The sequence below is a fragment of the Protomyctophum parallelum genome, assembly GCF_964188405.1.
Source record: "Protomyctophum parallelum genome assembly, chromosome: 3".
Classification (NCBI taxonomy): Eukaryota; Metazoa; Chordata; class Actinopteri; order Myctophiformes; family Myctophidae; genus Protomyctophum; species Protomyctophum parallelum.
In genome coordinates, this window is record NC_139698.1 from 45,195,806 (window position 1) to 45,310,805 (window position 115,000).

The window sequence follows — 115,000 nt, forward strand, 5'->3', positions numbered from 1 at the left end:
CAGCTCCAGTGGACCAGAGGTCATTGCCATTTTGGAACGATTCAGTGTGGAATTTGTGGGTTTCCATCAATGTTTTACTCTGTCCCATTACCCCAGATTCAGGTCAGGAGACTTGACAAATGAGTCTGTACCTCAGTGACCCTCTGGCCCAATCAGCATGGCCATCGAGATGAAATTGCGGTGAAGATAATATTGCTGGGAAGACTCATCATTAATTACTGCCCCTCTATCAATATCTAATTATACTGGCTGTCTGGTTGAGCGAAACAGAAGATGCGGAAAGACTTTATATTGGCCATATAGCTGCCGTCCCCTTACAGGAAATAGTACTATCCACTCTTCCACCAAGGCCTATATAAGAGTCCGATTCGGTTATAGTAAGTAGTAGTAGTTCCATATTTTACATCTGTACCACAATGGTTCATTCAACCATATAGCTTTGAAACCATAGCAAAGAGGCCATTGAGTTTAAAATACTGTAGTGTGTGAAACCCTGCAGCATTCACAGGCAGGGGACGTATACTGTATAATGAAGAGAACACTGGTTGTTTTGACAGTCAGTTCATCACTCCATAGGTGGATGCGGCATACTGTATTACATCCCTGGCACAGTTAGGCTGGTCTACTCTGGACTGATAACAAATATTCCATTAAAGTTAATAATCATCATGTGGTTCTTGATGTGCCCTTGTGCATTGGCAGACAGTGCATTAGCCGAGGGGGTATCTAGCGAGGAGTAGGCCAGTTGTTTTGGCAGTATAAGATCATTGCTGCATTAATGTGTTTCCCTCGAGAGGACAGAGCTGCAGCTGTCCTTCAGTATAAGGCACTCAAACACTTCAGCCTCAGTAAACAATTGGCTATGGAGGGGGGGGCTGCAATGGTTGTGGTTTGTGTGTTTTGTAATAATAATAAAAAACTACAAAGTAACTAGTAGTAGCTAATAATTGTAGCGGCGTAAAAGTACAATATTTGCCTCTGAGATGTAATGGAGTAGAAGTAAAACTTCTAAGTAGTACTGGAAATTGGGGGGGGAAATAGTACATGTACCACTGGGCGGGTGTAACAAAGAAAATGTCTGAATGGATTGCCTTTCTTCTATATTTCAGGCTAAGAAGGGAGTGGTGTTTTAATCATTCTCAATTGATCCGGTATTTGCATTTTTGCAGTCTGTTGCATAGGGGAATTAAGTCAGAGTTCCGCAGCTACGTTACGTGTGTTTGGAATTGTGTAGTAATTAAAACAAAGACGGACCACCGGAAGAGGAGGACTGAAGGAGAGAGGGCCGAATTGAGAATTTAGACAAAAACTGTTCATCTGTAAAACATTTTCAGAAGTGAATTACTGAATGCTTACTTACTCATTGACACAATTTCGTATTTGCAATGGGGGTTTTACATATTGCAAGGATTTTAATAATCCACACTATCAATTGAAATAAGGAAAAGGGAAAGAAGCCCTCACTCACTTACACACTCACTTTGGTCAGAAAAACATCAACATTACCAGTAAGACGCCCTGAGGGCGAGAAGGTGCTGAAACAACAGAGCTTCTTAATATGACACAGTTAAGAAGCAGGAGTTAAACTATTAATCTGGTGGCCATGAGGTCAGATGTAGAGTTGCTGGCCGGCTCATATATGCAGATATAGGTGATGATCCAGTCTTCTCCATGTATGGCTATCCAGGGTTTGATGAGGTCAGTGTCATGTACAGGGTTTGATGAGGTCAGATCAACATATGGAATGTCATAACAGGTCAGCTCCATATATGGAGATCTAAGGGTTTGATGAGGTCAGATCAACATATGGAATTAATTCTGTGCTGGCCATATATGAAGCGTGTCTTGAGTGTACAGGGTTTGATGAGGTCAGATCAATATATGGAATGAATTCTGTGCTGGCCATATATGGAGCGTGTCTTGAGTGTACAGGGTTTGATGAGGTCAGATCAACATATGGAATGAATTCTGTATTGGCCATATGGAGCGTGTCACGAGGCGTGACTGACTGACGGGAGATGCAGGTTTCCATAGTAAACTGCGACCTATATGGTTGCAAACACAGATTACTTTTTTCCTACCTTGATCAAGGAAGACATATGAGCCTGTCCTCCAGCAGTACCTGTGGATTAGGCCAGTGTCACTCTTCCACCTCTATATCTGCACCTGCTTCTTAAAAGAACATAAAAACCGTGGGCACGTTGAGGTCAATCATCTCCAGTAAGCCTCTGAGCCCAGAGTAGTCCGGCAGCCGACAGGCTTCTTTTGTTGAAAGTGGGAAATTTCTATAGTCTTTTTTTATTGGCCTAAAATATTGTCTATACATTCATGAATCCACTGGCTCGGTATTGAGCAATTTGTTTTATAGGGGTTTATATGTTTCATTCTGACCCCTCCACGAAAAGGCCTCGTTGTCCTGAACCCGTATCTATCATTTATACATTATGGATCAATAGTGTGGACTTAGACAGTTTTTCGTCTGTGGCATTCTTGGAATGGATTCAGAATCATGAAAACCCCCTAGTTTGCAATTGCATGTCACATGCTACTTAAAGCATAGTGGCATTTTGACATTTTTGCCTTATATAGGATGTTAATCACATATAAACCCCTATAAAACAAGTTGCTCAATACCGACAGCCGGTCAGCAAGTGGATTCATGAATGCATGTATATTCACCCTTGCCACAACATCTTGGTTTGGTATGGAACAGTATCTCTCTCACGGGCAAGACAGAACTTGTCATCATTAAAGGCAATCTCAATGCAGTGAGATTCTGGAGCCAGTGGTGATCCCATATCTTCAGAATCTGGGACCTAACGCCATCCTCCAGGATGACAACGCTCAACCCGTAGAGCCAGGATCACAGAGTACCTCCAAAATGTAGTGGAGAGGATGGAAATGCTGTGAGTCCAGACCTCAACCCAATTGAACACTTGTGGGATCAGCTTGGGCGTGCTGTACGAGTGTATGTGCTGTACGTGCGACCAACAGAACCAAGTGTTGTTTTTTCCCTATTACTGTGGGACATGGGTTTTCAACAGGTGGTCCGTGGACCACTGGTGGTCCGTGAAGGTGTTGCATGTGGTCCCTGACCATGCATTTAGTAATGTAGGAAAGTGAAGATTCGTATTTGAATTTATTGTATTGGGTTAGGGTTAGACAAAGTTGAGAAACAATGCAGTAAATGATCTGGTGACAAATTATGACGCATCGATGTTGTCAGTTACTGGGAAGTCGGATGTCAAGAACTTCTGGGAAAACTGTACCGGGTTGCCTGGTTGAGTCACCATTACAAGGAACTGTGCCCATAATCAACCGCAAGTGTCTGCTTACTCATAGAATAAGTTACAATGAACAGCAAGTTTAATATGGAAGGTTAATTTCTTTCCCCCACACCATGACCATATCCCCCCTCCCAACACAACAATGGTCCCCAGGTTAATTCTCAGTCAGGGTGGTGGTCCCCAGGTTGATTCTCAGTCAGGGTGGTGGTCTCCAGGTTGATTCTCAGTCAGGGTGGTGGTCCCCAGGTTGATTCTCAGTCAGGGTGGTGGTCCCCAGGTTGATTCTCAGTCAGGGTGGTGGTCCCCAGGTTGATTCTCAGTCAGGGTGGTGGTCCCTGGTTCATACTCAGTTGAAAACCCCTGCTGTGGGAGAGTGCAATCATCCAATCCACTAAGCAACTCAAAGCAAGAGTTGGTATACCAACCATTTGCAATTTTGGCAAATTTTTTGGGGGCGCTACCCACACGTTTAGCTGTGTTGCTCATTCCACGAATGCCCGATTCTTACAATCTATACAGACTATACCTCGTTGTACAGGTGACAACGATCAACGATTAAAACATAATACCAAATGATATCATCAAAGTGGAGAAATAAAGGACCAAAGTTACGTTTCTGAACCTTTAGAGTTAATATTTTTAAATGGTATATCTTTTAGGTTTAATTACACAATACTTATTGATCTTTTTTAATCCTATACCTAACAAATTACCTAACCAAAGTACGAAAAAAACTAAAACTAAACTATAACTAAACTAAAACTAAGCATTTCACCAAAATAAAAACTAAATAAAAACTAGCAAACCCGCTCTAAAAACGAACTAAAACTAACTGAATTAGAAGAAAAAAAAGGTAAAAACGAACTAAAACTAAACTATAATGAAAAAACCAAAACTATTATAACCTTGGTTTGCATGTCACATGCTACTTAAAGCATAGTGGCATTTTGACATTTTTGCCTTATATAGGATGTTAATCACATATAAACCCCTATAAAACAAGTTGCTCAATACCGACAGCCGGTCAGCAAGTGGATTCATGAATGCATGTATATAGACAATATTTTAGGCCAATAAAATATAAATACCAAATTTCCCACTCCACAAGCCCGGCTGCCGGATTAGATTATTTCACAGACGACTTCTGGGAGCGATAATCAATGTTCCCAGCTGTCAGCCGGTGCTATCTCCATCGTGTGGCTCCGAAGCCAGGAGAGTATCTGAATAACTCCTGCCTTGTGAGGCTGGGGAAAATGCTTTGTCATTTTCACTAATACAAATATAATATTCTTATAATGGCATGTGTATTGTGATCTCTAGCTTTTCACAGTATAGTGTACACTGTACAGTACACTTTAGGACAGACCTAAAAAAGGAATATATCTTATTTTCACAAAGGTAAATTCTTTACCAACAATGTGTAGCAGTACAGTATATCCAAGTTGACATGATAAATGCCTCAGCTCTTCTCAACTGGACACATTCCAGAAAAGAAAAAGGGAAAAATATTTCCATAGTGCAGTCAAGATGGATTGAGGTCTGTGTCAGGAGAAGATTAGCTGACCCCACAGCTGTGAACATCGGATAAACAAAATAAACTCTCCAATTATTTTGGAGAGAGGGGGATTTTTTTTTTTTTGTGCAACAATCTGCCTTAATTCCACTTACATCCTCTCCATCCATGCTTGTCAGGTATTGAAATCACAAATAAAGAATTAGAGAAACCGAGAGCTGTGTGGTGAGGATTAAGGTTAGTTTTCATTATTTTTTCTTTTCTTTTTTGATAAATATGAGGAACGGGGAAACCCGAAGGTTTGGGGTAACCTTGTATGCAGGATTATCTCAGCTGGCTTGTTGTTAGGCAGCTGTGCTCTCCTCATGTTCTTCCAGATATTTGACCTTAGAAAGGATTTAAAAAAGAACAGAAAAACACAACATGCTTTGTGAGTCAGAAACTCCACAGTTTAATTCCTCCAATCACTGTCACATGAGAGATAGTGAAGTACAGTACTCCTGTAATAGTCTCAACTCAAGTTCATGTGCAAAAACATTATTATAGCACATGACGCTTAAAACTAATACTGGTCAGTAAGTAGGCTACTACCCTCCAACAGGGTCATCTACTTCTACGTTTATTGTACAATGGCCGTATAGACTTGTGAGAGCTAATAAAAGTAGAACATAATAAAGGATGATATTAGCATGATATTGTATTTAGCATATTTAGTATTGTATTCATGACATGGTATACATGCCTACATGGCATGGTTACATGCTAATTTCTACTTTTCCATACACAGTCATTACATTATGTTCTGCATTACTTCACTAATATGACTGGGTTTCCAATTTCTCATACTGAAAAATAACAACATAGTCTGGCCTCTTAAACCCAATTTCAGTACAATGTGCTTTGTCCAATGTATCAACACCTCAGTAAATGAAACAATGTTGTATGTATTGCATATCATCTGAGCGTCATTGTATACAGCCTGAACTTCAACTGTCCTGACCTGAGACAAAAGCTCCAAGGGCAGACTAGTAAGATACATAAAGCCAAGGGCATTAATTATTCACTGCATAGGGGGCTTGTCAGGAGCAGATAAATGACAGTGCTCTTCATTGTGATTTGGGTTAGAGGATAAAGGTGCGCTGTTGCCTATTATCATCCACTTTATCTCCTCAAATACTATATCTGACCTCTGACGAAAAAGAACCACACATTAAATATGCAGGGACCATCACACGGTTTTCTGCCGAGTGCTTGACATGCTTGTACAATGGTGTGTGTGTGTGTATGCGTGTGTGTGTGTGTGTGTGTGTGTGTGTGTGTGTGTGTGTGTGTGTGTGTGTGTGTGTGTGTGTGTGTGTGTGTGTGTGTGTGTGTGTGTGTGTGTGTGTGTGTGTGCAGTGTGTGTGTGTGTGTGTGTGTGTGAGCATGTATGCAGTATGACTATGAGTTACTTTAGATCACTGCGTGGGAAAGCAGCGTCTCATCATCTCTTCAAGCCGGCATGCTCTGTCAGAAAATGGACCATCTAACTGCAACATCTTTCCCAGGGGATTACAACGCATAACAAATAAATACCATGCGACACAACGATCACATTATTATTTAAGCTGGACTGGTGATAAGATGCTGTGTATGGCTTCCCATACATATAGCTGACTAAAACTAGATACTGTAAGTGTAAATGTATATGACATTTGAAGGACTTCAAATGTCAGTAAAGGACAGTAAATGTCCTGTATAAATCCTCCTAGGACAAGTTCACACAGTTCCTATTTGCGGAGAGATCCAGCACAATGCGCCCTGCTCCATCCACCTGCATGAAAAACAAAACAAACTCTCCCATCTCCTCACATAATACAATGCACTCACGTCTTCTCGCTTACAGTAATTTCATTCTACCACCCTCACACCTGCCTCTCCCCCTGCTCGTGACCCTCCGCTGAAGGCCCATATCCTCCACCTGCACTGCCCCGATCACCATCACTGCAGCCAGGCACGAATAGGATGTCTTTACCAAAGGTTGTTAATGTGGAATTTCGGTATCAGCCAGAGGACGACGATGTATACTGGCTAGGAGTGTGTATTCACATCAGGGTGTACACAGAGTTAAATGTCTTGGTAATGCACAGGCATGTGCTTCGGCAATGATTAGCATTTTTTCTCACAGCCAAGAGCGCTCTATTCTGAGAGTCTCTGCGGGAGGCTTCTTTTTTAGGGCAGCTGGGGGTTTGCCATCTCTTAGACCTGTTCTCTTTATCCTGAGTACTTTGAAGTCATATAAAGTGACTTTATGAGAAGATTTCAACTTCCAAGAAAGCCCAATAAAAGCCAGCTAAAATGGATGATGTATGTGGCCCTTCTGGCTTTTTACACAGCCTTGGACAGGCATTCATTCAAGTTTGAATTTAAGCACTTTAAGTCCTATTTTATACTTTGTCGTACAACTAAGGTAAACGATACAACCAAAGTGCTTTGCTCAAAAAGCCCCTGAGCAAGGCACTTAATCCCTGGCTGTTCCAGTGGAGCTGTGTTGGCTATAAGCAGACTGCGTGTTTGAACTGGGCATGTCCCATGTGTTTATGAACACAACTGTGTAAAAGCCTTGCTGAAACATTGCATGCAAGCTCAGCAAAGCCATTCCCTGGATAAATACAGGTTATTAAAAACTCACACTTTCCACAGTACTGCATGTGTCATGTTCTGTATTGACAGTCAATGTCTCTCTCTCTGTGCTTCAGAGGTTCTACCAATTATAATAACGTTTGTGTCCTTGAATGTTCCACTCTCCTAAAAATACTGTCCCAAATGTCGTAAAATTGCCTCGGACTGGTTGTCATGGTGTCCAGCTTAACTTGATGGAAAACGTACAGCTCATATGAGATCACTTTTTTTTTAGCTTGCAATCCTGTCATGGAAATGTCCTGTTGTCCAATTTGTGTACACATATACAACAACAACAGGGAAGCTAATTTAATCTGTTACAGTTGTAATAACATATTGGAATGTCAGCATGGGCACTGCCTTTCCATTTTATTTTATTTTATTTTGTGGTCAGATAAAGGGGGGAAGCACCCCCTGTAACAGGGAGAACAGGTCATGTCTTGAATTGCCCCTCTCAGCAGTTCAAATCTCAGAGACAGTATTGGAATTGTGTGCGACTGTAAAAGAAATGTCCCCTAGTTTGATCGAAATTGATTTTTATTTTTTCCTTGAATTGTTTTTCACAGGTACAAGTCTGCTGATAGCTTGTTTGTTGTGGCAGCATTCGAGCTCAAAGCATCTCAAGCTGCTGGTAAGAGTAATGGTGTGTTGAGCAAAGCAATGAAAAGGCGAGCCATACACTGTATGGGAATACAATGAAATATGCTGTATGTACTGCATAATACATAAACCACATAAAATTGAAGAAATAATTATCTTTTTTTGTGTCTGCATCATGTTTTGATTATGCTACTGCTGTCATCTGCAGGGCAAATACAGAATTGCATCTCCTGGGTTTTGTTTTATTTGCTTTTCAATAAAAAGAAAGAAACTACATAATAAAACAGGCCTGGTCAGAAATAACGAGATAGTCAAAGCCATAGAAAGTCTTTCCTCAGTCAACAACAACTGGTACTTGTATAACAATTAGAATAGGAAACAACATGCTTTTAATCAAATTATGTCAATAAATCTTGTCAGTGGGGGCCAACTGGCCAACAAAATCTCAGTATTACATGATTGGCATTGGTGACAAGGGGTGCAATGCCATTTGAGTTGCATGCTGATAGGCATAGAATAGTGAAATAATAATGAACATTTTTCATCAATATGGAATGTGTCCACTTACCATTTGTCCATATGGGACATAAACAGGTTACCATTCTGAATATTTATGTAACTAAAATACTCAGGAACCATGCAATCAGGTAACCATGGAACCAGGGAAGCTTTTTCTAAGAAATAATAAAACCGGCAAAACACAGTATGATGCACTAGTGACTAGTTAATTGACTATTTTAAAAGAAATTAGTTGCTGACTAATCTGGTTAATTATAGTCAAGTGATATACCTCATGGAAAGGAAACCATTAAAATACTCAATAATTTAGAAACATGTCCTTTATAGGCTATTTGTAGTGTTGTAGTACTCAAGTCCTTGACTCGCCTCGAGTCCAGTCTCGAGTCCACATTTTCTGTTGACTGTACACATTTCACTTAAGCCAATATTTCCCATTTAGTTTGACCTTGAGTGTAAAACATTACTCTAGCATAAAAATAAATGAACTTATGAATCTGAATTCACTTTCTAATAGTAGGCTAAATTCTCAAGGTCACAAGATCATTTAGCTGAACAGCTATTTGCAGGATGAGCATTTTCTCTTGTATTATTTATCTGTGTTCTGCTCCCTGTATGTATACAAAATAGTGTGTCCAGGGACAGCTAAATGTATATACGGCATACAGGAAATGCAAACAAACCATTAATCACGGCCTGCAAATAAATAAATAAACACTCAGGAAATGCATTTCTTGAATTCCTTTCTAACCACATTTAGAAAACGCTGTTTAGTCACAAAGCAGATGTAAAAGTAAAGGAGATGTTTAATATTAAACAAACCAAATTTTCTTATGGCTTATTAACAATTAGCCTACTGTAGGTAAGAGCGTATTACTTCAGTCTCATACATTTTCACATTAACAGAGTCCATGTGCTTGTATGGAAACCTTATGATTGACCTCATCTCTTTTACATTGCCAAAGCAAAAGTCGAACAATACAGTCAAAATAAAATAATGTATATACAATATTATACAATTAAAAGAGAATAAAGGAATGTGTTAACAGAACTGTGTTACAATCCATTTTGGGAAAACTAGCATACAAACACATAAGAATTGTACATGCTGTCAGAAATAGTTATATAGGAAAGGTTAGCTTGGGATAAACTATTGAAATAAATGGCAGAAATATTTTTATGTTTTGAATTCACTATATAAAACTTTTGTGACAGACATCAGCAGCTTTTCAAATGTGTTTAAAGGTATAGTTGCACTGTTTGTATGTACAGTAGTTCTATACCGAGATTGCCTTGCCGAGCCTTGAGGCCCATAGGGCAGGAGCCTATCTCCTGTTTCTGTAGCGTGAGGCAGCTTGATGTACAAGTACACCCCCTGGACATGACGCTAGTATGTCGCAGGGACTTACCCCCAATCCACCCCTTTGTGTGTGTGTTAGGTGGTGAAAAACAGCCATGCTGTTTTTGTGCTCAGACCCACCCAGCCATCCAGCCAGCCACCCACACACATAGCTCCGTAAGGGAGTGGTTGCACCACTCAAAAACATCCTACTATAAATGCGCCACGTCTCTGCGTGTGTCTGCATGCGTGCGTGCGTACGGTTGTAATGCATGTAACTCGAGAACCGTTTGCCCCACCGCCTTCACATTTGACAAGTCGGTCGGACACACGGTTCTCCAGAACCACCACAAAAGGCTCTGCTCAGGCTCTGCCAGTTTACCTAACCAGTATACTTTTCACAGTCAGTTTGCACTCTTCAGGCACAGGCAGACAGACAGAGGCAGACAGACAGATACAGAGATCTCCATATACAGTATGGGCACAAAAGGGACACATAGTTAAAATGGGTGCTATGACAACAGGTATTATTAGGTTCCCAAGTTGCATCGTTCTCAAGTAGGCCGGTGGTCTAGTAAATATAAATGGTTAGACAGCTCTGAAACAGAGCTAGACAATATAGCATTTCAATGTTTTGCATTCACTTTGTATAAAACCTTCATGGCAGATATCAGCAATCTATTAAAATGTAGTTAAATGTAGCTGCTCTATGTACAGTATTGCTATGTATCACGGTCATTTGGTGTAAAGTAAACAGTGCAGGGATACACTGATTTGTAGTCCCTAAGGTGGTTCTATTCCATTAGAGATCCTTCTGTCACAACAGCTCACTTGCTGCTGTGTTTGCACACATACTGTATCTTGCACATACCGTATATGACATTAGTCAAGTTTTCTAATTCTCCTTGGGTGTTGTAATGTGGGAAGTATCTGCGTATGTCTTTTTTGTTTTTGCAGTGATTTCTCTCATTTTGCCTCTCTGCCTGATGTCTTGGTGCATTGGGCAAGTGGTTAGTAAGTGTAGCTCGTTTTGTGTGCAGTGGGTGCACACACTACACAGTGTGTCTTCTCTTGGGAGCCAGGTCCTAATTCTGATCTGCATGCATGCGCTGTTTGGCATTTTCTGTTGTATGCAAAAAAATCCAATAGATCCCATTTTTCAAGTTCTTGATTGGCAAGTGGTCCCAAGACTACGCAACCATAGAGGGAAATTGGGTTCTATAATGGCGTCTATAATTTGTAGCCAGATTTGTATTGGGATGTCTATGATGTTTTCCTTTGATGGCATAGAAAGTCGTATAGGCCTACAGCTTGTTTGAAGTTACCTGTGCTGCTGATGTTTCCGTCTCCGTCTCCCCCCCCCCCCCCCTCCCTCTCTCTCTCTCTCTCTCTCTCTCTCTCTCTGTGTCTCCCCCTCTCTCCAACAGTCTGACCTCTCTGAGTAATATAGTTCTTGGTGGAAATCATGGCTCTAAATTGCCATGGAGAACTGGAACGTTGGAATTTGACCAACACACACATCACCAATCAGCTGTGATTGTATTTGTAATTGGAGAGGAGATGTGTGTGGTTCCGTGGCACAACACAGTTGATTGTGTTTGAATTGCCAATGATGGAGTGAAGCTCAGCTGCAGCCAAGCTGTATGCACTGTGCCCTCTAGGAGAAAGGAGTCAAAAATGTGTTTCGTATTGCATTCCCAGAAATACATAATTCCCGTGTATAAAATTTGCTAAGCTTTTCCAGACATGCAGTATTTGTAGCCTGACTCATGGCCGCAAGATTAGAAAGTCTCCATTGCACAGTCATTGTTAAAAATGCAATGCACACGTTCAGTCCTTCATCTTTGGACCATATCACTGCTGGCCAAAGATGAATCCCACGGGAGTCTTTTCTCCTCTGCTGTCCCCCTCTTAAGTTTCCTACAGTCTGTCTAAAGTTCCAAGGAGAGTGGACTTCCAACTCTCCTTATAAAAATACATTTCAGCATGTGTGGCATTTTGAGAAATGAGCAGCTGATGCTGGACAACAACAGGCCACCCCAATTTGACATTGTGCTAGAAATAACAGTATCAGGTCTGGTTTAAGGCAATAGCCTAAAGGTTAGAAAAGCTAGATAGGCCACAAATTTTAATCCAACCCCAAAGCGCTCCAATGAATCTGCACAACGGCCAGCATTAAAATGAAAACTGCTGCTAAACGCAGCACTTGGTGTGAAAATTGATCTTTTAGGCCAGGCACAATAGAACCATTTTCACAAATTGGACTATCAGTATTAAACATTTGTTTCCAGATTTTAAGTTATATCACCATAAACTGCTTCATCTATTTTGTTGGGGCTATTAAGGAGAGCGAGAAGAGAGGTCCCCACATAAAGGGACCGCTTTAGTGCTAGTCATTCCGGACGACTTTGTATGTTTTTAGTTTGTACTGCACTGTGCACTATTTATTGTCTTTTGTATTGTCGTAAAAATACAAAATAAATAAAAAGCTATAAAATAAAGATATGGTTGAGCAAACACTCAAACACACAACTCAAAGATTTTACTATTTTCTGTGCACAGTTGAACAGATATTTTAACTACAGTCTGTGGAATGTCAGTGTTCGAAGTATCTTTACTTCATTTTCAGTAAAGACGTGTGCTGGCTGAAGACAATGTGGAAGTATCCAGGTCTATTTTCACCCTTGAAAAGAGAGTTTCAGATTATTTCCCCTGGCCTGAAATTATCTAGACATGGCACCAAGAGCTCTTTGACACCTTTGGATGAATTCTATACCACTGCTGACATGGAAAGTCCTTGTGACTCCAATTATGGATTTTCTTTTTTTTAACTTTAATTGAGGGTTCATGGTGTTGTATTTGAGACAGATAGTAAAAGTTCCTATTGCTTCTATTATAGTGCTAGTATTATAAATCGAAATATTGTCTATCCTTTGATCCTTTCTATTCGTTAGTCTCTCAGATTAGAAACAATTTAACTTTGTTTGTGTTTTTGTGCTAAACGTGCAATTATGAGACCTGTTCCACCATTCAGTGAGTGTGTCTTATACTGTATGTCCAGTAACCTGGTAAACCATCCCATCGGTCACATTAATTCACATTATCATGTGTCTTCTGTCAATCACAGGGCCCTGAGCATAGACACTGATTGGCTGTTCCACTTTTTGGTTCATGCAAAATGTCCACCCAGCTATTGGGGCCAGACCGGCCTACAGAAGACCATTGATTATGTGAATTTGCACGACTGGGATAGTTTACCAGGCTATATATGTATTATGTACAGTACAATCTGTGTTAATTAACTTTAAATTGACCTATTTTACACAGAGATAAATGTACACTATTAGGCTTTGTTAATTGAAGCCTCCTGAATCAACTTTACTTCCTCAGGAACAAATGGCCAAAAAAGTAGAGGTACTGCCAGCATATAGTATCTTCATCTCTCCATACTCCTTACATCATGTTTGCTGAATTCTGCTAAAAATGTAAATGCTGTTTATATTCAAATACAAACTCAGAATGCTAGCAGTTAGACTTTACAGGCTCCCCAGACAGAGTGCCATAATATATTTATGTTTTCAGACCTGTCATCCATCATCCTATTAAATTACCATAATAGGATCATTATTATGGGTGATGTTAATCTCCATGTTGACAATTCTACTGACTTTAAAGCAATGAATGTTATGAATGGTTTATGTCAATGTACCCACACAAACAACCTGCTCAGTTGCAGTTCAGTTAGAGTGTCCGCCCTGAGACTGGGAGGTTGGAGTTCGATCCCCGGCTGGGTCATACCAGAGGGTAAGTCCCTGAGACAATGAGACAAACTAGTGTCATGTCCAGGGAGTGTCAAGGGTCTGTGTACTTATTGATAGTTTTTATTTGGATTGAATCTTAAGAATAACAAACGAGAAACTACACGTTCCGCACGGACCGTCAAGCTGCCTCATGCTAAGGAAATAGGAGATAGGCTCCTGACCTATGGGCCTCATGGCTCGGCAATAGAAATGCAGTAATCCAGAAACCAAAAAACAACAAATGTCTGTAGCCTATCTGTGTCCTTGGGTCTGTGGAGGACGCACCAAATCTGTCTGTGAGGGGTGTTGGCATTGACGTCCCTGATTGACCAGCCCAACCCATCAGCATCACCGATTGTCCAAGCTTCATGTTTCTGCCCCTGCGGCAATATAAGTGGTAGGCTGTACAACTCCAATCGCATACGCCCATGTACCTGCATATGTCATCAACTCGATGTCTGTAGATAGATAGGTATCCCGCTAACTCCATATTTTGTTGATCAGTCGTACGGTTACGACGGTTACAACATATTTGTATTTGGTTGTTTTGGAAATATTAAGAAAATAATAGCCAGCACATCATTCATGGATGCACTGACAGCATACAAAGACGCGTTTCAGCGTTTGGGAATATTGCCACAGTATAATTTGCACATACCTACGTATGTGAAATTAACTAACTATTAGTATCCGCGCCATTAATACAACACACAGGGAAGAGTTAAGTGTCTTGCTCAGGGACACTTTGACACATAGATTTTGCAGGCGAGTTGAACCGGTGACCTTCTGATTGCCAGACGGCCTTTCTATGTGACTAAATACATATGTAGGCTACATTAGGCCTATGGGTGGAGACGTGGAGTAATGACATAGGCTGGTATGCCAGAGCCATAGAGTATAGACAGAGTTCAATGTCGTAACTCTTCTATTAGATGGCTCTGGGGTATGCGTGTGACATCATCATACCCCATACATGGAAGTTATGCGGGAACGCCTACTGAGTGGCAAAAAACTACTTTCTGGCCTTGACAGCCCATACATCCAAACAGAAAAGCCCTATCTGATTGCATTAAACGACGTTAAGCAATGTTAAACTGACTTTACCACTCGATTTGCTACTCACTTTATGCATGCGCATATATATCTGCATGATTGAAGCATCGTCACATTAAATGGTAGAGCAGCAAGTCTGGTGTCATTTATTTTATGTACATTATTTCAGCTAAGCATCAATGTAAGCAATAGTATGCTGTGCATATGACAGTACGGTACAACATACAGTACTGTAATAGAGGCATCTGAATGGAAAACAGAAACAGGGACTTGAGACATTATTATCCAAATGATACTATTGTCATAAAAAAGATGAAGAAAAAGCAAAATGGCTAGATTTTATTCCCTGGCCTATACTATGTCAGAATAGAGTATAGTTATAATCAGTACTTTTCACTGTGTTGCAGTTTAATGTACAAATATACTATATATAAATAAAGTGGGTGATTGATTGATTGTTTGATTGATTGATTGTTTGTTTGATTGATTGATTGATTGATTGATTGATTGATTCATTCATTCATTCATTGATTCATTCATTGATTCATTGATTGAAGGGGCTTCCAATGCTCAGTACATCTCATTATGCTAAAAATAGAATAGACTCAATAGAGGAATGGTGTTTTCAGCTGACCTTGTCAGAACATCATGGCCCTGTCCAATCAATGTCTTGGGCCTGAAGTGTTGCCATTCCTGAGGTGGCAGGGGAAACAGGTAGCCTCATGCACCCCGGACTGCTTCCTTCCAAAAATGTGACATCAAGATGACAACAATGTCATTGTGCAACTCACAGTCACAGAGGATGAGGCACAGGAGGCATTAAAGACAGTGAGGAATCCATCCATGGCAGGTCTCACAGCACCATCTTGTGTTCAACACCAGGAAATGACAGGCATAGGATGCACAGCAATTATCTTGCCTTATACACTGTCGGCCACAATTACCATCTGTCATTATTATTATCTGTCAAGTGTCGGCTGTTTTTAACAGATATGCGAACCAATATGATGAATTGCCCACATTTATGTTGACATCAGCACAATGATAAGGTATCATACTTGGTAAATTAGGGTGTGATTTATTGAAAGTTGAGCCATTGGCAAATCTGTGTGATTATTGTATGTGACACCTCTACTTTAATTACTCTGAGCAGTTCTGTCACCAGTGTGTTATGGACAATTGTGCATACATGGAATTGTCGATAGAGATATAATCTGTATTAATTTATCCATTTGCAACTCAGAGAGTGCACATGGTGTACTGTACACATATTTGTACACTAAGGGTTTGACTATGCATTTTGAACTAAACAGTCTCACTACAAAACAGTTACATATTTGTTACTTTGCCTTGTTGTCTTGGGATGCACATACTGTACAAGGATGCAGTTCCACAGAGGAGTCTGTGGAGGCAGTAGAAGGAATGTGTTGTCTTGCCTTTGCTTCTGGAGTCACTATAAAATGCACTAACTATGAGTGCACCCATGTGGATATTGTCCATTTTGGTTCAGATAAATAATGTTTTGGTTAGATAACCAGGGGTATCATGTACAGTTATTTTAACCTGTAACATTTGCTTCTAATTACGCATGTGAGACTCATTCGTTATCACTTAGAGAGAGAGAGAGAGAGCAACTATCCCTGGCTGAACCCGCCCTTGGACGGTGAACACACCTCCCCTGGGATTTATCAATCTACAATTCAGACCTCGGCCTGATTGGAGAGATAGGTACACAATCTCAAGGTCCAACGGGTCCCTGACCCAAGGACATTGCACACTTGCCAGGAGCTGGCAACCGAAGTTGCCCAGACTCTGACCTGACCATACTGGTCTGCACCCCCTAATTGACATGTCCCTGAGGACAAGAACTAGGGGGCCTGAGGGCAGTTCCCACGCTCCTCAACAACTTGCAGGACTGCATGAGCCACGAGGGCTCAGTAACGTCCAGGTTGTAAAACCTTGCAAAAGTTGAAGGTTCGCCGCTATAGACAGACATCCTGTACCGATATGCCCTTGTATAGACTCCCAGGATGCTGCGAGATGGCACATGCATGGGCTACACAGAAGAGTGAGCTCTCAACCCCACAGGTGGTAGAATACCACTGCTGGAGTAAGCCACCTGAATGGCCTCCACAATCCATTGGGACAGCCTGACCTTAGTCACCCCTTGACTCTAGTACCCCATGCCACAAACCACTGACTTCCTTTCCTGAAGGAAACCGTTCTGGCCATGTACACCCGTATGGCCCTGACCGGGCACAAGGTGTGTAACCTCTCATCCTCAGCTGACGCGAAAGGAGGAGGGTGGAAGGACCAGGTCCACTGGCACAATGGTGGCATTAGAGTTCTTAGGGACAAACGCTGGGTTAGGCTTAACCGTCACCCTAATCTTGAACACCGCAGTCCGGGCTTACAGACAAGGCCTGTAAATCACTGACACGTTTAGCCGTCGTGAGGGCCACCAACAGGATGACCTTCAAAGACAGGGCTTTCAGACCCACCGTCTCCAGTGGTTCAAATGGGGTCTCTGAAAGAGAGACAAGTACCAAGGTGGAACCAGAGAATTTCCGCGCACCCTTCACCCTTCACCCTTATGAGGGTGTCCTCATAAGGCCTTGTTATCAATGCCAATATGGCAGGATGATATGGCCGCTAGGTTCACTTTCAGCGAGGAAAAATAATTGCCTTTATCTAGGAGCCCTTGTAGAAAGCACGGGGTCGTGCAGCGCACCAGCGCTCGAATACCTTGCATGCTATGTCGTACACCTTGATGGTAGACGGAGCTCTGGCCCCCTGAATTGTGGCAACCACATTCGTGGGTAGTCCTGAAGGTTTATCCTCTCACGGGCCAGACCCAAAGGTTCAGTGCCCTCGGATCTGGGTGGAACATCTCTAAACCTGCCTGTGTGAACTGGTCCCGTCTGAGTGGGAGCCGCCACGGCTGGTCGTATATGCTTGCCATGTCCCAGGGCTCCTGAACGCAGGAGCAGATCTGTTGTCCAGAGGACCACTCCGTTACTCGGACTGGTCCCTCCACCCACAGACGGAGGCCCAGATATGGCACAGATTCGGGACCCCAGTGGCAGATATCTTCACCTCAGAGGAGAACAGGAAGTGTCACCTGTCAGTTTACTATTTTAAAATTGGCTAGTAGTTTACTATTTTAAAACATTTTAAAATAGTTCAACTAGCCAATCTACATTGACACATTGTAGATCAGCTATTTGAACTATTTTAAAATATTTTTAAATAGTACAAAATGGAACATCTCTAAACCTGCCTGTGTGAATTGGTCCCGCCTGAGTGGGAGCCGCCACGGCTGGTCGTATATGAAAGGGGCTATGTCCGACCTTCAGGTGACAGGTGACACTTCCTGTTCTCCTCTGAGGTGAAGATATCTGCCACTAGGGTCCCGAAACTGCCATATCTGGGCCTCCGTCTGTGGGTGGAGGGACCAGTCCGAGTAACGGAGTGGTCCTCTGGACAACAGATCTGCTCCTGCGTTCAGGAGCCCTGGGACATGGCAAGCTTTGACCAAGATGAGGTGCCTGTGGCACTATAACGTCAGTCGTTTCGCCAGAGCATGCAATGTGGGTGACCGTAGACCGCCCTGCTTGTTGATGTAACACACCGTTGTGGTGTGCTGTGGCCATGCCTCTGTGGAAAAGGTCAGTGGGGGTCATACCCATCTCTGGGACGATATGGCGATCTAAGAGGGTGGCGCAGAATCAACCCCGTCATGGGGTGTGAATCCATAGCCACTTCTGTCTTTCTAGGGAGATGCAGAGCGTCATGGCTTTGCCTAGTGCCTCGACAGCTGTTTTGGTGAGACGCTTGGCTTCATCGTTGAGGCATCATCTTGCTTCTGGGCTGCTGAGAGGGCGTCACCAGCGTGTATCATGAGGATGGTCAAGGAGCCCTGGAGCAGGGCTTCTGCGTTCAGGATCTTGGCCACCGTAATCATATATGAGTAGATACGCTTCAGCGCCTTCGAGGCTTCCCTGTCTTTCTGACTGGGGAAGGTCGGCGGTTGGAGGACAGCGTGGCTGTGTGGGACACATCAGCTAGCCTGCCATGGGGCGGTCGATGTCCGGGATACCTCCAAGGCCTGCGCCGCTGGGGTTCTCAGTGTCGAGGGTACAGGCGTTGCGACGTGGAGGATGGTCCTGGAAAGAAGGAGCAATCCCTAAACTTATTTGCCATATTTTTTACTATTTTAAAACATTTTAAAATAGTACAAAATGGCAAATAAGTTTAAGGGATAAGGGGTAAGGCAAGATATAGCTGCAAGTCTCTGACATGGTAAAGTGTTAATTCATGTTGGTAAATATGGATCAGACTTTTATGTGGTATTCCATGCATCCCCTTCATCACCATGTGCTTTAACACAGTGGTTCTCAAACCTTTTCATATCAAGGACTCCCAAATTGACACGTATTATAGCCCGTGGATCCCCATATAAAAAGATATGCCAGGGACCCCATTGTACGGCTCTAGCAGTGATTTTCAACCATTTTAATTTCAAGGACCCCCAGATTTGCATTCATTAGGCTACGGACCCCCAATTAATGGCATTTCTATCTCTGGGACCCTGATTTATATTGTAAAACCAATGTCAAGTTAACCAATTGGTTCCATTTGTACTCTCAGAGTTACAGAGACATGAGGGTTCATTTGGTTCCTAACTATCCATGAACTCCCTCAAGGACCCCTGGGGGTCCCCCGACCCCACTTTGACCCCTTTTCCACCGGTTGGTTCCCAATGGGAACCGGTTCAGTTCTTTTTGGTTTTTAGTCCAGTCCAGTTTTTAGCTCCAAAATTGGTGGACAAACTATACCCTATATTAAATTGTTTATAAACATGATAACCCTTCCACAGTAGTAGCTTTTTCACGTTTTTGATTATTTTGCATATTTTCCTACATAATGCCTCATTTGCATATTTTAAAATGTAAAATTTGTAATACAATAAATCATTGTCTTCGTGTAAGTACTCAATTGGGGGAGTTTAATGGTGATAACAATCTAATATAGGTATGGTTTTGCCCACTCAATTCATAATTCACGTTTCAATTTTGGAGCTCTGGCTCATGGACTAAAAACCAAAAAGAACTGAACCGGTTCCCACTGGGAACCAACCGGTGGAAAAGGGGCCTTTGAGAACCACTGCTTTAACCAGTCCAGAACAGAAATGAATGTTTATTCAATTCAAGCAGATGGCTACACAGAAGCGTTTGTTTGTTTGTCTGTTTTTAGCACAAAGGGCACATGTGCACATTGAACATGGTCGAACATTATTCATTGCTTTGAAATGAGTCCACTTCATGTTAAATGTGCACAACAGATTTATTTTTACATACCTTCCACCACTTTTTTCATGCTCATTATTACACATGGATTTAATTATTTCTTGCCTCTCTCTCTCACTCACTCCCTCTATCTATCTATCTATCTCTCTCTCTCTCTCTCTCTCTCTCTCTCTCTCTCTCATCTCTCATGTCACACACACACACACACACACACACACACACACACACACACACACACACACACACACACACACACACACACACACACACACACACACACACACACACACACTCTCTCTCTCTCTCTCTCTCTCTCTCTCTCTCTCCCCCCTCTTTCTCTTTCTTTCTCTCTCTCTCTCTCTCTCTCTCTCTCTCTCTCTCTCTCTCTCTCTCTCTCTCTCTCTCTCTCTGTACTCAACCCCACTCCGTCCTCCACCCACTCCACACCCTCTCCAACATCTGTGTCAAATCTGAAAACTGAAACAGCACCCTACTCAGCCACACTTAAAACAAAAAGGCCAATGACCTTGAGCTCCTCCATCAAGTCCTCAGGAAGGTCTAAAAACAGACTCTCTTCTGTTCCTCTGACCCCGGCCCAATTGGTTCTGCTAAAGAGAAGTGGAACCTCAGGACCTGAGAACATTGAGAGTACCAGGTTTTTAGATGGTTCAAGGGGTTAAACTTTATCCACTGCATTTCCATTACAAAAGGCCCCTCAGACCCTCTGCAGACATGACCTTGGGGCCTGTCAGGGTGAGACTCAGGAAGTGCGCTTGCTGCACTCTCCGCTATTCATGTGCTGGCCTATAGGTCGCTGTCTGTCATCCCCCCACCCCTTGTTGGCCAATGGCCATTATTATGCGGATCTAATGACTGGGGAGAATAATCTAGAAAGCCTTTATTAGAACGAGTGTGGCATGGAGCGCTCAGTAAAGACAGAAATACTGAAGGTGGGTACCATATCAGTATCACCAACTTACTTGAGGGTGGGTAGCTGCAGTAGTGCAGTATAGTCATTATAGTAGATCGTTCTATTTTTGTTTTTTATGTTGGGTATTTTCATAGAACACAATGGAAACAAGATTTGCCTTTTTTTTAAATCCACATTGGCGTTTTTATTGTTGTATTTTAATACCAATAAAGAGATATTCTATTCTATTCTATTCTATTCTATTCTATTCTATTCTATTCTAGTGTTAATATGATATATTAGTTGTAATTGCAGGCCTAGTTATATTTTATTTATCCCATCTAATTTAAATACCACTAATGAAACACGTCAGACTCGGCAGAACACATCAGTGGCATACAGAAACATATTTGAAATGACCACAATGTCTATGGTTCTATAGGAAGCCACAGTAAAATGATGACTTGGATGGTCCATGTGTATGGTAGGTTTAATGGACTATGATAAAGTCTAAAGAGCAGAAGAAAATAGAAGAAGAAACAACATTTTTTGGCGGAAGCCAGTTGAAGGAAATTATTTAGATTATTATTATTTTTCCCCAAGTGGTTATTGCCGAACTGGTCCCACCTGGGTCCAGTTGAGTTTGTTGTTTTGTGTCTTGTTAGCCCTACAGGTCGAAACATAAATAAAGTATCTTCTCCTCTTTTTAAACTTTGAGTGTCCTTTTTTATCAGAAATGATTGAATGGTCACAAAGTTTCGGGTGTTTACTGTTTACAGTTCCCCAATTCTTGTGAGGAAGTGAAACAAAGGACACTTTCAATTCGCTAAATTACTGTGTACAGTTTCAACAGACAAGCTGTGTTAAATTCCTTCTTCTGAGTTGCCAATGTAGTCTCTCAGCACCCTATAGACCTACTGTAATGTGAAGTGATCAGACTTGATTAACGACTTGGATCTTAGCATTCAGCAAAAATAGGCAAAAGATTCAGCAAAAAGCCCAAAATACAAGCTCACAGCACATTGCATTGTCACATATTCTGTGTATGCAGATCGGCAATTTTCAGCGAAGAGATGGTGTACTTTAGGGACAAAGGAGGGGAAAACAGCTGGGTGGATCCAGGTCAAAGAAGTATTTGAAATCAGTGTCACTAGTACTTTAAAGTGGACATCCAACAATTACATTTCTTTGCCCTAATTTCTTGTAATTGTATCAAACAGTTTTTTCCGGAAATAAATCGTATGTCATAGGCCCTTTAACTGAAAGTATACATTTGACAGAGCAAGTTGAGTAATATTTGATCAGAGACTGGCATTCTGTCATTGAGGACGAGGAGAGTTCAAACTTGGACATTTGTATTAGTTATATTTGCCCTGGTTTAGCTCCACTCTGCACACTTTCCTCTTGTTAGCTTGCTTGATGTTGTTGTTTGGTAGTGTTACTGTTGGGGAAACAATCAAGTAACTGCACAAACAAAATCAGCATTGCGGGTGACCGCAGTTCAACAGGGGGCAGCACACTAGTTATAGACTGGATTTTATTGATGTATGGCTGGATGTATTGTATTGACTATTTAACAGTCACCCCTCTGGCAGGCAGACTGTTTTAGTTGTGCTGGAAAAGATCACAACTGCGCCATCATGTTTGCACTGTATTGGCTAGAATGATTAAACAAAAACAAAAACAAATTAGGTTTTGCATAAGCAGTATAAGCATTTTTCCTGGGGTTCAAACAAAATATATCAGTATACAGTAGATTTAATAATAATACGTGTTTAGTAACATTTATGCCCGAACCACCTAAGCTGGCTCCTTTCCAAGTGAAGAAGCAGCGACTTTACTCCCAGTCTCTCTCGCGTGACTGAACTTCTCACCCTATCTCTAAGAGAGATGCCAGCCATCTGTCTGAGAAAACTCATTTCGGCTGCTTGTATCCGCGACCTTAATCTTTCGGTCATGACCCACAGACACAGTTCATGATGACCAGAGGTGAGAGTAGGAACAAAGATTGCTCGGTAGGCTCAGCTCTCTTTTTGTCACAAGTACAAGCTGTACAGTGCGGTACAGCGACTGCAATACCGCCCCTGCCGCTTCGATCTCCTTCTCCGTCCTCCCCTCACTCAAACTCCTTCACCTGGGGTAATGTCTCATTCCCGATTTGGACTTCACAATCCATCGGTTTCCTGCTGAGAACCATCTATCTTATTAACTATAAATGCACCAAGTCTCTGTGTGTACGTACGTCTGTAATCCACGTAACTCGAGAACCGTTCGCCTCACTGAGTCTGACTTCAAATTCGACACACATGTTCCACTCCACCACAGGGGGTGCAGTGCCCGGTGTAGAGTCGGTCGGACCCACGGTTGTCCAGAACCGCCCCAAAAAGGCCTCTGCCCAGTGTCCATATATGGAGCTGGCCTGTTCTGGCATCATTCTGATGTGTGCATACTGTAGACGTGTAGAGACTCCATATTTGGGCATGCCTGACAAAGAACTCCATATATGGGCATAAAAGGGACACGTACATAATATCTGGGTGGGGCATTAATTTCCAACTTGCATCGTTCCAAGTTGGCCAGTGCCCAACGGGCACCGCAGTAAAGGCGTCAACGGGCACTGCTCTAGTATCTATAAAATGCACTCAAGTCTCTGTGCATGTGTACGTCTGTAATCCACGCAACTCGAGAACCGTGCGCCCCACCGACTTCAAATTCCACACATGCGTTACACACGTGTGTGCCACAGGGAGTCTGCACTCCACAGAGAGTGCAGACAGTGCCTGGTGTTAGTCGGTCGGACCCACAAAAGGACTCTGGTCGGGCTCTGGACAGGGCCCCTGCCCAGGCTCCATATATGGAGCTGGCCTGTTCTGACATCACAAATATATATTTGGGCCAGAGGATTTGGGCATGCCTGACAAAGAACTCCATATATGGGCATAAAAGGGACACATAATGCCTACATAATAACTGGGTGGGGCATTCATTTCCAACTTTCATCGTTCCAAGTAGGCCAGTGCCCAACGGGCACCGTTCTAGTATCTATAAATGTCTCTGTACGTACGTCTGTAATCAATGTAACTCGAGAACCGTTCGCCCCACCGACTTCAAATTCGACACACGAGTTCCACACCACCACAGGGAGCGCCGTGCCCAGTGTCAAGTCCGTTGGATACACCATTCTCCATAACCAGCACAAAAGTCTCTTCCTGGGCTCTGGACCTGATCAGCCCTTTATCTCCATATATGGATCTGGCCTTTTCTGACATCATTCTGACATCTGCATAGATTCCATATTTGGGCATGCCTGACAAAGAACTCCATATATGGGCATAAAAGGGCACATACAACTGGAACCACTGCAGCATGATCTAGTATGAGAGTGAAGACACCGGCATGCATTTTCAACTTGCATCGTTCCAAGTAGGCCAGTTCCCAACGAAAACCGCTCTCATCCCAGCCGCTGTACACTCGATTGAGAAACGGTCCAGCGAGAGCTGAAGGTATTGGACTGATGGTGCCAACAGGACCACATCATTTGTAAAAAGCCTTCCCTCTCCAGAGCAACATTAGCAACTTCCTCCTAGGGTTCCCGAGGCATTCCCAGGCCAGTGTGGAAATGTAATCCCCCCATCTGGTCCTTGGACTGCCCTGGGGTCTCCTCCCAGTGGGACATACAGCGAGGACCTCCCTAGGGATACACACAGACAGTGGCAGAATTTCTGCCTTAATATTTAATAATGCTGCATTCAACACAGTTGCCCACAACATAGTAATAGACAGACTGGAAACCTGTGTGGGACTTGAACAGTAATCTCAATGACAGGGACTATCTATCTGCAGAGTTCCACAAGGCAACTTTCTGCAGGGACCTCTTCTGTTCAACATTTACATCATCTCATCTCACACAACCCAAGCCAAAAATCTTGGTGAAGACCTGAATTTTAACAATTACCACAATTACAAAGTCAGTCGCCTTAAAAATATATTAAGAACTAAAGGACGTATGTCTCAGCATGATTTTATAAACGTCCATCCATCTGCAGTAGACTTGAATAATGAAACAGGTGTCCCGAAAAGGTGTCGATCATATCACTCCAGTTCACTTTATACAGGCTCCCTACAGTATGAAGACTTGATTTCAGAAAACCACTGCGTGTATACCAAAATTCAAGGATTTTATAATCTTTAAAACAAACAAACAAATCTAAGAAATTGCAAAAATAGTAGTGAAAATAGCAGATCTATAAGCTCACAACGCTGCATGAAACGACACATTATGAGCTTGTTGATCTGCTACTTTCACTATAGTGATGTTTTCTTTTCATTTTGACGAGAGCTGCTGATGATTGACATGAGACTCATTTAAGCATGGTACAGTTATTATTTAAGCACTTTCTGTTTTCTGCTTTCATTCAATCATTCTTTTGCACAGTAATTTTATATTTTTTATTATATTAAAATTTCCATAAATGTCCATTCATAAATGGACAATATTTGTTTGTTTTTAACTATTAAGTGTGTCCGGATCTCCACTTTCTTTCTGGACAATATTTGTTATCGATGTCTTATTGCTTAATGTGTTGAAATGTTCTAAATAACCTTGCCTTGCCATGCCTGGCCTTAACAGGCCAAGATTTTACAGAGCAGTCAAGTGATGACTATAGGAATGATTTACATCTATAGTAATAATAGCCAGGCCTCTTCCTATCTTTGCTGATACCATGTCAACCTGCCTGGAACATGAAACTGTCAAATATCATAGAATAGAGAATGTTTGTAGGCTACCGCTGTCCACATAGAGCGCTACTGTGCACCACAACTTTGAAGTCGTATGGCTTCGTGTCCACAGTGCGTTTTGCACCTGTCTGGCATTACTGGAATGCAACTACATTCAGATGTTTTTTCCCTCCATTCAAAACATTTTCCTACTAATTTCATATTAGTTTAAGGTTATAAGTTTGGGTATAGTTCTGCGAGATTGCGGTTAGGTTTAGGCATAGTTTTGCTGAGGTTAGGGTTACGGTTAGGTTAGTTTAGGCATAGTTTTATTGAGGTTTAGGGTTGGGGTTAGGGTTAAGTTTAGGCATAGTTTTACTGAGGTTTAGGGTTAGGATTAGACATGTTAAAATGTTTAAAAAATATATATATATTTTTTCAAAGTTAGATGTTCTTTTTTAAATAACAGTACAAGCTCACAATGATGATCGCAATCATCTCATCAGCTTGTATAGATCGACTATTTACTTCTTTTTTTTTTATGGTGATGCATTGGAACCCCCCCCCCCAAAGGATGGTGGACCCCACTCTTTGAAAACCACTGTCTGAATTAGAATTAACTGTAGGTCTAGGCCTGGGCGCAGGCTTTCTTCTCACACACCAATGCAGCCTGTGTGCATGCACGAGCAGTGCGCGCAGACCGGGCAGACGGGAGCGCGCGTGGAGGCGGTCCGGGCTGCCTCAGTTTTCTGTAATCGCTTTTCTGTCGCTACCTCCAGTTAAATAGCAAGGACACGAGAGCGAGCAGACGGCCGTGTAAGGATATACTTTTCACCTGGGATTATAAATACGGAATACCCCATCGACGGCCAGCTGCCAGGTAATATTAACTCACGAATGTAGCTCGTCTCTCGTTTAGATGCGCATAAAGTAAGTAAATGTCCCGCTGAAGTGGCGTTTTTTCCAGTGAGGAGGAGGAGGAGGAGGAGGAGGAGGGGGGACGTTCCTCCCTTTGTGCCGAGGTAGGGTCAGTGCACTCCTCCATGCACACAATGTGGACACTCCGCGAAAACGTTGAGGAATCGTCGCACATTTCGCGAGCCGCTCATCTTGCCCTGGTTTTTGTCGTCGACTGGCCTCGATCGGCCCCGTCTGGCCGCTGTGGACGATCACAGCGAAAGGCGTTCTCTGCGTATTTTTCCCCGAGTTTAAAACGGCCGAGGCCTGTATTCTTTTAAATGCCCCGTGGTAGTGCGTACCCACCGCGGCTTCTACTTTTCCCCCTGTAGCCCCTAATGATGTTATTATTGCTGTGTGGACGGGCTCCATTTCACTCGGAGGGGGCGGCGGGGTGTGTGCGTGTTTGTTGGGGAAGGGGGGGGGGGCGACCCATTGTGTTTGTCGTCCTTAATGTTGTTGACATATCCCATTTGATCGATGTCTTTTGATAACAACCACAATAACAGTAAATCCCCCCCACCCCCCTTCACTTGGCCTTTGATGGATTTCACAGGCTGCAGTCTTCACACGTTGATGTCACATCTCAAACGTTTGCGGCTGTTGGCGAGTCGATGCATGTTTCTGACGAGTGGGTACATTTAGGCGTTGATGTCCCTATCATGGATGGAACAACCCCCCCGGGAAAGGCGAGCCGTTCGTGCCACTTTTAGTTCACGGTTTTGATTAACAGCTTCCCTTCTCCCTGGGATATATAGACTGTCCTATCAGTTTCAGTTGTGTCATACAATATGTTTATTTTAGCGTTCCATGAAGAGCGCTTGGCATAATAGTTCAGCTTCAGGGGCAATCTATGTGCTCCATCACACAGGGGGCACAGTGGTCTGTTCCATGTGTGTCTCTTCTCTTCTGAATGATCTATCACAGATGAAACGGTTACAACTTAGTAATTGCATTTGCTCCCACTCAGCAGGTTATCACTAAACATTTCATCAATTCAATGGGTGCAGCTATTCTACAGGATTTCCAAACCCTCATCTCCCCCACTGTAAAACTAGAAGCATGGATCTCGGAGAAGAGAAGGCCACATTCTGTTTTTCTTTCGTGTCAATGAGTAATTAAATTGACTTAATCGTGTGGGTCCTAATGAATACCCCACCCACTGTCACATTATATAGGCATCGTAGCTTTATCCCCTGTCAGATCGTTGTAGGCTGCTATAAATGTCTACCTTCAGCCCACTCTCAGCATGTCCTGCAACAGTAGCCCATTCTATTTTAGCCTGCAAGCACGACCAACCACATCCATTACATGAAAACCCTTAACTTGGCTGCCCCCAAATGTACATTTTTCTGAGATTTATTGACTTTATTGTGCACTCTATGGCAATTTGCCGTCACTTCAAAATCCTCACTGTTCATTTAACTCGGATAAGTGTACAAATGCAGTGGTTCCCAAAGTGGGGTCCAGGGGACCCCCAGGGGTCCTTGAGGGAGTTCCAGGGGGTTCCCAGCTAAATGATAGTTGGGAACCAAATGGACCCTTATGGGTCTGTAACTCTGAGACTGTACAAATGGAACCAAATGGACCACTCTCAGAGTTAAATTAACATTTTACAATATAAATTGGGGGTCCCAGAGATAGAAATGCCATTAAATGGGCGCCCGTAGCCTAATGCATATCAAACTGGGGGTCCTTGAAATTACGGGTTGAGAATCTCTGGTAGAGCTGTAAAAATCTTCTCTTATGAGGGTCTGTGGGCAGATAAGTGTCAATTTGGGGGTCCTTGACATGAAAAAGTTTGGGAACCACTGTACAAATTGACCCAACACTGGGGATTTCACAGTCTTTCCTCTCTCTCTCTCTCTCTTTCTCTCTCTCCCTCCCAGAGGTGATCTGACGTGCCATTCTTCCATTTTCAGGGCCCAAGATGTCCAGCGAAGTGCAGAGACCGGACGACAGCCCCAGCACCAGCGGGGGAAGCTCGGACATTGAGCAACGCGAAGCGGCGCCACCAGAACAGGAGCGGGAACAAGCACAGCCCAAAAAGAAAGAGACCAAGATCTCAAGCAAAACCGCTGCTAAACTCTCCACCAGTGCCAAGAGGTAAGAGCGTGAGTGAGTCTGGTTCAGACACGTGGTATTTAGGCAGGGCATGTTTGTTTGAAGGCCTCTCTCTCTGCCCCCGGGTGTAGTGTGTGTGTGGTGTGTGTGTGTGTGTGTGGGGGTGTGTGTGTGTGGGTGTGGGTGTGTGTGTGTGGGGGGGGGGGGGGGGGGGGTGGAGGAGTTAAATAAAGCCAATAGGGCCCGCTGGCATTGTTACTTTGATCAGTGTTCCTATTCAGTATGCCACTGAACCCACATAAAGAGGGTAATTTATACAGATGTCAGATACTCAAGGTGGTAAAAAAGGTACTCGAAGAGATACTCAAGTGATACTCAAGATGGCCTGCACTGTACAGTGTAGAAACTGTAGATGGCCTACACTTCTTGGAGAATCTTGATTGAACCATACATGTTAAAATCATCAGTGTTAATGTATCCATTTGTAACTCTTAAAGAGTTTACAAGTGTACATTCTGAAGAGTTAAATGAACAATAAGTATTTTAGTGCATACTGCATACACTGCACCAATTCCCCAACCAGCCAGCGCCACTCAACCCCTTGCAGACAAGGCAAGTGTTTCTCAGAAAGGCAGGCGATGACAGAATTATGCAACGAGTTGAGCAAGCCTCTTTTTATGACAAAAGATTGATTTTGTGATCTCCCTTTGTGTCTGTTGTAGCACCTACTGCAACACAGGGTCTTCAGAATGAACAAAACTGTAAAGTTTGCTGTTGTCTGAAATGTAGTCAATGTTATTGAAGCATGAAGATTATTGATATTCTGCAAATACACCTTGGCAACAGAGTTGGAACAATTGCCCTTCAGTTATTCTTTGGCATCTGCTGTTGAATGTCATTGCAATACTCTTTAATCTTTATGTATGCCATTCAGTTCAGTAGAACTTGATTGATCCCATATGGGACATCAGTGTTAAATATGCAACATAAAACATACAATTCAATACAAACGTATACAACTATACACTGTATAGCAGGTATGCTTCGAAACAGTTTGTTTTATAATCCATATTACACTTTTCATATTGATTTGATTACAGCTGTCAGCTTTACTACTGTGTAATGACATACGACGCATTTGTAATTGCGTTGGTAATGTTTGCAAAGAGGATAAAGGTATTAGTTTAATTCTGGATCACTATATAGAATTAGCAGACATGTGTTGATCTGTAACAACAGATTAAAACATGAATGTTTTTATTTTCCAGGATTCAGAAAGAGCTTGCCGAAATAACACTAGACCCACCCCCAAACTGCAGGTAGGTCAATGTTATCTTTCTAACTACATCTTTAGATCTCTGTACCCAAATGGAGCTTGTATGGACACACTTCTCTTATTGTTAGACCATGCAAATGAATTATTCCCTAATGTTTCCTGAATAAACAATCTATGGATGATGGACAAAAGATTGAGCTTTAACGCTCATGCCTTTTGTCTCTCTGCTGCCACACTGCCATAATGCTATTCCATGGGTTTTGTTTCGGGGATGATAATCTCTGGCAGATTAGTGAAACTCCTGCTTATTCTAGGGTTGTTTATTCCTTAAAAACACATTCAAACATGGGAGGAAACGCAGCGATGTGTCTTCAAATGCTGTTTCAATTCTGATGTGGTCCCCCCTCGTTCTTATGGGGATTTACCACAGACAATGGTTATTGTGTGCCACTGCCACGGCCTTTGGCCCTTTGAGGAAGAGATATGTCGCTAGCGAGTGGCAGACCACATGTGTATCATCCACTCCAACGTGACTAAAGGCATCCCGTGGGGACGCATTGCAGAAGCCAGCTCCTATTAACTTAAATAACACAAAGTGACATTGTCATTGATTATGCCTTTGTTTATTACAGCACTAATTATCCTCCAAATCAGCACTCGGCGCCAAATTTAGAAAGAAAATGGAGGCCAAACCTAGATTCAGGATGTTTCACTGCAGAGGAAGATGAGCTCTGTAGGGTGTTGAGATGTTGACAGGCACCTGTTTAAAATGATTAAGGAAAATGACTTCATCTGGTGATATTAAATTACTTAATCTCAGAAAGCTTTGTTGAGGGAACAAATTGATGGTTATAATCCGAAAGTCTAATGCATGCTTTTTACTTTGTTGCATGTCTGTCAAAATATCAGATCTACAAGCTGTGATGTGTTGTGAGCTTGTATATCTGCTTTTTTCAGTGCGCGACACAATGTACAAGTTGTGCAACCAAGTATAAACCAGGCTGGAGACTTAATGAGATGTTGTTTTACTTACAAATAATCTGTTTTCAAAAGGTATCCATATTGCCTGGGAAATAATAAAGTAATCCAGACGAAGAATGTAAATCCATAATTTATTCTGACCCCTCCCCGAAAAGGCCTTTCTGTCCCCACCCCTTATCCATAATTGATACATTATGGATGATTATTGTCTCAACTGCTCTGTTCACTCAAATAGATTAGTGGTCTATATAGAAAGAGAACGTGACTTCACACCAAACAAGCACAGCTTCTGGTTAGGGTTAACCTGTCTTTGGTTGATGACGCAAAAAAGGCGCGAGGTGTTGTGTGGTGTTCTTGGCGGGTTGCCGTCTGTGAATAATACTTGTCAATAAATGGAGTAGCATGTGGCGCTCCAAAGAGACAACTTCAGCCGTCATCTATCCTTATAAAGAGGGTCTAAAGCTCACATTAGTGCCCTGCGCCTCGGAACGCCACAATATGTTAAATATATTGAACTGAGCCGTCTTGTTTGAACGAGCGGTTCCATTTGGTAACACTACCAAACGGAGTCTACAGCCAGCAAGCAAAGGAACTTTACCAACGCAGACTAGGCAATGTATATCTATACATGTGCACTTAAATAAGATGATCATTGTAATTAACGGTAAATCATGCACAGAAACGTGGTTTTATTTAGGCAACATGATCATTGTGATGTATGTTCATTCATAAAGTCACTGAGGATAGACAGACTGCTTTCACATTTACGCTTACATTTATTAATAGACTATATACCTGCCCCCCTACCCCCCAAAATATTCCGCGAGATTTTCCGTGTGCGCATGGTGGTACTCATGGCAATATCTCAAGGTTGGCAGGTCTGAATAGCTGAAAACCTCAGAAGATGGCGCCACCTGGGGGGTGGGGGGGGGGGAAGCAGCGGGGGGGAGGTCGCTCGCTCGTTCTTGTTAGCAACGATGGAATCAATGTTTCAAAACTCATTTCCCATGTGAACAATCAGTGTGCAATTTACATATTTGCACAAACAAGTGGAGGCAATGTCGTCATTTGTATGCCACACAACACTTGCTTCTGGCCAGGTTGGCCTGAAAGGTTATTCATTTCATTCCCCCAGCACAAATGGAGTCACAGCCTGTTGGCCCCCCTTCAGGAGACAGACAGTCAGAGTTGCGCGGTAAAGAGATTCACCTCGGTACATTCAACACCCAGAGCTGGGGGCCAGATGTATTTCTTTCATCTGACTCTCTCTGAGAAGCTCAGGCAGGAGAGAATTTCCCAACCTTGTCATTGTGCAGTAAAACAACTCCTCTGTACCATCTTGTTGTTTGTATCACCCATGGAGATGTGAATTGGATTATGCCGTGGTGTACTGCACAGTATACACAGCTTCAGTGTACATACACAGTAAAATCCTCATTTGTTAATTTATCAATTTGTGACGATGAAAATGTATTATACTCTCGCAGTTAAATTAAATGTGAAAATACATTGACAGAGCTTTTAAAAGTGTTATCAAAATATTGCTTTCCCTCCAGAATATATTGTTGCGAAGTAATCATTTTAATAATTATGTCTGGTCCAGAATTATTGTTTTGTTTACCTCTAACTGGACTGCCCCCCTTCTGTTTTCATTGATTAAGGTACTTTTTCCCATGGCTCCAAGCATCATTACAATGTTACAAACTACCTTTTAAAGTTAATACATCCGTTTTCCTTTGAACAAAATTGGTACAGGTTTATGCTATGTCACTCACTCTGCAAAATGCAGAAGAGGTATTTAAATTCCACCCATAGCTTTATCTTACTCCCAGTATTGTGGCAGTGCGCTCATCACCCTGACTTTGTCATGCATCAAATTCAAAACAATGAGAACATTTTGAAATTGAGTATTTGACATGGTAATAATTCTGTCATACACTTATAATATGCTGTACATATTATTATATCATGTAAATTAATCAGGACGTAAAAAAGAAAAGCATTTCTCTGGAGTGAAAATTGTTATCTAGGTTAGAATCTAATTCTATGAATCTGAACTCTTAAGCCAGAACGGCCTACACATAATGGGGAACAATACTCGGTTAAGGGTTAATTTGAAAGGGCCTAGGACACTTCAATTAATATTGTTTAAGCACAATTACCGTAATTATCTTTCAAAGGAAGAAACCCTTAGACTTAGAACAATACAATATGCACAATGAATGGCAGACTTAATTTGTAGATCTGTAGATTGTTTGACTAAAAAGTCAGTTTTCTTTTTTCAAGATTTTTTTGAGCTTTTCTATGCCTTTATTGATAGGTAGACAGTAGTGTGACAGGAAATGGGGAGAGAGATTGGGGGGGGGGGGTGATGTGCAACAAAGGTTGTCGGCATCAGGACTCGAACTCGCGGCATTCTGGATTACCAGCCTACGTGCCAGGCCGGCTCGGGCCGGTGGAGTCAGTTCTGAACAAAGATTTAGCCATATCCACCCCCCAAATCCTGCCTATCCATTGACCACATAGACTACTAGCTCTCTGGTTTCTGGGTTTAGCGCTGTTTGTGTTCACAACTGTTACATTGTTGTACTTTTTAACTCATTACACACAGACAAAACCAGTCCTTATGGGTCTGTTTTGTAACTGTAATTTTCAGAGTTAAATTAAACACTGCATTTTACAATCAATTTAAAATTAATTTACAATTTAACAATCCTCCCACCCTAACTCCCAGGAATGGTACACAGATCATCAATCACAACACAAATTAATTGATCAAAAATAGCAGTTACACCACAAGGAAAATAATTATGGGAAAATGGAATAGGCATTGCATTGGCATTTTGAATCTGAGTGAAGGGATAATATTCCCTTATCATTCCCCTTTCATCCTCTACCCTATTCTATCATCCTCATGTACTTGTTCTGATGGGCTCTGGTCGAGGGAAAGAAAATAATTTCTACCTTTCATCCCAAGCTCTTTTGTGTCCCATGCATGATCAATTGAATGCATTCACACCTCTTCTTAGTGTACTGGTTATGTGAAGGCTTGCACCTTCTCACATCCTTTCTAGTGACTGCCTGTCATTTGGCACATTGGGATGTCGGAATTCGGACACATTGAGAGGGGAAGACCAGTTATGGTCGAATCATGTTGGGAGTTGCCTTTTAATTAAATAAAGGCTATTCCTCATTTTAACTTTATGAGTGCCCGGAATGTTTTTTTTTCTTCCTATGCCTTGATCCTGTTTGATCCGTGTGAGCACCTTTTTTTTTTTTTTTTACTATAGTCAGTTTTGGATTTCCTTTCCTGTGAGCACTGAGCACCTGGTTATTCCTTTTTTTCTGATATTAATTTGTCCACAGTTACAAATGGATAAAATTTATACTTGATATAATTGACTGTATAGGAGTGACAGATAATGTACCTTATAGGTAAGGAAGGTGAGTGGTGTTCCTCTTAAATAGACTAGATGGAACAGCACAACACCCCCCCCCCCCCTTCTGCATTTAATTGCTATGATGATGCGGTGTCCCAACAATGCCCAAAACAGAGCCGTCACTCCCTGATGACATCATGGAGGGAACGTTCTTTTCACAAGACACCCAGCTGGTCATTTCGTCATGTGTTCACTGGCTCCCGTCCCAGACGTGAATATATGTATCTCTATCATTATCGAGTGTCACCAAGAAGCTTCCCTTTGTCAGTGAGGTCTCTTGACCTCTAATTGTCTTTTAGCTGATGGGGTAATTTTCATTTCTGTGGCAACTGCATGTGTTGGCGGTGCGCTGTGCTGTGCGGTGCTCCTATGGGAGTTTGTGCGAGTGACGCACCCAGAACCATTTTTCACAGTGTTGAGTGCCATTAAGCACAGCAGGGAGGGAGGGGCATCAATATTCATGAAAGGGGCGGAGTCATGGGGACAGGATGGGATAGTGAGTGAGTGCCAGAATGCCTCCTGGACATTCTGCTGTCATCTACTAGTAACTTATAGAGTTGTACGGGAATCAATCTATAGGTTTGCTTCTCCACAGGAAGCCTGTCTGAAGTGAATAAATATAGCAAAATGTTTTCAGATATTACATTTATTTGACCATAGACATCTTGTCTTGTACTATGATGTATACACTCATTATGTTATGGGATTTCCTTCAGGATCAATCTATCTGAAATTTAACTGTAAATACCGGTATGTATGAATAGAGTCATCATACTTTGTTGTTACATTATTGGCATGTCCCTCACCTTTAATGACTATTGACTATATTTATATTTGGCAAAATGTGTGAAATTGAATAAGAGCACCTTACGTCACAAAGCAGAATATACGAACATGCATTGGCCCTGCTGGTCTTAAATGCAACGTATACTGTAGTAATGCAGTACCTAATGATGACACATGGTGCAAGAACAAATGGATGTCACCTACAGTGAAAAGGGTCTTAAGACATGGTTCTGGTGTTATGGGAATAGCTGGCATTCTTTCTGCATCTCCTATTTATACTCTCAGTCTGCCGTCATTCACGTCTCGTTACAGTAAGTTCAGAGTGGGAAAGTATTTGCTCCCAGTGAATGAAGGTAACATATGCTCTGCTCGAGACCTCAGACATCAGCTCATGTTAATGTGTCCGTAAAGCTTTCCGACGCAACCCTTGTTTGACAGCTAATGCCCGTCTTGATTCATGCGTGTCATTGAATTCTCTATGTCCTCATTTGCGAGGTACTTTCTGGCAATCATTTGTCCAGAATGTTATTAATGGGTTTGCGGGGAAACCATGCATGAAGCACCGACATTTAGACATTTTGTGGTGGAGTGTTGTAGCCGTTATACAACAGCTTCACAGAAGCAGTGTAGGTCAGAGACAGTGACAGAATGGTAATCCTAGATGATGTCAAAGCAAGTGTCTTTTTTGTGATAGTTGTCAGTGAGTGAGGAGGGGAATTCATTGTTAATTCTATAACTTTTGCTTATGAATGTTCAGGTCATTTTAAAGATAATTCATGTAATTTATATCCTTAATTCTCAACCCTTTCTGGACTTTAATATTGTGTTCTGGCTTGGATCAATGGAACTAATTTAAGTATCAAACATAACTAACAACATAAATTAAACATTAAATTAAATTAACATCACTTTAAGTTCTTATTTATTCGTATAACTTTATAATTCTATTACTTTATACTATTTAACATAATCTTAGTGTTTTGCCAATTATTTGTGGGCCCACTTGCCTGCCTCTGATTGGCCTCCATAGTAGGGCGACCACGAGGCATTCTCACATTCTAAAACAGTCAGAAAACCCTTTTCTGGCATCCAGCTCGGTAGTGTGCCTCGAGTCGTTAGTCATTAGACTCTCAACCCACACCTCCTGGTATCTAATCCCACTGCCGGCACTATTTTTTCAACAACTGCTACTACTTTTTTTTTTTGGTCCGATAAAGTATAGTTTTAGACCGCGACGGAAGGGCCCTGTCTCAAGCGAATTTGAGCCGCTCGCTTAAGCCGACTCAGCCCAGTTCGAGTTTTAACCCGATATGCACAGAATAGTAAACCCCTATCCCCCAGAGTCCCACAAGTAGGGAAAGTCACCATTTACACAAAGCCGGCAATGCTTGCGAATGTGACATGACTAGACAAAGCAGTGCGTCACAGAAGGGGACGTTCGGTAGACCAATCAGAGGCAGACGGGGGCGGGTCTTTTCATAACTCTTTTGCTTATTAGATACACGCAGGCCAAACGGCTGCTTGGAGTAATTTTGGAGATCGGGTGAAAAGACCATACACAGTCAAATCCTCAGTGTTAATTGAACTGATTGTGTACAAATGGAACCGCATTTGGTTCCTTTTGTCCCTTTGAGTTACGAATGGACAAAATAGAAAGTAGTCTTTAATCATAGGCCAATGTGAAAAGGGTGCCATTTCTTCTTACGCCTTAGATGGCAATTGGATGATTTGAGGCATTTTGTTCCAAAAATGTGTTTTGTTAAATTCCGACCTATTGGTGAAAAGGGTGGGATATATTCCTCTGCCTAGTAGGAAAGTCTGTGAAAGATTTCACGTAAATTGTACGCTGCGTTCATGATTTGAGGCTTTTTGTTCAAAACGGGCCAATCCTGCAAACTTTGAAAGCCAATGTTAGCCAATTACGATGGAATATGAAATATTGGACAAATCCGTCTTGAACACATGACTAGAGATACTGTGTAAAGATTTGCAGGATTTTTGGAAATTGTGTTTTACAAAAGTTGGACTCCTGGTGGCGCTCTAACGGGCCATTCTGGAAAATTTGGTTTATCATTGGCATCTAGGGAGTGTGTCTGCAAAATTTGGCATCAACCAGGTTAATGGTGCCGGAGATTAGCTGGTAAAGACGGACGGACACACACACAACGCGCACACACATGGACGGAGTGCAAAACATACTCTCTCCCCATGCCTTCGGCCTGGTGGAGACAATTACTAGTATAGTAAACGATTAGAAGGGGCAGCATGGTTTAATAGACTAGTTGACTAGCTGTGCACATCGCTATTTTAAACTGCTTTATTTTCTAATTGTTCTTCAACAAATAGCTTATGCATTCTTGTGTCATGGTTAACATTACAGTTAGCCAAGAATATTCACTACGATTTAGCGGTTAGCTGTCAATATTGTGGGTTTGAGGTCATAAAGTCCTCATTGTTGGGACTGAAACATCTTGTGGTGTTGTGTCATCCTCAACTCCAGGTACACACCGCTGAACTGTGGGTTAAGTGATATTTCTATGAGTCATGATGATGTGCCGTTCATGCATGCAAAGCTTGTGTATTATGGTAATGATAGATGCTATACATTATTCATTTGTAGCCGGAGGCAAACGTTTGCACTGCATAAGAAGCTCTCTGCAGGCAGCACCTTGGACACGGGGAGGGAAATTTGCTTACCCCAACAAAATGCATGTACCTCGGAACCATCTCACTGAATTAGAATGGAGGGCTAGGGGATAATAAACGGAGCCAGGGTTTTATTTACAGCATTGTAAAACATGAGCTGCTGCCACAGTGACGGGAAAGAAAAACTTCCTGAAAGAAAGGACAGATTTTTAAACCGCTGCCTCAGTGTATACATCCTCAGCTCAATACCAACGGTTGTTTAGATTGATTGAACCCAGCATGTGAAATTGCCTTCTTAGGGTTCAAATCCACCCTTGGATGTGAAACTCTTGCACACATAAACTACATGTATTCAGCCTTCTCCCTCGAAAAACAGGCTTGTTGCCGAATTAACCATCCAGTCAGTAATTGCAGTATTCATTGTGCAGATGAACAGTAAAAGGCTTGATTAAAAACTAACCATGTCATTTGAGACAATAAAGATGAGAAACTGGAGGAAGATGGTGTCACCTCGGCCGTGGAGCTACATGGTGGTCTTGGGGCTTTTTCACGGTCGGGGGGGGGGGGAAAGTAGATTGCTTCATTAAAGTCCCTGTTCTGATAGCCTCAGCAGCCAGGCTGATAGAATGGAAGATCTTAACTAAATGAGTATACCATTAGGGGGGGCGGGGGGGAGTGCCTGGGGGGAAAATGAACTAGAATGGCGAATAATACACCTAATAGCTTTATTTTGCACACGGCGGTATTCACAAGCTGAAAAACATACTGATTTACATTAAATTACGGGTTTACTTTTCCATGGTTATTTATTGTCTTGACATAGAGTGTTGACACTCACTGCTTTTCACTGATAGTACTGCCATGCTAAGCAACTGCCCTTTCGCTTGCTGGCTTGCTTTTGAAGTGGGCAGGTTTTGTGCCTGCTGATGTTGCTATAGTGCTGGTACCACTCACACTCACAGAGTGGGTGTTTCTTTTTAAAATGTACATTTATTGACATTTATCTTGTATTATGTGGTCTGTAAGTAACTTTATTGTAGGCTATTTGCACAATTGTGCAAAGACAAAAGTTCTACATTCTGAAGTAAAAATGTTATTGCTTGTTAGTGGTAATAAAGTTGGTGGAACAATTTCATTAAAACAAATGATAAATGTCAGCTATTGACATTTCATTGACCATGTATGTGCAGTATCAAGATATTATGAAGAACAAACATTTATTCCCTGCATTCCTTCATCTCTTGTCATTATACTGGCAAACATTCTTTGAATGTCCTTTGCATACATTTAATTTAACTTGGGAACCTAATATGCAATACCCGTTTTCATAGCACCCGTTTTAATTGTCTGTGTCCCTTTTGTGCCCATACTGTATATGGAGATCTCTGTATCTGTCTGCCTGTGTCTGAAGAGTGCAAAAGGAGTGGGAAATTTGGTATATAGTTTTTGTTATTGGCCTAAAATATTGTCTATATACATACATTCATTAATCCACTTGCTGACCGACTGTCTGTATTGAGCAATTTATTTTATAAGGGTTTATATGTGATCATACCATAACAGCTTAGTGCCCGAGATAACAAGATAAACTTACGTTTGTCCAGGACGCCATGCCTGAGAAACTTTTTTTGAGTGGTGCAACCACTCCTACAACCAGCTTGCAATGTCCTCGTACGTGTTTGTGTGTCTGTGTGTCTGTGTGTGTGTGTGAGCATGAGTATGTGACTTAAAAATAGCAGTAGGGGGCGCCAGAAACAGTGAGAGGGGTAGTGACTCTAATGAGAGAGAGTGAGAGAGAGGCGGGGGGGGGGGGAATTGCACCACTCAGTTCACACGTGTGTGATTTTTATAGCATTTTTAGCTAACGACCCCTCGCGTCCATGTAAACATGGCCAAAATCCCTGCGTGCACGCACACACGCCGTCTTTATTTGCATTATGGCTCATAATGCACTCAAAATGCAATATTCTGGGCTTCATTAGAGCTTAATTTGACTTCGATATGACAAACTGTAATCGCATGGACAGACAACCTCCATTGCTCTGACGTGAGACGGCCTCCTTTCAGTTCTGGTTCAAACTGAAGTAAACATCCGCTAGCTTTTTCAGCTTTTTCCCCTGGTTTGCCTGATAGGGCTGGCACTTCATAGGTAGAGCTCTGGCGTTTTGAGTAGCATGTGACGTATCAAACTAGGGTTTTCATGATTCTGAATCCATTCCAAGCATTAGTTTTTCACAAAAAACACTCCTTGGGCTAAAAACAGTCATAATCGTTAAGACTCGTCATCACAAATGTGATGAGGTCAGCATATTTTGGACACATTTGGCTATGGCTGTTTTTAGCCCAGTGTGTTTTCCGTGCAAAACTAATGCTTGGAATGGATTCAGAATCATGAAAACACCCTAGTTTGACATGTCACATGCTACATAAAGCATAAAGATTTTTTGAAAATCTTGCCTTTTATATAAGTTGTTAATGGTATGGTCACATATATCCCCCTATAAAAAATGCTCAATACCGACAGCTGGTCAGCAATTTAATTCATGAATGCATGTATATAGACCAGGCCAATAAAAAAAAACTATATACCAAATTTCCCACTTTAACTCTTTTTTTGCCACGCTAGGTGGCAGCAAAGTGTAGCTAACCTTTGCCAGGCGATCCAGTGATTTTTCCATCATATTCACAGCCTGTTGAGCAGCCCCCAGACCACTGCTGCAACCATTGACTAGGTACGAATATATTTGTACCTAGTAGACGTCCCATAGCTGGGGGGTACGAACATATTCGTACTTAACCCATTTTGGGCGGGAACCCCTTTTGGTGTTAGCATCATGCTATGCTTTAGCTATTGAAAAATAGCAGACCTACAAGCTCGTAGCGCGCCACCGAGTGGCGTGCTACGAGCTTGTAGGTCTGCTATTTTTGAAAATTCGAAGAACCACTGACATAGAAACGGCTATTTCAGAAAACTGTCAGGATGTAGAAGACATTTTTAGAATCTGATCTCAGGTCAGAATGGGTTAACTAGCTAGACTGGTTAAGTAATCAAATGGCAGGTGTTGGGTTGCCATGGCAAGGAGGCTGTAAAAATCTACATGTGAGGGGACCTCGTTAGGTCCACTGGCAGAGCCTGATCAGAGCCTTTTGTGGTGTTTCTGGACAACGGTGTATCCCACCGACTCAAGGTGGGGCACTGCACTCCCTGTGGTGGTGTGGAACGTGTGTGTCAAATCTGAAGTCGGTGGGGCAAACGGTTCTCGAGTTACGTGGATTTCAGACGTACGTACATAGACACGTATGTGGTGCATTTATAGTGGGATGACTAACTAGCTTTGCAGAACATTTTTTCTATCCAGTTTTAACTCCCCAACTTTGCTGTTCTGACTGCTCATTCATTTTCGAATTTGTTAAAGTGAGCAACTCTCCAAGACACTATAATCTTTGATATTATGCCAATGTACAGTAAAACTTGGATCAGTGATGCAGTCCTTACTTTGTAATCCAGGACTTTAAGGTTTTATTTATTTGTTTATTTGTTTATTTTCACATACAATTTTCTTTCGGAGATGATACACAAGGTCAATAGAAATGTGAAGGAGAAAGCCTAAAAACCCTCCAGGGGATTGCAAGTGGCTTCTCCAGGCATGTTTATACATTCATAGTTTTAACATGCAGATCTTAAACATTAGAATACAGATAAAATACAGGGACAGTGAAAGGACGAAAATATACTGTATAACAAGAAAAAAGCACAATAGACAGAATTCAGACAATAAAACCGCTATAGGAGAACATGGAGTACACCAGGTAATTTAGCAGACCGTATGGGAAGTACTTGGTGGTTAGGAGAACCTTCTTGAATTGATGAGAATACAATTGCCATAGATGTAAAGGCAGGGAGTTCCATATTTTAGACCCTCTGAAGCCTATATTAAATTAAGATTGAGACGTACGGGCATTTGGAGGTCTGAGGTGATTTGAGCTACGTGTTGGATAATCATGAACCTGAAAATTATAACAAAATAGATTAAAAGGTGGGAGCCATAAACAAATAGACCAATTTGAAGATGGTTCACTTGGTAAACACTGAGGACACCTAATCGACTAAATAAAGCCTGAGAAGAATGTCTTGGATGTACACAACTTATTGTTCTTACAGCTCTCGTTTCTGAAGACGGTATAATGGCTCAAGTTTGGTCTGAGTACTAGCCCAGACTATATTACAATAATGAATATACGGATAAATCATAGAATAATATAACATAGTGGCTACCTCAGAGCTGATCAAATGACGGGTTTTACGTAAGATACCAATACTCTTAGCAATTTTTGTAGATGGACATATGTGATTTTTGCACTATTGTCAAAGGTTATTGCACTATTGGATTAAAACTCATCCAGTGCCACCAGTTGGATACCAGTTTTGGCCCTCGTTGCCACCGAAGCCCATTATAAATAAAAGAAAGAACATGAAATTATATTGTGCATGTCATGTGCATGTCGTCACCTGCACACCAGATTAGAGGAATTTTCAAAATATGGATTAAAGAATAATGTAAACTATTTTCACATTTTAATTTGATTTTTCCTTTTTTCTTTTCCTTTTTTTTTCTTTTTTTTTGTTTATCTTATCTATCTTAATTGTCTATCCATGAATACGTACTCTGCTGTTGTTGCTTGTGTTTGTATTGTAGGTTTTCTGTTTTATGTGTTTGTAAAAAGTACTGATCATAAAAAAGAAAAAGAAAAGAAAAAAGAAATATATGGATTAAAGATATATTTTTCTTTTTTTTTAAATGCGTCCAAAGGCACCATTGGCACTCTCGGCCACCAGGGGGAGGCGTCCAAAGGCGTCAGGCGGCACTGAGACAGTTGTTAAATTGCTTTAGATATGAGCACCATCTGTAATACAATATTTTACCCGTTGGGACAGCGGGTCAGTTTATGTCAGATTAGACATGGTTGCACAAATTCAAATGGATAAAAAGGTATTTGTTATGTGTAGTCCTGTTTCCAATATTAAAAATGAATGGTGTGAAGGTGTCCCAAGTCTCTCCCTCTTCTTATCAGCACAGAGAGTGAGTGACATCGGCTGATCATCTGACTGCATCTCCTCTCTCCTCATCAATTTAATCACAACCTGAAGTCTCAGGGGGTGGGGGGGTGATTACCCCACAGACAGACAGACAGACAGACAATAAATGCAAGATTTGCGACTTGACATAGATTAGCCCAGCTCTCATACCATAAGATAAAGGTTATCATATGTCGGCATAATCTGTACATTGCCCCGTGTCTGGGGATGAGGTAATGTAGATGATTGAATAGGGCAGAGAGCACCCTAGTCTGGCACGCTGCTCTGTACCATAGGATGGAAAGGTCATTCAATATATATGGAAATTAGTACGACTTTCCTTGCTTATGGATCATGTCTTGTTACTCTGATAGTGTTCATGATGTGCTGAATTGAGGTGAGGGGTATGAATGAGGAAGTAAGCCTGTAGTACATTATTTTCCATGAAGAAACCATTTTCTAAAGGGCCCCTTGCATCAGTGGCTTCCTGCGTTTCCAAAGCATCTCTTGTTTTTGTGTGTGTGCATTGATACGGCTGTGTTTGTCCAAGTGACGCATATAACAAGATCAATGCAAGGTGCAATTACTTGCTCATCTCTTACAGTTTCAAATATGTTGACTCGACTCCTTTTTGGCTCTAGATTGCTGTCTTTTGCACAGAGAAGAATTGTTGATTCTATTCAAAAAGAAATGATGAAGTGCAAACGGGGGAGATTGATCCTTAAAGACTACCCTTGCAGTAAAAGCCTGAACGCGGTGTGAATCGTGGGGAGACGTTTTATTTGGGTGTATCATTGCAGAGGCAGCACTCCAGCCAGCTGTCGAAGCGAGTTCCCACATGATTGTAATCTCCGAGGACAGGGGCTGTGGCAGATTCTCACGGACACCCGCACTCTAATGTATCCCAGACTCAAGAAACAAATGACCCAGATACTCACTGAATCAAGGAATTCTGCCGACATCTATTGCAGAACGCAGATGTAGCATCACTCTCACATGTAGCACTCTCACTCACTCACTTGCACAGAGGGTGTACTAGGTGTAGGCTAATTGTGGGCAGCAACAGACCCAAAACTCGTGAGCCGTGATGTATCATGTTAATGTCATATATTTGTGCCACACATCTGTCTGAGTTGAAGAAAAGTGTTTTCCCAAAGTCAGACGGAGGAGAGAGAGCTTCTGTTTTTTTGTTTTGTTTTAGAGGTTACACCATCAGGCTAATTGAGGCTGCACAATTTTAGGTCTGGTGTCATATTATTGGGCGGGGTTTGCTCTTCTCTCTCCTTGAGTTGTCATTAGGGATGTAACGGTATACAGGTTTACAGTATACTGAGCTATCGGTAGTACTACTGTGCCCACAATAGAAATGAACCCTTTAGATTTTATACCTCTCACAATTTTCAAATGCTTCCGTCATACAGTATGGAGAACGGAAGCTTGGATCTTGAGTAAGCGATAAAATTTGTAGCCTCCTCCCCACTTCCATTTAATGGAAGTGGAGAGGAGAAACAAATGTATCCTTATATCTATCTATAAAAGCACCAAAGTAACAAAGTAAAGATATTTTACATTTTAAAAAATATTTTTGTGAACGTGACTTTCAGTTAATATAAAAAGAAATGTTTCTTCAAATCATGGACTATAGTGGCTTCTCTGTGGATCTCAGGTGTCCTGTTGATAAGGTCATAATGATAACAGTGATGGATTGACAGATAGACAGACACAGGGACACACAAACGCTTATCTGGACTGCTCACACCATAGGCACCACGCTGTAAAAAGCTTGGTGCGTTGAACACGCAACGGGGTCTAAAATACTGTGCAGTCAGTCCTTGAAGCCTAGAGCCGTGTGGAGCTCATATGTCTCCATATTTGAGCAAAAACTCCAGAAGCCTATTTGAGCAGAATTTGTGGGGAATATACATATGCTGTTCTAGACCAGTGGTTCTCAACCTGTGGGTTGGAACTCCCAGGGGCGACCCCAAATTATTTTGTGGGGTCCCCAGATAATTTGCTTAATGTGCAACATTTTCTCACTCAAAGTAAACAAACCAAGATGCTAAATTTAAGGATTTAATACCTTTTTCAATACCTCTAAAAGAAACAAAAAAGAACATTGCTTGCAGTTAATTGCACGAGTCAGTTCAGAACTTGATTTTATATGGATATATTGCCAAGGTCAAGGTATCATAAACATTATGGTTAACTGCCGCTATTATCCGCACATTAATGTAGGCCTGTGTGAATAGGCTCCACGTAAAGACTTGCTGACGGTACGATTCAGCTCAAGTCTTTATCTGGCTGCCCTCTGCATGCCAGCTGGAGTTTGTTGCAGTGACCGCACCACCACTTACCCCTCTCTCTCACATTTATGATCAAGTAAGAGACGCTCAGAGCCTGAATGAGGCAGCTCTCAGGAGCAGACGCCACAAAGCACCACATGCAACCTCTGAGCTGGTGGGGGGGCGGAGGTCTCCAAGCAACGGCCAGTGGTGGCATGCACATTCAGCTATTGACTTAGCCTTCACGCGGGGGCTCTTGTGCGGCTGTCAGCGCACACAGCAGTATCGTGGCTGAGCGGAGCCTCTGCCATGCCGGCTCGTCTCTTATCTTCGCGTCTTATCTCCGCTACGAGCTCAAAGCCTCAAAGGGGGTGAAGCGTCTGCTTCCATTTGGAGGTGCTTTGAAAAGGAAACATAGTCTCTTTATATACCTCAGAGGGAGAAATTTAAATCATACGATGGAAATGGGAACATTACCTTGAGGCGTGTGGAGCACACAAATGCATGCGTGTCATGGATGGAACATCGCCTTGAGCATAGAGCAGGTGAAAGGAAGTCTGATTTCACCAACTGAGAAGGTATTATATTATACAAATCTCAGTTGTCATCTTCTCTCCTCTGCTTACCACATAATCAAATATTTGGGGTGTAACAGTTCATCAAACTAGTCGATTTAATTGAGTATAAACAAGCTAAAATTGTTAAAGTGCGAGCTCGTAGATCTGCTATTTTTTGCTCGACATCATTGTGCGACAAAGTACAATAAATTGTTTGGATGGATAAAAATCTAATTTAAATAAGAACCACTTCTCGGTTATTCGATTAATCGAAAAAGTAATCGCTAAGAAAATAATCAACAGTTGTAGCCCTATCATATGTCCATTGTCCATGGGTACACACACTGCAGTCAATCAAGGAGCTTGATTGATTGCACCCTGATTAGACCCATACTGTTCCGACTTATGAGGTTACTGCACACTTGTCATTCCTGTGAAATGTATTTCTGTGTGCGATTACCTCCCTGCTCTTTTACACACAAACTGAAATACCATCTCAACATTCATTTGGCTCATTATAGGAACAAATGGCTAAAATGTTCCTTCCAATGGGGGTGTGTGTGTGTGTGCGTGCGTGCGTGCGTGCGTGCGTGCGTGCGCGTGTGCGTGTGTGTGTGTGTGTGTGTGTGTGTGTGTAATAAGCATTTTATTCAACCCAAAGAAAAAGGATCCAACAGATTTCCTTTGTCCCTGGAACAAAACGAGTCCAGATTTGTGGGCCCCTTATCAACACCAAATGTAGTCTTAACCAATTCCCCAGAGAAGACGTGATCATAATTAACTAATTAAAGAAGGCTTAGGAGAGGAGAGGGGAAATACGAACGGGCAGCAAAGGAGATTAGCGGGAATTTGCATGTGTTGACACTGAAGGAGGAAGGTGGTATCTAATGTCTAAATTCTATTTGTCCATTGTCAAGGACACACAGAGCCGTTTCATGCTTTGCTATTTTATATCATTATTATGAAAGTACTGTAGAAATCAGTTTATGCCAATAACTGTCTTTGCGAGCACGTAAGAAATACAATTTTAATTACATCTTTTCTAACTAGTGTCGACTCCTCACACATGCTCTTGAATATCATCAGGTCAGAATTAAAGTCTGGTAATTACACCAAATCGGTGGGATTGTTCATTGTCCCAGGCTTTGTGATCTGGACATTGTCCCAGTTCTCCTCCTGGCGCTGCTCCAGCACAGGGTCTTACCACAAACAACTGTGGGGGAGGGACATCTTAATATGGAAATGCATTAATTACCAGAACCACACAACAGATGCGACCTTCAGCCTTATTCAACATAGCTACTCATCTTGTAAAAGAGAAAAATCACTTTGCAGTGGCTGCCCTTTAAATGTCCCCAAAACTATTCTATGTTTTGTTTTGTCCCACTTGAACCCCAGAATCCCAATGCTGGGGAAATGGGAGATCTACAAGCTCACAACAAGCCTGTGAGCTTATAGCAAAGAGATGTGATATAGATCGAATACAGTTCAACTCTGTTTGACTAAGTATAGAGGGTCTAAGTGGCTAATGTTTTTGTTTCAGTAATGTGTTAGGAATGCCTTAACAGCACAATTCTATCTAAAGCCAAATCTCCTGCTTAAGAAAAAAAGTGTACTGGGCCAAAATCCCCATGGCTTCTTCGTCATTTGCAAATCTCCCTTCATTAGCTTGTCAGAAGACGGCATTTAGCTCCTCAACAGCTTTCATTTCAATCTCTTGTCCTCCCGCTGGCAGTTTGAACAGCAGGGTATCTATTCCATTGCACCTCAATGATTAACATCTTAACGCATCTTCTGTTTTCCAGCGCTGGCCCCAAAGGAGACAACATCTATGAGTGGAGGTCGACTATCCTGGGACCGCCCGGCTCTGTCTATGAGGGAGGCGTCTTCTTCCTGGACATTGCCTTCACACCTGACTACCCCTTCAAACCACCCAAGGTCAGCAGCCAGTAGACACAGCTGTCTTACAGCTTGTTTAGAATTGTTCAGCAACTGCGATTTGAAGTGGTTTCAGGCTCAGCTTTAATGGATTCTTAGGTTTTTGTTTTATTACGTGTTGTCCTTTTTAAGTGGTTTTCATTATCAAACACACTGTCTGTGTGTGTGTGTGTGTGTGTGTGTGTGTGTGTGTCTCTCTCTCTCTCTCTCTCTCTCTCTCTCTGCGTCTCATGCTCTGACTCTCCATACTCCCTGTTTCTTGCTCTTTGAGCTGTGTAACCGGCAGCTTGGTGTTTGACAGCAGACTCAAACAAATCCACAGGCTCCGGCCTGGCTCTCTGTAGCCAGAGGGCTTGAGTGTTTCCGCCTCCCCCTCCCACCCTCGCAAGGTGATCTGCAGCCCCCATCTCTCTAACCCCTTTCCTCCACGACGTTCTTTTTTCACCCGTAGCTGCCATACACTGTCTCACACAATGGAAATGCTCCAATGGATCCTCGCTCTGAATGCACTCTTTGGAACTCGCAGATTTTCTAGGTCCAGGGATGCCCCCCACCCCACACACACACACACCCTCCACACACAAACACACATTTATTTTATTCAGAACAGAGCGGAGCCCTCCCGAATTGACGAGCTGCGTGGATGAGTTTCAGCTGCATGGGGGAGGGGCTTTGAGCCGGGTGAGCGCCGCTTGCTGGGGGGATTATTTATAAAGGCCTGTCCTGTGTGATTTTGGGAATGGCAAGGCTCATTAGAAGTTTCCTGTGGAAGGTCGGGGTCAGGCAGGCCAGATGTTGGTGATTGAAGTAGGACGAAGGGGGGTGTCAGGTGTCACGACCAAACAGTTGTTAAGCGCAGGTCCAAGCTGAGGCAGCTCTAAACAGTTTGTTTGTTGGTGGGGTTGGACACACCTAGTTGAAATGCAGCAGCGAGGTAAAGGTAGGTCACTGTTGCAGTCTTTTGCTAAATGAGGGGTACACAAACAGAAATATTGATGCATGCCGCGACCAAACCTAATGTATTATTTAGACATGATCATTTTGACTTCTGCAACAGAAGTCAAAATCAGAAAGACCCACACACCGTCTGCACTTGCAATATGACCTATATATAAGACCTTCTTCAGGCATCTGACTTATGTTTGTAGTCGCCAGTGCATTCGTATTTGGAAAAGAAAATGAAGACATCTTCAGGCAACATAATGTTTCTCAAGATACATTAAAGCCTGCTCTTTATGTACACAATCAAATATACATATAGTCTTTTTGAGGGGCACTAGTCAGACTTTTAATGTTTGTTTAGAGCCCTTAAACATTACCAGGTGCCCCTCACTTCACACAGGTGTGATTTTCTTCGGGGGGGGGGGGGGGGGGGTTGTTTGTTTAGAGCACTTTAACTTTCTGTGCCGCTAGGTGGCAGCATACGCACACCTAAAGAATGCCACCCAGCCGCTCTAACTCTACGATCCTTGTTTCCTTATTTTTCCTTATTCAGGGAGGTGGGGGCTTTTGTTATGAGCACAGTGATCACTCGCATTAGCTCAGACCCCTTAGCTATCATTACAACCAGTTACATGTGCTCAGCAATGCGATACAAACTCACAAATGATTTACGATCGTCTGATGCGCTCACCATGGACAGCGCTCGAACCTTTTGAGATACAGCACTTTGAAAATCCTGTTATAATGGAGGCTCAATGGAGCTGGATTTAAAAATCCCATAGCTGGTGGGGACAGCGTAATGATATTGTTACTGTGATGTGGCTGTATAACATTGTTGACCCAGTCTCCCACAACCCACAGTTTATACAGCTTGCTGGTGCAGTGTTCCCTCTCATTAATTTACACTGGGTGGTTATTAATTACTGTTCTGGGAGTTATATATCAAAACAAGGGTCACATTGTTATTGTTTTGGTAGGCCTTCAATATACACCACGCTGCCCTCTGTTGGCTGGTCTAATGACATGAAATGGAAGATGTTCCAATGAGCGCTATAGATGGGCCTTTTTAAAGGATGGTATACATTTCTGCATGTTCACAAGATTCAGGTGAACAGTGCCCCATAAGTCCCTCAACAATTCAGTTAGTCAGGAAGTCATTTATCAAATACTCCTCACTGGCTGTAATAAGATAAAGCAATCTTATGTAAACGGTATAAGTCTGGCTAGATGCATGCAATGTTTACAGGATTGTGTTAAAGAGTCCTCAGTGGAGTATTTTTTGCTGTCCGTGATGCTGATCCCCTAGGGCAGGGGTTTTCAACTGGTTTTGATCCAGGGACCACCATTCTGACTAGCAGCAGCCTGGGGACCACCACTGTTGTGTCGGGTGGGTTTTTTTACTTGTACTAAGCAGGACTCAAAATAAGTCTCAAAATAATAATCCATTTCAGTTAATCACCCAAACACTGAAGACACATTTGACACTTGGGTGCATTTGACAGTCACAGTAGGTTTGTCTCTGACAACCCCCCCCCCCCCCCACACACACACACACACACACAGAAACAGAATATATATTTTTATCTTACCGGTATTCTATTTTAATAATCTTCTCTTTATTTTAACCAACCTACAACCTGCACTACATTTTACTAGGGCGTTGTACAGTACCGGCCAACCGGGGCAATTTTAATGCAGTCACGCAACGCAACACAACGTGGGCAGTGGAGCCACCCTTCATTGATTAAAACGGGAACATTCCCTGACGGAGACGCGACGCTGACAGGCCCGGTGGAGCCCGCTCCTGGTTGCATTGCGTTATGAGCTTGTAGCTCTGCCTTTTCGGCAACGATAGACTGAGAAGTTGCACATTGAATAGTGAATACGTCACGTATTATGTGAGACTATTCAATCGATCCGCGGCAGATATTATAACTCCATGGCAGGGAGATTTGACTTTCCCAAACGTATTATTATGAATTGAATGAATAACTTATGGCAACGTCTTACCATGCTTGCCTTGGGCAGCAAGCACGGTAAGCATGCATGCGTTGGGTGGAAGAGCAGGATGGTTGTTCCGCTGGCAGCTGATGACTCTGTCAGCTTTTTCTTTGGTTTATTTGACACGTTGAGCACTTGACTTTTTGAAATGTTAAAAAAAAGTTATTATTATTTACAAACAAGTAAAAAGAGTGCAAATACGTTTTATATTATATATTAGAAAGGTTAAAAAAAAGTAAAGATTCAATTTCAATTTTTTCTGAATGCCTGGCTGCGGACCACTAGCAGTACCTCTGCGGACCACCGGTTGAGAACCCCTGCCCTAGGGTAGGTACCCTCACAAAAAACATGCAGTAATCCTGGTCTCTAAACTACCTCCCCCTGGCCAGCCGGGGCGCCTGATGGAGGGGAAAGGATCTGGTCAGAATAACGTGTTCCTTCCACGCACTACGTCTGGCCGGGGAAACTCCCCCCTGTCAGGTGAAAAGAAGCGGCTTGGACTCCTCATGCATAGAAGGAAGCATGAGGTCAGTCCGCTGCCCTCCCCAGGTTGGCAGAGGAAGTGTAGCGCCCAGGATTACATTAGATAATTGACACTGGGTGAAATGGGTTGGAAAATCGTGGGATACTGATTTGTCAGACTTTTCAATAGTGTCTCACCACTCGTTCAATCTTCTTGTTTGTTCTATCCACACAGTGATATACCAGGGCTGGGGAGGATTTGCCAGTGACTGGAGCATTCTAGAATTCACTATCCATTTCATCAATGCATAGAAATTGTGAAAGGGAGGCTTGGCTGATGGACGGCAGTTGTCCATACTGCACAGGAGATAAGAAGCATGCTCTTTCAAATGCTCCTTATTCGGATTGTAAATTGCAGTACAAACTAGAAAAAGTGCCCTTCTGGGCACAGGTCTCCACCAGGATTTCTTCCTCAACCTAGTGTGAATATGCGTGCACAGTTTCATCGCAATGGGGCGCTGCGTTGAGGAGTTGTGGCGATTTGTACAAAGCGGGCTACTCCTGAAAACTGTAGGAGGCAATCGTGGCAAATCAGGATGGAATATGATAAATCAAACAAACCTGTCTTGATCACATGACTATGGAGATCATGTGTAGCGATTTGCGTGAAATTTGGATAAAATCTGAAGGAGTAATAATAGAAAATGTGTTTTACATATGTCGGCCTCCTGGTGGCGCTATAAAGAGCAGGCAAAGGTTTTTCCTTGGCCTCTAGGGAGTTGGCATACAAAGTTATCCACAGATCCGTGCAGTTAGAGGTAAAAACACTTTTCGGCCAGTTATAGCGCCACCTTGAGGCTGAGTTGAAATTGTTCATGTGGCATTTCGTCCTCGGCCTAGTGGGAATGTGGGTGCACAATTTCACGGAAATGACGCGATGTGTTCATGATTTGCAGCATTTTGTTTGAAACTGAGCACTCCTGTGAACTTTGGAAGCCAATCTTAACCAATCAGGATGGAGTCTGATAAATGTGAAAGACCCGTTTCGTTGAATGGCTCTAGAGAGACTGTGTACCAATTTGCGTGATGTTTGGACAAAATCTGTAGGTGTACTGTGCAAAAACTTGTTTTGCACAAAGCGGCCTCCTGGTGGCGCTATAACAGGCTGTTCTGGAAAGTTTGGGGCAGAGGTTCATCGTTGGCATCCAGGGAGTGTGTGTGCAAAATATGGCATCGACCGGGTTAACGGTGGCCGAGATTAGCTGTTCACGGACACACGGACGGACGGACACGCGGACGGACGGAGTGCAAAACATACTCTCCCCACATGCCTTCGGCCTGGTGGAGACAATGAATGTACCCTTGTTACCCTACAACAAGAATAGCTGAAGCTTGACCTTTGTTCTGCATAAAAATGTCACATTTGGTCAGGGGAAGTGTGAGAGTGACCCTATCCTCTCCCTCCACTATTGTGGAGCATAGAATTTAGCATGGCACATAACCCTCAAATGCTGCAGTGGCCACTATGGCTCCCAGGTGGTTTTAACCACTGGGTCTTTTTGCAGATTATGCTCTGTGGAGGTATTTGTTTGTGTATTCCATCCAAGTTTCCCAGCTCAACATGGTTGCTTTGAATGCTTGGCTTAATTTGAAATTCAGAAATCTCCACAAATAATGCAGGGTTCTTTTCATCGGCAAGGCTTGCCAGCTGCTTACTCACTGGCACTGCAATAATAACAGGAAACTAGGGGAATAGAACTAGAAGATATGTGGGGGAAAGTGAAGGGATTGTCCGTTATGCAATAAGATTTCATCAGATTTCCTAAATCAACCATCCAAGTTTAGGTGAACAGATTTACTTTGGCTTGTGTTATACAGGACTTTATTCTTAATGAAACTTCATGAAATGGAATTTCGATATATTTATTTATATCAGAGTTCAAATTAGTTAATAGGACAAATCTAGCTCTGGTCCATAGTGTTGGGAGTTCTCCTTAACGCAATGGTACTTTCTCCCCACACCCATGGTAGCACAGTGGCCGCAGCCTCTCGTCCTTATAGGCCAGTCAATCTAAGATTTGACCCAAAAGAAAACCCTCTTGGATTAACTGGCCTATTAGTAAAACATAAAAAATACACTTTCACTACTCACCAAAACAAACTGTTTTAAGATGAACACTCAGAGACCCCCACCTCACGTTTAAAATACACTTTTTGACCAAAATGTAAACTAATCTACCGGATGGCAGAAATGTTTCAGTTGGCCCAGGCCGTAGCGTAACGGTCTGGGCACCGGACTGGTGATCCAGTCGCGGTGTGCCGCGGGTTCGACTCCCGGACCCGACACGGCCTTTACCGCATGTCATCCCCCCATCTCTCTCCCGTTTCCTGTCAGCCTACTTTCTATCCCTTAAAAAAATCAATAAAGGCGTAAGCCACAAAAAAATATCTTAAAAAAAAAAAAAAAAAAAAGAAATGTTTCAGTTACTCCGCTGCGGCCTAAAGATGATGATGTACATCCCTGTGGTGCGTGCGCAAGGGAATCTAAAGTCCCATAGCATTAAGGAGAAAAAAAACACCTCTCAAAGCCAGGGTCCAGGGAGCCATAGCATTTATTTGTATTTATGCAGCGGTGGGTAGTAATTCATTTTGTTTAGTCTGTTACATTTACGTAAGTATAGTGTAATTGTGAAGGAAACTTTTACTCCTTTACATTTGGGCCAAATTTAAAGATGTAAAAGTAAACCTTTTCAAAGGATTTGGCCACATTGCACTTTTTTTTTCAAAATTGAATTTTCACCCACTTAAATGTACATTATATTGGTTTAATTCTACCAGACAGCCATTTTATTTTATTTCTATTGGATATGCATGCACTTTTTATATTTTAGACATTTCAATTACATTGTCTCCACCAGGCCGAAGGCATGGGGAGAGTGAGTGTTTTGCACTCCGTCCGTGTCCGTGTGTCCGTCTGTGGACAGCTTATCTCTGGCACCATTGGCTTGTTATTTGTTTCTAATAGCCGGGGGGGGGGCAGCACCAAACATTTGAAGAGGACCTGTGATGTCATGAGATACTTTTCATTTATGTTTTTTCTATTCACTTGGTCATTAAGGTTCACAGAATGAGAGGTCTGCTCTGCCGGAAATATTGCGGAAAAATGTTATGGCCATTTTTGTATACCCCACCAAAGACAACCAATATAAGGAACATTTTCATCATACTTTAAGTAGCATGTGACAGTTGATTTAGTTGACTAAAATGTATTTTGGCAGGCCTTGATGCCGTCGTAATGCCGATCTACAAAATAGTCACAGCGTGTTGTGAGCTTGTAGATCTACTATTTTCAGCATGCAACCAAGTGTAAAATGACTTAAACTAGATATCTTGTCCACTAGTCCCTTCCTAACATTTTAGTCTAGTTTTTATTTGTTGACTAAATTGTCAATATATTTAGTCTTAGTTTTAGTCATCATAGCCGAGTTTTAATTTAGTTTCCATTTAGTTTTCGTCAGTGAAAAAAGGTAGTCGACGAACATTTTTTGTCATTAATCGACTGAATCAACACTGGTGGTCACAAACTAAGAGTGTTTTGCCGGAAGTGTTGGGCCTGAAAATCTGTTGGACGTATTTCCCCCGGATACGTTAATTGTCGACCAATCACAACACTCGTTTTGTAAACCGTTTTGTAAAGCGTCAATGTATTTTCCTTGGGTGGTGATTCCGCTACTTTTAAAACACTCAACCGGCTAGGTCTTGCCCATCGTGCATAATAATACCTCTGTATAACACCTTATTTGTTTTTCATCTTTGTCAGCCAAGCTTAGTTTTAGCTCAATTTTATTCACACTTTTAGTCACACAGCAAAATAGCTGATCTACAAGCTTCAATGCATCACACGTGAGTTTGTAGATCAGCAATTTTCACCACATGAGAAATCATAAATAAGATATCTGTCTTCGTTGTGGCAAATGCACACAACTGTACCACTCATCAACTGAAAGGAGGGGGTGTTCAGAACAAATAGACATAATAAATCACCAAATGAACACACCACATAAATACACAAAACTACACATAAAGTCTCACAATATAATCCAACAGCACATTCAGCGAACATGCCCCCAGTGTTCAGACCTGACAGAGCAGAGAGTTTTGTCATGACTTTGAAAGCAAATTTTTGCAACTTGGCAATTTTTCTAAATCATTAATTTGGCTAGTTGCTTAATAACACTCTGTGGTATGACAAATTGGGTATGGGGGGCTTTCCGGTAGGAATTGCTTGGTGGCGTGAGTGGTTTGATTGGTGTGCTTAAGAACATGGGTCAGGTTTCTGTATACCCCTTATTATTTTCTTTGTACGTGTTTAACTTTACAGACCAGCTACAATGGCTTTATTGTGAAATGTCCTAGTCGTGTCTCAGCCAATCACAATCTCAGCTGATGGGCTCTAAATGCATCTATAGCTACACTGTCTTGTGTCGGCACTCATGCGCTGCAAGGCATAGAGAGATGAGGTTCTTTTTTTTTTACCTTCTATTGTTAATTATATCTCCATTATGACCACGGATAAGCTCTAAAAGTGTGAAAAACATTTTAAGTTGATCAATAGTTGTCAGTTTGTCTTTACACTGAGGCCACCAAGAGAACTCTCCGCACATTTGATGCACTTTGCAAATTAAGTTGTTTTGTTTTTTATTCTGAACTGTGCGTACCTTTCCAGGTGACGTTTCGTACGAGGATCTACCACTGCAACATCAACAGCCAGGGGGTGATCTGTCTAGACATCTTGAAGGACAACTGGAGCCCTGCACTCACCATCTCCAAGGTGTTGTTGTCCATCTGCTCCCTGCTCACAGACTGTAACCCAGGTAAAATTTCAATTTACTTGTTTTCAGATTATTTTCAAAATAGGAACAGTTAATTGTTATTTTGAGTAAATCGGGGCACGGGTCATGTTGAGGCTTCCGGTCGGCACAAACAACAAAAACATCTTGCATCTTAAAACATCTGATCAATTTCAATCTTCCGCAGGGTTTCCACTACTCTAGCATGTGATTTTTCTATATGACCCCCTCAGGACCGTCTGTGACATTAATAATAATAGATATAGTTAACACTCAAAATTTGCAGTGGAAATGTGATTAGGTTAAAGTTCTTCAAAACGACTGTGGCTAACTACTGTGCCTTTAAAGGTAGCTGCTTATTGTGGGGTTCGAAACCCCTTCCAGGGCGTAACTTGTCACAGCCACACTGTTCCCGATAAATCAAAATGGGTCCTTTGAATTTGAGAGCTAGTTTATTTCATCCATATTATAGTAGATCATTTTAAAAAAACAATCATAAAATAAAACAAAATAGTCAAGAACTGATAGCAGTGTTGCATTGACCTGACTTGCACATTGATTGGGGACAGAGTACCTATGTTCCCCACCCTGCAAAAAAGGTTTTGTTCCCGCTTACACTAAGCAATAAACGTGACCTAACCCCTAACCTAAACCTAAGGTAAGTGGGGAACATAGGGATGACCGCGTCCGCATTGATTGAGGTGCCTTGGTCACAAAACATTTGAAAACCATGTACTGGTATAGAGAATAGGTAGCTTTACATTTGTTAACGATACATATAACACAATTCTGAGAAAAATACACAAGCCTAATGAACTATTCGAGCACATCCAGCTAAGGAAAGGTGTTTTGTTTCATACAACTGTGTGCACAGTTCAGGATGAGTTCCAATTAAACTGGGTAGCACGGGTCCACCCGGAACCGAATACCCGAGAGCCGAACCGAGAGCCAAGCCATTTCGGGCCCAAATATTGACTTGTCCCTCGGGCAGGGTCTGCTCCATTCCAAATTGTGGGTCTCGGTCGGGGCTTCTGAAATGAAAAAATCAAAGATCCATATTTTTGAACGAGAGGCAGGTGAGAAGTCAGAAATGAAGAGCTTTAATAGTATATCCATCAGATCAAAACCACGGAGAGCGCCCTAGATTAGGAGATATGAGGCATTCTTTCTGCAGCGGTAAACTAGGAAGTGACCGGGACCGGGGGTGAACGAAGAGCGAAGCCTATGGTGGCCTTGGAGTCCAACTAAAAAAAAAAAAATCTGAATATTCTTCTCTTGTTTGATACCATTGAAGATGCGCTACAGTGGCTACACATGTCCTAGCAACCTGTCTGTTGGATTGCTTATGACGTGTGGGCACGTCGGGTGGACTGAACCAGTTAATAAATATTTCAGTGTTCTTATTTACAGAAATATTGTGTGATAGAGCTGTACTGTACATTTACCCTGAAATACCTTGCTTTGTTATCCAAAGTGGATCAATTTTTCCCCCCCAAGCAGTGGCGTACAGGAGACTGTGTACACTCACCATTTGTGGCTGCACAGCTGTGATAAGCAGCAGGTTCATGGTTCAAGCCAGGCCAAGGTGCTGAACCCTGAAGTTCCTGCCAGTGACCGTTGGTTACATATACAATGACTTACACATTCTTTCTTTCTCTGTTGTTGCAGCTGACCCTCTGGTGGGAAGCATCGCTACACAATATCTGACCAACAGAACGGAACATGACAGAATAGCCAAGCAATGGACAAAGAGATATGCCACATAGACTCCCTGTCACTCAACCGTTCCCTTCCTTTACCACCCAAGTCCCTCCTCATTTTACCTCTCTCTACCTCTCTCCCCCTTAGTCTGTCAAAGCACATTCACTAAGTGCAACAGTATACCTGTCCCTCTACTGTCCCCTCTCCCTTGTCCCTCCTAACCTTTTATTTACCTATTCTGTGTAAAGAACTGTCCTTTGTTCCTTGTTGACTTGAAAGCTTCTTTTTTATACAAAGAGTAGATTGGGATTTTTATTTTCCAATATCTGAATGTTGGAAGTATTGTATTGAGAAAAAAAAAATATTATAATTATCATACGCATTGTCCTTCAGCTATACAATATGTAATCTCGTTTTCTTAGTGGCACCTGGAACAAACATGCAGAATATATGCTTTTACTTTTTTTCTTCTAGTGTGTGTTCTTTTCTTTTTGATTTTGTATTTTTGTCATCAGTATATTATCTGCATGAAATAGGAGGAAGATTTGCATCAATGAAATTTCATGCTTTTCAACTCCCTCTGGTTTTGTTTGTACTGTACGTATTTTTTCAAAGGCTTTTGAGGCAGACCACAAAAATATAGGTCTGCCTGTGAAAGAGGCAGGACTTGTATATTTACTGGCTACCCGCCACCTCTGCAATTGCAGAGTGGTTTGTTGTGCACTTGTATTACTGAAGCACCCAATAAAACACACTGTGGTTGGCTTGTGAGAATGCTCTCCTCTGTGTCCGAGTTTCTTGTGCCATTGTGACCACCATAGAATGTAGACCTGACCATTATGGCCAATTCAACGATGATCAACTTTAATCTGCTTAAATCATCACCATTATCACATCACATGAGCAGTCCCATTAAACATAGCTCAGATTAGGCTATTGAAACTGTTTTAAGATATGATGAATGATATAAATGTCTACAAACCTTCAACAGTAGCTATTATTACAGCAATTTTTGCCGTTATTGCATTATTGATCGTAAGCCTATTATGTTGTATTGAATTATGAGGTTGGTGGTGATGTATGTGTGGAGTTCGGGGACCCACAGAGGTCCTTGATGTGGTTCCACTTCCAGGGGGTCCCCACTCCCCAGAAAACTATCAATATAGCCTATCATAAACATCAGTTTAATCAATAACCACGACCCATATATTTCATACTTTGGCTGCTATTGGAAAATATCCGATCTAGTTCACAATGCATCGTGCTATAGGCTACTATTTTTGAAAATAAAGAAATGTGAATCGTTTTGAAAATAATATCTGTTATGGGGTTCACTTCCCTGGCAGAAAGTCTTTTCAGATTGGCTTACATATAAATCTGGGGGTCCCATGATATGAAAACGTTTGAGAACCACTGTTGTTGTAGGTCGCCTGTAGGCTGTCCAGCTGTTAATTGTAGGTAAGGTGGATTCACTTTCTCATCTTGATTCGATCGACTGTCAGCCTCCCTCCATCGCTACTGCAGGCAGCCGCGGTACTTCCGTTCCGTTCCGCAGAAAGCAATAATAGGCACCAGCCAGTCAGTGGTGGAGGTCCAGACACAATAGAGAGGGTAAGGTTTGGTCACAAAACGGCTTCTTTTGTTGCACATTTCCCTACGAACATTGTTAAACGTTATGTTTATATATATTTTACATCAATTTATGTTAGCATTGTTGACAACTAGACAGCGACTGATACGCAAGCAACAACAAGACCGTCTTGGTTTGTGGGTTGGTTGCTCGGAAATGGCTGTGATTATTTGCTGGACCGGAACAGTTCGTGGCTAAATGCTAAACGTGGTCTTCGTTGATGTACAGGAATGCGAATTTCTTTGTGTCTTCGGTTGAAAGTGCTCCATATCAGTATCCTATGCACACACATCACGTCGGTGAGTATCGCTCAGCGTCGTTAAATGATCGGGTTACGGTATTGTTAGCAAGCGACTTTGCCTGTTCCGTTCCAGCAAGTAGTCTGTTTCTGCCTAAAGTCAAGGCCTTGAAACCGGCTGGTTTTCGTTGCTGTTTGGGGGGACTGACGGGAATATAGAAGATCTACAAGCTCACAGCGAGTTTCGACGCGACTTGTTGTGAGCTTGTAGATTGGCGCGCGATACAATTGTACGACGAAAGGCTTCAATTTAACTGATTATTAATGAGAATAGTTCCACCATCTCAAGTTAATTGGCTCTTATGTCGCCGTATGTATAGTGATTTCATTAACGTTATTAGCTGACTTGTCATCCCAATGTCTATTCTCTTTACGGTAGTTATGCTGATATTCCATATTATAAGTCTGGATTTAATTCTAACCACCTATAATGTAATGTAGCCAGTAGCCTACTGCAATTGTCGGATTTAAACTCTGGCATGATTTTTGTTTATATCCAAGATTTAGATGTTTACGACATGGCAGTGGTCAGTGTCATATATATATAAATTAGTGTCATGCCCATTGGGAAGATGACCACCACATGCCCTAGCACTAGTGCATCATATTACTTGGATGGATGTCAGTATTGATGACATCAAAGATCACCGGGCTTTAGTTCTTTTTGCTAACTGATTATAAAACATTCAATATATGGGCATAAAAGGTATACAGACAGATGGTTAAAGAGATCTCCATTAAACCAACATTGCAAAGTTTATCAAAGAAAAGAACAGTTGCAAAGTAAAATATATTGGCAAAGATGTGAGACATAAGTTCCAGTGGGACTGGTTGACTTGGACAAAACGTTTCATTCGGGGTACAATGTCAACACACAACCGTAGGGATTGCTTCATAAAGGTTGATATGCCTCCGGGAAACGTGATTTGTTCACTTTGTTCAGACCTCATCATACATGATGGAACACAAGGATTTAAAGCCCTTGAGGATCATGTCAAATCCCCAAAACATCTGTATAAAATAAAAACTCGGCGGACAAACATTTTGGAAGTCAGGTTTCACCTCAAGCGCCAAACAGCATTGTCCAACACTGCAAACCAGTCATCTACAAAACCCCTCATTTTGATGATCACGTCAAAAGCCAAGAGTTATGTATCATATTAAATTTAACTAAATTAAATTAGAAAGTCTTAGAGATGCACATTATAGGGGTTCCAGTGTCAAAAATAGCAGTTTTGCAAGCTTTGCATCAATCGTCAGTCCTTTTTGGCAGTTCTACTCTAAAAATGAGGCTTTACATTTTGTGTAGGCCCTATTTGCTGTATAGGTAGCACTAGCTGATGCACATTACTGTGTGGCTGATGCACATTAGTGTGTGTGTGTGTGTGTGTGTGTGTGTGTGTGTGTGTGTGTGTGTGTGTGTGTGTTGCCTCCCCTCTCTTTTGTCTCTGGGGAGAGAGAATCTAAAGCTGGAGTTATAGACTTTGTGGTGATAATATAGGCTTACTAATCTTACTTCGAGAAGTTTAAGCATTCTAGTCAGTAACATGGCTGAAGCTATTCTGGAACATATTGCTTCTATTAGCATAATCCATAATGCACACCAGTAACATTCTGGTGTGCAATAACGTAACTGTAAATAAATAATTGCACACAATTCTCTTAGTTTTTTTCCCCCTCTGAGACCCACTTTCACCTTTTACTAGTGGTGCTAACTAGATAACGTCACAGGTGTTGAACCTGTACACAAGACATAAATAAAAATAAAGAACAGCAGCTTGCTTGAACCTGGCAACTTAAATATGGATTGCTAGCAAAGTACAGAGTAATGCCTCAAAGGCCCATCACCTTCTGTGTGATGCACCTTTTTTGTCTTTGCTTTGGGGGGTGAAGACTATTTCCGCCTCCGTCCGTTTATGCGTCCATGTGTCTCTGTGCAGCTAACTTTGAACATGCCGCTTTACATGTTGCCCTAAAACAATAGAACTGTACTGTAAGGTCATACAATAAAACATTCTTTCCTCTGAATTCCTTGTAGGAGGAGTGTTGTAGAGTGTACTGTATACCATGTCTTCCAAATAAAATTGCACATATCACTGAATATCAGTGAAACTAAATGAAGAGAATGTTGTGTCCAAACTGGTCGGCTCCAAACCAAAGCCGATTTACAAAAATACAAGTCTTGTCCACACTTGAATTGAAAAGTCACTTTGTGGAGCAACATGATCTTGTGGTGAACTGTAAACTAAGCCTAACAGTACGTTTTAACAGCGGGCAGGCATCGGCCGACACATAGCCCAATCGATTGCGCAAGTAACAAAGCACTACATATATGTAACAAACACTAATGTCCGTGTGTCAGAGAATACTCAACACAATTGCTATCTCTAGTTACTTGTGCGAGCAGAGCGCAAGTACTGTTTTCTGCTGCGTATGTCGGTGACTACCTCGGCCAGTCAGGGATTGTGTATTTTTGGTGGTCCCCTCGGCCAATCAGGAACCACCGTTTTTACATAAACATACATAGTTACGTCATCAGTCAATCGCTGATTGGCCGAGCGACGGCACCAACATACGGAGCCAATTAATTTGGCCGAGAGGGCCACCGACATATGCAGCACTCTGATTGGCCGAGCGACGCCACCAAAAATACACAATCCCTGATTGGCTGAGTGACAACACCGACATATGTGGATGACATAACCAATTTGAGTTTCAAACATGGGACACTTTTACATTGTAGTGGATATCTCAAACGGGATTTATATAGACTGGAGTATATATTTGCCATAAGTCTGCTTATGGCAAATTAAATAGTTTTTAAAGCAGGAAAACGATATGCACATCCCAGTTTCAGAACACGGTGCTGGACCCAAAAAATGTAATTGTTTTGACATAACTTAGAAAGGAGGCTGTGTTTCTATTTACCCGTTTACCAAAGAAGCTTGCAATTTACAATGGGAAAGAGAGTATACATAGGCAAGACATCCTCACACGTTGGGTGGTCTAGAATAGACCAGGGGTGTCAAACTGGTGGCAGAAGGGGGGAGGGATGGTAAGTTGACAAGAATCAGAGGTAAGTTGCGCGCTCTGCTCAAAGCGCAAGTTGGCAGCTCGACAGTGCATTTCTAGTTCTTGTCCTAATTTGGAATGGATACATTTGTGACATTGTTTTACCTCTGTAACTGTATCTCTCTGTACTTCACTATAGGTTCCTGCTTTTCTCCAATCCAAACCGGTATGTCGGATGAGGATTCACGTGCCAGTACTAGCTCTTCATCATCACCCTCGTCCTCCAGCCAAAACAGACAGAGGGACACACCTTGCAAGAAACGTGAGAGCAAAGCCATGAGCAAGACCTCCAAGCTGCTTTCCACCAGCGCCAAAAGGTATAAACGGCTATCATTGACTTGACTTTTCAGAACAAAATGGTTGAGAATTGAGATTAGATTTACTGGTTAGTATTACGTATTACTCATCACTCATTGTCCTCTATAAGGAAGGTCCCCATTAATTTCAAAATAAACTTCAAAGTCAATGGCTCTGGTCCAAAATTATGAAGATTTGGGAACTACAGAAATGCATACAACCAGGCCTGGAATCTTGTCATTTTAGGGGCAAGGTGTTGTCTGTTTTGTGAGGGCACAAAGGCCAAATGTCAGTGCAGGAAGGCCATCAAATAAAACTAGATTTTAGTCCATTGAAAAAAAGTTATTTAATTTAAGGATTAAGGTTAATATGTAGACTATCTGCAGTGAAATAAATTCATTTGCATTTACAATCTGAATTGATTCCATGCTCAGCCCTGCACCAATCAAAGTCACTGGATTGGTATAAAAATGGGGACTCGGAGGAAGAATTCAGAATCTTAACAAAAGACACTGGTGTCTACATGGCAAGAAAGAGACACTAGTGTCTACATATGACAAGAAAAAGACACTGGTGTCTACATATGACAAAGAGACACTGGTGTCTACATACATATGACAGAAAGACACACTGGTGTCTACATATGACAAAGACACTGGTGTCTACATATGACAAAGAGACACTGGTGTCTACATATGACAGAGACACTGGTGTCAACATATGACAAAGAGACACTGGTGTCTACATATGACAGAGACACTGGTGTCTACCTATGACAAAGAGACACTGGTGTCAACATATGACAGAGACACTGGTGTCTACATATGACAAGAAAAAGACACTGGTGTCTACATATGATTGAGACACTGGTGTCTACATATGACAGACACTGGTGTCTACATATGACAGAGACACTGGTGTCTACATATGACAAGAAAAAGACACTGGTGTCTACATATGATTGAGACACTGGTGTCTACATATGACAGAGACACTGGTGTCTACATATGACAAAGAGACACTGGTGTCTACATATGACAAAGAGACACTGGTGTCAACATATGACAAAGAGACACTGGTGTCTACATATGACAAAGAGACACTGGTGTCTACATATGACAAAGAGACACTGGTGTCTACATATGACAGAGACACTGGTGTCTACATATGACAAAGAGACACTGGTGTCTACATATGACAAAGAGACACTGGTGTCTACATATGACAAAGAGACACTGGTGTCAACATATGACAAAGAGACACTGGTGTCTACATATGATTGAGACACTGGTGTCTACATATGACAGAGACACTGGTGTCTACATATGACAAGAAAAAGACACTGGTGTCTACATATGATTGAGACACTGGTGTCTACATATGACAGAGACACTGGTGTCTACATATGACAAAGAGACACTGGTGTCTACATATGACAAAGAGACACTGGTGTCTACATATGACAAAGAGACACTGGTGTCTACATATGACAGAGACACTGGTGTCAACATATGACAAAGAGACACTGGTGTCTACATATGACAAAGAGACACTGGTGTCTACATATGACAGAGACACTGGTGTCTACATATGACAGAAAGAGACAAGAGGAGCTGATGGCGCATTAAGGCTACTGTGGCCTCAGGGCATGCACATTCTTTTGAGGGGCACAAGGCCAAACTGAGGGGCAACGACGGCCATGGCCTTCGTGGCCTCTGAAATGTCTGTCCTGCATACAACAATACCTGATACAAAACATTTGCCCCTACAACGTCTGGGTTTCAGAAATGACGTCATGTCACTAAGGTCACACTAAGGTCTCAGAGGGTCATGCTTTACTTGCCCAAAGGCATTAACCCATCTACTCTACTGTACAGTACAATACAGTAGAGGGACCCCCACATGGTAACTCTGTCATTTCTCAACTTGTTTCGGAAGCGGGGCGGCTCGCCTGAACCGCCCAGCCATCCTGGGCGCGTTCGTGTGGGTCTGGAAGTTCCAGGGACCCCTGGAGACCCCCACACAGAGTTGCACTACTCACTTCACACGGGTGTGATTTTTAACTTGCTGGGGCTGTGCGATAATATTACATTTTTGTTTGTTTGGATTTTTATATTTTTATCCCACGATTTTTTTTTAACCCATTTTTCACCCCTGTGTCAATTAGCTAATGTGATCCTGGGCTCTCTCTACACACCCTCCGCCAACCTAGTCCCCATATATGGGGGACATGGGGAGAGCAACGGACTTGAACTCATGCTTCCTTCATGCCTGAGTGTCCAAGTTGCTCCTTTACACCTGACAGGGGGGAGTTTCCCTGGTTGGACGTAGCGCGGAAGGAACACGTTATTCCAACCAGTTCCTTTCCCCTCCATTATGCTTTAAACGGTGCTTTAATGTTTGTTTTAAGCAGTGACATCATGTGGTGGCCACAGTGGGTGCCCATCACTTCACAAATGTGATTTTTGTGTGTTTGCAGGATTCAAAAAGAGCTGGCGGATATCACACTGGACCCTCCACCCAACTGCAGGTATGTTTCATCTAATCTTCCATTGATTTATTGATTGATTGAATGTAAACGGCACAGAGTACAGTCAAACACTTGGTCTTAAAAGGATAGCACCAAAAATAGTCCTTGCGGTCTTGTTTCCATTTGGGTCCTATGTGTTCAATTCATAAACATGACATGAAAAATAACAATTCAATATCATCACAAAATATAAATCACTATGAACAGAGTGGAAGAAAAATAAGAGGGGTGTAAAGAGGGGGTGGGGGTGATCTCCTGTCTAAGGGAGAAGATATGATTTCATCTCCCTTTGGCCTAAGGTGGATTTACAGGCCTGTTTTAAAGGAAGCCAGTGATCTGCCTTATTTTATGCCTTGCCTGTGGTGTATTCATTGAAAAGCCTGAACTGTGTTGTATATTTATTCAGTGGCATTTTTTTTAATTAAGCTAAGAAGCAACAATATTGATGTTGATATTGATTTGAAAGAGAAAAAAGTGAGAGAAAGATACATATAATCAAACTAGCGAAAATAACCGATCTACAAGCTCGAAATGTGCTGTAGATCACCATTTTCACTAATTTGTGATATTGTACAAGGAGGCCAGCTCAGTGGCCTTGTGGTTAGTATGCCTCATGCTACAGAAACAGGAGATAAGCTTCTGCTGTATGAGCCTCATGACTCACCAAGGCGTGTGTGTCTGTGTGTGGAGCCTTTTTTTAAGGGGTTAACAACATGCGATTAGTATAATTAACTACTAACTGGTCTGAATATTGCCATAACTGATGCATCAGGCTGAAACATGACAATGAAGCACAGTCTGGTGCATGGCTGACTGTCCAATAGTATTCATGCATCTTGAATCTCCTCCAGCACATTTAGATCAATACTTTTATTTCTTGTACTCATTACTCTCTGGGGGTGTTCCAAGACAGTATGAAAGGGGAATAAAGGTTCAGTTGCTTTAAGAACATCAATATGGATCTGAATGCATAGACTCATATCAGTGATTTGCTATAAAGGGATGCATCTTATGTCTTTAAAAAAGGATTACCAGCACTCACTTTGATCCTTTAAGGATTTCTTGTTTGTTCACGCTGAGGAAGGCCTGTGGGCCAAAACGGATAGTACACTTACTCTGCCCACTGTAGGGGTGTGTTCAACAATACCATTACCATATTCTCAATTCTCAATTCCTATTTAAGTACACACGAGACTGCAAATAGGTTTCAGAGTTAGAGTCGTGTGAAAATGCCTTTGTTGCTCGCTGCTTCTGAAAACCTTTTGGTTAATACTGCCACTTCCTGGCATGGAGTCATAACCTCTCTCACACAGGCGAGCAACAGACCCATCAGCTGACCGTGCGGTGTGTTAACAGTGTGCATACTGCAACCGTTTAACACCTGACTAGGGGTGCAACAGATTATTATTAAAAAAAACAAAAAAAACTGTGCTTCTTTATTTTTTGATCAATCGGGAAACATAATCAATAGAATAATCGTTAAATGATGATCGATAGTTGCAGCCCTACCTGACATCTGACCCTACTGATCTGCAGACGGTAGTCTGGACTCTGTATTAGTCAGGGCAAGTCAGTTTGGTGTATAGGGGCTAATGTTCGGGTTAATTTAGTGGTTGGACCAGAAAAGAATAAACTGAACCTAGCTGAAGGAGTTCAACTGTTATTTTTTCTTCCTAACAATTTTCTATTCACTCTGCTATCTGGTGAAATCTACTATACCATAGCGAGGCTGACATTTCTTTCTTCTTGCAGCGCTGGTCCTAAGGGAGACAACATCTATGAGTGGAGGTCGACCATCCTGGGACCGCCCGGCTCTGTCTATGAGGGAGGCGTCTTCTTCCTGGACATTGCATTCACACCAGACTACCCCTTCAAACCACCCAAGGTACTGAGTTCAAAATGTCACAGCTCACTTACCCATTGAAACCGGGAAAGCATCATTTTAGATATTGCCAACCACTGATTTTAGAAGGCATTTGTAGAATCGGCCTCGGTCTTGATGGGTTAATGCCACACTACCGATGTACAGTGCCTTCGGAAAGTATTCACACCCCTTCACTTTTACCACATTTTGTTTTGTTACAGCCTCATTTCAAAATGGATTAAATTCGTTTTTTTCCTCATCAATCTACGGTACACACAATACCCCATAATGAAAATGAAAATGAAAATGAAAAAAGTTTTTTCAAATATTTTGTTAATTTATTAAAACTAAGAAACTGGAAAAACAAGTAAAAAAAAAGTATTCACACTCTTGACTTGGTACTAAGTTGAGGCACCTTTGGCAGCAATTACAGCCTTAATACTTTTTGGGAATGATCCTACAAGCTTGGCACACTTGAATTTGGGGTATTTTCCCCCTTCTCTGCAGATCCTCTCAAGCTCTGTCAGGTTAGACGGCGAGCGTCGCTGCACAGCTATTTTCAGGTCCTTCCAGAGATGCTCAATGGGGTTCAAGTCTGGGCTCTGGCTAGGCCACTCAAGGGCTTTCACAGTGTTGTCCTAAAACCAATCCTTCGTTATCTTAGCTGTGTGCTTGGGGTCGTTGTCCTGTTGGAAGGTGAATCGTTGACCAAGTCGGAGGTCCTGAGCGCTCTGGAGCAGGTTTTCATCCAGGATGTCTCTGTACACTGCTCCATTCATCTTTCCCTCTATCCTGACAAGTCTCCCAGTTCCTGCCGTTGAAAAACATCCCCACAGCATGATGCTGCCACCACCATGCTTCACCGTAGGGATCCTCAATAAAAGGCACATGACAGCCGGGCGTCACAGCGCGCATGGAGTTTGCCAAAAGGCACCTAAACGACTCTCAGACCATTATTAACAAGATTCTTTGGTCTGATTAAACAAAAATAGAGCTTTTTGGCCTGAATGCCAAGCGTTACGTCTGGAGGAAACCAGGCACCGCTCATCACCTGGCAAATACCATCCCTACGGTGAAGCATGGTGGTGGCAGCATCATGCTGTGGGGATGTTTTTCAACGGCAGGAACTGGGAGACTTGTCAGGATAGAGGGAAAGATGAATGGAGCAGTGTACAGAGACATCCTGGATGAAAACCTGCTCCAGAGCACTCAGGACCTCCGACTTGGTCAACGATTCACCTTCCAACAGGCCAACGACCCCAAACACACAGCTAAGATAACGAAGGATTGGTTTTAGGACAACTCTGTGAAAGTCCTTGAGTGGCCTAGCCAGAGCCCAGACTTTAACCCCATTGAGCATCTCTGGAATGACCTGAAAATAGCTGTGCAGTGACGCTCCCCGTCTAACCTGACAGAGCTTGAGAGGATCTGCAGAGAAGAAGGGGGAAAATACCCCAAATTCAAGTGTGACAAGCTTGTAGGATCATTCCCAAAAAGTATTAACGCTGTAATTGCTGCCAAAGGTGCCTCAACGTAGTACTAAGTCAAGAGTGTGAATACTTATGTACATGTGTTTTTCCAGTTTCTTATTTTTAATAAAAAACATATTTGAAAAAACTTTTTTCACTTCATCATTATGGGGTATTGTGTGTAGATTGATGAGGAAAAAAACGAATTTAATCCATTTTGAAATGAGGCTGTAACAAAACAAAATGTGGTAAAAGTGAAGGGGTGTGAATACTTTCCGAAGGCACTGTATATCCAGTGAATCACAGAATAAGATTTATTTTAATTTTTGTTTTTAACTGCATAGCCTGTTTTTTGTTTGTAATAGCAGTCAATATTAGTAATGCAAAGGAAACTTTAATAACCTTTACTCAGGGAGTCATGCTGTGTAGATAGAAGTGAAGACATCCACATCTGCTCATAAAATATGAATTTTTATATATATATACTAACTAACAAAAAGCCATTGGAGAAGCCCGCTTTGCATAACATTTTGTGAAAATCGATCTTGCTGTCATTGTAGTCTCATGAATGGGTATTTCCTGGTGTTCCAAAGTGCTGCTTTTCAGCCACCAGGGGGCCTTTCACTTTTGCTGAGTCACAATAAGGAATCCAATATGTTACTGTTGTTTGATAACCGAATGTCCCAGTTCAAAAAGGATCAAGAACTGACTCTTCCGTGAACTTTTTTTATTATTACACATACACATGTTGATCTTTTAAATAAATGTCACAGAATCGGTGTTGATGATGAGGGGGTGGGGGGTAGCTAGTGAGATTGAGTCGGAGAGTGTACATGTGTCTGTTTGTCTTTCTCTTTCAAGGTTTCCCTTGTAAGCTGGCCATTGGCCAGTTCAAATCTTAATTGACTGTTAAATATAAAACTCGCCGGCCGCCTTGATATCTTTTGCATATTAATGCAACATTTTGTTTACAACCATTAATTAGAATAGCCTTTTTTCTCCTTTTTTTTTTTAAACGGTTAGTAGGGGCAGCCCGTATGACTGTCTAATCCGTGCACACCCCTAGTACGACGTAGTCACGTATCTGTCCTCCCAACACCACTGCATGATAGAGTAGTTATACTTTAGGAAACTATAAACACAGGAACAGCTGTAATAAAGTCCTGCCTGCTGTTTAAAGCAAAACAGCAAAGATATAGATTGACGCACAAATAAGTCTGTTTCAAGTTTAAGAACTTCTGGTCAGTAAATATGCGGAACGGGGAGAGAGTTGGAGATAAAAATACAGCAGTCCCAGCGTGTGTGCTTGTGTTTTGTGTTTTGGTTTCACTTGTTTAATTCGGGTCAGTGCGGTGAGGTGCGGTTTGTTGTGGCCTACATATCATTGATGATTTTTATTTGTGTGTGTGTGTGTGTGTGTGTGTGTGCAAAACAGACTATAACATAACCATTACAGATTACTCTGATCACAGTCACACATACAAGTATAGCATTTTTTTATCTGTCCACTGTCAAGGTTGTATTGGTGCCCCCGCAGCCCCCCTATATGTTGTTCATTTAAGGATTGTGGTGGCCCAATTAATATATAGGCTCCACATTAAGCTCTATATATCTGACCCCAGGTGCACACAACAGTCCGCATGGATAACAAGCTCAAACAACCATACCATGATAAAAACCTTCATGCATACAGACATAAATTCACACACTATAGGAGTCTAATGTCAATAATGAGTACTAGAGCACGTCTAGAGTTGGGCCCTTGCGCTGGTGATCCGACTGATATGGCCATATATGAAGATCTCTGTATCTGTCAGTCCGTGTCCCTTTTATGGGCATAAATCGAGATCCCTGGTGTCCTTAGTATATGGCCATATATCATTAATCTGTTCTCCAACATTGTGACGTATAATGCATCAGACCACTTACAGCACTAGTCTGCAAAATCATTGCGCCCATACAAATACAAACTGCATGATACATTTGAAAGCATGACATGTAGTTTATGAGAATTATGACATTCCCCATGACAATGTAGTATATATTTCTGCGTAGTGTGCAGGCTTTTGCACTTTGCAGACCAGTGTGGTAACAAACCACAGGATCTATATAACATTGCATGTATGACCTAAGCATGTTCATGGTCAGACATCATGCAATATCCTTGTCATCATGATCTGCAGTTTTTTTGTCATCAAGTAGCTGCAGATGAGGGGGGAACACTGTTGTCTGCCTACATGTGTAGGTAAATTTAGGTTAGTTCCAGAGAATTGTAGAATCTATGCACATTGAGGCTGTTCTGGTAGTTGTAGTGGTCCAAACACCTTACCAAGACACTTTATGATGTTTTTCCTTACATTTGTTACAGTACCCAGTGTTGTCTCTGTCTTGCCAGGTGACGTTTCGTACGAGGATCTACCACTGCAACATCAACAGCCAGGGGGTGATCTGTCTAGACATCTTGAAGGACAACTGGAGCCCCGCACTCACCATCTCCAAGGTGTTGTTGTCCATCTGCTCCCTGCTCACAGACTGTAACCCAGGTAAGGCTGTGGCTAGTTAATTGCATTTTCAACCTTTTTGCCCTTGCAAGATTCTAGCCTACCCAGTCTAGAATCGTAAACATTTCATGCCAAAAGTGGCCTTCTCTACTATCAGATGTAGGGTTTGGATACCAGTGCAAAATTAAAATGGTGTCGGTGTCTGAAACTAATAAAAGGCACAAAACTATGGTACATCAATGATCAATGTTGCTTTACATCAACGAATATTGCAATAGATTATCTCTGCCCACAAACAAGCTGTCACGGCAATTGTCATCCTTGTTTGGTTAGCTGGGCATTAAACCTAGACCCTTGTAAAACATTAATAAGTAGAGTTTCAATGTTTGTATAATGTTTGTTGTGCAAGGGACAATTGTCCCGCTTATTACATGGCTACTCGATAAAGTAATTAATAAATTGAACCAAAAGTAACAACAGAAAGGTTTCATTACTTGCGTTAATGAAAGTATTCCATTATTTTATGCCAGGTCACAGTACATCCAGTGCAATGTGTCGCCTCGGAGATCAAAGAAGTGTTGATCAAATAGAATCAATTTTCGGTTACTATTTTTCGCTTCAAATGTTTTCAAAAACATTCTTGAGAGCAATTTTTGGCTGTACACAGGGCTCGACGCTTAGCATTTTTCCAAGTAGCACGTGTGCGCCTAAGTTGAAAAATCTAGTAGCGCACAAATTATTTTAGGAGCACGATGAAAAATGGGGCGCTAGCCCCTCCTATATACAGCCTTTGTCCCCACACATCTCAAAATGAGCCATTGACAATCAACAGAGAAATTACGTCAAAATTCTGCTAAATATGACATAAATTAAACACCATTGACATTGAAGGGAAAATGTATGTCATATGTAAACGAGCAAATCAGCTAACCAATCACAGGCAACAGGCATTCTGATTGGCCAGTATGAGATGATATCTGATGTATGATGACAAGAGCGCCCCTCACTTAACATGGGTGTGATCTTTCTTTAATGAAGTGATATGAGGTAGGGGTGGAAAATAATGTCAAAATATTATATCACTATCTTTTCAGCAATTATCACAAAATAGTGATATTCATCATGATATCATTGTTATGTTTGTTTTCATATAATCTATAATCAATTTGTTTTATGCTAATACTTTGTAGATAGATCGATAGTAGCTCTGTTCCATACCTCTAATACGTGCAACACATTAGAGCTATGGGCCAGAGCTAGATAGATAATATGTTGCTCAAGTCATGGATCATGGATGGATACAGGCTATCCGTTTTTATCCTTCTGTTTTCTATCATGTTAGTGTGACATTCAGACAGTGCAGAGGCTGCTCGATGGTGAATTAGTATTGTAACATTCTCCTTGGCTTTGACTGACTGATATTAATACGGTAATCCAGCCAGTTCGGTCATTCGCATTATCATTTATGCTGGGCACACGCTTTTGTAAGCAAACGCTAAGCAAGGGTTGTTCAATCCGTCCACTCCGTGTGTGTGTGTGTGTGTGTGTGTGTGTGTGCGCGCGCGTGCGTGCACAGCTGCACGCTGTTTCACCCGCGTTTGGTTAAAAGTAAGTTACGTTTGAACTTTGAGCATTACAAACAGACTTTGCAAATAACGTGTCGGGGTCCAAGCAATTCCTTCTGACTCTGTGCTATCATGCTAATGCTATCCCGCTCTGACTTATTTTCTGACTGCCGCTGCTGACAGACAGAAAGCAGTGACAGGGAAGAGAGCACGGAGCAACAACACAGTGAGGGGAGGGGCGGTGGGAGCAAAGGGGACAGATCTTCAAACGAACACCGCATTGAGCCTCGACACGTTGTTAGCTTGTAGCTCTTCTCTTTTTGGCGAACGACACCGCCGTTCAGAAATATAAATTTAGGTATAGAACCGCGACTATAGAATGTGCACTTGCTGTAGACAGAGACTTGTCTTTATCACGATTGAATGGTCAAATCCTGTAGTCGCACCTGTGCGACAAATTTAATTTTACAAGTCGCACGGTGATATTTTTAGTCGCAAATGCGAGTACCTAGTCGCACTGTCGAGCCTTGGCTGTACACGATGTGTGTAATGTATGTTTATGGCTGCCATGTTGGGTACGATGAAAATCAAGCAGCACAGCAGGTGTCGCTCTGAGCCTTGGATTAGATTGTGGTCTGTTATTGAGTCCAGTGCCAGTGGTCATTATCGAGAAATAACACACCGCTAAATTCAGTGATCGACCAATTGGAATCGAGCATTCAACCAAGCCGTGTAATAAGGTGTTGTAAATAGAGCACCGAAGTCTGACGTCACTTTCAGTAGAGGTCGTCAGTCCCCAGGTTCATGTATTTGTTTAGTTGCATTGAAATCCCCATTGAGGCGATTTTAGATCGCCTCATATAACAACTGTGTTTGAAAAATACACATGTCACCCCGGCCGCTTCACTCATATGGATATGAAGAATCAACTGACTGAGAGAAAACGCTAATGTTACTGCTGCTGAATTACCGATAGTTAGATTTTCGCTAGAAGCAGACTATATCATATATGAGTGACTGACTGTTGCAAACGATACAGAGACACCTCCCTGACAATAACGCCGAGACAGCTTGTTTATTTTTGGACCACAACGCTTATAGTAGACGATATTAAGATCACCCCATGTTATTCTCCATAGAGAAATTACTTCCGCGAACCAGGGGAATCGTCAGGATGAGCTAGTTACGTCAGGACTTCGGTGCTCTATATGTCTTCACAGTAATCGTAGCCCCTACAGTGGTGCTGCTAAAGTCGCTTCCTGTGTTTAATAAAGCTTTTTTCCTACCCCATCTAAGACCAGTTACTGATAACCAGTAACTAGTTATCGTTACTAGTTACTCAGCGGCAGCATGTTGCCTGTTTGTGTTTGCTTGTGTGTATGGCGGTAAGTCCCGCCCAACTCTCTCTGATTGGCTTACCCCAATCATTACTCCTCTCTGCCACTTTCCCTTTCTTGGGAACGTGCTGTCATGTTAGTGTGAGAGGACATCGCCTGTAGGTTCGAGATGACAGATACTCCGGAGGGCGAAACGGTTCAGTCGGATCACAGATGCAGTATAACGTAACGCACACACAGTAACTATAACGGCATTACTGAATGGTAAAAGGTAGCTACATACATAGTTGCCACTACGCTGACCGAATCACTGCTTTTCGCGTTGAGTAAAAAACGATCTGATTGGACCAAAACTGTACACCCACTCCTGAAGCGTATTATTGGAATGCCGTTGAGCCACGACGGGGATGTAAACAAATGGATTTGATTTTGTTCGCTTGTCGCTAAAAACATACACAATGGACGTGTTTGAGGGAGACACTTTAGAAGACACTTACAAACGAAACCTTGCAAGATGTCCTCGCGAGAGTTGGGAACGCCGTAGTACTGCTTCAGTATATCTCCAACCAAAATAGTACTAATAATACTAATTTAAAAGACTAAAATAAAACCGCATGAGTTTTCCTGATGTCAGACATAAACTGTCAGAATCAGCTTTTGTTGTGTTGGTTTATGTGCTAAAAGAGTGATTTTGAGAGCTGTTCCCCCATTACAATGGAAGTCAATGAGCGACTATTCTTATTTCTTAAATTGCTAATAAACAACACAATGGAGCGAAATAACTCATGGAAGGGACTAGTTTGCCCATAATAAGGTAAGAAAACAACTCAAACCTCTAAAAAAGTGGCTTTACCCGTTTACTCTGTTTTATGCTTGGAGCCATTTGCAAAAATATTGTTTATGTAGAAGTAGTAGCCACATACCAATCAGAAGCCACAGGTCCATTTCACCCTTTTACATGTCCCGCCTACCTTGGAGATGGGGGTCAGTTTTAGTTAATCAAATCGTAAAGCCACTCAGTTAGATCAAAACATCTCTTTCCAGTCAAACAGAAATGGAGATTTCTGCAGAACAAAATGTTGTACATCCTATTTAGTGCTTTAGTACTCCAGATTTGTTTTAAAGACTCCTTTGCCGTTTCTTTCTTTTTTTTCTAATTATAATTAGATTGTGTGTCTAAACTAAATATGAATTCTTCTTTTCATCTTAGCTGATCCCCTTGTTGGAAGCATTGCCACCCAATACACGACCAACAGAGCGGAGCATGATCGAACAGCCAAACAGTGGACAAAGCGATACGCAACATAAGCCCACAAGAGGACAGCAGTGTGTGTGTGGTGGGGTGGGAGGAAGGTGAACTCTAAACAGTTTGTGTTTGGGGGGGTATTTCTATTTCAGATTTTTAGTACTTTATTGTCTGGTATATTTTTTTGCTTCTTGATTAAGTTATCTCCTCAAATATGGTAATAAAGACAACAGTTGAAAAGGAACATTTTGTTTACGTCCCTTCTGTTTGGAAATGATTTGCTTTTTCAGATGTGGAATTATATTTTATGAGGATGTATGCCAGATATATTGTTGAACCATTTGTAATCAGTCAATTTTACATTTATCAGCTATGACTGATAATTATTTTACAGCAACCATGTCCTGAAGTGTTTTTTGTTTTGTTTTTATCTTGTGGTCGGTGGATAAATGTAATCACAATGGTCATTTTCATTAAAGAGGATTGAGATAAAAAGCTGGTTCAAAGTTTGTCTCTACAACTTTGTGTATCCCACATTTTGACACAAGACCAGCTACAGACACATGCATGTGTCTCAGTCATGACATGACTCATTGGTGGTAATGTTATCCTCTGACTGACTGGACAGTTGACTTTAGTGTTTACAACTGTGTTAACTAGTAAAGTAAAGTTCTTTGTTTACCCAGGGAAGTGGACAAAGCTCAAGATGCTTGTTTACAGCCACACCCTGCTCATAGAACATTTCATGGTAGGGGTTCAATGCCTTGCTCAAGGGCACTTCAGCGGTGGTAATTTTAACGTGCCGGTCCAGGGATTCGAACTGGCGACCTTCCGGACCTGTTCCGGTATCAAGACCGCTCCGCAAACCGTTCGGCCACAGCTGCCCCCTGAACTGTAATGATTCTTATCTAAGTACTCGGACCCTCGTCTGGTTCTGGTGTGTGACGACCCTTGACATTTCCATGGTTCGGACAGACGGACATACGGGCAGGCCTGCTCCGGGAGAACGAGATTAACATGACACAGAGACTTGGTTCACATTAATTCATTCACAAGGTTTATTACACTTACAGGATCATTATATAGCTTGGATACTTCATGTCCTACTGACGTCACTGACTAGACATCACAATCACTGCCTGCAGCACGCGGCCTTCAGCGTGCCCCTAACACAGCCCTAGAGTATGTTACAGTTCAGGCAGTGCACCATACATATAACTTAGTACATTGCATATTCACGTACACGTACCAAGTATCATTACACAGCATGTTGGATATTACAACATGAACTAGTAGCTGAATCAACAGTTTTTAGATATGAAGATATCGCACAGTATAGGTGAGGTTATTAAGCGTAGAGAAAATGAACTTGACGTGAAATAAACTAGGACTTTAAACACAATTGTCAGTTTTGGGAACTTGGAAGTCATTGGGATATATGTTAATTTCTGCTACAGCAGGTATTTCATCTTTATTCGACCGCAGATATATATATATATATCATGCACCAAAAAAATCACGTTTTATTTGACAGCCGCAACATGTGGCCAAGTCTTTCCAACAGCAGCCTCACGTTGGTTTGTTTTTCTTGCTGGGTTCTGCTGTTGCTTCGCATACATACGTGCTTGCGTGCCTTTGCAACGTGACCGCTGTACCCCAGTTACGTTCACACTGAGTTGACTCCGCCTCCAGTGTCTTAAAAGTGTGTCACTGGGTTAAAGTGACTTGAGCGGCCAGGCAAAGGGGAGTGGCCGAGAAAGGCATTATTGAGAACATTTAGTTCTGAATACCTAGTACCCGATCATCATCACACTCATACAACAAGAGACTCTCTTCGGAGCAGCAACACAATTTGCCGTGGAAGATTTTTCCAGCATAACTACTCTCTATATTCGTCAAGGTTGCGTTGAAGGCTGAAAACAAGGCTTGGAGTTTGATGCTTTTAGAATACCGTGGATCTGGTCTAAAGACTTTTTTTTAAATTGAAATTTGAAGTAATGACTATTCTATAACATAAAATGTTATAGAATTGTTTCGACTTCTTGTGACACTGGCGAAATCGTGACAGGCAGCAGTTGAGTTCATCCAACAGTCAACACAAGTCATTTGAAGATTTCCAGTTCAGAGATGCCTGAAGACATTGGAACAGCAAAGCCTGGTAAGAAAACAATATTTCTCAGTTACAAAAACAGACAGGTGTGTACAAGCCTGCACAAAAAATAATCAACATTTAAAACCCTACTAGAGTATCTTACTAGACTACAGTTTACTACCGCTTACTACAGTTCTGCACCCAGGAGGATGTTTGACGTGCTTCGCTACATAGTATCATGCATGGGTTTTCATTTCATCACATTTTTGTTTCTGGATTCTCTGTCTTTGTGGCACGTTGAACTTGTCACTTCAAGTTAAAAATAAAACAACGCTGGAAACAAACGTTGAAATAAAACGCTGATTCTAGACTTTCTAGTTCGGTCGCTGGTATTGTGTGGAGCCATTAAATGGGTTAGGAGTACCTCTGTGGCCTGTGCTATATATGGGCATTCGACACAACAACAGCGTTCCGCTTTCCCCTTCGCTCACATGGAGCACGAAGCATAGCCATGTGTCGCTGTCTCTGTCAAGCACTTTAGAGTATCTAAGGTCTCTGTGTACACTACACGCTACTCGGGACTCTCTTCTGATTGGTCCACTGGAGGCGGTGACGCGGTCATTGCATAATCAGTTCGGTGCGTCCTGGTGCATGGAGCAGACTGCAGGTCCACGTGAGACGGGGTCCCTGTGTGACCTAGATGTGTTCCTCTTTAACAGAATACATGACAGGTCTACGTGTGGGTGTGGGACGGGGAACGAGTGATCATGGGGACGGGTTAGGTAATCAACGGACAGTTTTTACAGTGGACAGTGGATGTATGTGACAAAATGCAGCATTTTTACACATTATTTTGCATGCCCTTTTTACCTTCCAAGCTTGCCTTCCAGAATACGTTAATCAACAAGTGCCTTACCACCGTCCACGTCATTCAATATACCATGTCACATACTACACAAAAGTACACATATCTGGCTGTGTAGCAGCCTACTATTAAGAATCATATTTCTTTCGTGACAAAGGATAAAAGAGGGTAAATCATTTCACGACATTATATGGTAGGCCTTGTTCTTATTCCATGTCAAATTCGTGCGCACAGTACACACACATTCCTATTAATTGTGACGGAAATCGTTTGCTTGGAAAATATTACATATTCAGTCAGTGGATGTTTAACTACAACTGTTCTGCTGCTGTACTGCTGCACTGACCTAGGGCGCGTTCGTAAATACCTCACCGGAGCGCACTCGCCTATTAGTTTGCATTGCACAGTGCGCTGTTTCCGAACGCGCCCCTAGTCTGAAAGTCGGTAGGTGTGCACAGACAGGCAGGGAAGCACAATCCCATAGTATAGAACTCCAGCGGGCTCCTTTATGTTGGATTCCATTAAGCAGGGGTTAACACAACAACATATAAACCGTTTTGAACTCCAATTAAGGCATATCAATGATTATCTGAAGAATAGCCCTTTTCATTTGTTTGATTGTGAACGTTTATTGTACATTGAATGTGTCATTGTGGAAGAAATAAGCAAGCATTTATTTTAGCCAGAAATGTGCCACAGTGCCATTGTAGTGAAAGAGTGCAGGTTTAGTTGTTGCTTTAATGAGCCTATTAAAACAAGTCATTCATTGCCTTGAGATGCTGAACAGAGTTTGACTTGCAATGTCACACAATATCATTTCTTGAATCTGAAGGACGTGTAGTTGGATGTAGTTGGATCAATAAGACAGAGAGAAAAATATATGAATGGTCTTTTTTTAAACTGAAATTTACAACTAATCGTCACTGTTTCATGTGTTCTTCTGTAGGAGGTGTCATAGCCTACATCTCCTCTGGCTCTGCCTCCAGCCCAGAGTCCTGTATGAGCGAAAGCTCTAATAGCAGCTACCAGTCAACCTCTCCAACCCATCCACGCCCCTCGTTGCCCAGTCGGGCTGTGGGCATTGTGGTGGACATCGCCCCCCCTGCAAAGCAGGGGCATCAGCGAAGCCATGGCATGGAGAAGACCGGACGTTCATCTACCTCTACTAAGAGCAGTATCACCAGTAAGAACAAGAATTATGTATTTAAGTCAACTCAAGCAATCAATGTTCAGGAAATAAACAAAGAATTTTTCTCATGTACCTTTTCACTAACTTGGAAATTGATTGAGTGGTTCACCTTCTTTTGCAGAAATCAATGGAATGGTGCTGTTGTGCAAGGTGTGTGGTGATGTCGCCTCAGGATTCCACTATGGTGTCCATGCCTGCGAGGGTTGCAAGGTGAGACAAGCTCTGTCACCCCTCGAATGCTGAACTGAACTATTTAAATAGCCTTACTACTACTAAATACTAAGGCTAAATGGCATGCGTGAATCTCTTGGGTTCTCCAGGGTTTCTTCCGGAGAAGTATTCAGCAGAACATCCAGTATAAGAAGTGTCTGAAGATGGAAAACTGCACCATCATGAGGATCAACAGGAACCGCTGCCAGCAGTGTCGTTTCAAGAAGTGTTTGGCTGTTGGCATGTCCAGAGATGGTGAGAATATTATTATATTTTGTTTATATGAGAGTAAAAAAATTACATGTTTTAGGGAAAGAGAGAGGTCGGAGACCCCTCAAGGGGCTTACAACAGGTCATGCCAGGAAGGACAGGGTGGTGAAAGAATGCTCCTTGTAATGCTGGCAATCAACGAATGTCATTATTGACCTTTCCAGCTGTCAGATTTGGCCGCATCCCAAAGAGAGAAAAGCAGAGGATGCTGCTGGAGATGCAAAATGCCATGAACAACATGATGAGCAACAACACCCAACTACACAGCATGCTCCAAGGCCGCCAGAGCCCGCCCCTCTCCATGGAGGCCCTCCCCAACGACTGCAGCACATCTTCCCCTTCCTCCGGCTTGTACTCCAATCCCTCGTCTCCACAGTGTCCCCAGGACTCGGAGTCTGTGGTTTCCATGGACACCAACACTAGCTCCTCCTCCTCCTGCGCTTCGGACAGCGGCGAGGATGAGGCGCCCAGGCAATGCCACGACGTGTTCGCTTATGGCCAAAAGGAGTCGCCACGACAGGTCCCAGGGTACTCCTCGCCGGTGCCAGTTGCCGAGGAGACCCCAAGCAACAGCCGTATGGGCGTGCAGCAAGGGAACTGGAACCACTGGAATGACGTCAGCGTGGGGAGTTTCCAGCATGGTCACAACAGCAATGGCCAACACATCACTAATGCTGCCTACAGGGAAGAGAGGAGAGTTCACCAACAGCCTCAGCTGAACAGTAGCCTGAGCTGTGAGGTACCAGAAGACGGCCACAGCCTTCAACAGAGGCAGCACAACATGAATACACCAACCGTCTTCAGTGGTTACAATGGACCAACCAGCAGTGTGGACCAGCGAGCACACGTGGTGGGTCTCGGCAAGACTTCTAGAAACTTTACAAATGAATCTACTATAGATACATGGTTTGCTAGAAGGAATTACATGGGTATGAATTGTATTGAGGCATTTCACCAGTGCTGATAGCTCTGCTGTCTGTTTGTCCAGGTATGTCTTATGAATGACTCGCCCTTTGTGGACCCACACAAGCTCAGAGAAGAGATCTGGGAGGAGTTTTCCATGAGCTTCACTCCTGCTGTGCGGGAGGTTGTGGACTTCGCCAAGAGGATCCCAGGCTTCCGTGACCTACCTGAGCATGACCAGGTCAGCTTGCTAAAAGCTGGGACTTTTGAGGTAAGAAAGCAAACATGCAGTGCCTAAAAATATGTTATTTTGTGCATGCTTTGAGACCGTACAAGGGACCTTTTGAAATATTCAGTTAGTGATGTGGCTTGAACTGGCTTCTGAATATAGCTTCAACTGTAGCTCTCTTGTATCAGTGGAAATGAAAGAGACTTTACATGTACTTTTGAAAACATGACCCATATAACACACTCTTGCTCTCTTTTGGCCCTTCCCCTTCATGTGTAGGTGCTGATGGTGCGCTTTGCCTCTCTGTTCAACCTGGCAGAGCGAACAGTGACCTTCCTAAGTGGCAAGTCATACAGCCTGGCGACACTGCGGTCGGTAGGAGCCGGCGAGCTGCTCAACTCCATGTGTGAGTTCAGTGAGAAGCTGGCAGCCTTGCGGCTAGACCAGGACGAGATGAGCCTCTTTACAGCTGTAGTGCTCGTCTCAGCTGGTAAGGATACTGGAACATAAATGTAGACAAATAGTGTGTGTGTTATAATTATAGTATGGTTGAGCATTTACATGCCTTCGTGTCAGTGGCGTGCACAGACATTTAGAGGGGCAGGTGCTCAAGTGAAAAAAGGGCACCTTGTGCAGCACGTGGAACCGACCGTTTTGCCTTAATAGTGTGAGATTTATAGATTTTGTATATATTAGATAATATATTAGAAGCTTTTTTATCAAGAATTGATCATGTCACCATGGTCCACATACTGTACAGTGTACACTCTACAAAAATAAATAAAGAAATTCAAAAGGGCACACTGCTGTCCAGAGGGCAAAGGGCAGGTGCTCTAGCACCACCTAGTGTCTATCTGTGCACGCCACTGCTTCATGTAAATGGTTTGATTGTATTTGACAGCTCTGTGGCACCATTATTGAAGGAAAAAGCAAAAATACTGGGGAAATTATATTGACTTTTCATCTTTGTCCTTGGATTAGATCGCTCAGGGATCCGGGATCTAAACTCTGTGGAGACTCTGCAGGACAATCTGATCCGGGCACTGCGCAACCTGGTCATGAAGAACCATGGTGACGAATCAGCCACCACCTTCACTAAGCTACTGCTCAAGCTACCTGATCTGCGCTCACTGAACAACATGCACTCAGAGGAACTGCTCTCCTTCAAAGTGCATCCTTAAAAGGGTTCTGAAGGGCAGGGTTCTATTCTCACCTCATCTCCTTTGACTAAAGGACAGTATTTCCTCCCCACAGTCACGGCCACCACCAACAGAATCTGCCTCATATTCCCTTGCCCACCACATTTGACCAATCCAGTGATTTCTTTCTTTCTGGAATGTATTGTAAAGTTATTAAGTAGGCTAGAGGAGGGTCTGATCGAATCTGAAATGTACTGTATGTATAGGCACAATATTGAAAATAGACAGCTTAAGCTTGTTGCACACGTGTCAAAGGTTCCTAGTTTTTCAGAGTTAGAGGCACCTTAGAGAGCAAGAAGAGTACTTATTTGGCTATATGAGAGGATAAAGAAAGCCCATTTTGTTTTACACATTATTGATTTTATTTGTCTCTAAAAGCCATTTAATTCCAAAGTGTATTTGCTAATGAGCAGTGTGAATGTGAGAAACAGTACCATGTACCATACCATATTGAGAGCATGTTAGAAATTGATGTGAGCGCCCTTACTTGGTCCAATATTTTGACCAATACATGTTTAAGACAGGCAAATTATCAGAAACTGTATATATGATTGTGTGTTGATTGCTGCTAATGCATGGCTATCCTTAAACAAACAACTTGACATGGTTCCTATTCCCTTTGCCTTGGGAAACCATTATTTATATAGATATATAAATATATATAAGCATTACAGTTTTATATGCTGTATAAAAATATGTGAAGTGTTTTATTTCTGTTTTTTATTTCTGAGGGGTTGTGTTTAATCCCCTGTCAACTGCCTACAGTATACAATGCCTCATTATGGGGAGACAATAATGCCATTTTAGCAACACTACATTTGCACATGGTGTTATGGAACAGCTACCAACCAACTCAAAATCCACACAGTATCCTAGATCGTCATGTATGGGCTACATGTAATGGGAGTAGTACTGTACCTGTAAATGCAATCATGCTTCATGCTTTTACATGCTTTGTGTTTTTACTGTTTTTTCAACTTCCACTTTTTAAGAAACTTTTGTATCTAACTTTCTGGGCTTTGAGCACAGCACTTATTTCTGTATTACTCATCTATTTGATTGAAATTTCTGCTTCTTCCACTGGCAACATTGCAATATGTAAATAGCCATGTATATCTTTCATGAAAATAGGAATATATATTATAGTATAAATAAATACAAGTGAAACATGACTTGTGTGTTGTTGTTGTTGTTAATTAATTAAAAGTTGAGCCTTAGGTTTAGTAAAGATAGCATCCTGATATTTAGAATTGGTTTATATTTGTGTATGTCAAATCACTTTCAGTCCAATATCAAGCTTTGAGACTGCAGTGCCTGAGAACTTCCACAAGGTGTTGCTATCAGCCTACTGCGAGGAAACATGTTTGTCCAGGATTTCAAAACGGATTTTTATTAAAATGGACACTAAAGATATTTAGATTGACTTTCATCATGGCACTTTAGATACCTGTTTGCAGCTCTTTGATTAAAAAAAAGTGTTATTGTAGGACATTTTAGTCAAATTAATGCATTTGTGCATGATATTTTAACAGCTTTTGGGCATCTGTACAATTACAAGAATACTGGCCAACTATTTCAAAGAGCAAGTGAAACAGAGGGAGTTGTGTAAAGGTGTACCTATCCTATACCTAAAATAAAATAACTAAAATAAATAATCTAAACCCATCGTGCCTATTTAAATCATACATAAACAGTTACTTCTATTTGCCTTTGTAGGACCTTATAATATTTAATATAATATTTGGTGAAATGACCATTCAATAATACTGTGGTCACAAAGAAGTTACAAGCCAGGCCTAGTCTGAGACACATCATCACAGCACCAAAAGAAAAGATACAGTCCAGTTGCTAAGGCCATCGTTGAGACTTGTTTTAGGAGAGGGTTTTAATTGATGACATTTTTATCTTAAAAAAACATTTGTCAGGGCATCACAGAGGTTATCTTTTGGTCCCCTGAACTCTGTTGTTAAGGGTGATTAATTCCGACAGGCCGTAGGTGTGAGATTAATGTTCAAGTGCTTGTTTTGTGACTCACCTTTGTATACAACGCCACACACACACACACACACACACACACACACGCACATGTCACAAGTTCCATACAAACTCACATTTGCAAGGATGCATCATTTAAATTCAAAGTTGGTTCAGAATTACAATCTGGCTCAACTGGGAGAAGGGATATATTGATATAACAAAAGCAAATTTGTGAAGAAGTGGCACATCACTAATATGCTTAATTCTAATGTTCCAATGTGGGAAATACTGAAGATACTACACAAAGACGTGTAGTGAACCGTCCGTCAATAATAATTTGGCATATATTTGATGTATGTTTAAGTAATGTATCTACTGTACTGTACTGTACTGTACTGTACTGTACTGTACTGTACTGTACTGTACTGTACTGTACTGTACTGTACTGTACTGTACTGTACTGTACTGTACTGTACTGTACTGTACATGTGATGGGACCACTATCTATAGTGACAGCTGGTCTACCTGGAAACATTATGATATAAAGATGACTCCAGACTAAATGTATTTTGTAAATCAAATTAAAATCTCCAAGGGACAATTCAATCCAAGAATGGTAACAGGAAACGTATAAGAAAAGTATAATCGCAGTCATATAGTTATCTTCATCAATTCATCAATAATATGAAGGATTCTAACAGACAATAGAATCACGTTTCATAGTCAGGATTATGAATTCATCATTACTAAGCATCGTAAATGGGAATACATTCATATATTTGACTAATACACTACATTTGTTCTTTACGTGCCTAGTGGATACTGGTAGATTATTTCAGTTGCACATGGCTCTGTAGCATTGTTTACACTCTTTAAATAATTAAGTATATGGTCAACAGTTAGCAGCTGTCTAGACGGAGCTGTGAGAGGAGAGCTCCAGCCTCCATTTGTCATGTTGTCTTTTTGAAGATAGCTAAAATGGCCACAGTTTAAATTACCGAATCCAAGCTGCTCTTATTGTATTGATGATGTTGGACCATATACTATGGTATAATACTCAAATCAAATACAAATACAACATCAATACAAATTCCTGACACCCCTTGTGTTGGCTACTTGAGTATCTTTGAATGAATCCCAAACATCACAATTACAGTCCCAAAACATGACCTGGTTGTGTTTAGAAAATGTCCCTAAATACATTTGCAAATGTCTTCAGTTTGCATGATAGCATATAGTAAGTATGTAAGACCATTTTATTTCAAAAGCTTATGTAAAACAGGCACTGACCGAAGTGCTGTACAAAAATAATCAAGAATTTACATGTGAGAAAAGCTTATAACTCTGAAGAGGTCTAACTGTAGGCTACCTGAGAATCTTTATACCATCATACAAGAGTATACGGTAGAGCTCAATCTCCGGATATTTTCAACTTTGATGTACATTATTGAAAATAACCTGCTCTAGTTATAAGATATTTTACAGTGCATTTTGCAGTGCATGAAGATGATGATGAGTTTATGGCATGTTATTTTAACATAGCTATATTTTCTGTAGGTATTATTATTTTTGGCTAGACTTCAAGTCTTCAAATCAAACAGCATTAAAACACCATAACCTTCACTGCACTGCTGGATTATCTTTTTTTAAGTCAAATCTCTGTAAGTATATTTTCAAATCATAAATGTATGGAAACCAAAGGGTTCCTCAACAAATACATTAACTATGGCATAGATAATTTTCCAAAGCATATAGTTGTGTATGATTTGGAAAATAGTTGACATGATGTCAGGTACAGTAGGTTTGTACCATGAGCTGTATTCAAAACTATTAATACTTTTATTTCTATTATTCTTGCTTGGTTAACACAGAGGACATATTTTGCTTTAGTTGTTGTTAGTTACAGTTGTATTCATAACTAAATATACAAGGTAAGGTTGTAAGGTAACATATTGCACTGTATATACTGTGTGCGACGTGTGTGCGTGCGTGTGTGAGTGAGTGAAGTATTTAAGTATAAGTCAGTGTATAAGTAGTAGTAGTTATGTGGTTAGTGTAACATTTGATTTGTGTATTTCTTTGTTGTTTATGAGAATTTGATTATTGGTTTACTGATATATATTTTTGGAAAAATACAAAAGGGTAAAATATAAGAGATTTTTGCATGATAGCAACTATAGGTTACTCCTCTCCTCAGGGTTCGGCATCATCTCTTCTTTCTACCGTGACTATAATTTTGTCGACCACAGAAAGATCTAGCTCGAGGCACAGAGCTACTGATAAGAACACTGACTTGGCCACAGTAGAGGATGAAACACAACTGTCCATAATGAATGAGAGGACACATTCCCTCAACAAGCTGACCTGGATAGGATTGCATATTGGCAATATTTCTTATTGAAGAATAATGATAAAATCCAGTGGGCAGTGGAGGCACTTCAACTGTGAAAGACACGCGTGAGTTTATTAATGCTGCATAATGATTATTATGTAGCTATTTACCTATTGATTTATAACAATGAATTAAAAAAATCCCAGGCCACAGACCTTTCTGTTAAAATACAATTTATTGAAATTCATTGCATATTCCCCTCTACATGACACAGTTGACATAATAGTGTACAGTAATCAACATAAAACCACCACAAAAATGTTCACATGTACATTTAAAACACATTAAAATACAGGCAGCGTCACAGGTTTGGCTCTGGCTAGCTTGTCATTTAGGTAGGCCTTTGATGGACAGGGAGACAAAGGAGTGCTTAAGGAGGTTCCGCAGCCGCTAGCACAAGCAGACTCTGAATAGTCTAGCTGTTATTCAGGGTGGGGGACATGGGTGCGGTTTAAAATAATCTTCTGGGTTTGTCTGATGATAGTCTCATGACAGACATCCATGAGAGTGGGATGCTGCCTGACCCCCATTTTTTCAGGTCTTTGTATAAGCTGCATGGTAATCTGGGCTTTCAGCTGTAGGCCTAGGTTATTGCCAAACCAAACTAATACCGCATGCCATACCGGTCCACAAGGCGCAGAATGCTCTCAACGGCTGATTCGGTCTGGCTTATTAGCCAGGCTACTCAACTACGGCATGCCTGGTAGAAGAGAAGCAACAACCTCTGGTTGACACAAAAGACCCTCATCTAAATAAACATAAAATTTATTGACTATTTGTAGATTACTTCAATTTCATGTTGTATTATAGCTAGACAATTTGTATGAAGGTTTGGGCCCTCACTCAAATTGTTCTGGTGTCAGCTAGGTCTCACCTCCTTGGCCTTGACTCAGATTTGTGTACTTTGTACAATAGACACATCTATACACATTGATGATCACATAAAAAAACGATTTTCTTTTTGTTTATATATTATTATTCTGTTGTAATAAAGGCAACTACAGATTCAATGAAAGTCTGAAAAATAAAAGTCAATCAGCCAAGGGTGGAAAATACTGCACTCTTCATATAGTATAATTATATAGTGCTTTTATATTTTTGAAAAAATAATTACAACTAATTTAACTTGCTAAGTGTATTATTGTTTAGCCATTATAGATTTATTTTGTTTATTTTATGGTGCAGGCATAAGCTAGCTAGATTAGGGTTGCAATATGTGGTTCCAGACCAGAGAATATGGTTGTGTCCAAATTTTCCTTGCCGTCGGATGCTCAATTTAAAGAGAGAGAGAGAGAGAGAGAGAGAGAGAGAGAAAAAGAAAGAACCATGGCAACCATCCATCAATCAAGAAGATGGGTTTTCTTTGTTGGCTGCTAAATAGGTCAGACACAAGCCTTTAGAAAATCTAATGCTGCTTTGAAAGGAAGTTTGATGGAAAGCTATCCCCTCTAAAGATGCTCTCGCCCTCTCATCCTGTTGCTGCTTGTGCAGCAGCCAGCATAAAAGATGTATTGCACCAATAAATAAGTCCTCAAAGATGACATGCACTGAGACTGAGGAAATTGCTGTCTGACTTTTCTGGCCATTTTGTTTTCCCTTTGATGTTTACATTTACCATTGTTTGGCTCAGCATATTCTCTGATCGTATGAATACATTGTGTTATTTCCCATAAATATAGAACTGAGAAATTACATTGAATATGGCAGTTGACAGTAGCACCCGCTTTATTTTAGGATTCAGACAGGGCGTTAAGGGGATTATGAGAAACGACTATCATCTGCTCAAACAGAAATAATACAAAACCAACAATTTACACATTTTTGCCTCATGTTCACAGGATATGTCCAACCAAATCTTTTATACTGTATTTGCTTATTCATCCCTGGTTTATTGCTTCCCTCTCATACCTTGTGCATATATGACACACAAACCCAGTAACTACAGTTTATGTTCAAGCGACTCTGTTACTTTCTGTCCCTAAAGCTCAAACTGAACTTGCCAAACAAGCCTACATGCAGCTTGGAATCACTTGCAGACAGATCTTTAAAGACTTGAACACAGCATTTAAAAGTTTAATCCGATCTGATGTCAGACTCCAACGGTCAGTGAACCTGCTTCCCTACATACATGGTTTTAATAAGTGTGCTATTATTTCTCTTGCCTAATGTCAGTTTATTTTTTCTCATGATTGTTTTTATGTAAATGTTTGTTTATTGTGCAGTTTAAGTTGCAAATTTGTACTGCTCAATGGGATTTCACCTGTAAATAAAGGTCAAATACAATGTAAGACCAACATTAGGCCAAAAGACTAACCCTACTTCTTCATTGGGTCTCAAAGTTGCATCCTAGTTAGGAAGAGTATACAATTCAGTTCAGTCAATGCACTTTATTCATCACGCAAAATGTGGTCTATAGTTCAACAATATGATCAAATACACAGGCACTGAAAATAGACAGTATTTTTTTTCTCAAGAAGCAGAGAAGAGAAGCATACTGGAAAGCTCTTTAAAAGGAACCCTGGCTAATGACTTAAGACAAATATGCCTTAAGACATTATACTCTCTATATACCCTCTATAACTAAAATAAAACAATAAAAACACAAATATTTAAGGTGTTTTTATTTTTCAATTATAGTTATAGAGGGCAAGTATAATTTATTAAGGCATATTTGTCTTATTAGCCTGCAGGGTTCCTTTTAATGCAACATTACATTTATGTAACACAAGCATGGAATACTTAGAAGATATTGTTTCTTTTGACCTTGCAGGGCATATGAAACTGTTTAAACTTATTTTAATGAATGTATGATGATTGATTGATTGATTGATTGAAGTATTTATTAACAGTTTGCAGACTTACAGTACTACATTTCAAGCACAACTCAATACAAAAACTGTGAGTGGACAACAACATTACACTTGTTTACAAGAGGGTCCACTGTTTTCAATTCATCACAAATACATGGAGATAATGTTAAAATGTTCACCTCTTCCCAACCCAAGCAATTTAAAACACATTATAAACCCTTAATTGTTGTACACTCAGTTGAACCGACACTTGATGCCGAGACACACTGCACTGCGGGCGAGAGAAGCAGCTGATTGACAGATTAAAAGGGAGCCAGGGCATATGGGCGAGAATGTGATACTGTATAGTGGAAGGTAGAGATGAGGAGGGAAGAGGGGTAGGAGAAGGGCAAGAGAAGGAAGGGAGGAGGGTAAGGAAGAAGAGAAGAAGAAGGAGGTGTTGGAAGAAGAGGTGGAGGGCGACGAGGGAGGACTGGACCAGTGGGGAGTTGCAGCAGCAGTAGTCTGCAGGAATGTTTCACATGCCTGTCCTCTGAATGACCCTCTCCTCCCTGGAGTGTGGGAGATACTAGGGGTAATTAGCCTCCTTTACCATTGGTGCTGCGCTGCCCTGCGCCTCAATGGGGTTAGCAGTGGCATTGAGGGAGACCAAGTGTATTTCTACTTTCTCACACACACAATAAAAGCTTTAGCATTCTTTGTCAGACTTCTTAGATGATAATGAAGGCTGTTTTCCACTGGGAGGGTGTACAGTCAGATATATATGTACACAGTAAAGTCCTTAGTGTTAATTTAACTCAGATGGATCCTTTTGGTTACATTCATACACTTTCTGAGTTACAAATGGATCATTTAACGTGCATGAATTGTGTGTACCTGTATCCAGTTGCTGGGATGGATGAAAATTTGCAGTTCATAATAACTTTAATTAAGTATTGTGGCAAAATCTTTGGATCTCATGTGCAAATGGCATTTTTCTTTATTGTTAATGTTTTTTTTTGTTTAATGTATAGGCTTTTGGTCCAGGAAATCGGGTGAAATCAATTGAAGCTGATATATGCTCCAATTAATTCCATTATGCTGAAATGGAGCAGATTTTCCTACCATTCTTCCTTTCTTCTCATCAAGCCCATCTTGCAGCTGACCTACTTTATCTTGTGGTAGATTTGATTATGACTCACTCTAACTGTGAATTTGTCTCACTTATGTCAAGGAGGGAGGATCAAAGTAGACATGGATGAAGAGAAACGGAAGCTAATGAGAATAGATTTTTGTAGGAACCCCATGCATAGACCAGAGCATGCCAATGCTGTTGTTGCAACATCCTTATCTGTTTTGTTGTGATGCATGCCAGCCTGCAAGACATGCATGACTGTTTGTGTGATGCTTTTGATAAGACCACACAATCAAAACCTGGATATTTTTCCTGCACATTAGTGTAGGTACAATTAGATAATGCCTTAAAGGCTTTAAGCAGAGTTCATATGTTATAAGAACATTTTAACCTCACTCTAAGTTATCACTTATCATTATTAATTAGTGAAATTAAATGTATTTTATTCATATTGGCAAATACATAGATAGAAGATGGAGGTCTAAACAGCACAGGGTCTCTGGATGCATGGATTAACTGTTAACATAATGTAGCCAAAAGTCTCTCAATAAAAAATAAAAGTAAAAGTAAAATCATAGACTATAATAATTAAGTGTTCGTGCATTGTATTTTATGAGACACAATCGCCACAATGTTATAGGCTCATTTTAGTACGAACAGACCATCACTGTAGAGGAGAAGATCCTGGTACTTGGTGATGTCAGACCGTGGTTGGTTCATCTGAAGGTTAGGAGAAGGTTCATGGAAAGTTCAGTCGCATATATTAGGTAATTCTATCGGTCTCTGTGAGTGTGACATAACTAGTATGAAGTAGGTTGCAATGCTTTGAGACAGCAACTCATTCGTCAATTAAGAGAAGATAAGGACTCCTAAACAAACTTTGTTATGCTAAATAAGCACTCTGTTTTAGCGGACTTGCTGTGCTGTACGTTGCGGACGGTCTTGCGGAGTATACTAGTGTTTGCTGCCCGAGAAGACACAAGTATCTAGGCTGCTGATCGTACGTCGATGGAAAATAGAAGCGTGTGTACTGCTCACGCCCCTTTCGGTACAATATTCAGACGCTTATTATTGAAACGCCGTTTGGATCAATTACTAACTTTTGTCTGAAATGCTGCATACTATAGAAAGCAGGGAGCCTATGCTACACAAATAAGGATTGCGTCGTTCTTCACTTGCGTGTTATGAAGACACCTCTCGGAAGGACATCGCTTTGAATGAACGTAGAAGATGTTCGACTATATGGATTTTCTCGCTGTTGGTAACGTGGAGATTCTGGATTTTTATACAGCAAGTCCTTGCATGCTGCAGGACCAGGAACAATCTTTTGCCTCATGCTTCAGTGAGTTAACAGAGTCGGATTGGCAAGTACATCGGACCTCGCAATGTAGGTTCAACTTCACGCATGAGAATGTTTTCTTTTCTGGTGATTGATGGGCCCATGCATGCACGTAAATTATTATTTTTGCATCATAAGAAATTGTGTTTGATATATGGTTTTGCCTATTAATATATAGCCCTGTTGTGAGCCAATATAAAGATTATACAGAGCATGCCAGAGTACGCTATGATAGCCATAAAATAATGCTAATTTAAAAAGGTCTACATCTGGGGGACCAAATGGTTATATAACACTTTAAACAAGTGATTCACTATAGGCCTTTAGCCTACATTGTATCTTTACACTTTAATAATATAGCTATTAAAACATTAGAAACCATTTCAACAAATGCCAAATCGTTATACAGTTTTACTAAAAAATAAATAAATAAACAATGTAGCTTATTCTAGCCATGCAGACAATTGGACCAATTTGCAACAGGCCTATTTGAATTGCTATAGGCCTATGCTTTGATTTTAATTTGAATCCCGCATCGAAACAGAAAACGGTTTATTGTTGCTACATCACTACATTTTTATTTAGAATATATGTTATATTAACAAATAACTAAAGTATAGCCTTAAAAAAAAAGGGGAAAAAAGTGTATTTATAGTTTTATTGGCATGATGTTGCTCAAATAATGCTTTTTGACCATCAGCGTCATCTCTCAGGGCATTCTTTTCTGTAGGTTTTCACAAACAGTACTTGGAATAACAAAACAGCAGTAGGCTATCTGTAGCGGGATGCCTGTTGGAGGTCTGGCTGTTGTCAGTGGTTAGGACTGTATAGTTTGGACACACAGGAGGACAGGATGGTCATTCTGGGGTCACTTTGAGTTCACTGGACGGTCACCAACTCAGGAGGTCAGACAAGGTCCAGACTGTGCCACCAACACACACACACACACACACACACACACACACACACACACACACACACACACACACACACACACGCACGCGCACACACACACACACACACACACACACACACACACACACACACACACACACACACACACACACACACACACACATTTTAGTTTTGTATTTTAATTGAACTAGCAAGGGGATTGAGCACAGGATGACATCATGTCTTCCGTGGTGAAACATTGTCATTACTAATAATAGTAATATTATCCAATCCACATTCTCAAGTTATCTTAAAAATGAATACCCTAAAATGTTCTTCAGATACAAATGGTTGACTCTAAAATACAAATGAGGCATTGTCATATACATCAAACGACACCACCTAAATTGGGGTAACCTCTCCCCTCCCCCATTCGAATCACTTTGCGTAGCATACCCCCCCCCAACACACACACACACACACACACACACACAGCCTGCCCTACACTGTGTTCCACTCTCTCTTCCTCATCAGTCAGTTGTGGCATGCTCCTGCATTGTTTTGCGTTGGGCGAGAATGCTGGCTAATGGGGGTGTCCTCTTGTTTGACCTGGAGATTCCAGGTTCAACTGGAGGCCACTGGTTCAAGGGGATGGAGATAAGCAATTTTTCTCTTTTTGTCTCCTTTTAAATGTCTTTCTTAGTTGCCTTTTTTTCTTCTGTCAGAGGTTCTGTCCTCTAATGGTAGAGATGATTAGGAGACAGCAGGGAGGCTGGCATAGCCTGTTCTCTCGGTGTGAGAAATGTCCAGGGTGGGATGCTTCTCTGTTCTGCTACAAGGCGTGAAATGACCATAATGCTTATCCAAGAAAAATGCAAGTTAGTAGTACGAGCTCATATAGGGCTGCATGGGATCCTTTAGGATTTGAACGATCCGGCTCCTTAAAGATTCCCTCTTCTACAATTTTCAATTTAGACATTTAGCAGACGTTTAGCAGACGCAATTCACGATAAGCAAGAACAACACAAGGTAATACATCAAATGTATAGAAATAGTCATCTAGGATCATAAGTAAACTAAGAGCCTATCATCTGTCTAACAGTAGAATATCCGTACATTGAAACTATAAACACTATAGAATGGCCCGATTCCTTCATGTTTTAACGATTCCTGTATATATTTAAAAATCCAAATATAACACAAATTCAATTATACTTGCATTAACAGGCTCAGATAAGCTAACACACTTCCACAGTTTCTGACTGTATTGCCTTTTCACTATCTTAAAACTCGAATCTGTTTTTTGCTATAATAGAAATACAAATTTGAGTTAAACTTGGCACTGTCTTTGAGTGTTGTATTTTATGACATCAGAGTTCATAATGTAGACTGTAGAGTGTTATCTGAATCATTCTGTACAAAATACAAATATGTACAAGGATGTCAGTTAAAATGCTTATGCTTATTACATAAGCACTTAGTAATTAAAAATGAATACCAAAACAATATAAAATTGTAGTAATACTATTTTCCTTTTTTCTTTAATGTGAAAACATTGTCTGTTTTAGTCTCAACTGCCTGTAAAGCAAAACAACATAAACCATTTCAAATCTACTCCATTTCCCTCTACACCAAATCCCTTCGCCAGCCAAAATAGCTTATCTACATATCTGTAGAATAGATCATTAATTGTGAATCTTCTATTTTCGCCAAATGTTTATCCCAGAATAGGGTTCTTGTTGTTAAGCAGTCATGCAAGACAGTCTGATCTAATCTCCCATTGGTTCAGTAGAGCAGCTCAGGCACCAATAGGAAGCTGTGATTGTACTGGGCACCTACAACGTGTAAAGTGTGTCAGTGTATTGCAGTGGTTCTCAAAGTGGGGTCTGCGGATCCCCAGGGGTCATTGAGGGCCTTCCTTCTAAGATTGATTATTAAGAATAAGAACCAAATGGACCCTTAATGGTCTGTAAATCTGAGAGTACGAATGGAACTGAAAGGGGTATGTGGCCTAATGCATACCAAACTAGGGGTCCTTTGAAATTCAGAAGTTTGAGAATCACTAGTCACATTCTCAAACCTTTGAATTTCAAGGACCCTTAGTGACTAGTGTATTGTGGGAAACTGGGAACATGATAATGAAACAAAAATCGAATTGCATGTTATAGTTTTCTGATTATTGTAATTGAAAAATGAAACACAGAACTTCAGTGCTAATTTTGTTGAAACTCATCACTGAGTTTGAACACAATGAAAGATGAATCCTTTACAGCTTGTTAGGAGACACTTTCCCTGTGTTCCAAACATTAGACTGTGTGCAAATGTGTACACTTTCATAGTTAAATAAACACTAATGGTTTTAGAGTTCAGACACCATGGCAGATAAGTGTGACCTCTGCATCATTCATTTTCCTTTGACAGTTTTGCTTTCAGTGTCACTCTCTCTTACCCCTTCTTTTCCCTTGTTATCATGTGTTAGCAGCAGTGGAGAGTCAGAGCTCTAGTTCTGGTTCAGAAGACTTATTTGCCAGTCCCCGATCCCCACTTCCCCCTCCTCGCACCTACAAGCCCTGCTTTGTATGCCAAGACAAGTCCTCGGGCTACCACTATGGTGTCAGCGCATGTGAGGGCTGCAAGGTAAGATTATAATAAATAATAATAATAATTAGTTCCCACTCCTTGGGGTGTTTTTTTGTCACTGTATATTTGCACACATGACATTTGTCCTCTGCATTTACCCATCCTATAACTACTAGGAGCATTGAGCACCATTCTACGGCGCTCGGGAAGAGTCTTGCTCAGGGATACACATTGCTGGCCTGGCCTGGAATTGAACCTGCAACAATCAGGGCATCTGGCTTCCCAGGCGGCCTCACTACCACTCAGCTAAGATTCAGGGGTCAGGGGCGTCATTTGGAGTCTCAGGGGATGTCAACTGCAACCCCCTATACTGCCTATAGTGTTTGCATCTAACCTCAAATTCAGTTATATTATGCATTCTCAAACCTCTGAATGTTTTCTGTAAAATAATCAGATTTTAGATCGACACTATTCAATCTCAATCCACTCATCCGTCTACATGTGACGCATGTTATTTATAGACATGTGTTTTCTTGTCTGCAACAATACTGTCATCAATCAATTTTTACATGATTTAACAGCAGCCTACTCCAAAGCTAATACAAAATATATAAATGTACGTATTGTTTTTAACAAGGTGATTATTATTACTTTCACATAATAATAATTAAAAAGCCCTTTTAACATTGTGTTGTGTTGTTGCGACCGTAGGTTTGCAAATTACTATGAAAAACCTGTCCACGCCATCCCGTTACGCCTCGTGACACGTCATGCCACATATATGGCCAGACCTCATCAAACCCTGTACACTCAAGACACTTCCCCCGCTGCCACCCTTAGATCTCCATATGGAGCTGACCTGTTCTGACATTCTATATGTTGTTCTGGCCTCATCAAACCCTGTACACTCAAGACACGCTCCATATATGGCCAGTACAGAATTCATTCCATATGTTGATCCGACTCCCCATGCCAAAGCGCCAGCCCAGCAGTCTGCCATCACCCAGGCGGATGCGTGCACACGACCTCGCCCTCAGGGCGTCTTACTGGTATTATTACATTGTATTTGTCAGTGTAATGAATACAGAAAGATTGGAAGGTACTCTTGCTTGCAAAAAGTGAAACTGCTAAACCGCAAAACTCAATAGAAGTGAATATTGTATAGAGCAGTTGTATAATGTAGGTAACAATGTTAGAATGGTGGAAGAGAACCCTAGAAAATACAGAAAAGGAGGAAAGTGATATGAGCTCACCTGGGACAGACAAAATAGATTAAAAAACTAGAGAGAGAGAGAGAGAGAGAGAGAGAGTAGGAGAGAACACAGAGCAAGAAAAACAACAAGCAGAGTGCAAGAGTAACAATTAGATCTCAAGAATGTCAAGATGAGAGCTCAAGTTCCCCAGATTGCAGATCCTCTGAGTAATGAATGAAATCATGACCATACTCATGGGAGCATTTGACTGCTGTCTGTGCTTATTTACATCAAACTCAAGTAGACCTGAACTTTGGCCTCATAAACTGCCTCCATGCTAGGATCATAGTGTTTCAGTCAATACTATTGATAATGGCCTCCCTTTACAACAAATGTCTCTTCCTCTTATTGATCAACTACTGTGTGTTAATCCATAGAAATTAATCTTAAAATTATATTTGTGTATTATTGTTTAATGCTCTTTTTCGGTGCAATATCCTAATATTTAATCTAAGAAAGTAATTAAGTGCTTTTAAAAGTTTTGTTCACTTCATTGGGGTCTCTGCAAATGGCTGGGTTTCCCAAAGGAAATACGCATAGTGAGTGGGCGTGTGGTTTTTCCTCAACAACACCCCCTTTCACTGTGAACATAGATATTCCGTGCATAGATGTGCCACGCTATGGTAGGCCTCAGGCCTACCATAGCGTGACCGGTCAATAAAATGATGCTGAATTAACTAGCTTGTATTGGTAACTTTGACTGCACAATAGCCTCCCATTTAACCTCCTTGTATAGGCCTATATTTATTAACCCACAATCGAATGTTATTCCATTTAATTCACTTGGGACACAATGGGACAATAGTGTTTTCATATATGCCTACATTTACCTTGCCGACATCACTTCACCTCTGAAATTTAATTTAATTATATTTCGACTGCTGGACAGCTGACAGTTCACTCTTAAAACAATTTATATACCGGTGTGTGTGTATATATATATATATATATATATATATATATATATATATATATGGCAATTTAATTTCTTTGATGCTGAAGTAGGCCTAAACATGTTTCAAAGTTTTTATATTTAAATGAGATGAAGAAAGTCACCACTCACATCACACATTTCTCTGCGAATGGTTTTACTACTGCCACATGTCGACAGGTGTGTGTAGGCTAAAGAGGCTTTAGGGAAACAGGTTTGCTTTTAAATGTGTTCACGCAGAAGGCCTTACGTGCGAAAGTGTCTGATTGGCTGCCATGCAGATTGAGGGAGGGGTGTGTTCAAGCTTCATGCAACACAACATTTCTTTGGGAAACCCAGCCAGTCTGTGTGCTACTACACATTTAATGGGTGCGGTGAATTTGATCATAAAACAAATTAATACTTTCCTCTCTTCGCTTGTGTCTTTATAGGGGTTCTTCCGACGTAGTGTCCAGAAGAACATGGTGTACACCTGCCACAGGGATAAGAATTGCATTATCAATAAGATCACCAGGAACCGCTGCCAGTACTGTCGTCTCCAGAAATGCTTTGCTGCCGGCATGTCTAAGGAGTGTAAGTGTCTGGTGCGCTTTAATTATCAGGATTGTCAGCTCACCCTATTGATCAAATATTCCTGAAGTCCTTGTATACAGTCTCAAACACAATACATCTATGTATAGCAATATCCTGAGTTTAAGAGTTAAGAAGATAGCAGCCATAAAATATACATAGGGGAATATAAAATGGTTCAATAATGCAGTTTTTGAAAGATAGTAGGTAAATTATTTAAATCTTTTACAAAATGATAAGACACAGGGTTAACAATATATATATTGTTAACAATATATATATTGTTAACTGTGTCTTATCATTTTGTAAATCACTTTGGGTGTACTATAGTCAGGTAAATATAGCAGTAGTATCCTTCAAAAACATAAAGCTGTCCACTACCCACTACTCATTTGACTCGAATAATAAAGTCATTAATTGCGGTGGGAGAGGGGGAAGGGTTTGGGAAGTAGAACATGTGGCTCTGCAGCCACATGTATCATTGTTAACCCTCAGCACTCAGACACATGCATTGCATAAATACATCACATGTGTTCGCCTTGTGGACAATGTAATGCATAACTCTGCCTGCCGCCGCAGCCCATATCCAGTGATTGAGATGTAATTTGATCTCACTCACTGCTGGTGTTTGCACAATGACGGACTGGATAAAGAGCATCCAGTGAGAGCGAGAGGAGGAGAGTCCAGCGTAGCAGTGCACAGGCACGTCACTTGACGTCAGGCAGCGCGGCAGCAGTTACGTAAGAAATGGAACTCCCAACATGTGAACGGCTGCCCGGCCCAGTCATTGGGTTGCAGTGAAACGTGTTGACACACATACCACAGCGGTTATGAGTATTAAGTTACCTTAAACTAAGTTTGTGGACTGCCTGAAGTAGAAAGTTGTACTATGGCCCATAAAACGCTGATTCTAGAATCAATTTAGAAACCAAACTATTTACAAGATTTCGTATCATTTATGCATTCATCAGGCCTATCATATGTAGTGTAGTAACATAATAAAATACTGCTGTTTCAGATGGTTTCCTCACACAAGGATATATATATATTTTGTCTGTGACATTATTTTCAAATTCTTCTTTTTTTACTCAGCTTTAGCACTTTAGCAACATCAGTTCAAGTCAGAAATAAAATAACATAACTGGAATCATTAACGACCAGCATGACACCACTTTGAATCCCTTTCACTTATTTCTCCAATTTCCCATTTATCGTCTCACCCCTTCCCCAGCTGTGAGGAATGACCGAAACAAGAGGAAGGAGAAGAAGGAAGCTGTGAAAATGACCATCTTGGAGACGTATGAGCTGACTGCAGAACTTGGCCTGATTGTGGAAAAGATATGCAGGGCGCACAGAGAGACCTTTCCATCCCTCTGCCAGCTGGGAAAATACACCACAGTGAGTCACGATATGTTTTCCATTTTCAACTGTTTTGTTGTTGTTTTTGCTGCTTAATTTCCTTCCCAATTCCCTTCTGATCTGTGGTTTTATCAAGGCTACAGAAGAACATGTCCATGTGCTTAAATGTATGAGTAAAACACTGACCACAACACTGGTATTTGAGGGGCACTAGCCCCTTCTCCTATGTCCAGCTTTTAGTGTGTGTGCAAACACAAACGTTGTCCTACACAAACATTAAATGCCATTGACAATGAATGGACAATTTTGAGTGTTCGCGTAAACACAAACGATTGCGTAACACAAACATTGAAGACGAAGGTGAGGACGCAAATTCTGATTGGCCGGAATTAGATGATGTATGATGATGTATGATGATAAGAGCGCCCCTCACTTCACACACGGGTGTGTGAAGTCCGCTTGCACACACAGACACGCACGCATGCACGCACGCACGCACGCACGCGCACACACACACACACACAAGGTTGAGAACTCCTGCTCTACTGTATGGGTAGAAAAAAACGATGGAACAGTCATGTAAATAATTAATGGTTAAATCTGGAAAATGGTCAGCAGTAATGTCAAGTACACCATGTGTCCTATTCAGTGGGCCAATCATACTACATCAATCAGTATGGTCTATTAAAGTAGTCGCACCCGGCTGACACACTGATGTTATGTTTGGTCTAATACCGTACCGTTCGCTGTGTGTTAATGTTACGTTTGGTCTAATACCGTACCGTTCGCTGTGTGTTAATGTTATGTTTGGTCTAATACCGTACCGTTCGCTGTGTGTCTATTTTCCAATGGCACATACGATGCAGGCAGTTCTTCATGCAGAAGATTATTTACTTCACCTGCACGGTGAAGTAAATAAATATATTCATTCTGCATGAAGATACTGTTTTGCACAAACAGTATCTTTTTGGTTCCATAAACAGATTAAGGAATTGTGTCCTCCAAACATTTCGCGCCGCAGCGATCTAAACAGCGTGGTACACAGCAGTAACCTGAAGTAAAAAACTAACCATTGCCCTTCCGGGTCAAACCTCCCACCTATGCCAGTGAATCACTTCTTTATACATCACAGCTCCACCCCATGGTCACATAAATCCATTTGATATGTTTCACTCATCTGGCTCTTACTGTACATGGTCCTTACACTGCATTTAATTGGAAAGACATAACAAATACTCCTCTCTCTCTATCTGTCTCTCACATCATGTTTCCCCTTTCATCCCACTGCAGAATTCAAGCTCTGACCACAGGATCCAGCTGGACCTTGGGCTGTGGGATAAGTTCAGTGAGCTGGCCACAAAGTGCATCATCAAGGTGGTGGAGTTTGCCAAGAGAGTGCCTGGCTTCACCGGCCTTACCATCGCTGACCAGATCACTCTTCTTAAAGCTGCCTGTCTGGACATTCTGGTAGGGCTTTAGCTTCTACCACAAAAAAGGTCTATGATTTTAGCGCCTGAAGGGGAAATAGGTCTGAGTAGATGCTATTGTTAAAATATAAAAAAAAATCCCGGAAGAGAGAATTCAAAATCAACATTGAAACTTGCTTTCTGTGTGCCAGCTTTAAGCATGCACACAGTTTGAAGGCTATGTAGTCTATTGATAAGGTCCCGCCATAATCTCGGGCCATGTAAATTCACTGTAAAATCCAGTGTTAATTCGTGTTCATTTTAAATAAATTATCCCTAAGGAATTGACTGTGTATCTATGAGAGAGAGGCAGTGACAAACTGACAAAGGATGTGTGCGTGTGTGTGTGTGTGTGTGTGTGTGTGTGTGTGTGTGCGTGCGTGCGTGCGTGCGTGCGTGCGTGCGTGCGTGCGTGCGTGAGTGCACGTGCATGTGCATGTGCATGTGTTTTCCTTACATGCCTTTCCTCTGTTGTCTTTCCTCTGTTGTTCACTGCATACTGTGTCCTCTGTCATCAAAGCTTTCTGTCTCTGCCAATGGTAATCCACTGCCTGGTTGCCCCACAGGACTTTTATGTAAAAACAAAGCGCTATCACATTTATTTCATTATTTCACCATGGGGGTGTTTTCCTAATGAGGCATGCTGGGACAAATATTACTGTTGCTAAATTTAACAATGATTTAACATGATCTGTATCATATCGCCATACTTTTTTCTTTTTCTTTGATTCTTGACATTTTTCTTGCATACTTTGTCTTTCTGTCATTGTTGATCTGGCCCTCTACAGAAACAGATGAATATATCAAACTGCCACACAGACAGTTATGCATATTTAGACGCCTCTAATTATAACTTTCAAAAGCTTTATTACAATGAAAGAGGTCTAAACAGGGTTCTGAACCGCTTTCTGCCATGATGCAGCTGATCCATTGATTGTAGGCCACACATGTTTCTTTAAAACCCCTTGGGATGTACCATCTTATTTTCAAGCGTAGAGAGTAGACAAAACAAATTACATACCTACATACATGGACAAAACAAAACACATACACTAACTGTTGCGAACGTCACAGCCTCAGAATAGGCACATTTTGGGCATTAGTTTCACAGTTTATGGGGTTTTGTCTTTTTGAATCTTTTATCCTCTCATTGTGTCTCTCCTCCCTTGTAGATCTTGAGGATCTGTACACGCTACACTCCTGACCAGGACACAATGACCTTCTCAGATGGGCTGACTCTGACTCGCACCCAAATCCATAATGCTGGATTTGGACCTCTTACAGACCAGGTTTTCACTTTCGCTGGCCAGCTGCTGCCCCTGGAGATGGATGACACAGAGAGTGGCCTCCTCAGCGCCATCTGCCTGGTCTCTGGAGGTACTGCTGTTGATATTCAAGTATATGTCAACGAGTTTGTCCTGCAATGTATGTCCTCAGATAGCAGAGACAATGTTATGTAAGCCAGAGGCGGAGCCTTTCCAGCATATGGGTATAAGCAATTGAAATCATATAGCCAATCATGTCCAAGTTAAATGTAAATAAGCATGGTGATGTTACAGGAACAAAAAACAACATGTAAATAATCCAATCGTGTTGTGTGTATAACAAAATCAACATTAGCACATTCATATTGCACAAGCCTACACATTTGTTTCCCTTCGAATTCAAATGCCAAATAAATCAGTTCACATTCTTATAGATGCACATTTTCAGTTCTTTCTCTCCAAGAAGGACAGCAAGCAGTGAGAGATTAACCTCTAAATGCAGGTAGGGTTATCAACATTTTTAAAAGAGTGCTTCCGCCATAGTCTGAAAACCCACCTTTTCAGACTCCATCATGGCCCATAGCACTTACCCTACCCCTTAGATAGCATTTCTGTAGACTTAGATAGCATTTGATACAGACTTATAGCATGTTATGTAGACAGCACTATAATTGCATTTGTATGTAGTCATAGCACATCATAGTACATATGTATAGCATAGTATAGTATGTATAGTTTATATGTATAGTTTCATTATATAGATATTCCACTGTTACGTTCTTAGCTTACGCATGTTTCATGATAAATGCTTTTTATGTGATGTATTCCCATGCTTTTTTGTTCTTGCTTAATGTAAATCGCTCTGGATTAAGAGCGTCTGCTAAATGCCTAAATTGTAATTGTAGTCTGTAATTGTTGTCTGTAATAGTTCATATTTTTCAAGCCTATTTGTAGATGTTATTGTTATATAACCAAACTTTTCTATTACACACATTATATTGTCTACAATAGATAATAGTACATACCAACAGTCAGACACACTCCCAAAACCCTAACCTAACCCTAACCTCACAGGAAGCCACGGGTGATTTTGTACCCGCAACACAGGTGATTTTTATCCAGCACTTTTGTCCATTTATTATGACTTGTTTTTCTGTAAAGTCACTTGGTGGTTTGCAGTTTTTGGGGCTTGTTTCTAAAGTGTAGTGGCTTTTTTTGGGCTTGCTTCCTAATGTTGTTTAGATCAGTGGTTCTCATTCTTCTCAAACATTTTCTTTCCAAGGACATATCCCATGTTTTTATTTTATTTGTTTATGTATCAGATCTACAAGCTCGTTGAGAGCTTGTGTATGATTTGTGTGGCCTAGTCGCTTCTTTTTTACTTGTTTTCGTAGATCTGGTTGCTTATTTCTCTGTCCCCACTGCTGCTGTCCTGTCAACAGATCGTCAGGATCTTGAGGAGCCGTCCAAGGTGGAGGTGCTCCAGGAGCCCCTGTTGGAAGCTCTCAAGATCTACTCCCGTAAACGTCGTCCCAGCATGCCCCTCATGTTCCCCAAGGCCCTCATGAAGATCACAGACCTACGCAGTATCAGCGCTAAAGGTCAGAGTTAACAAGACCATTTTCATGAAAGTTAATGATTTATAACAAATTGTTCTTAGAATATTACTACTGTGGCTGCTTAATAGCAGTTGAGGGGGGTGATCATGCATATTCAGAGCCAAAAGTTTTGGGGAGGTTTTATTGGTCTTAAGTCAGAGAACCAATGGTTTGAGGTATTTTATAGCTCTATAGCTAGTGCTGTAAATTAATGTAAATTAATCAATGTGAATCTAGCTCTATAACACAAACTCCACCCTGTGGTCATAGGCGTTCACGCGCCTTCAGCGCACTAACATCTAGCGCCCTCACATCTAGCGCCACGCGTAAAAGAAACGCTTCCCATCATGCACCTGCACTGCATTAACCTGCGTGTCACGTGATCGGTTGTATCGGCTGATCGGAAGAAGGAAATTACGGGATTTCACAGCCATCCACTTCCTGTTTCAGCTCAGTTTTAAAACCCTTTATTCTCGGAATCTAGGCTGCATCCGCGGTGATTTAACAGAATGTGATGTAATTTGCATCACAGTGAGTAAAACGCTGCACAATAACATTCAAATGCAAACTGTACGGTAAATATCCAAGTTGGAGGCATGCAATGTAGTGCGTGGGAATTCCTATGGAATGCATTAGTGTGCATGGAGAGATTTGTGCAAACTGAGTGATTTGGTAGAATACTGCTGCACCCCTTTTCAATTAGGGTAGAAGGATGTTCCGTTTTACGTATGGTGCCGAAATTAGCTGATTTACAAGCTCACAACAACGCAGCAATTGTGGTGTGGGCGGTGGGACTCTGTTAACCCATTAGGAACTGAGGCTGATTCTACTAAATGTCTTCTGAAAAACTGCTCAAACCTTTTCATGTCAATGACACCCAAACATGATATGTATTGGCTGCCGGCCTCCATCTCAAAATATTTTGTTCCAGGGACCCCCCAGAAGCAAAAGGTTTAAATGTTTGCTTCAAAAATACACATTTTTCCCAAAAATTGCAGATCTACAAGGTGACGTGCTATGAGCTTGTCTATCTGCTATTTAGCCAAACTATAAAGTAATGGTTAAAGTGGTTGAAATGATTATGCTATAGTTTCATTATATAGATATTCCACTGTTAGACGGATGTTAGGTTCTTAGCTTATTTATGATTCTTCATTACAATTTTGTATGTATCGGATGTATTACACATGTTTTGCGCTCTGGATTAAGAGCGTTTGCTAAATGCTTAAATTGTCAATTGTACGCATTCCCGGTGTTGACGGGTTAAAGGACTTCAGTCTAAATCAGGCTTTGATTTGTATACAGGGGCCGAGCGGGTGGTCACGCTGCAGATGGAGATCCCCGGCTCTATGCCTCCTCTGATCCAGGAGATGCTGGAGGACCTGGAGTACCTGGAGAAGCAGAAGAAGAAGAAGCAGCAGCCTGTGGAGACCGGTTCTGCAGAGCAGAACCACAGCCCAGCCATGCTCTCCATCTCCACACAGTACCTAGACACAGGATTGTTCATGTGAAGGAAAAAATATCAACAACAACACAAAAAAAAAGACTCTGACCACATAGCTTAATGTTGGTTGGCCACTTAAACCCTATACTTGGTCGCCCAGGGCTACTAGTGTGCTTTTCTGTTTTCACTTTACTTTAAATATCTTCACTGAAAATAGTCTGCAGGCTCACAATACATCAGAACATGGCTCATTGTGACCTTGTAGATCTGCTATTTTCTGTAAAAGTTGTCCCCACAATACGGATGCCAGGGTTTAAGTGGTTAATAGCTTCATATAAGCGCAGGGGTCCAGAGGGTTTTTATTCTAGTGTTTTACCTCAGTTTCTGCCTCAACTGTATTTATATTTGCATGATATATCACATTGATTTAATTTCATACCTCAATAAATAGCAATACCTAGAATAGCAAACTTAGCCAACTTGTGGAATGAAGACAAACTTAAATGTGTGAGCTTTTAACATGCAGTGATAACGTCTTATTTTAGTTGTGATTCACTCATGAGAACCATGAGCCCGTGTGAAGGGCTGGGAGGAGTAAGCAATTTTATGCGTACAAAAGGGAAATGTAAATTATACAAAAGTTGAGTATTTACAGATAAAGATCTCATAATTACACAGAATGTTTATAACTGGTAGTAAAGTTCACACACTGGTCTAACTGAGTTTAAGATAAGATAGTGATGATTATGGCTAAAAGAGAGTCTAATCATGCAGTATGACAGTGTTGACTTGATGTGTACAGTAATCACAGAAAGTACAGTGGGGTCAATGAGGAGTCATTCAATGGTACCTGCTGGCCCGCCCATATAACTGCAAGACACTGTGCCAACCAAATGGTATATCGGTAGTATATCGTCGCTGTCAGGCAGAAACCTCTTATCTCCATATATTTAAGAAAAGAACGTAAATTAATGCCCTACTACTTGATCATACTACAGCCCAGCGTCACGCAAGACAAGAGTATCAAAAGTAGCACATCCACAAGCTCGAAACACAATGTGAAGTGACTGAGTGTGAGCCGGTTGAGCTACTTTTGCGTTTTTTTTAATTTAAATACTGATAAAGTGACTGTTTTGGACATATGAGGTTTCCACCCAACAGAGACAATGTGTGAAATGTTAAATAGCACATGGAGCCTTTCTTAAAGAGTAATGTCGGTCAATTTTAGGATTCTTATCATATTATAATTTTTTATTGTTTTGGTTGTTGTTTTTTCACATGAGTCATGTATATAGTCCCTATCACTGCAACCCCCAATGTTGGCCTGTGAAGGTTGTACACCAGTGACTCATCTCTGGGACCCCATTTGTACAGTTTCAGAGTTACAAACCCTCAAGGGTCCATTTGGACCCCTGGTGGTCCCCGGACCTGACGTTGAGAAACAGTGGTGTAGACACTAGACAACCACATGTTCATGAGTCACACAAAAGTAGCACACCCACAAGTTAGAAACTCGCCGTGAAGTGACCACATTTTGAGCCGATTGAGCGACTTATGCCGTTTTTGAATTTGAATCCTGAAAAGTAACTGTTTTGGACATAATGAGGTTTCCACCCGACAGAGACAATATCATATGTTAAATAGCATATGTTAACTTCACATGGAGCCTTTCTTAAAGAGTAATGTTGCTCAATCTTAGGATTCCTCTAATATTATTTTTATTGTGTTTTGTGATCAACTGTTTTGGTGGTTGTTGTTTTTATGTTTTGTTTTTTAAGTGGTGCAAACACTTAAAAAGGGACAACTTTAGTTTTTTTCAACCAAGGTTCATGTTTTAGGTTAAAGTAAAAGATGAGTGTTATTTTTTTTTTCATTTGCTGCTTTCTTTCGTTCTAGGGATTTTAGCTGCTGGCATTTGAGCATGGGGATAATATGTATTTTTTCACAAAATGATTTATAAAAAATATTTACTATAGACCCCAATAAATTATCTGGCCACAAAAGATCACGGGATCTACTAAATGTGTCAAACGTACATATTGAGCCTATGACACATGTGTATGTGGCTTCCTCCCAGGCTACCTTCACATTCAGTAGATCATGTGGTCTTTTGTGGCCAGATGTAATTTCTTGGGGTCTAGTAGGACTATAGTAAATAATAATAAAAAAAGAAATCGCTATAACATTTTGTAATCCCTAAAACGAAAGAAAGCAGCAAATTAAATTAATAATACTCATCTTTTACTTTCTCTAACTAATAAATACATCGCATGGATGCACCTGGGACGTATCTTCAGTGATGTTTCCTGAGGTCAACGGGGTTTCAGGTCTTCCAACATCATACCCCTCACTCATGCCGGGGTTGATCAAATCCCGATTTACGTCCCAGTAGCTACCCTTGATCAGTCCATCAGGGAATGAGCAAGGCCACACAATCCGTTGCTCCGGAACTACTCTGCCGATACTGGGAGAACCAAAATCTGCCGCGTGGAAGGACTAGGCTCTGTGGGTTGACTCCTGACCGGGCCCAGGACCTGTGCGTTGCACCAGACTCCCAGTACCAGGCAGTGCATTCAGTGGTGGATTATAATGGCCCTCCTAAAGGCCTCACCAAGGTTTGTTGGGCTTCCTCCTCACGGAGGACACAGGCTGGGGCGCTAACCCATACTGCTCACCCGGGTGCCGTCTACATTCGGGCTGTCACCCGTCTCTCCGGTGGTCACCAGACTATACCTGGTTGTCACATACCGTCTATTCCTAATAACAGCCTAAAACATGAACCTTTGTTGAAAAAAACTAACAGGAGCTTTGTGTGTCCGTGGGTGGGTGGCTGGCTGGGTCTGTCCAAGGACGAAAATAGCGTTTGGTTGTTTTTCACAACCAAGTGTCATTGTTGAGCAGCCTAAGACACACACACACATATTAACTGTATATATGATGATTTCGTGTGTGACAGTACAGTACAGTAGAGGGACCCCCTGGGGAACCCCACTCTGTAACTCTGTCATTTCTTGACCGTTTCGGACGCGGGGCGGCTCGCCGGAACCGGTCCGGCACCCTGGACGTGTGGGTCTGGGGTCTCGGGACGCCCACACGGAGTTGCACCACTTACTTCACACAGGTGTGATTTTTCTCAGCAATTGAGTCACAGGCCACGGCCAATCCCCCATGTATATACCGGTAGTCCCACTCCCTATCACTGCAACCCCCAATGTTGGCCTGGGAAGGGTGGAGAATAGATCAATGATTCTCAACCTTTTTCATCTCTGGGACCCCAATCCACACTGTGAAATAGTCTTCATTTAACTCTGAGAGTGTACAAAGGGTCCATTAGGATGAAACCAGAAACATCAGGGTCCTCCATTTTCAATTTATCATATCCATTTGGATCCCTGGTGGTCCCAGGACCAGACGTTGAGAAACAGTGGTGTAGCAGTAGACAACCACATGTTTCCAGCCGCTTTTTTTCACCTGATAGTGAGGAGTTTCCCTGGAAGGAACACACATTGCATGCAGAGGAACACGCTATTGACAGAGCACCCCCCCCATACTGGCCTCCCAGTTCCCACCATTGAGCGCCTGGCCAGGCCGGAGGTGCCGTGGGGGGATTTAACCCCAGTTTACACCGTTTTGGACTAGAACGTTACCCCTGAGTCCACCCGGACACCCCTTATTTGTTGTCAATTTGGTCAATGATGATGCATTCTTACTACAGTTACAATAATGACCTTTTTTGTTAAACCCATGATGCATGGAGTCATTGCACAGAAACACGATAAACGTGACAGGACACCTTTTTTCTGAGGATAACTTTATAATGTATTCTGACTCAGAACTTACAACAAATAAATAAAATTAAATATATTAAAATCAAAAAACCTAGAAAAGCATCCATCAGACCCACAAAACGTGTCCTTCATCAGCTGTAGGACTTCACAGTGATGCCATAACTTGAGGATTTGTTCTCCGGTGTATGGCTTTGGGATGATTATTTGTGTTTACAAACATTGACGACTCTGTCTAGACCACAAGAATTACATGTAGTGATTCTTTGTTTGAATGGTGTTGTGCTTTAAATGATATGTATGTGACTTAACAATGTACATTCCATGACAGTGAAGGATTATGTAATGCATTATATGAAATTAAAATTAATAATTTGCAGAGGTACTGCGATACAGTAGGTAACAAATGTCAGTAAGCAGCTGTCTTATGGACTGTAACAACTCATGTGCCTACACGAATCATGTTTACATTTTCCATTTTGCATGGTTAGCTTGGTCCAATAAGTGCTATTATTCTCCTTCATGTCAAGTCAACATTCCACAGATCATGTTATTACAGTTTTATTTTATTTGATAATAATGTTCATGGCATATTCATATATAATATTACTGGATAGATCATATTTCAAATAGTTATTGGTATATTAAAGCTTTGTTTGTTTTATTGATTTCATTTGACCATTTCATGTTCTCACAGTTGTGCAGTTGTACTATCTAATACATTTCACCACTCTACAGCTGTTCTCTGAATGTCATGGGTGACATTGCCCTCTGTAGGATATTTGAGAAACCACACTGCCGCTCCTGAAACACTCAAAATTGCGGCTTGCAGTTTAAGGTGGACTTCATACCAGCATGACAAATGATTTCAACTGGAGCAGAAACAAATCCCCAAGTTGTCATTTTTATTAAATTACAACACAGGGTGCTATTGCTTATCTCTGGCTCTACTGATCATCTATTTAGATTGAAAGTGCATTAGAAAGATTCACTTGAGCCGTCCTGAGTCAGTTATTAGAAGAAAAGTGTACATCCTTGTACACATAATATACAAATAATTACATTTATCTAAGCATGTATTAATAGTAGAGTGAAAACTGAACGTTTTAAGCAGTTGTAAGTTCCTACTTTAGCCAAGCTGCTGTTGTCATCTGTCCCCCTCCCTGCTATCTTCATTTCATAAGACTTTTGACTTTGAATGAGGCATGATTTCTGAATTGTGTTGTTTTTTTATTGGGATGATGGAAGATTGGGTAGCTTTGTAAGTGTTGAATGGGATTTTTACAGTTGGAAGGTACAAAAAGCTTAATTTATACTGTTGACGGTATTGCTTGCCGAATAGCTAACTATACGACAACAGCTTGTCACAAAGCGACACCCTGTCACAGGGCCATCATTATAACATGTTACCAGGCCCCCCTCACAGCACTGTGACAGGGATGTCATGGTACTGGTCATTGTCTCAATAAGGTACTGGTTATTTTGTGCTCAGTATGATGCCAGTATCATGGTCAGCATCATGTCAGTATCATGGTCAGCATCATGGTCAGTATCATATCAGGATCATGGTCAGTATCATATCAGGATCATGGTCAGTATCATGGTCAGCATCATATCAGGATCATGGTCAGTATCATGCCAGTATCATGGTCAGTATCATATCAGGATCATGGTCAGTATCATGCCAGTATCATGGTCAGTATCATGGTCAGCATCATGTCAGCATCATGTCAGTATCATGGTGAGCATCATGTCCAGTATCATGGTCAGTATCATGGTCAGCATCATGTCAGTATCATGGTCAGTATCATGGTCAGCATCATGTCAGGATCATGGTCAGTATAATGTCAGTATCATGGTCAGTATCATGGTCAGTATCATGTCAGCATCATGTCAGTATCATGGTCAGTATCATGGTCAGCATCATGTCAGGATCATGGTGAGCATCATGTCAGTATCATGGCCAGTATCATGGTCAGCATCATGTCAGGATCATGGTCAGTATAATGTCAGTATCATGGTCAGTATTATGTCAGTATTATGGTCAGTATAATGTCAGTATCATGGTCAGTATAGTCTCTCAAGACAAATTCAAAGGAAAAGAGGGTGCTGTTTTTCCATTCTTTTTTGACGATGGGTTCTCAGATTGTGGTCAGTATGATGTCAATATCATACTGACCATGATACTGACATGACTTTTTTCCCCCTCGAACACACGATTAGCGGTAAATAAATAAATTATAAGCAACATAATACACAACAAAAGTAAAGCTTACATTTTAATTGGGTGTGGGGGATGGTATAAGGGACCTGGATATTTATTTAAAAAAGGATGAGACAAACTGCTGTAAGGTATGTGTGACAGTGTGACCCCACCGTGTCACAGTTTGCTGCTAGGGTACATGCCTTTCACTGTTAGGAATCGGATATGCAAAGACAACTAAGAAGCAGCAAACGGATCACACACACACTGCTCTCATCAGATTCCTGTCACTTTAAGCACAGGAACACTATTTGGGCCAAACCAACTTCCCCTTTAGGGAGGGGGAGGATTGCCTGTCACCGAGGGACATGTAAAAGTGTAAAAGGACCTTTGGGAAACTAAAGACTAAAGAATATATATATATATATATATGAATGTGTTTGTGCCAAACCAAGCAGAGTTGACATGTTGTAGATCATGTTGACCCCTATCAGTTGGTCCAGTCTGGTGGGAGGGGCCATGGGGGGTATATAGCTGCAGAGAATGAGTATTCCAGTCTGAGTCACTGAGTCAGTCTGTCTGTTGGTGTTGGACGAGGAAGGGTGTCATGTCTCTGAGGAGGTGATGTTTTGATTATTATTTAATACCATGGTTGAAATGCATAGATCTGTTATTGTGATATTTATTATGAGATATATATATATATTATATATATATATTATAATGATTTTATTTACATTTGAAAAGGCCTCATTTATAAATACTTAAATTACTTATTTTATGATGATTTATTTTGAAATGATTGGTTTGATTTATATTATTATATATATAATATGAAGTACTTGATTTTGAATATTCATTTTTATTTCTATTTGCAGACGTATGGTCTCCTTTTGTTATTGTCACCTTTATTGCACTTGGGGTAATAAAACTTGTTAAAACTCTGCCAAACTGCGTTGCCTTGCCAATTGCCATCCATAATGTTCATACGACCCTCGCCTGAAACGGGTGTGACAGTATGGCTGGGCTCTCATGAGGTTTTCCTTGTGGGCGATAAATGACAACTATTCTGACTGCAACTTGTCCAGGGATCTAACCATTTCAAATGTGTCATCATGATGTGCAATTAAGCATTGAGAAGTCTTGAACAAGGACCCCACATGGGAGGGGGAAAGAAATGTAAAACAAACAATAAAAATATATTAAAATAGAGAAGTCTTGAACCTACTACTTGGAGGACCCCCAGTGTAAACAAGCCTTTATGCTTATCTGGGTACCGTATACTTCCAAATAGTCGCTGGGTCCCAAATGGTGACCCCCGTCTAAATCGTAGCCAGATCCCAAATAGTGGCCAGGGATATTATTTGCATATATTTGCGCTACTGCCATGTTGTTGATGCCTTAGATATTAATTCATATTGGATAAACAACAGGTGAAATAATGTGTGAAATAAATGAATGACATATCTATACTATAGATATATCGATATAGGCTTTTATAGCTTTTAAAAAGCACAAAATCTCGGCGTGTTAGTATTTGGAAGATCTCTACTTGGCTAGCTCAGAGAAATCTGCCAAAACACACATAAACCTCACACACAAAGGGCAGCACACTGTGTGGGAGTGTGGTGACAAACACACAGGAGGGACAGCTCACTTCTTTATCCCAGAGCCATGGCAACTCTTTTCCTGGTCATTCCTAACAAAACAAACATCAGGTTATGATGAATATTGGAAACTTCATGGAGATCATTTATCTGTTATTTATGGCTTTAATTTGCATTTAAAATTATGCTCTAAATTTGGATTTGGGGCAAATAATTGGACAAGAACATTCCCAGTTCACCTGGTGTATGTAGCTTTATAGTACTCATTCTCTTCCAGCACCTCCTCTATGATTCCCTAAAATTGGAATTGGAGTGAAAATAATTATTTAACACAATTTTTAACATCCACTCTAGCTTTTGTGTGCACCCCAGACAGCTTTTAAGTTGCTTGATTCAATAATTAGATATCTTATTTTCTTTTTTTGGTTTTTACTCATTTTTATCCCACGATTTTGCAACCCATTTTTTCACCCAGTGTCAATTAATGTAATCCTGGGCGCTACACTTCCTCTACCAACCTGGGGGCGTAGCGGACTGACCTCATGCTCCCTTCTATGCATGAGGAGTCCAAGCTGCTTCTTTTCGCCTGACAAGGGCCAGACGTAGCGCTTATATAGGGGGGCATGTCTGATCAAATATATAATTATATTGAATGAAGCAATGTAAAAACTGTCTGGGTGCACAAAAAGGATAAAGTAGATGTTAAAATAACACCAGAAGTGTGACTCTATATTTATTAAATCTAAATAGGCTTGCTTTATAATGTATACCGTATGGACCATGTCCATGAGGGACTCACCTGTAGCTGCTCGAAGGTGATGCCATCCTTAAGATTCCCAACATCTGTGTGAGGAACAAAATGGTTCACTTTTAATAGGACTGCAACAGTTAATTTGAACGAATCAATTTAATTGATTATTATTTAGACACGCACATGCACGCACGCACACACACACACACACACACACACACACAAACAAATGTTCTTTTCCATCATTCTAACAATTGCTAATCGATTGTAATTGTACATTGATACCTTGTTGCAATCCAGAGTGTGTAGTTAATAATTATAGCTTGTTAACAACTCTACCTGGACTGTCAACAGTGTGGTGGTCACCAGTGAATGAGTGGATCAGAGGCCACCAGTCTGAGCAGCCTGAGCCTAACTCCACCAGCTCTGCAGAGCCCTGGACAAGCTGCCAGAAAAAGGAGATGAGACCCAAGCCAACTCAAGCACAAGCTAAGCATTGAACAGTGGGAAAACCGCAACAGCAAATGCTCTTTATATACTGTATCTTGGCTGAAGTAGTACATATCACATATGTGATGTGATACTGTATGTACACATCACATGTGATATACATATCACATATTTAATATAGGCCTACATATCACAAACGTATAGTGAATATAGATATGTGAAGGTGTTTTTGCAAGATCTGTTTACGTTTGTAGAAATCGATTGATCGATTGATTGTTGATGTAATGTTTGGAAACTTTTTCGGAAGAGAAAGAATATAGCTTCTCAGATGTCAATATTGTCTTTTCTCACCATGGAAATTGAGAATTGTCTACTATACAGACCTTGCTGAGTTCCACTTTCAAATTGAAGGGACTGCTTCCATAGAGAAACAATGACTTTTTGAATCTTTCAATCACCCGTCGTTTGATGTTGTGATGAGGAGCTGGAGGGAGCTAGAAATGAAAGAAATATGAAGGTATGCGCAAACTGATTTAGTATAACACATCGGTTCTGTCTAGCAAAAAGACATACATTACAGGACATTAAAAGAGGATGTTTTCAGATAAATGACCAAGCATTTTGGAAATGTTTTGATAGTTATGAATCCTAACGCTGAATACATCTGTCAGACTTGAAACCATGTTTGTATCACTATGATCACGTTGGTAACATGCTTGCTGTATAGTACCCTAACTTTTTGCACACATTTTCCGCCTTTCTCATGTATCTGAAGGAAC

The 115,000-nt window shown here is 41.4% G+C and overlaps 5 protein-coding genes across 6 annotated transcripts in view; 4 read left to right on the top strand and 1 right to left on the bottom strand.

Moving 5' to 3' along the window:
- The first annotated feature begins 26,447 nt into the window (after positions 1-26,447).
- On the top strand, positions 26,448-58,441 carry ube2e2 (ubiquitin-conjugating enzyme E2E 2). Its single transcript, XM_083761808.1, has 6 exons — positions 26,448-26,587; positions 28,587-28,770; positions 29,997-30,047; positions 47,579-47,711; positions 55,843-55,990; positions 57,635-58,441. Exons 2-6 carry the CDS (start codon positions 28,595-28,597, stop codon positions 57,730-57,732), a joined length of 606 nt encoding a protein of 201 aa, XP_083617934.1. The 5' UTR covers positions 26,448-26,587; positions 28,587-28,594; the 3' UTR covers positions 57,733-58,441.
- A 739-nt stretch (positions 58,442-59,180) lies between these two features.
- Positions 59,181-75,975, top strand: LOC310856401 (ubiquitin-conjugating enzyme E2 E1-like). Its single transcript, XM_083761809.1, has 6 exons — positions 59,181-59,278; positions 62,807-62,984; positions 65,444-65,494; positions 67,247-67,379; positions 71,223-71,370; positions 75,441-75,975. Exons 2-6 carry the CDS (start codon positions 62,836-62,838, stop codon positions 75,536-75,538), a joined length of 579 nt encoding a protein of 192 aa, XP_083617935.1. The 5' UTR covers positions 59,181-59,278; positions 62,807-62,835; the 3' UTR covers positions 75,539-75,975.
- Positions 75,976-77,269: 1,294 nt separating this feature from the next.
- On the top strand, positions 77,270-83,605 carry nr1d2a (nuclear receptor subfamily 1, group D, member 2a). Its single transcript, XM_083760967.1, has 8 exons — positions 77,270-77,634; positions 79,380-79,616; positions 79,744-79,832; positions 79,943-80,087; positions 80,267-80,952; positions 81,091-81,276; positions 81,514-81,724; positions 82,216-83,605. The coding sequence occupies exons 1-8, from the start codon at positions 77,604-77,606 to the stop codon at positions 82,413-82,415; spliced, it is 1,785 nt and encodes a 594-aa protein (XP_083617093.1). The 5' UTR covers positions 77,270-77,603; the 3' UTR covers positions 82,416-83,605.
- A 7,937-nt stretch (positions 83,606-91,542) lies between these two features.
- On the top strand, positions 91,543-107,348 carry LOC310855588 (retinoic acid receptor beta-like). 2 transcript variants are annotated; one of them, XM_083760654.1, is made up of 8 exons: positions 91,543-92,113; positions 95,439-95,596; positions 98,155-98,296; positions 99,525-99,691; positions 100,943-101,119; positions 102,291-102,495; positions 103,826-103,984; positions 105,287-107,348. In XM_083760654.1, exons 1-8 carry the CDS (start codon positions 91,957-91,959, stop codon positions 105,490-105,492), a joined length of 1,371 nt encoding a protein of 456 aa, XP_083616780.1. In that variant the 5' UTR covers positions 91,543-91,956; the 3' UTR covers positions 105,493-107,348. The 2 variants fall into 2 exon arrangements, with proteins under 2 accessions (XP_083616780.1, XP_083616781.1); XM_083760655.1 differs by having other exon boundaries at positions 95,442-95,596.
- Positions 107,349-113,043: 5,695 nt separating this feature from the next.
- nek10 (NIMA-related kinase 10) overlaps positions 113,044-115,000 on the bottom strand; it is a gene marked incomplete at its 5' end in the record, with an annotated part of 10,629 nt that continues 8,672 nt past the window's right edge. The window contains 5 exons of the mRNA XM_083760336.1: positions 113,044-113,112; positions 113,260-113,315; positions 113,820-113,863; positions 114,111-114,216; positions 114,605-114,715. Coding sequence (XP_083616462.1) covers positions 113,067-113,112; positions 113,260-113,315; positions 113,820-113,863; positions 114,111-114,216; positions 114,605-114,715 — 363 coding nt within the window. The 3' untranslated portion in view covers positions 113,044-113,066. The remainder of the gene's footprint in view (positions 113,113-113,259; positions 113,316-113,819; positions 113,864-114,110; positions 114,217-114,604; positions 114,716-115,000) is intronic.

Coding starts and splice junctions, on each gene's coding strand:
- LOC310856401 (XM_083761809.1), top strand. CDS start 62,836: ATGTCGGATGAGGATTCACGTGCCAGTACTAGCTCTTCATCATCACCC. Junction 62,985..65,443: donor CTTTCCACCAGCGCCAAAAG/GTATAAACGGCT, acceptor GTGTGTTTGCAG/GATTCAAAAAGAGCTGGCGG. Junction 67,380..71,222: donor ACCCCTTCAAACCACCCAAG/GTACTGAGTTCA, acceptor CTGTCTTGCCAG/GTGACGTTTCGTACGAGGAT.
- ube2e2 (XM_083761808.1), top strand. CDS start 28,595: ATGTCCAGCGAAGTGCAGAGACCGGACGACAGCCCCAGCACCAGCGGG. Junction 30,048..47,578: donor GACCCACCCCCAAACTGCAG/GTAGGTCAATGT, acceptor TCTGTTTTCCAG/CGCTGGCCCCAAAGGAGACA. Junction 47,712..55,842: donor ACCCCTTCAAACCACCCAAG/GTCAGCAGCCAG, acceptor GTACCTTTCCAG/GTGACGTTTCGTACGAGGAT.
- LOC310855588 (XM_083760654.1), top strand. CDS start 91,957: ATGTTCGACTATATGGATTTTCTCGCTGTTGGTAACGTGGAGATTCTG. Junction 95,597..98,154: donor GCGCATGTGAGGGCTGCAAG/GTAAGATTATAA, acceptor GTGTCTTTATAG/GGGTTCTTCCGACGTAGTGT. Junction 99,692..100,942: donor AGCTGGGAAAATACACCACA/GTGAGTCACGAT, acceptor ATCCCACTGCAG/AATTCAAGCTCTGACCACAG.
- nr1d2a (XM_083760967.1), top strand. CDS start 77,604: ATGCCTGAAGACATTGGAACAGCAAAGCCTG. Junction 80,088..80,266: donor TGTTGGCATGTCCAGAGATG/GTGAGAATATTA, acceptor TGACCTTTCCAG/CTGTCAGATTTGGCCGCATC. Junction 81,277..81,513: donor TAAAAGCTGGGACTTTTGAG/GTAAGAAAGCAA, acceptor CTTCATGTGTAG/GTGCTGATGGTGCGCTTTGC.